Consider the following 143,226-nt stretch of genomic DNA (forward strand, 5'->3'; position numbering starts at 1 on the left):
CGCCCCCCTGCACTGCCCAAAAACCAGCTTAAAATGGTAAAAGCAGGTGACGGATTCCCTTTAATGTAAGTGTAGATCTGGACATTTTTAGGTCCTATCGGTATCTTGCAGGCATTCATGTTTTTTTCTTTAAGTGTCATGTGTATTTCATGTCTTTTATGAAAGTGAAAGTCTATGCTTATTTTTTCAATGTTACTATTTTTGTTTCTTTTCAAAAAGTCCCCTAGGGGCGGCCATATTAGAGGCAAACACATACTTCCTGTATTATCTGAATAGCGAGAGAAGCAAGGTGCTTTATAGCTGCTGCAATGATTGGGAATTAATGGTCAGAAATTTGTCAATAAAATAATTAAAACAGAAACTCTAGGAAGAAAAGGAATACAGCCTCCTCCTGCCAATACTAGGGAGTTGCATATAAAGCCTTATCTGTAGATAGTGGTGTTATCTAGGCCTGCAACTGTATTATAAAGTTATCATCTGGCCTCTAATAATAATGAGTGATCCTATTCTCTACTGATATTATGATGACTCTGCTGACTGTGTCCCCGTCTACACAGGACAGGTGAAAGGAAAACAGGATACCAGCATAATGTATGTTTTACATTAGTGAAAAACTTAAATACTTTCAGATAAAATAAAAAAAATAAAAAAAAATGAAGGGAATTTGAGTCTGTTTTCTCTGACCCTTGGATTTTAGTGGATTAAAAAAAAGCTTGAAGTTTTATGCCGGAGTGATGGATCTTTTTATTTAGTTATCTGTGGAATTTATGAAGCTAAGTGTGCCAGAATTCTGGTGTAATTTGCACATATTTGAGGTTTTTTCTTCCTATGCTTGTGCTTTGCACCTATTTATGGCTTTTGTGTTTTATTTTTTTCAGGCGTGGCTTAGAGTGTGTACCATCAGGGGAATTTTTTGATGCCATTCTTCTTGCATGTATTTTTCACTCTCTGATGCAAAATGTGCCAAATGCATTACACATTTTGCAAAAATGTAATCATTTTGGTGCACTTTGCCATGACGAGGGAAAAGTATACATGCCAGAAAAATGGAACAAAAATTGGTTCTTATGCAGGGGCGGATTGGGAACTTGCAGTGGCCCCAAGTTGTAGGCAAATCCAAATTGACAGAAGGTGGGGGCAACGCAAGTAGGCAGGGCCAACACAATCTACAATTAGGCAGGGACAACAGAAGTTTTAGGCCAGCAATACTGCAGTAGAGCACAAAATACCAACCAAGCAAAACAAAAATACAAGACTGTAGCATAATATACTGCCCTATCACCATGCAGAGGATGATTATACAGTTGAATTTAGTAGGGTGGCTGCTGACCAGCTGCATAAGGACCTGATGCTCCTAGCATTAATTAATGCTGAGAGCATCAGATCATTATGTAGCTGGCCAGGGGCTGTGAGGAGGGCTGGGCAGCCCCCTGAGCATTGGCCCACCCGAAAATTTGCCTGTAGGTTATATGGCCATTCCGCCTCACTCTTATGATATGCCTGCCATTTATGTTTATACTAAACACCAGATTTAATTAAAGCATGCATTCCCTTTAATGATTTCATTTCTCCAGGTAACTTCTACCTCTCCAGTTGAATTAAAAAAACATAGCTAAATTAAAATCATATATACAATGTAGACCAGATGTTCTCAAACTTTTCCCGTTTTCTCACTTGCGGACACTCAGGCTTCACCATTATGAAACCACTCCAAATTACATCACTTCCAAGCAGTGTTGAGTTGGGTGTCCATGGGCCCACCAGAGGAAATGAGATCTAATATGTAATAAATAGACTCTAGTGGCAAGTGATTGACTCCAAACTCACGTCCAAATGGGGTTGTCTTCTGGTGGACCTTTGGGCCTATTGTAATGTCAGAAACTATGCCAACTGGAGGATTTTCAAGGTATTCCTGCGGGGCAGTCTATGCCTGCTTCCGATATACCACTTATAGGTGTCTAAGTAGCAGGGAAGTTGTACATTACTATCAGTGGAACTGCTGCTGCCAATGGCCTCCCAGTTTTGAAAAAACAGATATCCAGCTAAACCACTAGCCGAGTATCTTGTAAATAATTTCTATACCATTACTCCCTATAATAGGTTTTCCACTTTGACCAAGTTTCTGAAAAGGCTTCTGACCAAATCCATTTCTTCTTTGCCAAACTGAACTGTCGACTATACCGAAAAGCCAACAAGTCATCAGAACTGGTTTCGACCAACCGTCTTTTTGGAGAAAAATCTTTGACCTTCAATCAGACATATCAAGACATCAGCGAAGCAGTTTACGGAGCTAAATTATGGCCTCTCAACTTCAAGGTGCGTGGAGTTAATGCGCAAAATCAAAACGTATTTCTCTACGTTTCAATATAATTGTCTTTGTGATTTTATAATATCCTTTTATTCAATGATCACCTTTTAGGAGAAAGCTGAACCTTCTCGTGAAATCATCAATAATTGGGTGGCCAATAAAACAGAAAATAAAATCACTGATGTGATCCCAGAAGGTGCCATCACAGAAGATACCATCCTGATCTTGGTTAACGTCATCTACTTCAAGGTGTGAAAATTTATCTCCACTCTTCAAGTATTCGCACTGCCTGTGACACGCAGGCTTCTGCACAGGACACGGTCTGAAACCTCTCCTGTGCCTTAGACCTGCATTTGTGGTTCGCCATCATGTTGCTCACAGTATGGAGGGATCTACACAATATGAGGACTCTCCTAACCGTGGTGGAAGGATATCTAGTAGATATAATCTGGTTTTACTTACCTTTTGTGCAAAAATCTCCACCTTTGTGTTGTCTGGAAACTAGAATATGTTTTCCTAGTGTACCAGATCTCAGTACACTAGTACACTATATATCAGGGGTGTAACTTGTAGCTTCCAAGCCCAGTACAAAATTAGTAACAGGTCCCCACCAACCATGTTGCATTTATAATACTGGCGTCTGGCAGAGGGACCTTTGAGCATCCCTAAGGCACTGCTACACCCCTGCCATACAGCATCCCAACTACTATTGCACATTTGTTTTCTTCTTTGTCATGCTACATTACTGGTAAAATTGATGCCATTTCATTTAACTCTTCTCATCATGTTTAGGGCATGTGGAAGTCAAAGTTTGACTCTATCAATACAGATAATGCAGACTTTCATGTCCCAGGCAGACGTGAGCCCTGTGAGGTCCCAACCATGTACCAGGAGAGCAAATTCCTCTACGGTGCCTACAAGGATGATTCAGTCCAGGTTCTTGAATTGCCTTACAAAGGTGATGATATCTCAATGGTGTTGGTTCTGCCATCAGAAGGTACACCACTCGAAAAAGTGGAGCAGATGCTGTCCTTGGAGAAGTTTTCAGACTGGTTGAACAAAGCTCAAGAAGTCCAGTTATCTGTCTATCTTCCCCGCTTCAGGATTGATGACAGTTTCAGTGTTAAAGAGAAATTAGAGAAGTTGGGTCTGGTGGACCTGTTTGACCCACATACGGCACGGCTGCCAGGTAACTTGTGTGCTGGTGCTCATGTGACCTCTAATGTACCACTTAGGCTACCAATACGTAAAATATCTGCTATATTTTGGGCTTGACTAGCAATTGTCTTTATTATATGAATTTTTATTAGCAGTTTACGTGACTCCGTTCATGTCTCTCTTGCTGAATGGATAATATACCTCCCAGCATTTGAACCCCACCTCTGAATGCCCGCAAAACCTCCCAGAAATGCCCATTTTGGGGCATATTTGCCTAAGATTTGTTTCATAGGACAATCTGCCAAAATAGGCTGATTGGGAGGTACCTGTAGCTGTCAGGACAAGTGATTTTGCATGGCTGTGTTTTGAAGCGAGCGCTGGCTCGGCAATTTCCAGCAGTCTCATAGCAGTGAATGGAGAGCGCTCTTTATTCACTGCTGCGCGTCTGCTTGGCTATTTTCAGAACTTGCATAGCAGTGAATGGAGAGCACCTGTGCATGCGCTGTGCGCTCTCCTTCACTTCTTGGACCTCATGAGATGGGACCAGCCCCTATCTGACTTTGATGGGATTTACACTAGTGATTAGAGTCTGAGATGCGCCATTCCCTTTAATATTTTTTTCTTGTAAATGACAGTACCATTTTTAAGTTAAGTTATCTTTTTTATTTTATAGGAATAGTTTCTGGTGGAAGATCAGACTTGTACGTGTCAGACGCATTTCACAAAGCATTTTTAGAGGTAAGAAAATAAGTGAAGAAGAAAAAAATGACACTTGAACAACTTTAAAGGGGTATTCTGGCTTCAGCAGATAAATATTTACCCAATGAAAATGTGTAGAATTTTCCAATATATAGCTACCGTAGCTAGCAAAGGTGAAAAGTGTTCTCCAGACAGGAAGGGTCAACATACAGTGACTTTCCTCAATGTCCTCAGGCAGCACAGAGCGGTATGTCTGTGCTGCCTTCGGACTCGAGGAAAGCAAAAGTACAGGTAAGACAAATTTTCTTTTGGCAAGTGAAAAAAACTGGAGTATTTCGAGCTTTTATTTTAATGTGGATAGTCATGTGAAAAAACACCCCAAAACATGTTTCTAATAAAAGAGAATCCGATTTAAACATCATTTTCTGATAATGCATTCCTGAGTAGAAGGTAGTGTTTGGAAGCAATAAACAGGATTCCCTATACTGTAAATTAATAGTAGGTCAAGAGTCACACAAGAAGTTCACAAGCTGCGTGCGCCAAAGGAATCAGTAAAGCAATAATAAAATGTCTTATTTTTCAGGTCAATGAAGAGGGCAGTGAGGCTGCAGCAGCCAGTGCCGTTTTGGTGGCTGGGCGCTCGTTTAACCCAAGGAGGATCACATTTAGAGCCAACAGACCCTTCCTGGTCTTAATTCGAGAAGTTGCAATCAATGCTATTATATTCATGGGCCGTGTTTCCAATCCTGGATGTAATTAAGATTGTAGGAGGACCATCGTGCAAACAACTTCCACAATTCTGCCTTCTTATAGGCACGCTATCTCTTGTTTTCACTTGTTAACCTAATGGAAATAATATTTCACATTATAATAAAAGTCATCATAGGCCTGCCTGTGGTTTCTTTATGCATTTTGAAGGGGAAAGGATCTACTAAAAAAAGGGAGAAATGCAATACCATAAGTTTTGTGTCTGCTCTGGATAGGTCCTTAAAAGGGTTGAGCGAATCTGATTAGGATTGCTGTATCCAAACCAGATTCTTTTAAAAACGACCTTAATAATATGGGCTCCGTCTTGCTGTAAAATGTGTCCTTCACAGAAGTCTTTCTGAAGGTTCTGACTTCGTCTCACTTCTATCACGTCAGTTGGTTTATTGGCATAAATTATTGTCTCGAAATACGAAGCTGAACTTGGCTTTGTTAATGAAGCACAACGCAGAGTTCAGCTTAGTGTTTTGATACAGCAATTTATGCCAATAAACGAACTAACGTGATAGAGGCGAGATGAAGTAAGTCTCGCAATATTTGCAGAAACTTCAGAAAGACCCCCAATACATTTTACACTAAGACGAAGCCCATATCATTAATGAAGTTTTAAACTAATCAAGTTCGGATACAGCCATCCGAACCCGATTCGTTTAACCCTAGTCATCAATGTCACAATCTGATATTACAGGCCTAGCTACAGGATAGGTTACTGATATGTAATAACTGCTTTAAGAAACCTGAGGATATAGTATAAAATAAAGTAGTCAATACTCACCGATTAGAGCCACTTCTGCCTTGTGTTCCCTGGTACATTATTAATTCAATTGCTGCAGTTAACGACTGGCCTCTGTGGTCAACTAAGTTGTTATTGACCTGAGGAAGGGACTAATGCAGTCCCAAAACGCATTGTTTTGCACAGGTAAAAACTTCATTACTATCTCCAGTTTGGGGCCCATGATTACAACGACGCAGCTACAAAGTCCTTTTTCAGCATACTCCTTTGATCCTATTCCGGCCCTAATTCAGGACCCGGCCGGAGGAGCATGCAGCAGTCTGTTGCCCCCACTCTTAGCCGTCGTTCACATTTTTGCGTCTGTTTGACATCCATGAAAAAAAAAGTTAAAAATCTGTCTGTTTCAACCGTTAGGAATCTGTGTTTGGTCCTCTTTTTTGCACGCCGCGTGTCATCCATGTTACACAAATTATTATTTACAATTGGCCATTAGGACCATCAGTGTCCCTTGGTTTACACGTGTTACTAATTTTAAAAGATAGCTTTTATTTCTTGTCCTTTAAAACAATTTTCTTAGAACTCTATATTTTCTTATAATTAAAATTATCAGCATAGCCAGCCTGCCTGCCTATTCATATTCTCACAGTAATATCTATGATTATCGAGTTTGTCCACTAGGTGGCTCAATGCCTCTATAGTGGCTTATTGCATTCGTCCTTTATTGTGCAGGCGTTTCACTGCTTGTATACTCCATGCTGTTGCGCCCACAGCGTGTGAGCTACTATGCCGCCTTTGTGGACTACACTCTTATCGTTATCTCTCTCATACTCAAATTAATTATAAGAAAATATAGAGTTCTAAGAAAATTGTTTTAAGGACAAGAAATAAAAGCTATCTTTTAAAATTAGTAACACGTGTAAACCATGGGACACTGATGGTCCTAGTGGCCAATTGTAAATAATTTTTTAATAAAGTCCCAACACGTGTTAGGGAGACTTGTGTAAATTAATTTGGATCCATGTTACACAGACACTGCTCAGCTGAAATCTGAAGTCTTCGGATCTGTAAAAATCATGGATACAACACAGATACATCGGTGTTTGATTCGTGTAAGATTTTCACTGATAAGAGATGCTTATCAGTGAAAATCGAACCTGGATCAGACACCAATGTATCGGTGTTGTATCCGTAATTTCTGGGAGAAAGTGGACATGTTTTAGCGGTCATTCGGTAGAAATGAAGTCTGTGTAATTCAATAAAATCAAACAAGACAAGAAAAGTTGCACTCACATATATCTTTTATTCCATTTTTCTTTTGTGCCAATATTAAAACCCCTTGTGAGACGCCTGGATACAGAGCTCCAAAATAAATGTTAGGGGCAATGACGGTACAGTCTTATCCCCCCCATTCCAAAGACATCTCCCCCTCCGACAAGTCCAGTATCCTACTGTGTGGAGTTATTTATTTATTTTTTTTACAAGAAAAGCATACATTTTCACAGTCGTAGAAGAGTTTGAGTCCAATAAAAACCGTGTTCATTATAAATAAGTGATAAATGGATGTCAGGTTCTTACAAAACATACTCTGTACTCGAACACAAAAGCATCAGTCAGGTAAATGAAAAAAAGAAATGGAGGATTTCACTTTTTCGTATGCGGCAATATATAACGTCCTGAATAAATTATTCTTGCTTCTCAGACTTTAGCATGCAAATGTCAATAAAAAGAATAAAAGGTTATTCACTAAGATGACAGTACCGGTTATATGGGACCAGAAGAAATATACTAGGGCTAAAGGAAGAAGAGTTAGAGAATGGATGACCTGATTCTAACAACTACATGACTATATTCCAGCTTACTGTAGTGGATATGCAAATAAAAGTGAAAATAGACCATCCCCTTATTGACCCAGCCCATGAGGTTCTCTCGTGTGATTTTCCCTTTTCTCTGTGTCATGGATCATATATATATATATATATTATATTTATATTTATATTATATTATGTTCCATCAAATTACTATTTCAACTGCCCTGACTGCTATGGGTCAGCACTCAAGTCCACTTTTATAACCATGGGCCTACCAATCTAACATCTAAAGTAGTTTTCACACAACCCTGATATAGCCGTCATGGTTCTAAACAACCGATTCCTGGATCAGTATAAGATTCGACTGTGATCAAAGTCTACTTTGGTAGAACCCGCGGTAGTTCTGCTGAAGCCCATAAAAAGGTTGCCAAATTGCAGCTGTATTATGGATGTGCTAAATTGGCCTCATGCCTAAGACCAGGAAACCTCCATACTGTTTAGTATCCGCCTTAGGCCCCATTCACAGTTACGTTTGAAATCCAGATACGACAATGTACCACTGGATCCCCATGGACTATAATGGGATCTGCCGGTCACCATGCTGCTTTTCCGGCCCAACAAATAACCCTGCATGCAGCGGTTTTCGTCTGACCAACAGATCAGCCCATCTGATCAGGCTATGGGATTCACAACACTACTGTGAACGTGGACTTATCTTCCACCCTGCTCCAGATTATTCCCCTCTAGTATTAGGAACCCCACTGGTGTAAACTAAGGAGCACTGGTGCAGCAGTAGAGCGATATTGACCATTTAGGTACACAGCCATACCAGAATTCTATATTATTTACCTAATAAATTACTCCATCCACCATTAAACTGTAAGCTCCAAAAACATCAAATCCCAGACTGAAAAGCCAAGAAGTTTCCTCAACTTGTAAACGACCCTTAACCAGACTTGTCTTACATGCTTCACCCTAGATCCACCAAAAATAAGATATTTCAAAAAACAGACTTACAATTCCTTTCCAATGGGTAACATTACAGAGGACTGAGGGGCATCAAGTTCAGTCTGCTCACTGACTCCAAAATATATTATGTTCTGGACCAGTTAAGTTACATTATGGTGCCATACATACACAAGTATCCCAAAAAGTATTCACAGACGCTCATTAAAGGGAGTCTGTCACCACATTTGACCATATTAGACAGATCCTATAGCGTTATATGTGCCACCCAGCAGTTAAAAACGGTACCTTTGTTGCATATAACCGAGTCTTCTTTCTGCCAAAAATGAACTTTGAAGACTGTGTAAACGAGCCCTCTCAAGTGCCCAGGGCGGTGTCTCAATCTTCTGAGCCCAAGACCGGACCTCCCTAACGGCTCATAACCCTGCCCTCCTTGTGCCTGTGCCCGCCCACTCCCCTCCCCTTTTCCATTGCGGCTGCGCGGACAAATTCGTAGCCGGCGCAGTAGGTATTGCGATGCCCTGCCAGGACCGGGCATCGCATTGCGCATGCGCCAGCTACGAGTCTCGTAGCAGGCGCATGCGCAATGCGATGCCCGGTCCTGGCAGGGCATCGCAATACCTACTGCGCATGCGCCGGCTACGAATTTGTCCGCGCAGCCGCAATGGAAAAGGCGAGGGGAGGGGAGTAAACGGGCGGGCACAGGCACAAGGAGGGCAGGGTTATGAGCCGTTAGGGAGGTCCGGTCTTGGGCTCAGAAGATTGAGACACCGCCCTGGGCACTTGAGAGGGCTCGTTTACACAGTCTTCAAAGTTCATTTTTGGCAGAAAGAAGACTCGGTTATATGCAACAAAGGTACCGTTTTTAACTGCTGGGTGGCACATATAACGCTATAGGATCTGTCTAATATGGTCAAATGTGGTGACAGACTCCCTTTAAGAAAAATCCACTTTTTGGAACCAGCTGTTCACCAAGCCTATTAAATATATGTCCACCTCTAAGGGGTTCTGATTAGAGACCCAACTGGTATGACGTGTTACAGGCAACGCTTCCTGGGAAACATTATCCAAATTAGCTCTCCACCAGAGGGAAGTGAACAGTCTTTCTAGTGTCTTTTCCTTTTGGAGGAGACTTTGCCTTGGCTAAATCCCTAGTCATGTTCCACGGCTCTTCTATGGTCAGACATTGACTCAGGCAGTAGCTACCTCCAGTGTCAGTTCATAGGAATACAGACAGTTTTCTTCCTTACCGCGGAGAGCTGCTTTGCGTAACATACATGGCCCAAAAAAAAAAATCCAATACCCAATGTTCATTATATTATCCAGCAATTGTCAGACAAAGCTTACCTGTGTAAAAATCTGTCTGAATTGTTAGCAGTAGGAATGTCACACATAGGGTTAAAACAAAATCTAGAAACATAAAAAAGTACAGTAATACCACCAAATGATGTAATGTTTCCGTCATTAAAAGCCCCTGTGTGTGGCCTGTGCAGTAAAATCTCATCCTCAGTGATTTCGACCGGACTGAGGATGCTTGAAATGTGAATGTTGATTTGTATACTATTAGCATTCGGATAATTTACAGATTTACAAAAAATAAAATTAAAATAAAATACCCTAAAGCAGGGAGGCTCAACCTGCGGCCCTCTGGCTGTTGCAAAACTACAGCTCCCAGCATACCTGGACAGCCTACAGCTATTAGGGCATGGTGGGAGTTGTAGTTTTGCAACAGTTGGAGGGCCGCAGGCTGACCTTACTGCACCCATAAGACGCTATGGAAATCCTAACTGCTCTGGCCAAATGCCAGTCTAGCAACACTTCCACTACCATCTACAGAACTGCACTCTTCACACAATCCAAGCCGCAAAACACGACAATTAGTCTCTGTAGCCAAAGTGATCGGCAACTCCACTCGTTCATTTTCCTGATCTTGTTTCCTTGACACTATCCACTAAAACCAATATATTAATGGGATTTTCCAAGATTATGAAATTAGGTCAGTTTATGGGATGTATCTGGTATTGCAGTTGAATAAGGCTGAACTGCAATACCAGATATAACCCATGGACAAGGGTGGTGGTGTCTCCGGAAAAAATACCAAAAAATAAAAGACCACTTTTCCCAATCTCCGACAAGTCCTAATCTCTACACAGCAGTGAACGCCCATCAATGGCTCTCTAGGTGCCGAAAAGTACAGATCCCAGCATTTGTCTACCAGGTCGTGCTGTGAGTTGAGACAAGTTAAGACTAGCGTTATAGGTGTCAGTTCTCCTTTTTCCAGAAAATATTTCCCTATGACTAGCGTATCATCCCAAAAATATTTTGGACAGGCAATGAACCCCTCTGACAGACCCTTGCACAGAAAATAGTCTCCTAGCTTATTCCTCCTGCCAAGACCATAAGACTCGGTGATCAGAAATAAAACTGTACAAACCTGAGAGGTGAAATGGGAACTGGATCCAGTGTATTCCGGCAGGAGCGGCGTTCCCTTCCACTCCCGTACTAAAATATATCTGGATTACTAAATGTCACAGTGGCTAAATTCACAGATGAGGCATGCTACAAGATTTGCAAATAAACTAGGACACAGCAAAAATTCATACTGTTTCCCATATGACACCTTCTCCTTAATTCTAGCTTTCATGCACAATCCTATACAATCCTAGAAATTATGTGTTAGAGGGCAGCTCCATGTGAACATGGTATGGCATCACCTGGCCATCTAACCATAGCTTCTCTTTCACTCCAAGAGGAGTCTGTAGCTGCAAAGTTACTATACCTGGTGAACAGTACTGGCCGGTAAGGTACTTCTGTAAAGCTGGAGTGAAACTAGGAGTCTCAGTTTGGCAGCGGACAGTTTGACAGCAGGTTTTAAAGGGGCTGTAGGCTCAATCTTTTCCTGTTAAAAGTTTTGCCTTCATAATAGGCTGATTGCAAAGTGTCCCCCATGCTGGGAGACTCTAAGAGATCAGAAGTAATCTGCAATGAAATCTGCGACTAAGTGTATGGCTAACACAGCTTGCACCGCAGCAACGTGCAGAAAAGTCACGCAATACAAAAATATTCTAGATTTTAGAACTGTGATTTGGCTGTGAAAACATAGTTAAGTTGCAGACAAATCACACTTCCATTAAAGCCAGTGCTAGAAAACTTGTGCGAGACCTGCAACACAAAATCCAACATGTCGCACTGCAGTGCCATTAAAAAACGTTACATGAAACGTTGTGCAGCATGTCGTAGCTGTACCCTTAGGGCTGTTTCACACGAGCGAGTCCATTGCGGGAATCACGCTCCGTGTGTGAGTGTGATCCTCCGCTCTGAACTTGCAGGAGCGCACGGCCTTATCATGATTTATAATGCTATGTGTCTCTGCATGGCCTTTTTCTTCACAGAATCCTAGTGACATAACGCTGTCAGTATGATTCTGTAGAAATAAGGTCAACAGATCTCAGTAGAAAAAGGCAAAGGTTAAAGAATGATTTTTCCTTGTTCCCTATTCTAGGACCCATTCCTATTTTTGGTTATAAAGCACAGAAAAGTGGTGCATATCTTAATGTTAGTACCTCCAGTGATCCACATGTTAGATTATGCAGTGTGTTAATTGAGTACTCTATACTGTGTATTATCTTCATTCACTTGCAGGCTGCAAACTCCTTTCTTTTCAATATGAGGAGATTTGAATTACTATAGTCCTTTACTTCCTCACTGCTGCGGTCAGCTAGAGGAGAACACCGATAGACAGATGGAAGTGTAGATAAAATAACTTTAATATTTTATCTAAGTTGCTTGTGGTGTCTATAGCAGGTACTAGGTAACAAGGTTCTGTAATTACTGCAGCATGGGCAGTAAATCAGCAAGCAGTCTCCTTCTTTGCTCTGCGAAAACAGTGTGAATACAGGAGTGTACAAATGGGGAGAGAAATGGCAAGTGTAATGTGAGCTTAGGTGTTTTTGTAAACAAACTGACTGGCCTGCAGGTCCACTAGAGAGGTAAAAAGAGCAAGTAGTCTCCTTCTTTGCTCTATCAAAGCAATGTGACTACAGGAGTGTATAAACAGGGAAGAGAAGTGTCAAGTGAATTGTGAGCTTCAGGGTTTTTGTAGGAACAGTGATCGATGCCTGTGCTGCAGCTCTACTGTAGCTGTAATATAGCAAACAATACCTGTCTGCTTAGTGAATTAGGATGAAGTGAGAAGTCTTCAGCACACAGAGATCCGCTTTGAAATGTTGTATGCCACGTATCTTTCACTGGAGGTACTCATTAAGGTGGTTTGGTTAAAACAGGCACAAAACTGAGTCCTATAATAAAAATGCTTGTGCCATTTTATTTTTGGGTGTCTGAATCTTTACTCAGCCCTTACTTTGAAAATTCTGCAGAGATATAAATATCTCCCTTTGGCCTATTGAAATGATAAAAAAAAACTACTAATGGAAAACATGATGACTTAATACTTTACATCAGGCATGCTCAACCTGCGGCCCTCCAGCTGTTGCAAAACTACAACTCCCAGCATTCCCAGACAGTCTACAGCCATCAGCAGGGCATGGTGGGAGTTCTAGTTTTACAACAGCTGGAGGGCTACAGGTTGAGCATCCCTTCTTTATATAGTCAATGTCCAATGTGTCCATGATGAGATTCATAGCAACATCTCTATGCTATGATCAGGGGTGCACCTAGCCTTTCTGCTGCCTGAGGCAAAAACTGAAACGGCGCCCCAACTCCCCAATGCCAATTTCTTAACCTAATCCCTTCCCTCCAGCCTTACTGGTAAAGACATACTTGGAAAACATTACATACAGAGCTACAAAACATACAGGATAATACAGCACCACATACTGTGCTCCCCAATACTATACTGCCGAAACAGATAATCCCCCTTCTGTTGCCCCCACCTGGTGCAGCCTGAGGCAATCGCCTCGTTGGTGGTGCACCCCTGGCTTTGATGACAAGTGTTTTATGATGACATACAAATCGATCAGAGCTAGTTTAAAAAGCCTTTTCGATGACCCGGGAGGGGATCGTTATTACGATAGTTTGCCTCCCATTCACTTTGCATGATGTCGACAGCACATCCCTGCTGGCGCAGGGCGATGTACTGCTGACAAACGATCATTTTTAGGTGCATAAAAGACCAATTATCAGAAACAAGCATTTGCATTATTAATCGCTCCCCATAACTGACCCCATATATATATATATATATATATATATATATATATATATATAGGCGGGTTAAAACACCAACGCCAGCAGGATGCACACAACCTACAACTTTATATGAGGGAAGGTTGTAAGGCTGGTTCCACACTAGCGAGTGTCAGGCTCCGGACTCGCAACACAGCACCCGTCCTGAACTTCCAGCACTGTCGGGGTTGCATAGCATTATATTGATTTATACACTGACAGCATTATGTCAGTGTTATCCAATACATTCCAGGACTGTAAGAGTTACATAGCTACAAATCAAAATAATGCTATGCGAGCACGGCAGTGCTGGAAGTTCAGGACGGGAGCTGCGCTGCGAGTCTGGAGTGTGACACTCGCTTGTGTGAACCCAGCCTAAAGAGTGCTAGATTGTGCTGGTATGGGTGTGAACAACAGGCTGCAATAAAAAGTCAAAAGAAGTGAACCTGGGTCCATATTAACCATGTTGACACCTCTTGGCTATGCTGAATGGAAGAGATCTCTTGGGAAGGCTATGGGTGTGATCGCTCCCTGAGTGTTAATTCAGTATCTTCATTTGGGCTTTACCCACCCTCCATATACAGGGGCCTGCTACAGTGCCAGGTTCCCTTTAATATTCTTCACATTTTAAGCACCAGTGAATGCACAGCTGTTCTATCCGGCAGGAAGACTGGCATGTATATAAAAATCTCCTTCCCCATAACAGTACCTGCTTTGTATCAAAGGGGTTCTCTAGGCATTTTAGGCAATCAGTCCTTTCTATTATCCTGTCTAAGAAAGAATGCCGTCTCCACTGCACTCATACAGGCTGCGGGCTCCTCCACCCGGATGTGTACCCAGGAAGAGAGGGGCATACATCCGGTTGGCATCCGGGCGGAAGAGCCCACAGCCTTTGTAGGTGCATCGAAGACGACGCAAGGGATGGGTAGGTACCAACTAAATGCTTTTTCTTCCACAGGATAGTATGAAGGACTGATTACCTAAAATGCCCGGAGAACCCTTTTGCATCTCAGGTTTAGCATTCACCTTTAATAAGTATCTTCCGCCGATATTAAACCAGGGAAATTGGTAGTCTCTGTCCATGACATGCAAAAAAATAAGTAGAAAGCATTAATGAAGAATAAAACATACATAATAAATACTGATAACGGAAACTACAGTAAGGGCCTTTTTACATGGGCCGACGATCATCATCGTTCCTGATCATTGCCCCGCGTAATCAGGGAAACGATTGTCCAACAAGCATGCAAATGTCTGTCTGTGCTGCGATCCAATCTTTTATGCAAGCCCTGAATGCTCACTGGTTTGCAGCAAATCTGCCTGTGTTGGGTTCACATATAAGGAAAGAACTCCAGTAACCAGAGTTTACCGTATCTGGCACAGACGGATACTGCCGACCACCACTGGATCTCGACTATAATTGGATCCGACGGGAATCTGGCTGCTATCCAGCATAAATGCTGTCTTTATGCCGGAAAGTGGCTGCATCACCATCAGATCCCATTATACTCAGAGGATTCGGATTTGCACGGCAGTATCCAGCTGTGCCAGACACGGTAAACTCCAGTCATTGAGTTTGTGCTGCACATGTGAACGTGCCCTAAGCAGGACATGTGCTGCCCACAATATCAAAACTGAATGTGCATGAGAAATCCCTCTTTCAGTTTGCATTGGGCCATCTAAGAGGTCCTCAATCAGCCCTGATCCAAGTTACACATCTAAAAGGGCACGAGATGAAACCCTTGTACAGAGGAAACTGTTTTCTAAGGGCTCATGCACACGACCGAGGTTTTGGTCTGCATCTGATCCACACCTTTTGCGGATCTATTCATTTTAATAGGACCATGAAGATGCGGGCGGCACACCCGTATGCTGTCCTCATCCGTAAGTCGGTTCCGCAGCCCGGTAGAAAAAATTTCCTAGTCCTGTCCATTTTGCAGAGAAGGATAGGACATTTCTGATATCGGCCAGTATCCGTGTTTTGAGGATCTGTGATTTGCGGACTGCAAAAGAGGCTACGGCCATGTGCATGACCCCTAAAGAGAATATAGAAATCTGCTCTCAACCACCTGACTCAGAAAGGTCTAGACTGAACTGCTCAATAAAATTAGGATATATACACACTTATTGACAAAAAAAAAAACATACCGCACCAACAAGGAGTTTATGTGTGAATGTAATCATGATAAATGTGCTTACAATTACAGATGAGTGAATTTCCGCTTATGAAATTCGTTCACACTTCGTTTGGTGGTAAAAGATGAATTGTGTTACGGATTCCGTTACCGCGGACCATAACGCAATTCTATGACGGAATGCCTTTAAAGGCATTCCGCCATAATAGAAGTCTATGGGATGCAAAACGGATTTGTCCCGTTTCCGTTATGCAGGGGAGGACTTAGGTTCCGTATGGTATCCTGCGGAACACTCGAAGGCTGCCGAAACTGGCGCTCCAGCTTGTCCCATGAATACTCACTCGATTGGTAAAAAAAATCTGGCAACCGGGTGAGAATAAGGGTCCATTCACACGTCCGTAAGTGTTTTGCGGATCCGCAATTTGCGGACTGCACATCACAGACACTATAATAGAAAATGCCTTTTCTGGTCCGCAATTGCGGACAAGAATAGGAGATGTTCTATTTTTTTCAGGAAATTGCGGATCCCGAAAAAACTGATCACGAAAAAATGGATGCGGATCCAAAAAATGCGGATCCAGGAAATGTGGATTTGCATCCGTTCCAGCCCCATTGAAAGTGAATGGGTCCACAAATTGCAGAACGAATGCGGACCCAAATTACGGACGTGTGAATGGACCCTAATCCTGCTGAAAAAAAAAGCCAGCTGGAAGCCCTGCCACGACACTGACATTCCTGTCTGGCTGCATAATTTTTTTTGTCAATGAATGTACATTATAAAAGCACAGGGAAAAACTAAATGAAAAAATAAAATAAAAACCTATTATGGATGGAGTGTGTATCCATTTCATTTTCCCCCTTTATTGAAAGACAACATTATGGTATCCAGGGACAGATGGTTTGCTGACACAGGTGGTCACACAGCTGCCCACCCTTGGACCTCCTGAGTGGTGAACACCAACCTTCCGCTTTCCATAGGAAAAGTAAAGTAGGGTGTTCATTGCGTAGAGACCGTTCATGATAGTTGGAAGTCCTTGATATTACACCTTTAAAAGTCTAAGGGAAGATTTTTGGGAGGAGGTTTTGAGACAGATTTTCCTGTAGGTTTTTCAACCAAAGCCAGACATGAATAGGAAATATAACGGGAGGACTTATACTCCTTCCAAAAACTCAACCCCAATTCTCCGGTGACCCTTTTATTGGGTCATATATTTCATTAGTATATGGTTGGTTTTAGTCAACAGCTCACCATTACCTAACCTACGACACAACATGGCATCTGTATCTCTCTGACGGAGAACTGTATAGCTTTCCTCTCCAATCCTGATCCTCCCCAAGCCTCCTTGGTTCTTATGCTTGGACTAATATTTAGCAGTGAATGGATTAGTGTTGCTTGCACATTGGACAGAAAGCCTCCCTAGGGTTGAATTAATGGGAAGGAATATGGGGCACATTCACTGGGGCCTCCACCACTATCCCTTTCTTATGGCATTTGGTGATCCTCTAGAGTGGGAATGGGAGGGAGAACTGGCCACCAGTGTGTAGCTGTCTTTTTTGAAGTCTAATGGAGTTGTTGGCTATCTGCATAACACTAAAGGAAAGAGCCATGGGCATGCATGGCTGTGACAGGGAGGGAGGGTGAAGTTCGGGTCTTAGTGGTGGGATAGGTGGCATCCACCAAACTTACGCTGGTTCTGTGCACGCTTAAAGGAGTTTTCCAGGATTCAGATATTAGTAACATAGTAAGATCGTACATAAGGCCGAAAAGACATTTGTCCATCCAGTTCGGCCTGTCATCCTGCAAGTTGATACAGAGGAAGGCAAAAAAAATATTGATGGCCTACTGTTAGGAAGATAGGTCCTCAATATCTGTAGCCTGGAAAACCCCTTTAATAGCATTAGGATTGCTATCTTCCTGTATGGACTGTCCCACCACCTCTCGACATCCTAGGAAATGGGGAAAAACCCAAGATATAAAAACTTAAAAACATTTAAGAAGAATAATTTTAATTTGCTCCATGTGCCTTAAGCTATATACATCCCTTACTACCTCAGGTAACATCAGATTGAGGGCTTAGGGGTTATACCCATCTCAGACACTGGTGCCACATGGCTAGGATATACCACCAATGTCAGATTAGAGTGCGTCCCAGAGTTGAGACTCGCACCTATCTCCAGAACGGGGGCCCCTGAAGTGAAGGAGAGAGCACCATGCATGTGCAGCACCATAGCGGTGGATGGCGCACATGCACAGCCATCTCTACTGTATATTCACCACTAGGGGACTGTCGGGAATAGCCGAGCGCTATTTGGCTATTTCTGGACCCCCCATAGTGGTGAATGGAGGGTGGCTGTGCTTGTGTGGTGCACTCTCCTTCACTTTGGGGGGCCCGTTCTGGAGATAGGAATAAGTTCGTAAGGTGGTACCCACAACTGTCTGACACTGATGGTACATCCTAGCGATATGCCATTTTAAGTGCCTCTCCAATACAACTGTGGTGTCAATCTGGAATAGATTCCTTGAGCCTACACTGAAATGTCATAGCACTAGCGTTCTAGGTCTATTTTCCACATATGCCTGGGTATTTCTGCAGCGATTACATAACTACAATGATCCGACACCTGAACCTATAGCTTGTATTGGAGTCACATTTTTACCTTAAAAAGCAAGGCTACTTTCCATTTAAAGTGCTTTTTACAAACTGATATTAAAAGGTTTCAGCATCATTACAAGGAATTGTTCTTAAAATATAATTAGGAACCGTGTTTTACATTTATATTGCTCTCTGCATTGGGCTGGGGTGGTCACCATGCTCTCTCCCCCCCACCTCCTAACACGAAGAGACCCATTTATAAGCCCAGAAATGTGAACACCTCTTCGCTATCCCAGACCCCGCAATGTAAAGTGTAACTAGAAGAGAGGCCCTTTATTGTATTTTATCTAGAAGCCTTAAAACTGAAATATCCATGCAGCAGAGCCCTCGAGCTTCTGTTTCTCATTGCACATTACTGAAACCTAAGGCTGGGAGGAACGTGATAAATAAAAGGAGTCCAAACCCCGAGCTTCGTTAGGACTAGGGTCTTTGTTTTTGGATACTACCAGTTCATATACGTCTATATAAAGCCATAGCGTCCGCGCTTATGCTTGGTCGTATCGTCAAACAAAAGGCAGACGTAATAGAGAAATAAAGCAATTCACCTCTAAGAATAAAAAATAAAATAAAATAAAAAGACAGCAGAGAAAAGCCATTTCTCACCAGACCGGTTGCTTTTATATGAAAACATAATTACTGCATACTTTGACAGAACCCATAGTGTGCATCCTCATTCCTCTACATGCCGCCATTCTGAAAGCGTAAGCCGCTATACATTACAGGGTATAGCTTCACATCACACTGGAAACCAGTGACGTCATTGAGTGGTTTGAGGTCACTTCTCCTGGAACTAAAGTATATATTAGTGAGTTGACTAAAGGGGTTTTTTGGTTGAGCAGATCATAACAGTGATCGGCTGCAATCTGTGATGGAACCTGGCAGCAACTGTTTAATTCACCTGCAGCGCCACCACTGGAGAAATCAAGCATTGCACAGTTACTACTGATACTAGTAGGCTCTCTGGGAAATGCATGGGCATGCCAGGTCCTCCAGAAAAAACAGACGCTCCTAATACTGGCTTACGAGTTATGAACCCAGGACACCCCCATGCTCTTTTCCAGACTATAGCTCATTAGATAGATGTCGGCAAAATGTGAAGTACCTGGAGTCTCCCGACTATAACCCGAATGGAGAATTTCAACTGCCCTATCCATTTGTTCTGTCTGGCAGTGGCTTTCTCCCTTCAGGACACATGCATGCTTGGCTAGGTCGATCTTGCTTGTCTATGGACAGGTCAGGAGAAAAGGTTAGGGGCCATGTGTATACCAGCTTAAGGCCTCATGCACACGAGCAGTGGCCTGCAAACAGCGGGTCCGCAATATTGGGGCACTGGCCGTGTGCTCATCGCATCACGGATGCGGACCCATTCACTTGAATGGGTCTGCAATCCGGAGCTGCGGAACGGAGGCACGGAACCCCCTTGAAAGCACTTCTGTGGGGTTTCTCTCTGTGCCTCCGCACCGCAAAGAAAATTAAAAAAATATAATAGAACTTGTTCTATTTTTTTGCAGTACGGACGGATCACTGACCCATTCAAGTTGAATAGGTCTGGATCCGTCACGGTGGCTGCACGGATGGTGCCGAACGGCCATGTGCAAGAGGCCTTAGTGTGAACCTCACAATAGATCATCATGTATAAAGCTGGCCATACACAAGACAAAAGCTGGTCGGAATGGCCGACTGTTGTTTGTCTGTCAACAATGTAACCAGCCACGATGGAAAATTTTGGCCATCACCAGCCGAAACTGCATACTTATGGCACGATCGGTTGAATTTGGCTGATCATTTGCCATTGTGCTCAAAGACCAGGGAGTCAATGCTGTTTAAAAACCGACTCCCTAGTTGGCCAGTTTAGTCTGGCATGTTGCTGGTGGGATCGTTTGTACGAATGATCCTGCGGATGACCATTTTCTCAAGTGTAAGGCCAACTTATCAATAGCTATACAATGTTTAGCATTCGTGTAAGCTTCTCTATGGATATGAATGACAACTTAAAGGGGCTGTCCCATGAAAAATATTCTAGTTTTCAAATCAGCACATGGATCTGAATACTTTTGTAATTGCATGTAATTAAAAATATAGTATAGCCACTGAGTTATTGAATAAACTGTATCTGTATAGCACCACCTGCTGGTTTTTTTTCTTATTTCTTTGACCTGTTCACTGAGATGGCCGCACATGCTCAGTTTCATCCTTCAACTGCCTCCTGAGCTGTGATAGGGAGAGCTGAGACACGCCCCCTGAGCTGCAGCAGAGAAGACACGCCCCTTGAGCTGTCAGCTTGATATAAATCTAGCAGAGCAATGAAATGTGGAGATCTCTGGACCCATGTGAGGTACAGGGCTGGTTCTAGCTTTGTTAGAAGGAGATTGTCATGGGATAACCCTTTTAAGCCAATAGAGGATCCCCTTCCCTTTCATGGGTTAGTTTTAGCATACAACCCAATAAAGTTCTGTCAAAGTGCGGACTTTGTTGGTCTAGGAGTATTACAAAATCCTTTGCAGTATAAAATCAACTTGCATTTTCATCAGTTCAGAAAACAAAAAATATAATAAAAACATTTAAAACTTACGGTATAACAGTACAAAACAACCTATATGCGGTTTAATAAACTGTGTGGTGTGTGTAATAATAATAATAATAATAATAATAAAATAAAAAATTAATAAATATCTGAAATACTGTCACTAACCTAACACATGCCGGGAGAACTACAGACTAAATCTACATGTCTACGGCATGTGAGAGGCGCAATGTATAGTGAAAAGAAAAAACGGCTGTGTTAAAGCATATTCACTCGTCTGTTCAAAAACAATGGTTGCAAGAAAGGAGTCATTTATAAATAAGCATCCAAAATGGGATCCTTCGACAAAAAGACAAAAAACAAAAACGGGTTCTGTCAGGTTTTGTACATGGGAAAGCCTTCATTGTATCCCCTTAAAATAGCTTAGTTCATCCTAGTTTTTAATAGGCAAAGCTCTCTTAGGAAGCAGGCAGCTGGTAAGGCAATCGATGCCAGGAAAAAAAAAAAAAAAAAAAGGCATCACATTTAATTTTTTTTAAAACCCAGAGTCAGGGCTGGATTTATCATAAGACACACAAGACCTAGTCTCATCCTAGTTATTTCTGGTCTTGCCAGCAAGGAAATATCTAATGACGTGGCAAAATGCCCCCTGTTATCAGTGGGGTTTTGATTAGCTGAGGAACGCAATATTATAAAAAGGTATTATTTACTGTTAGCAAAAAATCCACCCGTTAAGTTCAAAACATATCTTGGTAGGTGGCAAGAATGGTAAGGAGCTCTGTTTTTCTGATGCAAAGCTCCAAATTCCCTGCATCGAGTCAACAGATTCAATTTTGGATGCCTGCAGCCGCCAGTAGAGTTCCACACTAAACATTATTAAGCTCCCCCTAGTGGTGGCTGCAAGCAGTTGGAATTTGATCATATCGTTTCTATATAAAAAAAAAAATAAAAAAAAAAAAAGCTCTGCCTAAAGAGACATTAAGAAATAAATCTGCATTTGCTGGACCAAAAGTGACAAGGTGTTAAAAGGAGATTCAGCAATGTAAGTGGAAACCGTTTCCAATAGTTCCCATCTGCAGAGGAACGTTTCCCAATGTACTGGTTAGAAAGGACCATTTGGTTTCCATAGAGGCAGAAATGATTGGCACAGATGCTTGTTTTGGCTACATTATGTGTGCCTCTATGGCATCCTTTCCAAGCTAAGGGTATATTGTGCTGGGTGGAAGGATTGGCAAAGCCTCAGCCCTTTATAGTTATGGCTATTGGATGGGGGTTACCTAAAACATAAATCCAGCCCTGTGGTTTTAAAAACTTTAGAGACAGCTCTGATATCTAAAAGGTTACTTATTGCATCGCCACCTCCTAAACTCGCATTTCTCAGCGTTACTTAACATTTCACACGCCTCTTACATGCACAGGAGAGTCTTTGACTCTGCTACAGAAGTATCTTTTAAGCACCTTACTAAGATTCCTAAGACAGCACCATCAAACTTCTTCGAAGGCCAGGGGGCCAAACCGTCTGCCAAACATGATTCAGGAAATAAAAAATAAAAAAAAGCTTCACCGATCGGTGCCACACCACCCCAAAATGCTCCTGGAGAGGTGCATTTGTTGCAACGTGTCCACCATGATCTCCGATAGTCACTAACTGTACTTGTAAAAAGGAAAGGGCACATTCCCTTAAAAAAAACAGAACAGTAGCTCATTTCCTTATCTGTTCATGTAGAAGAGTAACCGATGATCTATGAGGTCTAAAAAGAAAGGAGCGCTAAGGAAGTGGATAAAATTTCTCTGAATTTGGCAATGAAATCTGCAAACTTCCCCAAAATTCGGCATTCTGCAGATACCCCAGGAGACAATCTCTTGAGAACTGGGAAAGAGAGAGGGATAGGATAAAAATGTTGTGACGTTTTGCTGAGGTAAAAGGGAGGAGATTAGTCTACTTGTGTCCTCCTGTACATTGATATTTATTTTTTTCCCTCTCTTAGTCTGGTCCGGTAGTGGACACAGAGCCATGAGCCGTCTCCCCGCCATATGCCACCTCAGCTGTTGCTGAAGGTGCCACGCCACCAGCTTCCTCGTGAGGTGGAGACTCTTCCCCGGCTGGACCTCTAGAAGTGACAACTGTGGTGGTCTCAGGGGAAATGCTGTGAGGACCCTCAAGAGGAATACAGCCAGGGTGGTTCTTCCGAAAGTGCTGATTAAGGATGGCCTGGAAGGGGAAGCTTTTCCCACAGACGTGGCAATGGAAGGGTTTGTTGCCTGTATGCTTCCGTATATGATACTCCAGCTGATCTTTGCGGGTGTACTTCTTACCACACATCCGACACACAAAAGGAGTGATGCCCATGTGAAGCCGCATGTGGCGGTCCAGGCTGCCCTTCTGGTTGAAAGACTTGGCGCAGTAGATACAGGTCAATCGTGGGTTGTAGCGAAACCATCGCTCAGACACCTCCTGCTCACGAAGGTATTCTACGTAACTGCTGACTCCAATCACCCCCCCTTCATCTCCCTATATGAGAAGGAGGACAGAAAGACACAAGGGGAATACAATATTAAATGTCTCGGAGCCCAGAAACACGTGCTGTGGTGACTAAAACTAGACGGTATGTACAGACATAATCACAAATGCCACCATTAGAGAGGAGTGAAGTTTGAAAAAAATTTATTCGGCTGCTTCGCCGAATTTTACCCCCAAAAATTGCTTTGTGACGAATTACTTTGCCATGAAGCGCATTTCTTTGTAAGTAGTGGGTGCAATGACCCCGTCATTGTACCCTCAGATGCCACGTTCATAGTCGATTGCAGCATCTGATAGTTTAACACAGTGTAAAATTAAAAGAAAAATAAATTATATCATACTTCCCTCTATTTGCTCGTGATGGGCTGGCCGCCGCCATCTTGACTGAAGTTCCAGCGCAAAATCTCGCGCAGCCTGTGGTCACCGCACACAGGATTTCGTGCAAGATCTTCAATCAAGATGCTGGTGGCAAGCCCGCCGCGAGCAAATGAATGAGGCAAGTATTATTTTTTATACTATTTCAGGTAAAATGAATTCGCTACCAAAAAGCACAAAGAAATTCGGCTTTGCGGCTAATCGAAATTCGGATCGAAGTCCACTTTGTGCCATCATTTTTTAGGTCTGGAATTTAAAGGCAGCTCCAGTGCCGGAAGTCAGCGCAAGTAATGCACGGCTCTGTCCATTGTGTGATAGATGGAGCTGGTTACAGCAGTGCTGTCCCACTGAAGTGAATGAAAGGGAGCGCTGCAGTAACCAGCTCTGTCCACTACACGAGTGATGTCGCCAGATCTATTTCTGAAGAGCCGATAGGGTGGGGATGCACAGTGTCGGACCCCTGCCGATCAGATACTCAAAAAATCCTGGAATACCACTGAGGAAGTACTAGGGTCATTTAACATACCAGAGCCATTAAGGCTGGGTTTACATGAGCGTGTCCGGATTAGGTCCGGATGCGTCCCGGTGCATTGCGGCAAACCAGCGCGATTAGGTGCGCAATTGCAGTCAGTTTTGACTGCGATTGCGTTCCGATGTTCAGTTTTTATCGCGCGGGTGCAATGTGTTTTGCACGCGCGTGATAAAAAAAACAACTGTGGTACCCAGACCCGAAATTCTTCACAGAATCTGGGAACGGTGTTGTGTAGATGTTATTATTTTCCCTTATAACATACAGAATGCTTAGTAGGTGATCAATTGAGGGTTAAAAAAAAAATAATAATTAACTCACCTTCTCCTCTTGATCACGTAGTTCCCGGTCTCTTCTTTACTTCTTTAATGATGAACTACCGGCTAGGACCTGTGGTGATGTCAGATCACATGCTCCAATCACATGGTCCGTCACCACAGGTCCTTTAGCCGACAGCTTATTATTAAAGAAGTAAAGAAGAGACTGGGAACTACGCGATCAAGAGGAGAAGGTGAGTTAATTTTTTTATTTTTTTTTAACCCTCAATTGATCACCTACTAAGCATTCTGTATTCAGAATGCTATTATTTTCCCTTATAACCATGTTATAAGGGAAAATAATACAGTGAATAGACTGTCACCTAGCAACCATGCGTGAAAATCGCACCATTTTGTCCGCCTCCTCCACGTGTTTTTATTTTTATATAGAATACTGGTAATACACGTTGCATTAATATTTTAACGTGTACTTCCACATGGCAGGACACTGGTAAATTTTTGCATATTTGATTTGCCTAAGAAGAAGACAAGAATGTAGGGCGGGTCAAATAGGCCTCTAACTCCTATTTCCATCCCTTCTGGAGGAACGTCACATGATACGAACAAACGACACACTTGACTTTCAAGACTCTCAGGTGGCAAACACTGACCTGGTTGCCATGTTGCTTTGGTTCCTCCAACCTCCGGGGTGACTCACTCTTTGCTCTGTGTCTTTCTGGCATGGTGCCCACGCTACCAGAGGGGCTGAATCTTAGATAAAAAGGTAAAAAGAAAAGTCACAAAAAGCCTCTTGGAATTAGTTATGATGATTTACAAAACAGACATTTCTGACATTTTACCCTAGGTACTGTGGTAGCATAAAAGCGGTACCGTGATTTCATCATGATGCAGTGGTTATAGTTTAAATACGGATAGCATGCATTATCGAACCATGGTTTCTTTATGCTTTGTACTGGGAGCTCTTTAGCTCCTTTATGACAGAAGCCAAATAGCAAGGCTCCAAACTGCATACTGAAGTCCAGCAAACACTGCCTGTGGCTACGTCTCCTGCTGCAATATTTGAACTAAATTCCCAGCAAGAAGCATTAAGGTTGAGATTTTGTGCTAGTCAACAGCTATTCCTCCCGACCCCTCCAATACACATGCATGCTTGGTTTGTCAAACCTGCACGTGTTCTCAATAGGAATAGGTGAAAAATGCTGCATTTACATGACAATTGTCGGGAAGAAAGCATTCATTCCTGACAATTGGCTACTCGTTAGTGGAGGTGACGCGCTCCAGTTACATGCAGTGATCACCTCCACAGTATGAGGATGAGCGATGGCAACTGCTATCATTCGTCCTCATACAGCTGCATGGTTTCTGCGCAGCAGACTTCTGTTTAGACATCACCATCTGCTGCCCAGAAATTATAATTTAGGTGTCCCCCCTGAATGACTGTCTCACCCGATAAAAAAAAGCTTTGCATCACCTTTAGGGTCCATTCACACGTCCGTAGTGCATTGCGGATCCGCAATACACCCGGCTGGGAACCTCCATAGAACTGCCTATTCTTGTCCGCAATTGCGGACAAGAATAGGACATGTTCTATTTTTTCCGGAGCCGCGGACCGGAAGATCAGGGCCGTGCTCCGGAAATGCGGAGAGCACATAGTGTGCTCTCCGCATCCATTCCGTCCCCATAGAGAAAGAATGGGTCTGCACCCATTCCACAGAATTGCGGAGACATTCACGGACGTGTGAATGGACCCTTAGACAGGCAGATTATCGGGAATGAGCAGTCGTAGGAAGAGCTTCCTCGACAATCGAGCAGTGTAAACCCGCCTTTTGTCTCTGCCAGACACATCTGGAGGCAGGTTATTACCTTTGAGACTAAGGATCAGGTATACTAAAATCCAACATGTCTGATACTTCTTCTCTTCTCCCTGACATCTGTCTTCGGAGGAGGGTCAGAACACCCCCATATACATTAGATGGACTGCAGGCCCTGCCCAAATCAGCTGGTTCCACCTACAATCATCTAACATATATGGCCACATGTGACTAAGTGCATGCAGTTTCACTTACCTGTCCACCTCACTGCTTGTGGGCCTGGACACTTTGGTGTTCGATGACCCCAAATTGTAGCTTTCTTGTGTGGCAGCACTGTGCCCTGTTGTATCAATCACCATAGCGGTCACCTCTTCAGCGCTGCTTCCGTCTTCTCCGGAAGGTTGGTTCTCTGGACCCAGCCACTCATCCAAGTTCTCCGTCTTGATACGAAGGGCCCCCATCACCCGGACATCATCATCACTCCGTTCCCCTCGGTCTGCTGACCCTGTCTCCACGTACCACTGTCCAGCCCGGTTGATTCGAAGAATGGGCTCTCTGCCCTCCACGTCTGAACCCTGCTCCACCATCTGAGGACTTGTGGACTCCTCTGCTGGACTCAAATCTCTAATGTCCAGTACAGTGCTTACCTGACCCCTCCGATTACCTGAGGGTCTTGGAGTGCTGTGCCGGGGGCTTAAAGAACGAGTCAAACTCTGACTGACACGGTGAGAATCCTGGACTCTTTCTTGATGTTTGGGCCTGCTCTGACTCAGCTCTTCTTCAGATTCGGGTGAACTAATTTTTAAATGGATGCCTTCGAGGATCTGCGTGCACTTGTCAATAATGTGCTGCATCTGCAAAAAGCTTGCAGCCGTCAGGTAGCTTATGATGTCAGCGAGCTGCAAGCAAATGCGGCCTGTATAGCAAAAAGAAAGCAGCTGTTCAAACACCCCGGGGTTTTTGATGACGGATAACGACACCGCGCTCATCTCGTTTAAGGACATGTGGTCTCGGAAGTAGGGCGAGCTGGCTGCCAGGACCACTTTGTGTGCTCGGAAAGACTGGCCTTGTACATTGACCACGATATCGCAGAGACGCCCTTGCATCCGCAGCTGGTTGAGGTGGCTCAGGACTGAGTTACTGTACTCAGGAATCTCCAGCTGAATATTGCCTCCTTTCTCCATGGCTGCCCCTCTCGTAAGCACTCAACCCTACGGGAGGCAACGGAAAATTATTTACTTTTACAGTATTTTTAAAGGGAACCTGTCATCAACGTTATGCTAACCTCACTGAGGGCAGCATAAATTAGTGACAGAAATGCTAATGTCAGCGGTGTGTCACTCATGAGCTAAAGGTAAGTGGTTGCCGAGAACCAGCATCATAATCATTGCAGCCTGGGCCTTGAAAAGAGTCACATCTACCTGAGAAGAGTCCTGGTTATACATAACCTCCTGCTCTCTCCCCCATCTGCTGATGATTGTCAGTTCTCTCCTAGAGAGAAAGGGAGAAAACTTGGTATTAGACTGCCAGTCATCAGCAGGTGGACAGGAGAGCAGGACTCTTCTCAGGTGGCCGTGACTCTTTTCCAGGCCCAGTCTGCAATGATTGTGATGTCGGTTCTCGGCAACCACTTACTTTTAACTTATAAATGACAGATCTCTGAAATCATCTCACCTGTCTCTACTTTATTCTGCCGTTAGTATGGGTAGCATAACGTTGATGACAGGTTCTATTTAAGGAAAGCGTGAAGAAAACAATGCATTTGAGCATAGAAGTGTTGGCACATTCATGTTTAGTGACCCAACATGAAATAAGTATATATAGCATGTGATGGCGTTCATTCACAGTTTGATTAGCTGTTAATTAGCCATAAACTCTTAGGTCCCTTTCACACGAGTGACGGATTGGCTCCGGATGCATTTAGTGAAACTTGCACCATTTCGCAAGCAAGTTCAGTCAGTTTTATCTGCACTTGCATTCAATGTTTCAGTTTTGGGTGCAATCAGTTTTGTTACACATTTCATGCGCATGAAAAAATCCGGAAGGTTTCAAACAACATTTCCTAGCAGCCGTCAGTGAAAAACGCACTGCATCCGGATTCAATGCGCTTTTCACCGAAGCCCCATTCACTTCTATGGGGCCAGGGCTGTGTTAAAAAAAAAAAAAAGCAGAATATAGAACATGCTGCGATTCTCACGCAACGCAGAACTGATGCGTTAAAAAAAAAAAATGCTCATGTACACAGACCCACTGAAATGAATGGGTCAGAATTCAGTGCGGGTGCTGTGCGTTCACCTCACACATTGCACCCACGCGGAAAACTCGCTTGTGTGAAAGGGGCCTTAGAATTTAATTGCAACTTTTTCCATTGGGTGTTTGTACACTAACATCAGGCAATTGCAATCTTGGCTGACAAATAGATATATTTAAAGGGCTTCCAAGTATTACATTGCTTCTTTATTAAATCCTTCTTAAACATCCCATCTAAGAAAAGCAAAGGAAAAAGTCCACATGTGTGGATCTGGCCCCAAGTGTTCCGGAAAAACAGATGAGCAGACCTTTAAAAATGTGAAAAAGATAAATACCGGATCCGTTTTTCCGGATGGCAACCGGAGAGATGGATCCGGTATTGCAATGCATTTGTGAGACGGATCTGCATCCGGATCCGTCTACAAATGGTATCTGTTTCCATACAGATTCGGCAGGCAGTTCCAGCGACGGAACTGCCTGCCGGAATCCAACAACGCAAGTGTGAAAGTAGCCTTAACTGCTTCCTGAGCTGTGATGGGGGGAGAGCTGCAGAAAAATGGACACGTCCCCTTATCCCCAACAAAAAAGGACACGCCCCTTGAGCTACCAGCTCAATATAAATCTAGAAGAGCAATGAATGGGGAGATCTCTGGATCCATGTGAGGTACAGGGCTGGTTGTATTGATTTTCATTTTTTTACACTATTAATGGGATAACCCCTCCAAAGGGGTTGTCTCATCATAGGCAATGAGGCATATCGCTATATTGGGGCATATTGTCTTATAGGTGCGGGTCCCTATATCACCAAGCCGGCTCCCCATAGAAGTGAATGGGAGCGCACCGCACATGACCAGTCACCGCTCCTATTCACTTCTATGGGCATGACGGAGATAGCCGAGCCAGCGCTTGGCTATTTTCGCCGGTCCCATAGAAAATGAATTGAGAGCGTCTGCACATGCGCAGTGCGCCCTCCTTCACTTTCGGGGCTCCGCTCTCTATATAGGTGCGGGTCCCAGAGGTGGGACCCGCACCTATAAGACAATGGGGCCACATCCTAGCGATATGCCCCCATTGTCTATGATGAGACAACCCCTTTAAGTAAAAAATGCCCTGCACCTGCTCCCTGATTCCAGCCCCGAGGCTCTGTTCCGCGATCCTTCCAGTCACCAACCTGAAAACTTGCGGATGGGGTCATGTCTGCTGCCACAGCTATTCAATGGCCTCATTGGTTCCCAGCAGCATTAATAGAGTGGGGAGTCCTCATCTCTTGCTTTTGACCAGGGTGGAGAACATTTACAAAGAGGGTCTTTTCACTCTGTAGGATCTGCCCTGCATTATACAGATAGCTTATTGACGTGAATGGGTGCTGTGTAATACATAATTTCACCTGCGGTGGCGCTGCAGGAAAGCAAAGCACTTCTTGCCAGGTTTCCCACAGAATTTACTGTCCACTGGGGACCCAGTTATTGACATCATGATCCGTAGATTTCCATGGGGTTTCAGTTTAACCTCAGTGACACAACATAAAAGACATCTAGAAAACCCCTTTCTGCTGTATTATTAACACTAAATACAGAAAAGAAATTGTTAAAGGTGTTTTTCCGGGATTTTGATACTGATGGCCTCTCCTCGGGATAGGGTCATCAATGTGACTGGTGGGGGTCCGACACCTGGGACGCCCGACAATCAGTTGTACGAAGAGGTTGTGGCGCTCCCGTGAAGGCTGCGGCCTTTTCCTACACCAGTGACGTCACATTCCTCAGTCACATGACCTAGAAGCAGGTCAGTCCCATTTAAGTGAATAAGGCTGAGCTGTAATACCAAGCAGGGCCTCCTCGCAGGATGAGCTCCGTGGTTTCCTCAAAAATCTGAATGACGGGGTGCCGGGCAAAAGGACGACCGCCGATCTCTTATTGATGACCAACCTTGAGGAAAGGCCCTTTAAGTCACACACCTAACTCTGCTACATCTGTGCAGGCAGAATCAAGAAGAGTCATTAGAAATATGAAAGGCCGGCTTTCAGCGCTGAATAATTTTAGCTCAGAGATGTCACGACAGCCGCCATTCTCTTCCCGCAGGCTGTGCTCACAGACAATAATGCAGAATAATGCATACAAATAGGATCTAGCTCACAGCGACTGTGCGCTTCTACATGGAGCAGACACCGCTGCGCATGTCTTGTGGAAGGATCTGCTTGCATGCTTTTCTTATAAATCAGCAGGTGAATATGTGCACAGACATTTATACCCTGACATCCGGTGCACAGGCAGAGAGATATCGGGGCAGGAAGGGTCGCACAGAAATCCAACTTGGATGGATTTTTCTCGACAGTATTGTCGCAGTATTTCACAGTGCGACACCATTGACTATCATGATGGTGACACGAATGTTGCACGACACATGTCGCCGTGTAGCCTTAGCCTTTGGCATTACATGGCCAAATGATAATGCAAGGGAAGCACGTAATTCTTCATTTTAACTGTGATGGCGCTGTAGGGAAAACGATCGCTTTTTTTTACCATGTATCACATAGTGATGTGGGAGGGAAGGGAAAAGGAACTAGGCCTTAATGCTAGGGAAAGGGAAACGGACACCACCTATGGAAACCCTAATCCTAGTCCTGACTCCTATCCATATGAACGGACCTTGAGGGTAGGAATGTTCATACACTGGAACCTGAGACCCTGGAAACCCTGAATAGCCCTGGAGTAGTGTCTGGGCTTGAGACGACTTGTTCCTTCCAATATGAAAGAACCAGCGTCTCCCTGAGGCCTAGTAACAAAAGACAGAGGGGAAACAACAAAATATGAAAGAGAAGTAACACTTAAGGCGACTTTCACACTTGTGTTTTGGCTTTCCGTTTGTGAGATCCGTTCAGGGCTCTCACAAGCGGTCCAAAACGGATCAGTTTTTCCCTAATGCATTCTGAATGGAAAAGGATCCGCTCAGAATGTATCAGTTTGCCTCTGATCAGTCTCTATTCTGCTCTTGAGGCGGACACTGCTTGCAGCGTTTTGCTGTCCGCTTCACGAAACTGAGCCAAACGGATCCGTCCTGACACACAATGTAAGTCAATGGGGACGGATCCGTTTTCTCTGACACAATCTGGCACAATAGAAAACTGATCCGTCCCCCATTGACTTTCAATGTAGTTTATGACGAATCTGTCTTGGCTATGTTACAGATAATACAAACGGATCCGTTCATGACGGATACATGCGGTTGTATTATTGTAACGGATCCGTTTTTGCAGATCCATGACGGATCCGCCCAAAACGAGAGAGTGCAAGTAGCCTAACTTCTGAAGTAAATGGACGAGCAGGATCTCAGGAGAGGACCACACAACAGCACTTCCAATACCAAACTGAAGCTATCAACCGCATAGCATGATGGGTGAAGCCAGACTAAATAGAAGCTACACCTGAGACAAGAGTTGTGGCCATTACCAGCAACAAGACTGAAAACCAGTGAAACCAGCGAGGCTGTCAGATCACATCATGTGCAGCCAGTCTCTTAGATCTTCTGACACCTGTCACGTGAGAGTCCGTGACACCAGGTTCCCCCACAGATTACAGTGGATTCCCAGAGGGTCCCAGCAGCAGGACCCGTAAGCAATGTTTTTTAGTTTTTTGCTCTGAAGTGGGCAACCCCTTTAAGTTAAAACTATGAAAATGATGTGGAAGATGTAGGCTAGAGTTTGTTACAGAATCTTCATGTAATTGGCGATGGTGTGAAGTGACATAATTAAAAGGGGCATGCCTCTAAATCAATTTGGCGCATCTCGGCAGGTCAGTGCGCCACAATCTAAAATCTATGCCTGCTAGGAGTTGGAGTAGCTTTCAGGCATTACTTTAGTAATGGTAAATGTGTCCGGCTGCTTCGGCCACGTCCTCTCCCGCCCATGACCTGCCAACTTTTAACAAAAGTGACGACAATGGCAAAATTGGGCTTGAGCAAAAATGTGCAACTTTTTGGCGCCACAATTCAGGCGCCGAGGGCTTGATAAATCCCCTCCAATGTATTTTTACAGTAAATTAAGTAATGTCCAATTGTCTGATGCTTGATGCTTAATATTACGATATGACTGAGGGTTTTCTTTGTTTTTTTTAATATAAATTTCTGTTCTTCTAAACATCAATTATCCTCAAAGATTACTGCTCCGATTACCAGGCAGTAATGTCTCAGGAAAGTACCTGTATTTCTTACCACGAGTTTGTCACAAAAATATATTGATGTACTTTTGGCTTAAAAGGGTTTTCTGGGATTTTTTTTCAACTGATGACCTATCCTCTGGACAAGTCATCAGTATCTGATCAGTCGGGGTCTGGCACCGGTGCTCGCAGTAGCGCCACGGCCAACTTGCAGCTTTCCCTAGTCCATGTGACATCACGTTCACTGGTCACATGGTTTAGGCCCAGCTCAGTCCCATAGAAGTGATACCAAGCAGAGTCACTATACAAAGGACGGCGCTGTGCTTGGTGAGCACTGGTGCCTTCTCAAATGTCAGACCACCACCGATCAGATACGGACGATGATTCAGAGGATAGGTCATCATTAAAAAGTCCTGGAAAACCCCTTTAGGAACAACATGGCCTCACATAGAAGACAAGACTGTGCTACCATATGAACCAGTCAAGAGGTAATTTTTCTCATTGCAATTTAGTAAATTAAAGGGATTGTCTCATCTCATACATTGATGGAATATCACTAGGGTATGCCACTTATGTAAGATAGATGCGGGTCTCAGAGGTGGGGAGCACAAAGTGAAGGACTGTGCACTGCGCATGCGCGACGTGGTCTGCATTTATTTCTATGGGATTCCAGATACAGCCGAGCCAGTAAATGGAGGGTGGTGCTAGAAACTACACCAGGGATGTCAAACTCGTGGCCCTCCAGCTGTTGCAAAACTACAACTCCCATCATGCCTGGGCATACTACAGCTATCAGGGAATGATGGGAGTTGTCGTTTTGCAACATCTGGAGGGCCATGAGTTTGACATCCATGAACTACACAGTGTACCGACCCTTCTGCTTCCACTCTGTACACGATCAATTATATGTCAATGGGGAAAAACAGATGGTTTGTTAGGTCTCCGTCGACTGTCAATTTAAAATGTTTCCAATAAAGTTGGACAGAAAAAGCAAGTTCATGTCTGATCCATCAAACTGGTCATAAAGTATGCATCCACCATCACTGTTCCTATAGAACAGGGGTCTGAAGCCTTCGGCACTCCAGCTGTTGTGAAACTACAATTCCCAGCATGCTCCATTTATTTCTATAAGGGCTGTTTCACACGAGCGGATGCCGAGCGTGACATCCGCTGCGTGAATGACAGCCAAGACCCGAGGCACGGAGCAGTAACATGACTGATAATGCTCGGTGCCTCTCTGTGATCTCTTTACTACGAAATCACAGTGAGATAAAGTTGTCACTGTGATTTCGTAGTAAAGAGGTCACAGAGAGGCACGGAGCATTATCAGTCATGTTACTGCTCCGTGCCTCTGCAGTCTGCATCGGGTCTTGGCACTCTTTCACGGAGCGGATGTCATGCACGGCATCCGCTCGTGTGAAACAGCCCTAAGGGTTCTGAAAAAAGCAGAGCAAGTATGACTGCTAGGAGTTGTAGTTTCACAACAGCTGGAGGTTGCCTACTCCTGCTATAGAGGTAGAGGCCTGGATACCAGTGTGAACAGAGCCGTAGGACAGCACAGTGTACAGCCGGCTGCTCCTTAAGACTATGTGAAAAGGGAGTGTGGGCGACATTTGTCACCCCGCTATTCTGCTTGTCAGAGACTTGCAATGTGAGCTTACATGAGATTTCACTGCAAAATGACATGCAATTTTTAGTAGAGGGGCCTTCATGCTAAAGTTTAAAGTGACCCTCCGATTCAAGAAAAAATAAAAATTCACATTATTTGACTATATGCAAATGAGCCTCTAGGAGCAAAGGGGGCGTTGTTGTTACACCTAGAGGCTCTGCTCTCTCTGCACTTTGATGGGCAGGGACAGGCAGTGAAAACATCACCACATCTGGTCCTGTCAATCAAAGTGCAGAGGAGCGCGGCAGTTGCAGAGAGAGCAGAGCCTCTAGGTGTAATGGCAACGCCCCCGTTGCTTCTAGAAGCTCATTTGTATATATTGTGAAATCATTTTTCTCAGCAATGCGGGCACATATGAACATGGGACCAACACAGATGCCTTCAGCTGCCAAGTGCACATGTAACAGGTCAGCCAGTGTCATAGGTACAAAACTGCTGACAGATGCCCTTTAAAGCAAAGGTTTAAAATGGTCCTTAGAAAAGAGTATTGTTGGGGCCAAATTAACTCAGACAACGCCGCCAGCCCCCCCATCACCAAATTAAAGGGTTATTCAGAGATTTACCTTTTTTTTTTTTTTAAATCCCCCTCCTTCTGAAGGGAGGCACAGCTACGTGGGTCACAGGTTGTCGTCACTGCACTTCAGCCACCGCATGTATTCTTCCAGCATAGATGGGGTCACGTGCACCACTGCGCCCAATGACTAGCCTCAGCAGTGACGTCTCCAAGCTGCACCGTTGAGGCCAGTCATTGGCTGCAGTGGTGCACGTGACCCCATCCATGTCGGAAAATTACATGTGGGGATCGAAGCACAGAGAGGACAGCAGGAGAGCTGGACAGGAAAAAGGGGAGCAGGTACCGTAAGTGTGCTTCTTTTGACAGGTCCAGTTGGGGGATTTAAATGGGTTTTCCCATCTCAGACAATGGGGGGCATATCGCTAGGATTGTCTGATAGGCTGGGGACCCGCACCTACAATGAGAACAGATCCCTGAAAGTTGTGAAGGACGCACTGCGCATGCGCAGCCGCCCTCCATTCATTCATTTCTATGGGGCCGCCGAGTAGAGCAGAGCGCTGGCTCGGCTATTTCTGTCGGCCCCATAGAAGTGAATCGCAGCGGTGGCCACGCAAGCGCGGTGCGCTCCCATTCAATTCCACGGGGAGAGCATTTGGCGTGGCAGGACCCCGGAAAACCAGGTCCTCCAGCCACCACCTTCCCCACTCTGTTCTTGGTGGGGGTCCCAGAGGTGGGAGCCACACCTATCCTAGCGATATGCCCCCATTGTCTGAAATAGGAATACCCCTTATAAAAATAAAAATAAAAAGAAGAAAAAAAATGTCAATCCTGGACAACCCCTTTAAAGGGCCACATTAGAATCCAACAGAATGCCACGATAACTTATCCCCACGCGACGCGGCTGCAGCGAGGCCCACAACTGTACTAATTAAAACTAATGAGGACAGCGCCGTTTAGTCGCTCTACGTTGATAATGGCCGCGCAGCACCCACAATACCGCACGGCCATTAACAATGAAGACCAACTAAATAGTACGGTCCTCGGTTTAATTAGCGCCCGGCTACGCGTTATTTGACCGCTACTCAGCCACATCGTCGTACCCCAATACCCCCAGCGAATCTGCACCTGTGGGACGTGGATTTAATGCGCCTTTCGCCCCATACATCGAAAGTGGTTAAATTTACAGTGAAAAGTCTACAGCACACCCGACTTTCGTACAGGTAACGCCCCAAACGTCACCCGCTTTTACCTAGGCCATTAATCCGCTGTGGATTTCACCTGTGCAGCGTATTAATACATTTTTTTACAGGAAAGGTTGTCCCATTGTGACAGCGCTGTGCAACTCGAAGGCTGTGGCGGAACTACAACTCCCAGCCTGGGCACGCTGGGGGTTGTAGTTTTACAACAGCCATAGAACAATTCCCCCTCAGGAGGCTATGGTGACAGTTGTGGATGGACCCCCTACACACCGCAGACTGGAAGGGGAAGAGAACAGCGCCATCCACAGGCGGGTCTGAGGGTAACCCCCCAGGGGCAGTATCCCGGCTGCTGAGGGCGGGCTGGATATGGACTGGCCCCTCCCGGGAGAATGAGGTGTGCGGTCCTAGAGCCGCGCCCTATACCTCACCCTCCCCCGCGAGTACCCTCCCCTCCCTCCTAAATTCAGCCACCTACCTCCGGGGGCGCGGACGGGCCGGGACGGGGCCACCGCCGGAACACAGCGCTCCGGAAGTGCTATGTCAAAATACCTTCACTCTGCTGCCTTCTTCACCCGGAAGTGAACCCTGCCTCCTCCGTCACGAGATGGGGGAGGGGGGTAATTGGGAACCATATTGGGTGGGGAGTAGGAGGAGGTGCCGCGGAGCCATTTTACTTGTGGAACTGAGAACCGTATTCTTCGTACATTTCACAAAATGAACTTTTTTTTTTAGTCAAATCCTTTCGTTCGTTAGTTCCCAAAGTTTATTTATTTTTTTCTAACCAATAACATGGCGGCGGGCGACCATTCCAGTTAGAAAAGACTGCGCGCTCCGCCCACTAGAACCTCCTCCGTCCCTGACGTCATATCCGGAATGGTGTCGCCTATATAAAGCGCTGCCACGGCTCTGAGCATTCCTTTTCGCCTGCGTCTCTCGGCAGATAGGTGAGTGTGGCTTTTGGCTTGCGGGTTTAAGTGCGGTGCGGCAGCTTCATCTCGTTATAGCATTTAATTCCTCTCGTCTCTGTATACCGCCCCCGTCTCTCCTCTGCCGCGCCGCGCCTTTCCTCTGCCAGGATGGCACTGGATTAGGTTGGCCTCTTGCCCGCCGTGCTGGTTAACCCTTCCCCCGCCGGTCTGTTCTAGTTGGTAGCAGGAATCCAGGTTGCCCTCCTGTATGTCCTGACTGTGATGAAAAATAATGTTGGTAGGGACATCTGAGAGAGAATGCTGAATGCCAACGTTTCTGAGCAGGCTGTAAGGACACCAGTGGGGTTCTGAAGGACTTTGGGTGGGTGACTACTTTATGCTGGTGGTCACCTGTATGTAGGCCTTGGGGGACCTTTTGCATTGGTTGAGAATTGGGATCCACCATCTCTGCTCTTGCAGATTGTCCTTTGTAGACATTGGAGGTGCTGAGGACAGCTGGCAATGGTGTGAATACAAACTCCCCTGTCACAACCTGAGCTCCTGTTTCCACCATGCTTGATCAGAGGGGTGCAGTCTAGTTGCTTATCGCTGCTGGCCAATCGGTTGCTTCAGTCGGTGCAGGATAGGCTTGTGGTTGCAGTTGCCACGGATTTGCTGGCACTAGTGCTGTGCCTCTAGATGGTTGGAGTTTGGTGATGACACCTTGGTATCCTGACCTTGGTGGACCTCTTTCAAGGAATTATCCAGAGTTAGAAAAACAAGGCTGTCTGCTTCCAAAATACCAGCACCAACCACTCCCTGTCCATGTCTTGGCGGGTATTGCAACTCAGCTTTTTTGCAGTTAATAGAGCTGAGCTGCAATACCGCGAATGTTCTATGGGTGGGGCTGTGCCATGGTTTTTCTAATCCTGAACACCCACCCTTAATGAGCACTGATTGTTACGCTGTTTTTTTTGCCCTCATAGGGGTTGTCCAGTTTCTGGGGTAAATGGGACAATCCCTGGGTTCCTCCTGATAAAACAGTAAGTGCTTAGACCTTGGCTGTATTTATCCAGCAACTTTCATGTTGACCACACGTGACTGTGCAGCCGATTGCTGGCCTTGGCAGTGCACCTGACAAAGCTAGTGATTGGCTGCAGCAGTCACGTGTTGTGGACATGTCACTACTGCAGCCATGACATTTCAGGAGCATCTTGGTGGTCCAGCTTACTTTTGAAACCAGACAACCCCCTTTTTTAGGGGGTATACTTGCATATGTAAAGAGCCCTTGTCTGTCACTGCTTCTAGGGTGCAATGTTTTGGCCTGGATAGAGACTTGAATATTTTTTTTTTTTTTTTGCAGATACCACTGAAGATGGCATGGACCTGCTTATCAGTGTAAGTCCCGAGTCCTGTCCTGCTTCTCTGCTTTTGAGTCCTGGGATATCTTGTACAGTCCTGCAGCCGGTTTACTTAGCAGATCCCTTATATACAGTGGGCCTCATGAGGATGGCCCTGCCCATCTGGATGTCAAGGGAGGGCGTCCTGACCTTGAATCAGTAAGAGTAAAGTTGACTCGGTGTGGACTTCAATTGCTTGAAGTTCCATCTTCCATTTAACTTAATGGGGGTGATATGCAGTACTGCCGTCATGCTGCCACCTACAAATTCCAGTCATGTCTGCGACCACCTGTGAGGTGGATAGAAATAAGACCAAACAGCAGGTGGCGCTACAGATATTGTATTGAATAGATTAGTAGCTATGCTAAAAAAATAATCGCATGCAATTACAAAAATACTCAGATCCAGGTGCTGGCTTAAAAATTTGAAAAATTGTGCCGCAGTCCTTTTTTCTGGCCTCCATTGGGCACAACTCCCTATGGATATACTGTATACATGGCCGCTGCCCATATGCTTTTATAGGACATTTTGTTGGATGTACCAGTCAGGCCCCTTTAAGTGCAAAACTTGTTTTGAGCAGGTGCCACCATTTTGGCAAGTTTAGCGATACTGTGGCTCGTCTGTAGTGTCTCTGGGTACGAGCACAGGACTTGGTCATGTACCATGCTAATGTACGAGCCACAGGGGGTTCTAATTAAAGGATTAGGACGCGCCATGTAGCCGTCCTACATCATTGTTTGTGCCATGCATACCTTTAGGGGGTCTTATCAAATTTCTATCCCCTGCGATCCTGGAGGATGCTCTTCATTTGAGATGAGCTGTCACCTGAGCGCTAAATCTACTCCTGGACTGAAGTAGGTTTCAATCGCCATTTATGCTGGTAGGATTGATGAATGCTGGGGCTGATTGTCCTGCCTCTGTCACGCGCACACCCCACCACTTCTCAGTGTTCCATGGGCTTAAATTTCGGTGCACCAGCATTTAAAAAGTAGAACTTTGTAGTGTGACTTTTACACCAGAAACTGGGGTAGGGAGTCATAAGTGACCCCCTTAGTGTTTGGGACCAGTCAATCTGCAGTGACATAAACCAGGCTGCTCTAATGCCGCTGATGACGCCTATTTGCTACTCTTGACTGTCAGGATGACGAGAGAGCTTACCACCAATACTTATTCTGAGGCATTAGACGCTCGTCACTTTGTGTCTATGGACAGATATTTCTCCTTTGTGACGCTTGGTTCTTTTCTTCCAGGTCTGGTGATGTCAGGCATGTGGGTAAGTTTGCTACTTTTAATATACAGACTTCTTATGACTGTGTATGATGACTTGATTAATCAATGGGAATCTCTCTGAAAAAGAATGAGGGACATTTCTTGTGCTGATGCAGTGTAGGTAAATGCTTTGGAGGACTTGAGCGTGGGCCGTACTTATTCATCATGTTTTTTTGTTTTTAGCTCAAGAATGGCTGCTTAAACCCAAGATGGCGGAGTCAGCACTTGAAGGTTGGTGTCTGTAACTTACCACAATCATTTATTAAATAACTGCATTGCTATGGTTAGACTTCAGTTGCTTGAATTTTGAGTTGTGAAATGGGCATCTGTAGGAATAGTGACCAGCAACACTTGTGCTGAAGATCAGGGAAGGTGCTCTTGTCTTGCTGAGAGCCAGCAGGTGTATGGGGTCTCACACGTAATGTTCTCTGGTAAAGTGGTGCAGAAGGGCTTTCCATCAGAAGAAAAAGCATTAGTTGACTTCAGAGTTCTTGCTCCTCATCCATACAGTGCAGGCTTCTAGTTGGCTTGTTGAAATGCCTTTGAAGCAGCTCGTGGATGGAACTGTTCCTCTAAACATTCTCCACCAGGCGAACAAGTGCCTTTCAAGAGCTCCTTCAAAGGTCTCTCAGCCAACCAGATCATTACTCTGTACTAATGAGGAACAGTGCAGTCTGCAAATGAGTCTGTGGTTTGGCTGACACTTCCAGTCATGTGTTGGTCCTCTAACCATCCCAGCAGCAATTTTGGGAGCCACCGTCTTGGAACCAAGTCAATATATTCTCAAATGGGAATGGGTGGATGTGCCATATGTATCTGAGAAATCCAAATCTGTGACTTGCCTTCATTTCACAATGGTGGCTTTCAAAATGGCCAGAGTTGGACTAAGCCTCACAAATTTCCCACCTTTTTAGCCACACACAATGGCATTTCCTATCTTTTCCATTTGAGGTGTCTCCATACTTCTGGGCCACCATGTAGACTATCCTTGGCTTTCACAACTTGGCCACAGACCCCCTTTACTACAGTCTGTTCTCTATTAAATTTCCTCAAGACACAATGATGATCACATAGTTCAGCTGATGGAACAGTGATGAATACGCTTGTCTTTCGCTCCTATCTGATGTGTCGATGCTCTGTGTGTGATTTAAATCATAGGCTGCAGGATTTGTTGTAATTGTGCAATAAACCTTTGCAGGTCTCGCAGCAAGTTGAGGACTTGAAGCTTCTGTGGTAAGTGTTGGCACAGAACTGTATTGTAGGTCAGTGACTGGACCTAATGTAAGGTCTGGTGTACATGGCAGCAAGCTTTTCTGGTCTATAAACCAGGTTGAGAACTTACCGTAGAAGTGGTGTTCTAGTTACAAAACTATCCCCAGCAGTAGGACCCCCACTGATCACAAGAATGGGGGCCCCAAACCCTGTGGAGCTCTCCCTGAAATGGATGGAGCACCTGGTCAGAATGCATGCTGCTGCTCCACTGATTCCTATGGGAGCATCAGATGGCTGAGGACAGCCACTCCATTCTTGTGATCAGTGAAGGGTCCCAGTAGTGGGGCCCCTGCAGATTTAGTAGTTGTACTATGGCTGGGGGGTAACGTCTTGTAACCAGAATATTCCGTTAATTGCAGAAAAATGAAATGGTTGTAAACTGTGGCCCATGGACCCATTAAAGTCAGTGGGTTTGCAAAAAAAATGGGATGTGTAATCCATGTTTTGCTGACCACAGAATCCATGCAGTCTTGTGCATGAGGCCTTACAGTGGGTGAGGTGACAAAACGGAGATTAGTTTGGCTGTGTGCACTGGCTTTTCTCTGCTGCGCACTAATGGGATTTTGCAACGTTTAGGACAAAAACCCAACATGATGATGCTGTTACAAACCTGACTTTCCCATGGAGGTTTGTTTATTAGCTCTATCTGACTTGGAAGCTGTTTCTCTTGCATGCAAAATTCTGGTTAGATGAAGTTATTTCCTATCCATAAGATAGGGGATGACTATTAGATCAGTGGTCTGACCAATGGAAACTGTAGTCGTAAGAACTGGGCCCCATAACTTTGCAGGCACTCAAAACAAATGTACCAGCAGGTGAAGCGTGCACGCTGCAGATCTATTTCTAGAAGACTGCTGTAGATGGCTGTGTGTTTGTACTTTCAGAATTGTGACCTCCCAGTTCTTGTGATTGGGGGGTCCCAGCAGTCAGACCCCACTGATCTAATAGTAATCCCTTATACTGGGATGGTGAATGGGGTTTAAACCTCTTACTGAACTCCTCTTCATCTGTTCCTTTGAGTTTATGGTATTAAAATGGATACCAGTTTTATATATTTTTTATTTTTCTCCCCTCCAGACTTGTCGTTTACTTGAAGGGACAGGGCTTGGACGTTTCGGTACGTATAATTTCAGCACTCTGCATTAGTTGTCAGGATGTCTATGATGAAACATAGTTCAGCTGATCTTCTGTGAAGAACAGTCTTTCGCTCCTATCTGAGTCATCCTAACGCCTCTTGCACACAACTGTATTTTGTGGTCTGCAAAAAATACAGGTGTCTGTGTGCGTTCTGTGGAACGGAACAGCTGGCCCTTCATAGAACAGTACTATCCTTGTCCGTAATGTGGACAGCAATAGGGCAAGTTCTAGCTTTTCATGGTATGGAAATGGAATTCACACAGAATACCTTCCGCAAAAATGAAACAGAAGTAAAATATGTTTGTGTGCAAGAGGCCTAAGACTGTATATGCCTCTTGCAGCCCTATTGCTGTATCTAATCATTGACTATTTCTTTAGGCAACCTAACCGTTCGTGAAGTGGAATGTGTCATGTGTAGCCTGCCCTGCAGCCCAACGGACATCACTGGAGACCTCCCGAAGTAGGTATCTGTGGCCTTTATTGCTATATAATGGCAGCTATTAGAGGACCTTGTGATTGACACTTCAGTAATGTGCAGGTTATATAGTGCCATAACTTGGTTAGGACAGTTTCCGTAGCCTATATGGCAACCTCTAGCTGTTCTGAAACTACAACTCCCAGAATCTTTCATGCATGCTGGGAGCTGTAGTTTCAGAGCAGCTGCCAGCCTGGCATTGCTAAAGTCCATGCCAACTATCAGTGCTGGACACATGGTAAAAGTAACTGAAAGTGAAGGGCTCTGTAAATGATGACTTTATGAATCAGGTCTCCAATTGTTTGTGCGGATAACTTGAAAAACACTGAAGCAGACGCTTAATTTTGTATTTTAGTATTTCCCATCATGGTGTTTAAACACTGCGTAACTTACTGTGTGATCTTACTTTTTAGTGCTGCGATTTTCAAGGGCCTGCGGAGAAGAACCTGGTGAAAGGGCACGGTAGGTTGTCTTCCTCTGTTCACTGTGTAATAAGATTGCAAATGTCATACCGCTAGTTGCTGCAAACAATGGTGGTGATGGTCTGCCGGGATTTCAACTGATTTTGTGGGTAGCAATGTGACCATGAAGTGTGACTTTTAGTAGTATATTTAAAGTGTCAGTCGACTCTGCATTAATTAGTATAGTATGTACATGAGGAGTAACTATTTCTGGCTTTCATTAGCAGGTTTCCTCTGCTTGCTAAATATCTAGTTTGCAGTTCTCCCAGATGTGGTGGGTAGAGACTAGCTCACAGAAAATAGGTGCACTACAGTGGTAAATGCAATTGACAATATATGGCTAAACCTCACACTGATATTAAAATGAGACTTTTGCCAATATAATGTCCTTTATATAGTTTTGAGTATTTTCTGCCTTAAGACCACTTTATTCTGTTCTGGGTAGAGACTAGCTGCCATCCACTGTGCACACAAAGTAGAGGAGAATCTCCTTCCTAACTGTCATTCATAAGCAGCCCCAGGATAATATTGAAGTACTGACCTGTATGTGAATGAAGCACTTGTGCTGAGCTTTACACTTCCTATGTAGTCTGAGTTAATGCAGTCTGAGGGGAGGGGTAGGAGTGAGCATGGACATGTGAAATGTGGTCCTCCTGCAGGAATGATCTGTCAAGGTGCGCATAAGGCTTTTTTCAAAGTTAAAAGCGATTATTAATTATATCAAAGCTGTGTAAGTTGGTGACCATTTAAGTAGTCACTCCACTAAGTGTCCCAAGCCTTGAATTTGCATTCAGCTATAATTGAAACCTGACGTGTAGTTGGGATTGTTTGAGACTTGCTGCCAGTTTGGAAGCCATAGTCTTGTCTAGGTGCTAAGAACTGGGCTCTGTAGCTTCCCTGCATGTTGGCAATGTGTAGTAGCAGTTACCGAGGGCAGGAGCTGTGCGTGTTGTGCCTTAATGCTATTATGTTATCTCTATTACCTGCATGTAAAATGCCACAGCCACTAATCTGCAACATGGCCTAATCTTGGGGTTACTCATGATGCTGTAAATGTCTGACCTGAATCTGTGTGTGGACTATCAAGTACTGACCTGACCTCAAACCTTATTCCTACCTTGGTGTTACTTGCAGCACTTGCCCCATTAACCACCTTCTCCATTTCTAGGTGCTCGGGGCACTGCTTGGCTAAACCTGGTAAGTAACATGCTTTTCATTAAAACTGCTATTGGTTAGTCTTGGTTTACAGTGATGAAACTGATTCTGCCATATGATAAAGGATGATTATATCTTCAACCGTTCCACTTTTTTCTGAGAACCTGCCAGATTAAGGCACGAGCTAGACTTCACCATAAACTGAACTCTAATCCTCCATCTCAAATCTTGCAGGTGAGAACATCTTTCGGGAGCTGAATCGGGTAAGAATGCAAGTCTGTTGGTGAAAAGCAAAACCTTATGTAACAACAATGTGAATGTTGCATGCTTCAAGGGTTTAAGTCTTTACTTGCTGCCTATCCTCAAGGTGTAGGCCATCATTAGCTGATCAGCGAGGGTCTGATGCTGAAAGTTGGTGCTGGAACTTCACAGCATTGTCAGCCTTGTAGTGGAGGGAGCTCCTTACTGAGCGCTGCTTCAATTGACTTCAATGGGAACAGCTGTTGTAATGGGCGGTTGGCTCTGTCTAGGGATAGACCGATTATCGGATTTGCCGATATTCAGGATTTTGAACACCATCTATTTTGCCGATATTCCGATAGTGTATGGGGAACACAGATCGTGCTGCTGTCAGCGCTCTCAGTGTTCCCCTTAGCAGCACAGGGGAGAAGGAGCAGTGTCTCCTCCCCCTGTGCTGCTGCTGCCGCCGCCAATGTAAGGACAGGGGACAGGAGGAGGGGAGGAGCTATGGCCACTGCTCCACCAATGAAGATTACTCTCATTTATTCATATACAGGAGGCGGGAGCTGCAGGATCACATAGCCGGCTCCCGGCCTCTATGAGCTGTAGCTGCGATCTGCGGTAGTTAACTCCTCAGGTGCCGCGGATTGCAGCTACAGCTCATAGAGGTCGGGAGCCAGCTATGTGATCCTGCAGCCAGCTCCCGCCTCCTGTATATGAATGAATTAGAGATTAAGCTTCATTGCTGGCGCAGTGCGCCCCCCCAACATTAAGCATTGGTGGCGCAGTGCGCCTCCCCCCCCCCCCCAAGCCCCCCCAGTATTAAGCATTGGTGGCGCAGTGCGCCCCCCCTCCCCCCAGTATTAGGCATTGGTGGCGCATAGGGCCCCCCACCCCAGTCGCAGTGCGCCCCTCCACAGGATCCCCTCTCCCTTGCTCCTCCGATCGGTTACCATGGCAGCCAGGACGCTATTGAAGCCCTAGCTGCCATGATAAGCTCCATGCTGCTGTGTGCACAAAGCACACAGCAGCAGGGACAGTGAGCTCCTATTCACCCTGATAGATCTCTATCAGGGTGAATAGGACAAAGGTTCTAGTCCCTAAGGGGGCTAAAAGTTAAAAAAAAGTTACCAAAAAAATAATAAACACCAAAATATTAAATATAAATGAAAGATTTACAAAAAAAAATACACATTAACAATAAACATTAATTTTCAGCAGATTTGTGGGAATTTTTTTTTTTTTTCAAAAATGAAAATTCCCAGAATATCGGTATAAATTATCGGCTATCGGCCTGAAAGTTCACAAATTATCGGTATCTGCCCTAAAATCGATATCGGTCTATCCCTAGCTCTGTCATTCCAGCACTGACAACCACAGCTGAACTGATCAGCGGTGTGTTGGACTCCTGCCAGTCAGCTAGTGATGACTAAGGGTCCATGTAGACTTCTGAAAGTTTTGCGGACCACACATGACTGGTCCTATCATAGAAATGCCTATTGTCTGTGACTGCGGGCAAGAATAGGAAATGCTCTTGTGGGGTGGCACACGGTGTGCTGTCCACATCTTTTGTGGCCCCATTAAAATGAATGCAAAACAGGGATGGACCCAAAATTGCAGAACTGATGTGGACCAATAACTAATGTGTGAATAAACCCTTATGGTTCTGCAAAAAATGCACTCCGTCTGTATTAAGTTTTTCCATTCCGATGAAAGATAGAACATGTCCTATTGCTTGCAAATCACCTTCAATGGGTCCACAAAAAAGAACATGCAGAAATGCATCCGTATTTCTTCCGTATCCGTTCTGTTTTTTGGAACCATCTATTGAAAATTTTTTGTCCAGCCCAATTTTTTTCTATGTAATTACTGTATACCTCATATGGAACGGAAACTCAACAAACAGACAGCAAAACACTGAGCCACAGTTTTGTGTGGTCTTCTATTGAGGATTGGCAATCTTTGTAAAGACTGGGGAGCACCTTAAAGGGATGTTCTGGCAATACAAAGTTACCCACTGTAAATGGGATGACTTTCTACTTTTGAGGGTCTTACTCCTGTGCTTGGCTATTCGGCAGTGTAGACCAGTGTTCCTCAACTCCAGTCCTCAGGGCCCACCATCTGGTCATGATTTCAGAATATCCCACAGAATGAAAACCTGTGCTAAGTCTTGGTGCATTGACACTAATTATATCACCTGCTCAATACTAAGGAAATCCTGAAAACATGACCAATAGGTGGGTCCTGAGGACTGGAGGTGAGGAACACTGGTCTAGACAGTGAATGGAGCAGTAGTGGGCATGCTCCGCACCTCTTAATTTTCTAATGAAACTAAATAGATTTTACCCTGGCAGCTTGTATATGATGAAAACTATGTTGGTAGGGACATCTGAGACCCCATGATGTTTACCAACTTCTCTGAATGTGTAGGATGTTTCTTCATATTAGTATAGATATTTACCTAGTATCTGCTGACATGTGTATTTCTTCTTCCAGCAGTTGTACAATGAAGTCTTGCCATTCAGATCTGATTCAATCCATTGGTAAGTTGCTGAGTAACAGAAGACGCTAGACCTGACAAAAGCCAGTGATGGTTCAAGAGTAGTGGACAGAAGTGATTTCTGACAACTTTTTCATAAAACTGAGGCTTGCATCTTATGTCCTTATTGGTGTAGTAGGCGTCCTTCCAGTCTGATCTGGATGTCAGATGCTGTATTCCTACAAACCTGTGCCAGTGAAGCAAACCTGTCAAAGATTTGCATTAATTTTTAATACCCATTAGTTCTTTAACAAACTTCATTTATTTTATTTTTTTTCCCCCACCCCAGAATCTCAGGACCTCTTCAGGGTAAGTACATGGGATCACCTGTTATACTTTACCTGGCACTGTGATGATTTAATATTTAATCAATGGGAATCTCTCTGAATAAGAATGAAGGAGAACCTTTCACTGATGGTGCTTTTCATCACCTTGTGCTTAATTTCTTGGTGTTCTGTCACGTGCTAAATCCTCTACTTTCTTATTTTTAGGAATTCTGTCAGTAATGGGGATTTAACAAAGGTGAGTTTCCTTGAACTTAAATTTGGGACTGCATGGAGGTTGTGCAGCACAGGATCATATGATGACTGCATAGTTCATCTGACTGACAGTGATGAACAGTCTTTCGCTCCTATCTGATGTATCCTGTTTGCTTTTGGGTGTATTGTCAGCGTTTAATTAGTCGTTAGTAAAGAATTGGCGGTTCTCTTACACGGGCAGGTTGTCTGTAAAGAAGCAGATGTTCCTGATCATTAGCAGAGTTGAGTGCTGTATCTACACGCGGCAGTCAATACACCGGTCGCTTGTCCCCATAGAAAATAATAATTTTCTGTTTAGGTAGGATCTGCTGCATTTTGTATGTATGCCAGCAGGAAGACATAATGAACAAGCGTCTTAGTTGGGTGACTGCCGCCACCTTACAGTAAATTATTGGGTATGAGCAATTGTGCAAAGGCTCGTCCCTGATCTGCCTGATCATCAGTCTGTGTAAAAGGACCATTTACATCGTAATAGCAGACTTCCTTGTTAGCGGGGTTACTTGCAAGCCTCACTGGTAGTAATATATATAGTTTAGTAATGTCCCTGTATCCATAACAGTCAATACTTTATCATGGCTTGCTTAAGGTAGAACATTGACATAAAATCCACTTTTTTTTCCCCCTCAGATCCAGTGTCTGCTTATACAGCTGTGCACCACAATTCTGAAAGTTACTGAAGTGAGTATGACGAGTACTGTTCTATGCGGCACTGCCATCTGATGTGTTCACTGCATGCTCGGCCTTCTATAAGCAAACCTGAAGGTGGCCTCCCCTCATTGATCCCTATAGTGAGAGCCGCTGCTGGTAAATGGCTGGGAGCCTTGTTCTGATGGCTGAGGGTCACTCCCTTGGACACATGCTTATGATGTAAAGGCCAATTTCTGTGCTTGAAATGGCTTACCTGTCATAATGGAAAACTATACGTAAAACAGATTCCACTGCCTGCACGCTAATATTTCTAAAGTGAACCTGCTGTTTACAGCACTCTGTATACCTTGCGGTTGGTTACATGGTGCTAGCAGATGGTGACTGCTTGACGTGCAAGCGGAGACGTGGTGAACTGTACTGTGACTTGCAGTAGTCTGTAAGTGATGACTTGTGAATCAGGTCTCCAACTACTTGTGAGGATAACTTGACCCACACTGATGCAGACTGCTCCACACTGAGCTTCAAAGTTGCTGATCCTGAGTAAGAAACACTAATGGTTCTGTCTCCACAGGTCAGAAGCTTGTCGGCAGCTATGAATGTAAGTTTTTTTACTATAATTAAATTTAAGTTGTGTTCAACCCCCCCCCCCCCCCCCCTATAACCAGTGATGAAAATGATTCTGCCATATGAACTCTACTGATTTCAACATCAACCGTTCCACTTATCTCTGAGGCTATAGCGGGGGTAGCTTAGGTGTTGCCTGGTTCTTTAGCTCTAGTTCTTGCCCCAAAATGAATTTGGTAACCTTTGGCACTCCAGCTGTTCTGAAACTACTCCAATCATACTCCATGCACTTATGGGAGTTGCAAGGACAGCCAGGCTACAGCAGCTGGAGTGGCAGGTTACTATATAATGTACAGCTGTATAGCCTGTAAGTGGCAAACTGCATTATAAACTGACCTGATGGTTTTATATTTTCCAGTGTGGAGACCCTCGGCAGTTACTTAAGACCGGTCCTGTGAACAATCCTCCTATGGTAAGTAACTGGTCTACTCTATGCTGCTTTTAAAGGGGTTGTCCAGGAGCAGGGCTGATCCTGGATAGAGGCTCCCATTTACCTTTTTAATGGTGGAGTATTGAAGGAAATATCCGCTGCTCCATTCGTACATGGTGAAGGGGAGCTAATGTCCAGCCCTGAACCTGGATAACCCTTCAAGTTGTGTGGGGTTGATTGATGATAATTACCTTGAACTCTCTCACTGATATAAAGATGAAACCTCAAGTACTGACTCCCCAGCTAAAGCAATCCTCTAAAGCAGTCAGTATAACTTGAAGCATCACACTAACATTTATTTTTTATTTTTTCCCAATTTATAGGAACTGAAGATCGTTGGTCGTCGGGATCAAAGGACCATCATTGATACCATGTGCAATATCTGACTATTTCATGTGTTTATAATAAACAGGTTTCTTGATATAAACTTGTGAATACATAGGCCTTCTATTTAAAGGGGTATTCCAGCTTCATAATACTGATGACCTGTTAGGATGGGTCATATCAGACTGATAAAGGTCCAACTTGACACCCCAGGTGATCAGGTTTTTTTTGTTTTTTAGGAGGCCACAGCTTTGAGCTGTCAGCATAGTGGCGCAGGATAACTACAGCCACATACCCTCCATGCTAACAGGGAACACTGCAGTTGCGACACACTGACATTGAAGAGGCTGTGGCCCTCCTATAAACACTGTGCCTCCTTCAAGTAGCTGATTGGGAGGTGACAATTCAACTAACACTTTAAAGGAGGTTCTCGGGGAATAGACATCTGATCTCCTACTTACAACCTGCACCCTCATGTCCATGTTGCAGTCAAGACTGTTTACATCCAGCAGTGCATGGTACTTAAAGACTATGTATACCTTTTATCTAAAAAAATTAATTAAAAGAGACCATTTTTTTTTTTTTTCCCCTGGCACCTCCACAACGGTGCACTCTGGAGGGTCTCTGCCTCCCCAGGACAGGAAACAATGTAAAGCTGAAGCTTAAAAGGCCCCTCCCTTTACCAGATTTGGTTGTTTCCTGTCCTCGGGATTGTGTGGAAGCTGCTCCTGCAGTGTCAGACGTTCAGTTTTGACCTGCACTGCTAATCGGTGTTGCCCCATCTGGAAGGCCCTGTGCAGAGGACAGGAGCTGAGGAGGTCTTGGCACCTCTATTCCCCATTCCTTCAGCATAAGGCCTTCAGGGAAGGCAGCCCTGGGCGTCAGTTCCCCAACTATATTGTACGGCGGGGAACAAGGGATCATACGCATGTGCAAATAGGCTGGGGTTCTCTGCGGCTGACTGTTCAGTTTGCCAGGCCTCTGTTCGTCACCTGCCACCACATGACATCAGAGGCCTGGCGGATATTAAGGGGAGTGTTGGGAGGCAAGAAGCGCAGGAAGACAGGCATCTCATAACACGTGCAGCATGTCGGCTCCTTTGGAAACTTCTGACATGTCCCGCAAGCCTGATCCTTCTGCCACCCAGTAAGCCTCCTTCCAATGTGCGTGACTGGTTACCCCTGCTATTAAAGGGCGGGGGCACAATTTCTGTATAGCCTTTCCCCAATGGTGTTGGACTCAAATTAGCCTTTTTGTTTCTTGCCCTGATTTCTATTAGTTTTTAGGGCAGGGAGGCCCACACCAGTAAATCCTCTGGAAGAGAATCAGGGCAAAAGTGCAATTTTCTAAAAATCCCTGCCATCTAGAACTACGAAAAGCGCTCTGTCCCAGTTGTATGGACAAAGTAGTGACTGAAGTATCCTGTTCTTACTATAATCCATAAAAAAAATAATGAAGGAAGAAGTAAAGATGGTAAGACTCAAGCCAAGATTACTTCTGTTTTGTCCGATGCCTCTGAGGATCTGGTAAAACTCTCTGCTAGATCCTCAGCCCTCTCAAATGCCACACGTAGAGCTATATGGATCAGATCATGGTCTGGAGACCATGCTCCATTCTGTGTAAGGGGGAGAAGTTCACTTCAGTAATAACCTGGAAAAGACAGGACAAGAAAAAAAAAGATTTCCTTCAGACTCTAAATTTCACCAAAAAATACTGTCCTCTTGAAATCAGAAAAGAACCAGGTTGGAGAAGAGGGCGCAGGAAAGTGGCAACCCAACCCGCCAGAGGAAAGGGGGAGAGGATTTGTTTTCCCCAGAAACTACAGCAAAACCTCTCTGCCAGATTTCAAGTAGGAGGCAGACTAAAGATTTGCCTCAGGCCTCATGCACACGACCGTTGTGTGCATCCGTGGCCGTTGTGCCGTTTTCCGTTTTTTTTCACGGACCCATTGACTATTATTAGCACACTGGCCCCAATGCTATTATTACAATAGAGGGAGGGGGGTTGGGGGGGCGCGCACACTGGCCCCAATGCTATTACAATAGAGGGAGGGAGGGAGGGGGTGCGCACACTGGCCACCAACGAGTTAACAACAGGGGAGGGGGGGCCCACTGGCCACCAATGAGTTAAAAACAGGGGGGGGGGGTCTGCCCCCTGCTGCCTGGCAGCACCTGCCAGGCAGCAGGGGACAGTCATGTACACAGTTTTTTTGTATATTCTAACCTGAAGCGTCTCCATCACCATGGAAACGCCTCTGTGTTAGAATATACTGTCGGAAATGAGTTTCACGATGTAGCTCATATCCGACAGTATATTCTAACATAGAGGCGTTCCCATGGTGATGGGGACGCTACAAGTTAAAATATACCATCGGATTGGAGAAAACTCCGATCAGATGGTATAAAGGGACTCCAGACTTTACATTGAAAGTCAATGGGGACGGATCCGTTTGAAATGGCACCATATTGTGTCAACATCAAACGGATCCGTCCCCATTGACTTGCATTGTAATTCAGGACGGATCCGTTTGGCTCCGCACGGCCAGGCGGACACCAAAATGACTTTTTTTTCATGTCCGTGGATCCTCCAAAAATCAAGGAAGACCCACGGACGAAAAAACGGTCACGGATCACGGACCCCGTTTTTGCGGGCCGTGAAAAAAAACTGTCGTGTGCATGAGGCCTCAGCCAGGGGAAATATTTCTACTTGCAATCAAATCGACAGTAAATCTTTTGACTCGTGATTGCTACATGGTAACCATGGACCTCTCCGATGCATATTACAATGTTCCCATTCACAGGGACTATCGGAAATTTCTCAGGATAGCGATATTTCAGAAGGGGCAAAACATAATTTCCGATTTCAGGCCCTACCCTCAGAATTTTTAAATTATGGCCAAGGTGACTTTTTCTTTGCATCTTCAGGGAATATTAATCGTCCCATATCTGGATGACTTTTTGAGGGCAGCCCCATCCCTTCAAGATCTCCAGGGTCAATTATGGATTGTACAAAGGAAGTTGTTGCAATTGGGCTGGTTGATAAATGAAGAGAAATTGGACCTAGTACCCAGTCGCTGGGACTGCCTGCCGGATCCGGCAATCTGGACACAAACTGATGGCATTTGTCAGACGGGTGCGGATCCGTCTGACAATTGCTTTGAAATACCAGATCGGTCTCTCCGGTGTTATCTGGAAAAAACTGATCCGGTATTGATTTTTATTTTACTCATTCTATTGGAGCAAATAGTAAAGTACATGACTATAAAATCAGAACAAGGAAACAAAAACCAAACATAACAGGACATGTTACATGATGGTTTTTCCCTGTGCGCAGCAGGGTCTCTGACATGTATAAAACATTTCCCATACACGTAGCATTTCCGGGGATCTACCCCATGGAGCGTATGGTTACAATAGCAAACCAGACCCCTATTCAAGGGGTATATGTAGGGCATCAACGATTAGATAACGTGTTAGTGGACGCACACCACTCCCCCACTTTATGAAATTTCTGTGGGCACCCTGTGTATACTACTTTCTCCAGCGGTATGAGCTGATTTGCTATGTTTCCATTGGTTTAGAGTAGGCATCCTGTCGGCCATCCATCTAAGCGCTATCGACTTCCTAGCAAGGAATAAGGTTTCCTCCAGAAATATCCTGTGATGGTGAGACCACTGCTCATCCTCTACAATTCCCAACACACACATCTTGGGGCAAGGAGGGGCAGTTCCAGATCTGACAAGAATGATGTCACGTCTAGCCAAAATCTTTGTATATGTCTACACTCCCAAATCATGTGCCAGAAGTTGGCATTGGCCTGAAGACATCTGAGACAGTTACCGCTCTCCATTCTACCCATTCTGAATAACCTGGTAGGAGTAAGGTAACTCTTGTGGAGGATATGCAAGTGTACCAGCTTGTTGACTGAGGGAGAAACTCTTGTAGGAGCTGCGAGGGCCTCAGCCCACTCTGTCTCTGAGAGCAAAGGAATACATTCCCTCCATTTGTCTTCTGCAAGCAATGGTGGGGATGTGTTCATTTTAGCAGTTATGAGGCGTGTATAGATAGCTGATATGAGGGCCCTGTGTGGATAGCACTCCAATTAATGGATATTTGGAAATCTTTCTGGTACCCCCTCCAAACTGTGCAGAGAGAGAGGGCATGTCTGATTTGGAGGTATCTAAAGAACTTATGTCTCGGGATCGCAAACTTGTCCTGGAGTTGAGAAAAGGACCTCATAGATCCTTCCTCATATAAGTCACCTAGGGTCTGAACCCCATGGTCCCTCCACAATGCAGCTCCATCATGTCTCCTCAGGTGCCAAAACATAGGGTTCTCCCACAAGTGTATTGCGTCGGACAGGTCCCTATAGGACTTGAGCTTAGCTGCTTCCCAGACCTGGTGGCCCAATCTATGTAATAGGAGAGCCCGGCCAGGGAACGAACCGATATCTTCCAACACCGGCCATAATTAATGGATCTGCAGAAAATGTTGCAGATAAAATTCTGCATTGTGGAGAGATTGCGAGGATACACAGGTCGTGAGGTAGCGTAACTGTTCCGCTAGGAAGTACAGGAATAAGTCCGGAAGCGCCGCTCCCTCCTTGAGTTTGGGTCTCTGTAAAGTTCGGAGCGCCAGTTTCCTTCTAGCCTTTCCCCAGATAAAGGCTGACATCATGGAATGGAGGTGGTCAAAGAACCGTCGCAGGACGTCGTGCTAGCATGCTCCAGTATATACAGGGCTTTAGGTAGGAGAACCATCTTTATGAGATTCAGACGTCCCATAATTGAGATGGGAAGGGATTGCCATGCCGCGAATTTCCTAGCGAATGTAGAGGTTAGAGGCTCAGTGTTCAAAGTATACGCTAAGGGAGGGTCTCTGGTTATTATGATTCCTAGGTATTTAAACCGGTCTACAACTGGGAGATTACAGTATGTCGTAGGCCAATCTGCAGGTTTAAGGGGCATCAGAGCCGACTTGGACCAGTTGATGTGTAGTCTGGAAAAGAAGCCAAAGGTTTCTATTAGTTCAATCGCTCTGGGCAGTGATTGATCCGCCCTATCCATAAAAAAGATCAGGTCGTCGGCATATAAGCCGACTCTGTCCTCCCTGCCTCCCAGGGAAACCCCGCTGTAGACCTCGTCCTGTCGCAGTCTAAGCGCTAAATGCTCTATTGCTACTGCAAACAGGAGGGGTGATAGAGGGCACCCCTGCCAAGGTTAAACTGTCCTGAATGAGAACCGTTCACTAGGATGTTCGCTTTAGGTTGTTTCTAGAGCATATGTACCCATTGGGAAAACACTGGGCCAAAGCCAAAACAGCTTAGTCCTTCCAATAAATATGGCCGCTCTACCGAGTCGAAGGCCTTGGCTGTATCTAAGGAGGCCAAGACCCACGGTCTGTCCATAGCCTCCCCTACTTGCGTAATGACCTGCGCCCTCCTAATGTTAGTAGAAGTAGACCTCCCCGGTATAAATCCGGACTGATCCGGGTGTACAACAGAAGCTTTGACTTTATTCAATCTATTGGCAATTATTTTTGTGAGCACCTTATAATCTAGGTTCAACAAGGAGATGGGCCTGTACGACCCACACTCCAAAAGGTCCTTGTCTGGCTTCAGGATCACCACTATGGTGGCATCATAAAATGAGTCTGGCAATCTCTGTTGTTGTTCTTTGCCGATTGTAAAAATGTTTCCATTCTAGGGGCTAGAATGTCAATATATCTAGTGTACACCTCGATCGGTATGCCGTCAGGGCCGGGTGCCTTCCCTGCTGTGAGTCCCCTTATAGCTACTTGTATCTCCAACTCTCCAACATTTCCTTATCCTCGTCACTCAGTTGGTGATGTGTCACCTCCTGCAGGTATGTCCTCTGCTTTTGGGTAGAATAGTGTATCACTGAACTATATAGTTCCTGATAGAATTCCTGGAACCTGGCAAGGATGCCCGGTACCGTCTCTATTATCCCTCCATCCGTCCCTCGAATACGTATAACCGGGGGCGCCGAGGAGTTATTCCAATGTGAGCAAGTATATCTTGCCTGCCTGTCCTCCCAGCTCAAAGGACTGCTGCTTGAGGAAGAATAGTTTACGATCGCTCTTCTCCTGCAAGTGCTGCATATACTGTCTACCCCATAGGAGCCATTCTAACCTGTTGGATTCAGTGGGGTCACCAGTAAAGGGATTCTCAGCTTCTCTACATGAGTTCTGAAGCTCCTCTTCTCTACGGTGGGCCTCTCTTTTAATAAATGCTATGGATGATTTAAAGCATCCCCTCAAGTAGGCTTTTCCCATATTAGCAGCTCGTCTGTTATATCGCCCTGGACCTCAAAAAACATACGGAGTTGATCCGGGATTCGATCATTGGACTCCATGAGGGTAAGCCAGAATGGGTGTATACGCATTTTGTTCCCTCTCGCCAGCTCCCCCAACAAAAAAAACTTTGCTAGCAACGGTGCGTGGTCAGAGGGCCCCTGTGGACAGTACTCAATACTCTCCAGCATAGTAAGGCTTAATGCGTTACCCATTAGATAGTCTATCCTGGATAAGGCTCCCCTAGAAGGGGTGAAACAAGAGTACTGTACCGTCAGGGGATGTCTTTCCCGCCATTGGTCCAGCCATCCCAACTCAGTGGCCACCTTTAAGAGCACTGAGGTTGAAGAAACCACCACTCTGTCCCCCGTTGAGATCCAAGTCAGGGTTCATCAACATATTAAAGTCCCCCATACATAGTAATCTGACATTCGGATACTGCACTACAAAGTCTACCACAGCCTGCAATACTGATACACTGGCTGGCGGAGGGTTATATACATTAATGACGACATATGGGGTGCAGTTAACATGTGCAAATATAAATATATAGCGTCCGTCAGGATCAACTACAAGCCTCTGTGTTTCCCACCTCAAGCAGCTATGTACCAGTACTGCCACTCCTCTAGAGTACGAGTTCCCATATGCGTTGGCGCTCCACTGTACCCAGGGCTTCTTAATTCTGTTGCCCGTCTCGGAAGTTAAGTGGGTCTCCTGCAGGCCCAGGATATGTTGAGCATGCCGGCGCACATGCGAAAACACAGCAATCCTTTTTCTAGGTCCGCCCAATCCTCGCACATTCCATGACATGACCGCTAGCCCCGCCATGTTAACTTAAACACAATAAATTGCATAAGTAGTACTCCTTTAAATAGTATCTCAGATCCCCCATCCCTGCCACCCGTACTATAGATCTGCCACGTCCCTTTCCAGGAAAGGAGTACCACCATAACAAACATACATACCAGAAAATATCTAACATTAGGAACATTACATAAACATACTGGACAGACTCAAGGTCTGCTTTAAACATGGCCGTATACTCGGGGACCTGCGCAGTGTATTTAGATGTTATCCCAGTGCAGGTGTCCGCCGGGTGAGTCCCGGTGCCATGTGCTATATACCATCTAATAAGGCTGCAGTATATAAACATTACGAATAACTGACTGCTCCGCATGTCACGGATAAGTAACCTTAGGCCTCATACGATACCCAGGGTTCGCATCTGGAAGCAGGAGTCCATCTTTAAAAAGGTAAGTGCCCTCCTCAAGTCGGTCTGGAGCAGGTAAGTGAGGGCGAGTCCAGGTGTCCCGGACAATACAAGAGAAGTGGATCAGTGTCCCGGTCTGCTAGCTACCCACTCATCAGCCTCCCTTGGATCATTGAAGAATATGGATTTCCCGCCGTCTACAATCCGAGCAGGATACACCAGTCGAGCAGGATACGCCATGGAGTACTGGATATTTAGCTCTCTGAGTTTTCTCTTGACGGCAACAAAGGTGGATCTCTCCGCCGAAAAGTCGGGAAACAGTGATATCCTCGAGTTATTGTAAGATATGTCCGGTGCGGATCTGGCCAGGTTGAGTAGCAAATCCCTATCTTTCCAGTTTAGAAGTCTGGCTAGCAGAGGTTTGGGAGGGGCACCTGGGGGTGGAGGTCTGGCCGGGACTCTGTGTGCCCTTTCCATGGCGTATGTCGCTGAAAACATGGCCTCAGGGAACGTGGTGTTGAACCATTTTTCTATGAAGGTTCCATGGATCTGAGCCTTCAGCTCTTTCCGGAAAGCCAAGGATTCGCACATCGTTATGTCTGGATCTATTCTCCAGATCGTCACATGTATTGGGTATCCACATCACTGTACTAACATGAAGAATTCATTCATCAGGTTATTTAGTGTGAAACGGCAGGGAAAAAAAAAGCTGTTTTCTATATTCTAGCAGCAAATTTTAAGAAATAATAGTATGTTGGTATAATGGCATGTTAGTTTGGAATGCAGTCACCTTTTGACTGCTGCGTATTCCCTCCCTGAACCCTTAAAGGGAGTCTTTCACCTAATCTGAGCGTTTTAGACCGCTCAGATCAGGTTATAGACTCTTTAACCCTCATTACGATCATACCCGTCTCTTATGTGTCCCTCGCCCAGATAATGAAAATAATACTTTCCAGGACGTCCTCCATGACAGCACCCATGGAGGATGTCCTTACTGGTTTCTGTTGGGACAGGAAGAGAGACAGTTTAAAGGGCCCCTCCCCACCCCCTTGCTCCAGTGTTCTTCCTGTCCCAACAGGGATAGGAGGAGTTAGACAGCTCTCTCCTAGAAAGTTAGGTAGGGAACGGGGGCGAGTCTGGTCGGGGGGTTCCTACCTCTCCTCTTCAGACTCGGCAGGCCCCCGAACCAGCACCTCTCTGGGAGGCGGTCCCCTGGTTAAGTCCCCGATTCGCTCTCTGGCCGGCCGGAATCGGGGACGCTGTTGCCGCTTCTCCCCATCGGAGCTCTGGGCTCGGCTTCGGCTCCTGCCTCCTCTGACGTCAGTTCCTGGCCGCACTCACGTGACCGGAAGCCGGAAGTAATGACGCTGATCTGTGGACGACGCGGCGGTACAAGCAGCATGCTGGAGACACGCCGATCCGGTGGTCTCGCATGTCCTGGGGGTTGACTCTTCCCTGGAATGAGTCCCCCTGGGAAAGAAGTGGAGGCGGAGTCAGGCGGCGACGGGCGGACCGGTAAGTCACCTGAATCTTATTTAAGACGCCAGATGGCAGCCTGCTAGGTTGCATCATGGAGGTCCAGGCGTCCAGCAAACTTGAAACTTGCTCAGACTCCCCCGTCCAGGCCCCTGTAAGTAATACCTTGTACAGGGATAGGTCTTTGGCTCAGCAGTTCCCTAATGGCCTTATCCCCCCCTTTCTCTTAGACTTCTAAGGAACCAGGGCACAGGCCTCATGGGGATCCCAAAAAGAAGGGCAGGAAATGCCCGACCTGCCAAACAAAGCTGCTAGAGTCCTATAAGAAGCAGCTATGCCCAGAATGTATCTCCAAAATTATGAGGGACGAACGCACATCCCTGCTTTCAGATCTAAGGGATATTGTAAGAGAGGAGGTGCAGGCGGCAACCTCTAGCCAAACACCCCCTCCTCCTTCCCCCCCCTCCTCCAAAAAAGCCAGGATCCAGTCAGGCTCTGACTCAGAGGAAGTAGGGTTATGTGTCTCAGACAATGACGACATGGAGTCCCTCCATCAGAATGAGCAGAGGAGATACTTCTTTTTGTCTGAGGACTTAGATTCCCTGCTCACCGCTATTAGACAGACCATGGCTATTGAGGAGGAGGATCAGACTCGTTCGGTTGAGGACGAAATGTTTGGGGGTCTTAAAGTCAGGAGAAAGAAAGTCTTCCCAATAAATGAAAATCTTAAAGATCTCATCACAGAGGAATGGGCTGACGGCGAAAGGAAGCTCTTTATTCCCAGGGATTTTAAAAATCGTCTACGGTTTGACCCAAAGGACACTAACCTCTGGGACGAGGTTCCCAAAGTTGATATCCAGGTGGCCAAGGTCGTGAAAAAAACCTCAATACCCTTTGAGGATTCGTCACAGCTAAGGGACCCCATGGATAGGAAGCTAGACGGCCTGTTGAAAAAATCCTGGGAGTCAGGGGCAACCGCAATTAATACCAACATTGCAGCTACTTCGGTTTCCAGAGCCTTAATCTTGTGGATTAATCAACTGGAGAGTCACCTTAGGGCAAGAACATCCAGGGAAGAAATCCTAGAGTCTCTCCCGCTTCTAAAGATGGCCTCTAGTTTCCTGGCGGACGCCTCAGCGGGGACCATTAGATTCGCAGCCAAGTCCCAGTCTCAGACTAACGCCGCTAGACGGGCCCTCTGGCTCAAGTCCTGGTCTGGAGACGTAGCGTCAAAGAACAGACTCTGCTCCATTCCGTTCTCTGGCTCGTTTATGTTCGGCCCAGTTCTGGACTCTATTCTCCAGAATGCGGCAGATAACAAGAAGGGGTTCCCTGAGGAGAAGCCAAAAAAAAAACAGCCCTTTCGGAGGCCCTCGGGCCAAAATCAGGCCAGGACCTATAGAGGGAAAGGAAAATCGGGCCGCTGGAGCTACCCCAAGGGTAGAGGCAGGGGTTTCCTCTTCAACCCCAACACCAATACAGGGAAACCATGACGCCAGACCAGTGGGAGGGAGACTTCGTCACTTTTGGGAAAGATGGAAGAGAGTTACCTGCAATCAATGGATCCTGGACTCCATCAGGGACGGCTTCAGGATAGATTTCAGAACTCCTCCTCCCCAAGTGTTCCAGGTGACCTATTTCGAATCTCCTCTCCTCCAACAGCAACTAAGGTCACATATTCAAGACCTCCTGGCTCTGGGAGCTATCACCCAGGTTCCTCCTCCCCAGCAGTTCACAGGCCATTACTCAAGACTTTTCTTTGTAAAGAAGCCAGACGGGTCGATGAGGACAATCATCAACTTAAAGTTTCTGAACAGGTGGGTGACGTACTACAGGTTCAAGATGGAGTCAATAAAATCCTCCACTCCTCTGATCCCTCCAGGTGCTCACCTTTGCACATTGGACCTCAAGGATGCGTATTACCACATCCCCATACATCCCCAACACCATCAGTACTTAAGGTTTGCGGTCAGGTACGGAAAGGAGACCTCTCACTACCAGTTCCAGTGCCTGCCGGTCGGTATCTCATCTGCCCCCCGCCTATTCACAAAGGTAGTATCCGAAATGATGGCCTTCCGTCGCCAGAATACAATTACAATCGTGCCCTACCTGGACGACTTCTTGCTGATAGCAGACTCGGTTCAAAAATTGATGGGGGACATCCACCAAACCTTAGCCCTATTCAAGGACTTGGGGTGGATCGTGAACTACCCGAAATCCGACTTGATACCGGACACAAGAAAGGAATTCCTAGGCACTCTCCTGGATACAAGAATACAACACTCATTTCTTCCAGAGAGAAAACAGACCAATCTGAGACAAAAGATAGAGTTGTTCAAAAAGAGGAAAACCCACTCGATCAGGGAAGCCATGCAGATCCTGGGTCTGATGACCTCCTGCATCTCAATAGTACCCTGGGCCCAATTCCACTCCAGGACCCTCCAGAATGCAGTTTTGACAGCTTGGAACAGAGACCACCGTTCTCTGAACTCCAGGATGAAAATATCGGGAAAAGTGATAAAATCCCTGTCCTGGTGGACAGAACCAGGGAATCTGGAGAAAGGAGTCCCGTGGAATTTGACTCCAGCCATAACCGTCACCACGGACGCGAGTCTGAATGGCTGGGGGGGGCACGTGGACCAGCATCTCTTCCAGGGTTCCTGGGTCCTTCAAGACAGGATAAAATCCTCAAACTACGGGGAACTGAAGGCAGTGCTGAAGACTCTGACAGCAGCCAAACATCTCCTCAAGGATCAACATGTCAGGATCCTATCCGACAACATTACTACGGTATGTTATCTAAAAAGACAGGGCGGTACCAGATGCCCGCTCCTTCAGGATCTAGCGGATCAAATCTTCATATGGGCAGAAAGGGAGGTTCGGTCCATTTCAGCAACCCATCTAAAGGGGTCTCAGAACTCGAGAGCCGACTTCCTAAGCCGTCACAGGATAGACGCGGGAAAATGGAATCTGAACAAACAGGTCTTCAGACAGGTCTGCCAGCTATGGGGTTATCCAGAAATAGACCTCTTCGCATCCAGGGGGAATTCTCAACTGGACTGTTTTTACTCACTAAACCCCAGCGAAAACCCAGTGGCAGTAGACGCCTTAGCCCAGAATTGGGACATGAAACTGGCCTACGCTTTTCCTCCTTTTCCCCTAATCCCGGCAGTCCTAAAGAAGATGAGGACCAGTACCACCACTCTGATCCTGGTCGCACCAGACTGGTCCAAGAGAGCTTGGTATCCCATCTTGAGGGAAATGTCGATCAAAGACCCGTACCCCCTTCCAGACAGGAAAGATCTGTTAACGCAGGGACCTCTGGAGCATCCCAATCTCAACAAGCTGAGACTGACTGCTTGGATCCTGAGAGGCAAACCCTGAGGAAGAAGGGTCTCTCCAATCAGGAGGAGCGGTTCCACTGTCTTGATGTAAGAAGAACGGTCCTCGCCTACATCAAGCGGACAAAATCCTGGAGAAAGTCAGCGAACCTCTTCATCCAATTCGGTGGTAGGAACAAGGGAAGCAAAGCCTCTAAAACCTCTTTAGCCCGCTGGATCAAGGAGACCATCAGGGAATGTTATAGACTGCAGAGTTCATCCTGCCCCATAACGTTGAGGGCTCATTCCACCAGAGCCATGTCCGCAACCTGGGCGGAGAAGGCTGGAGCTTCCATCGACCAGATCTGCAGAGCGGCAACCTGGTCCTCCTCCACTACCTTCGTCAGACACTACAGACTGGACTCTATGGCCAATCAGGACTTGGCTTTTGGCCGTAAGGTCCTACAAGCAGTGGTCCCCCCCTAAATGGCGTTCTAAGTTGTTAGTTCTCCATGGGTGCTGTCATGGAGGACGTCCTGGAAACATATGTTTAGTTTACCGGTAAACTGCTTTCCAGGAGTCCGGAATGACAGCACCCAATACTACCCCCCCATTTTTTGTTCCTTCCGGGACACTTTTTTGGTTTGTATATTTGTACTGCTACTGTATACAGTGTGAAGTAACACTTGTTCTTGAAATAAAGATGTGGCAGCCTATCCGGTGTAGTAAGTTATAAACACTGGAGCAAGGGGGTGGGGAGGGGCCCTTTAAACTGTCTCTCTTCCTGTCCCAACAGAAACCAGTAAGGACATCCTCCATGGGTGCTGTCATTCCGGACTCCTGGAAAGCAGTTTACCGGTAAACTAAACATATGTTTTTAAACTTATGCAAATTACCTTCTGAAGGTGCCCAGGGGCGGCGTTACTGGGCGATGTGCCCAGAAAAACACACCTCCAGCCGGCGGACGTCACGAGCGGCACCAGAGGACGGCGGGCTGGGAACTGGCCCGCACCTGCGCACTGCTCTGCCCATTATGGGCAGATGAACAGCTTTTCATATTGCGCATGCGTCGGCCAACTAAAGACAGCCGGCCGGCGCATGCGCAATATGAAAGGATGTTCCTCTGCCCATAATGGGCAGAGCAGTGCGCAGGTGCGGGCCAGTTCCCAGCCCGCCGTCCTCTGGTGCCGCTCGTGACGTCCGCCGGCTGGAGGTGTGTTTTTCTGGGCACATCGCCCAGTAACGCCGCCCCTGGGCACCTTCAGAAGGTAATTTGCATAAGTTTAAAAAGTATTATTTTCATTATCTGGGCGAGGGACACATAAGAGACGGGTATGATCGTAATGAGGGTTAAAGAGTCTATAACCTGATCTGAGCGGTCTAAAACGCTCAGATTAGGTGAAAGACTCCCTTTAACAAGTGCATGAGAGCACCATTGTCCCGAGGAGAATTTGAAGCTCTTCTACATCTTTGGGTTGGTGGAGGTTGCCAGACACTTGATCCTACACCTGGTAGCATCTGATGGAATAGCCTGGTTAAACATCTTAAAATCCAGTAGCGTGACAAGGACTAGGTAATAAACACTGTTCTCGGGAAGGGTTTCCTGATCACACAATCTGTAGTTGAGCCCGGAGATCTTGAAGGGACAGGGCTGCCACCAATATGTCTATATGTACATCTTTAGGCTACATGCACACGACCGTATGTGTTTTGCGGTCCGCAAATTGCGGATCCGCAAAAAAAGGATGACGTTCCGTATGGCATCAGTTTTTTTTGCGGATCCGTTTTTTTTGGATCTATTGTAATAATGCCTATCCTTGTCCGCAAACTAGAAAAAAATAGGACATGCACTATTTTATTTGCGGAGCAACGGAACAGACATACTGATGCGGACAGCACACGGTGTGCTGTCAGCTTTTTTTGCGGACCCATTGAAATGAATGGGTCCGCATCCTATCCGCAAAAAAAAACGGATCGGACACGGAAACTAAATACGGTCGTGTGCATGAGGCCTTAGAGGCAGTTTTTTTTTTTATTATTGCATTGAACTCAACAACGAAACATTTGTAAAGCGCTTTTCTCCCGTAGGACTCATAAGGTAACATTTTTCGATTGGTCTTTATTAAAAATATGGAGTCACAGGAGAACATTGACCTGATTCCTAATTCTAGATATTCATGTGTAATGCACTTATCTCCTGCAGCTCTGCTTCAGTGTAATGCCCTATACATGAGGTATCGGGGCACATTTAGTTGGTTTGCACTTCACTTGCCTAAAAGAGTGGGAAGTGGGCACTTCTGAGCAACCAATCCCTGCCCATTTATTAGAAGTTATATCAGAAAACTATGGCTACTTTCACACTCACATTTGGTGCGGATCCATCATGGATCTGCACAGACGGATCCGTTCAGATAATACAACCGCCTGCATCCGTTCAGAACGGATCCGGATGTATTATCTGTAACATAGCCAAGACGGATCCGTCTTGAACATTATGGAAAGTCAATGGAGGACGGATCCGTTTTCTATTGTGCCAGTGAAAACGGATCCGTCCCCATTGACTTACATTGTGTGTCAGGACGGATCAGTTTGGCTCAGTTTTTTCAGACGGACACCAAAACGCAGCAAGCAGCCTCCAGAGCGGAATGGTGACTGAACGGAGGCAAACTGATGCATTCTGAGCGGATCCTTTTCCATTCAGAATGCATTAGGGCAAAACTGATCCGTTTTGGACCGCGTGTGAGAGCCCTGAACGGATCTCACAAACGGAAACCAAAACGCCAGTGTGAAAGTAGCCTGACCTACATAACACCTGAGATCTTAGCCAGCTTTGTCCTGCTGTGGATTTGATCTGGTGGAAGGATCTACAGAGCTGTGCCACAATTAGTGATGCATTTGGCAGCAGTGAGACCAGAATATGGGTGGGTACTGCCACACGGTCGGGTTTGCCAAAATCAGGAGTGGATCATAAAGTATACTTTATATATTTTTTGTATTTGCTCCTAGTTTTGGCTTCTACGAATCGCTTTGCTCACCCCAAGTCACTAGTAACGGTAATGAAGGTGGCTGCATTACTACACGTCGTGAAAAAACTATTTTTCAACACTTCACCAGCATCGAGTTCAACGCAAGTCATGTGCGACGCGCCGGAAAATTTTGGGGTATTTCACCGAGACAAATCGCAGACGTGCAGACTGCGGGTACACGGTGGCGTGTAGCGTGGACAAAAACATTTACTCGCAGAAAGTTTCACAGGCAAGTCGCAGACGCACATGACTAACGTGTTCTATGATGTCGTGTGTGCCTTGTGACCTAAAATCCAAGACCGGGTTTTGCAGCAAACTTTAGGTAAGATGTTGCAATGCGACATTCCGATTTTCATGTCGCTGTGTAGCCCCCATCAGAGTGGGCCTGTAACCTGCGCCTCAGACCGTTTCCATGAGGCGGATGCAACGCGGCTGCCGCAACCCGCAATGGCTGTACAATTTTGAAAGGCAATACTTCAGTTAACTACTGCAGCTGCGGGAATGCAACATCATGGAAACCCAGACTTGACACATATAAATGTGTTTTTTCACTGTTTTTGAATAAAATAAAAAACTTTTTGGTTTTATTTTTTTAAATTTACATCTGTTGTGAAGACCGCGCTGCTGAGGAGAAATTCACACAGCTGAAACCACGATATGACCGCACCGTGTGAATACAGAAGTGAAAGAAGGTTGAAGTTCGGTTGCGCACACACACTGGCAGACACAGCCGCCACACTCTAACCTGCTACGCTTAGCGTGATCACGTGTCCTAGAAGTCTGCGCGCAAAGCCCTAGAGGTTCACCTGTCCTTTACATCAGTCTTAGCTTTATTTTATTTTTTACGGCGCCATTTTCCCGTGTCCTTTCCTGTTGTTTCCTAGTTTTTTTTTTTTTTATCTTCGGGAAAATGGCCGCCGCTAAGGAAATTCATATAAATTCTGGTATTTTCCAGACTCCCAGTCTCCCACTAAGAAGCTGGTTCTTTGACAGCTCAGCTGCGGAACGTTCCAGAGTGTTGGGCTTCTGGAGGCTCTTCATTTAATCGTTCTGGGGTTTCGGTCTAGATCGCCTTTCCCGCCATGGATTCTGCTCTGCTGGAGGTAAGGAAGCTGCTGGGGTCCGGTCTCCTAAGGTGACGGTCACTGTGCTCTTCTCTAGGAATGAAGGTGCTGCCCTGTGCTCACTGTCTGCAGACGAGGGTGCCACTAAAGGGGCTTCTCATAAAGGAGACCCCTGGCCATATGCCCTAGTAGGGGGTATACACATTATAAATGGGGGCTCTGCATAGGTCCTACCTTGCATTATTATTATGGTCCACAAGACATGTGCAGGATAAGACAGATGATATTCAAAACTGATAAATGGCTGCAGATATCTTTGCGATGCATGTGCCCCTTTAAGAGTGCGCCCCTTTAAGGATGTCCTTTGCAGGTCTGTAGAGTTGGTCTTTATGCACACAACGCAGCGGTTTTTGCACAGAACAATCTGACCCATTTGTTTCTATGGAGCTGTTCGCACAGTCGTATCTATTTGCGGATCTGTATGACCGTTTCAGCAAATTACAGAACGTATTGGGGTCCATACTGTGGATGAGAATAATCCGTTCTACTGATGGGGGTGAGGAAAAACGTGAAGTGCACATGGGAGGGGGTCTGAGTTTTGTGGATCCGTGGTTTGCAGCCTGAAATACGGACTCGGCTGTGTGCATGAAACCTTACGTGCAGATATGTCGGTGAAAATCTGCTTTATAAATGGACATACTGAGGATATAAAATCCGCACCGCAGGCAATTTACAATTTTAGGGCTCGTTCACACGAACGTTGGTGTCCCGTGCACGTGCTGTGAGCCGCAGATTGCAGTCCGCAATGCACGGGCACCTTCTGTGGGGCAGGCACATGGGGATCGCAGACCCATTCACTTAAATAGGTCCACGATCCCTCCAGTCTGCAAAAACATAGAACATACTTTCTTTTTGTGGTGCGGAGGAACGGAACCTCAGAAAGCACTCAGTAGTGTTCCGTGCTTTCGTTCCGCATCTCCAGGTTTGTGGACCCATTGAAATGAATGGGCCTGCAGCCGTGAAGCGGAATGACAACAGAACGGGACACCAACGGTCGTGTGAACGAGCCCTTAGGCTGCATTCACAAGAGCATAATTCTGGGTCCGCATCCGTTCTGCAATTTTGGTGCGGACCCATTCATTCAAAGATGCAGACAGCACACGGAGTTGCTGTTCTGTTCCGCGGTCCCCGCATAAAATGGAGCATGTCTGTGTTTTCAGTGTGTGGATGAGATTTCTTAAATTTTCACTTTCTGAATGAAAAACTGTAGCATTTCAGTCCTTTTTGGACTTATCTTGGGGTAAACCCTACTGAGACAAAACCTTGACCCATATCCCCCCCGTCTGTAACCTCATTGTGTCCTGTTTTGGCCCGATTCCTGTCCCTGCAGGACCAGGAAGCAGCTTGGTCCCATAACCGCTGAGGCCCTTGATTGGCTGCAGTGGGCATGAGACCAAGTTACTTTCTGGTCCTGCGGGGCCAGGAATCTGATGGCAATGGGGCAGCAGCGTAAGGACTCATGCATACAAACATTATATTTTTTTTTTTGTGTGGCTCCGTGTTTTGCGGACCATAAAATACATACGGGCGTGAACCCTAAGACTGCGGACAGATGAGCGTGGCTTTTCCCTTTTATGGGCCACATGCTACAACTGTAAGGGTTGTCAGCTCCTATGACTGGGCAAGCACCCTGATCCTGCCGTAAGATGGAGGTCTGATCACTCGGACCCCCCACTCCAGAGGCACTTATTGGGAACAGACTGTGTTCTCGATAATTGCTTGCTCATCAGAGGAGGTGAGAGCTACATTTACATGCAGCAATCGCCTCTGCTGTGTTGGGATGAAGGACGACTAGTGTGATGGCTCGTCCCCAGACAGATCCTTAGTTAGCGGGCAGTGGATCCCTGTTCACACAGGACAATCTATTGTCCAGTAAGAAGATTTTGGTGTCTGCATCAGTGATGGTTCCACCTGATGAAGCGTTGGTCACCTGCCGCCAGTACTGCATTATGTACTGGCAATTTTCAGAAACCAACATTCCTATGAAAGCTGCTTCCCAATTGCCCCAATCGTCTGACTGATAAGATTGAACTATGCAATGTGGAATGGCGCCTTCAGAGAGGTTTATGAACAAGTTTACTGTCCGTCCCAGAAGTCCTATTTACTTGTGGTGACGAATGTTGGTATGAGCACTCGTTCCCAATAATTGCCCATTGTAAATGTGGCCATCATTCATCTCCCTACAGAGGGAATGACTGCTGCATGCAAATACAGCCAACTAGTGGGTAATGATCGGGAACAAACAGTTCCTTCCCTGTGTATCGGCCCATAGACATTGAATGGAGCACATGTTCAATCACAGCTCCATTCAAACCCCTCACTGCGGTCATTCAGTGAGGAGGACCTGGGGGCTCAGGACTACTGTCATGCTGGGAGTTGTAGTTTTGTACAGACGTAAGAACCACAGGTTTGCGAAATACACATTTCCAGAAAACAGTGTTATCTCTAGAGAAGTTTGGTTTGTGGCTATTTTTGTAAATACCCCATGCTCTGGGGACTTTTTTTGTAGGCATTTTGTGATGTGCTGTTAAACATTGTGTGAACCTGACCTAATAATTTTTCCATTAATACCAGGGTCACACGATGCAGATTTTTGGCAAAAGTTCTGCACATAAAAAAATAAAAAAAAATAGTTGCAATTTAGTGGGATTATCTTCTAAAACCACATTTACAGGGTGAAAAAAAACTTTATATATGTTCATGAAGGAAGGCAGAGGGTTTAATTGGTTGTGCTGTTCTCCGCGTCCAGATCTGTACGTGCAGTCATGTGAGCCCCATCTTATTTGAAGTATATTCCTATTATTTTGCCCCCCCTTCCCCAGCTCCAGAAGGATCTTGAAGTGAAGCAGCTGCTGGAGAAGGCCACCAGGAAGAGGGTACGAGATGTCCTGTTTGTGGAGCAACGGAGACAGAAATTTCCAACAGGCAGGAGAGACTACGGATGTCCAGAAGCCGTCCGCCATTGTCCTGCCCATGGCCAGCACTTATACAGTGAAAATGAGCAATTATGGTAAGTAGGGGTTAAACTGTACCTGCTATCAAGGGAACAATCCAGCTTTTAGGCTACTTTCACACTAGTGTTTTTGCTGGATCCAGCAGGGTTCAGCATAAAACTCTTCCGTTACTGATGATACAACCGCCTGCATCCATTATGAACTAGATGCATTATCTGTAACATGGCCAAGACGGATCCGTCATGAAAGTCAATGGGGGACGGATCCGTCTTCTATTGTCAGAGAAAACTGATCCGTCCCCGTTGACTTGCATTGGGGGTCATGATGGATCCGTTTTGCTCCGCATCCCATGACGGAAAGAAAACCTGCTGCAGTTTGCTCTCCGGTGTAGGAACTGAATGCATTTTGGAGCCTTAAGTTCTGTTCAGTTATGTTTTATCCCTATTGACAATGAATGGGGTTAAAAGTTACTCCCTATGGATATAATGTATACACAGGCTAAGAGTAATGCATGAGCCGCTGCCCATATGCTTTTATAGGACATTTTGTCGGATGTACCCGTTGGACCCCTTTAAGTGCATAAAACTTGTTTTGAGCAGGTGCCACCATTTTGGCAAGTTTTGTGATACTGTGGCTCGCCTGTAGTGTCTCTGGGTACGAGCGCAGGACTTGGTCATGTACCATGCTAATGTACGAGCCACAGGGGGTTCTAATTAAAGGATTAAGACCGTGCCATGTAGCCGGCCTCCATCATTGATGTTTTGTGCCTTTTAGGGGGTCTTTTATCAATTTTCTATTCCCTGCGATCCTGGAGGATGCTCTTCATTTATGATGGGCTGTCACCTGAGCGTTAAATCTACTCCTGGACTGAAGTAGGTTTCAATCGCCATTTATGCTGGTAGGATTGATGAATGCTGGGGCTGATTGTCCTGCCTCTGTCACGCGCACACCCGCCACTTCTCAGTGTTCCATGGGCTTAAATTTCGGTGCACCAGCATTTAAAAAGGAGAACTTTGTAGTGTGACTTTTACACCAGAAACTGGGGTAGGGAGTCATAAGTGACCCCCTTAGTGTTTGGGACCAGTCCATCTGCAGTGACATAAACCAGGCTGCTCTAATGCCGCTGATGACGCCTATTTGCTACTCTTGACTGTCAGGATGACGAGAGAGCTTACCACCAATACTTATTCTGAGGCATTAGACGCTCGTCACTTTGTGTCTATGGACAGATATTTCTCCTTTGTGACGCTTGGTTCTTTTCTTCCAGGTCTGGTGATGTCAGGCATGTGGGTAAGTTTGCTACTTTTAATATACAGACTTCTTATGACGCTGTGTATGATGACTTGATTAATCAATGGGAATCTCTCTGAAAAAGAATGAGGGACATTTCTTGTGCTGATGCAGTGTAGGTAAATGCTTTGGAGGACTTGAGCGTGGGCCATGCTTATTCATTGCGTCTTTGGTTTTTAGCTCAAGAATGGCTGCTTAAACCCAAGATGGCGGAGTCAGCACTTGAAGGTTGGTGTCTAACTTACCGCAATCATTTATTAAAGAACTGCATTGCTATGATTATGGTAAGACTTCAGTTGCTTGAATTTTGAGTTGTGAAATGGGCGTCTGTCTAGTCACCAGCAACACTTGTGCTGAAGATCAGGGAAGGTGCTCTTGTCTTGCTGAGTCTCTCACGCAATGTTCTCTGGCAAAGTGATGCAGAAGGACTTCAGAAGAAAAAGCTGACAGCCTACCTATAGGGCAGAGGTGGCCAACCTTACAGACACAAAGAGCCAAAAAAACAAAACGTATGACTACCAGGAGCCACAAGCTATTCATTTACACACGAGTCAGCGTATCGCCCTACAAGATGCATCTAGGTTTTAACAAAGAAAAGAGATATAAAAAAATGTGTTATCTGATCTGAGGTCTGCTTAAAATATTTTTATATATAGATAATTTATTTTTTAATCAGACTCCTAAATCAGATCCCCAAACCTCATCAGGCCTCTAAATAACCCCCCCCCCCCCCCATGCTCAGATCTGACAACACAAATCAGACTCCCAGTGTCAGACCCTCCGTGCTCAGATCTCCCCCATTCTTAGATCTGACCCCCCCCCCCCCCATGCTCAGATCAGGATTCCCCCCCCCCCCCCCTTGCTCAAATCAGAACCTCCCATGCTAAGATCAGACCCCCATGCTCAGTTCTATCATTTAAAAAAAATCTCTTCCCTCTCCTGGTCAGGCACTGGGCTCCTGCTACTCTGCAGGTCTGACACGCTCTCCACTGTGACCTGACGAGCACAACGTCAGGTCATAGTGCGTGTCTCCACGTACTACATTCTCACACTGTGCATCAGGACGTAGTGGAGAGTGAGCTGGAGCTACAGTGCCCGATCGGGAAAAGAGATCTGAGCATAGGGTGGAGAGTGAGCCGGCCTGACTGCTTCCTGGCTCCACAGCTAGAGCCTCACTTGAAGAAGAAAAGAGCCACAGGTTGGCCACCCCTGCTATAGGGGGTACAACAATCTGATCCATGAGATCCTCTAGATGACAGCCAAACCAGGTACTTCCATTAGTTGACTTCAGAGTTCTTGCTCCTCATCCATACAGTGCAGGCTTCTAGTTGGCTTGTTGAAATGCCTTTGAAGCAGCACGTGGATGGAACTGTTCCTCTAAACATTCTGCACCAGGAGAACAAGTGCCTTTCAAGAGCTCCTTCAAAGGTCTCTCGGCCAACCAGATCATTACCCTGTACTAATGAGGAACAGTGCAGTCTGCAAATGAGTATCTCTGGTTTGGCTGACACTTCCAGTCATGTGTTGGGCCTCTAACCATCCCGGCAGCAATTTTGGAAGCCACCATCTTGGAACCAAGTCAATATATTCTCAAATGGGAATGGGTGGATGTGCCATATGTATCTGAGAAATCCAAATCTGTGACTTGCCTTCATTTCAAGATGGTGGCTTTTAAAATGGCCAGAGTTGGACTAAGCCTCACAAATTTCCCCCCTTTTAGCCACACACAATGGCATTTCCTATCTTTTCCATTTGAGGTGTCTCCATACTTCTGGGCCACCATGTAGACTATCCTTGGCTTTCACAACTTGGCCACAGACCCTCTTAACTACAGTCTGTTCTTTGTTAAATTTCCTCAAGACACAATGATGATCACATAGTTCAGCTGATGGAACAGTGATGAATACGCTTGTCTTTCGCTCCTATCTGATGTGTCGATGCTCTGTGTGTGATTAAATTGTAGCCTGCAGGATTTATTGTAATTGTGCAACAAACCTTTGCAGGTCTCGCAGCAAGTTGAGGACTTGAAGCTTCTGTGGTAAGTGTTGGCGCAGAACTGTATTGTAGGTCAGTGACGGGACCTAATGTAAGGTCTGGTGTACATGGCAGCAAGCTTTTCTGGTTATAAAATGACTAGTGATGGCGGTCTATAATCTGTGATTTGTGATTAGTGGGGCCCCTGCAGATTTAGTAGTTATCCTCTGTCCTGTGGCTAGGGGATGACATCTTGTAACCAGAATATTCCGTTAATTGCCAAAAAATAAAAATGGTTGCGTATGACCTGATATATAGTGGTCTGCAAAATACGGAGTCACTTTTTTAAGACCTGCATTGACTTCAGTGGATCTGTGGACTGCATTTAGCGGCCAAGAATAGAATGTGTTCTGTAATTTGCAGAACTGGCATGGAAAATCGGCGTGCTTTCCACATGTCAGATCTGTGGGATGGATAGAACGTCTCCTATAATTGGCTGCGAACTGTGGCCCATGTACCCATTAAAGTCGGTGGGTTTGCAAAAAATGGAATGTGTAATCCATGTTTTGCTGACCACAGAATCCATGCAGTTGTGTGCATGAGCCCTTACAGTGGGTGAGGTGACAAAACGGAGATTAGTTTGGCTGTGTGCACTGGCTTTTCCCTGCTGCACACTAATGGGATTTTGCAACGTTTAGGACAAAAACCCAACATGATGATGCTGTTACAGACCTGACTTTCCCATGGAGGTTTGTTTATTAGCTCTATCTGACTTGGAAGCTGTCGTTTCTCTTGCATGCAAAATTCTGGTTAGATGAAGTTATTTCCTATCCATAAGATAGGGGGTGACTATTAGATCAGTGGTCTGACCAATGGAAACTGTAGTCGTAAGAACTGGGCCCCATAACATAGAAACATAGAATGTGTCGGCAGATGAGAACTATTTGGCCCATCTAGTCTGCCCAATATACTGAATACTATGAATAGCCCCTGGCCCTATCTTGTATGAAGGATGGCCTTATGCCTATCCCATGCATGCTTAAACTCCTCCTTTGCGGGCATTCAAAACAAATGTACCAGCAGGTGAAGCTGCAGATCTATTTCTAGAAGACTGCTGTCCCAGTAGTCAGACCCCACTGATCTAATAGTAATCCCTTATACTGGGATGGTGAATAGGGTTTAAACTTCATCTTACTAGAACTCCTCTCACTGATACCATTCATCTGTTCCTTTGAGTTTACACTTTATGGTATTAAAATGGATACCAGTTTATTATTATTTTTTTTTCCTCCCCTCCAGACTTGTCGTTTACTTGAAGGGACAGGGCTTGGACGTTTCGGTACGTATAATTTCAGCACTCTCTGCATTAGTTGTCAGGATGTCTATGATGAAAACATAGTTCAGCTGATCTTCTGTGAAGAACAGTCTTTCGCTCCTATCTGAGTCATCCTAAGGCCTCTTGCACACAACTCTATGTACTTTGTGGTCCGCAAAAAATACAGGCGATGTCCATGTTTTGTGGAACGGAACAGCTGGCCCTTCATAGAACAGTACTATCCTTGTCTGTAATGCGGACAACAATAGTTCTAGCTTTTCATGGTACGGAAATGGAATGCACAGAATACCTTCCGCCAAAAAACAGATAAAAAAACATTTGTGTGCAAGAGGCCTAAGACTGTATATGCCTCTTGCAGCCCTATTGCTGGATCTAATCATTGACTATTTCTTTAGGCAACCTAACAGTTAGTGAAGTGGAATGTAGCCTGCCCTGCAGCCCAACGGACATCACTGGAGACCTCCCGGAGTAGGTATCTGTGGCCTTTATTGCTATATGATGGCAGCTATTAGAGGACCTTGTGATTGACACTTCAGTAATGTGCAGGTTATATAGTGCCTTAACTTGGATAGGACAGTTTCCGTAGCCTAAATGGCAGGGTTTGGCAACCTCTAGCTGTTCTGAAACTACAACTCCCAGAATCTTTCATGCATGCTGGGAGCTGTAGTTTCTCAGCAGCTGAAGGCTGACTGCTTCTATATGTAATTTATTACAGCAAACATTTTGGTTCTGTGCCAAGTTTAGCTGCCAGCCTGGCGTGCCAAATATCAGTGCTAGACACATGGTAAAAGTAACAAAGTGAAGGGGTCTGTAAATGATGACTTTATGAATCAGGTCTCCAATTGTTTGTGCGGATAACTTGACAAACACTGAAGCAGACCGCTTGATCTAGTATTTCCCGTCATGGTGTTTAAACATGTTTTTCTTCCGTGATTTTTGGAGGATCCACGGACATGAAAAACGAAAATAAAATTTAAGTCAAGTTTGCCATTGAAATGATAGTAAAAAAAACTGACACGGATCACGGACGCGGATGACAATCTTGTGTGCATCTGATTTTTCAGACCCATTGACTTGAATGGGTCTGTGAACTGTTGGCCATGAAAAAAATAGGACAGGTCATATCATACTTGCCTCATTAACCACCTTCTCCATTTCTAGGTGCTCGGGGCACTGCTTGGCTAAACCTGGTAAGTAACCTGCTTTTCATTAAAACTGCTATTGGTTAGTCTTGGTTTACAGTGATGAAACTGATTCTGCCATATGATAAAGGATGATTATATCTTCAACCGTTCCACTTTTTTATGAGAACCTGCCAGATTAAGGCACGAGCTAGACTTCTCCATAAACTGAACTCTAATCCTCCATCTCAAATCTTGCAGGTGAGAACATCTTTCCGGAGCTGAATCGGGTAAGAAAGCAAGTCTGTTAGTGAAAAGCAAAACCTTATGTAACAACAATGTGAATGTTGCATGCTTCAAGGGTTTAAGTCTTTACTTGCTGCCTATCCTCAAGGTGTAGGCCATTATTAGCTGCTCAGTGAGGGTCTGATGCTGAAGTTGGTGCTGGAACTTCACAGCATTGTCAGCCTTGTAGTGGAGGGAGCTCCTTACTGCAGCGCTGCTTCAATTGACTTCAATGGGAACAGCTGTCGTAATGGTCTCAACTACAAGGTTGATGGCTCGGTTGTTCCGGTGCTGACAACCACAGCTGAACTGATCAGTGGTGTTAGACTCCTGCCAGTCAGCTAGTGATGACTTGGGGTCCATGTAGACTTCTGAAAGTTTTGCGGACCACACATGGCTGATCCTATCATAGAAATGCCTATTGTCTGTGACTGCAGGCAAGAATAGGAAATGCTCTTGTGGGGTGGCACACGGTGTGCTGTCCACATCTTTTGTGGCCCCATTAAAATGAATGCAGAACAGGGATGAACCCAAAATTGCAGAACGGATGTGGACCAAGAACTAATGTGTGAATGGACCCTTATGGTTCTGCAAAAAAAGGAATGTACTCCGTATGCATTAAGCTTTTCCATTCCGTTGAAAGATAGCACATGTCCCATGATGTTTACCAACGTCTGAATGTAGGGGGTTTCTTCATATTAGTATAGATATTTACCCAGTATCTGCTGACGTGTGTGTTTCTTCTTCCAGCAGTTGCACAATGAAGTCTTGCAGTTTAGATCTGATTCAATCCATTGGTAAGTTGCTGAGTAACAGACACTAGAACTGACAAAAGCCAGTGATGGTTCAAGAGTAGTGGACAGAAGTGATTTCTGACAACTTTTTCATAAAACTGAGGCTTACATCTTATGTCCTTATTGGTGTAGTAAGCATCCTTCCAGTCTGATCTGGATGTCAGATGCTGTATTCCTACAAACCTGTGCCCGTGAAGCAAACCTGTCAAAGATTTGCATTAATTTTTAATACCCATTAGTTCTTTAACAAACTATTTTTTTTCCCCCACCCCAGAATCTCAGGACCTCTTCAGGGTAAGTACATGGGATCACCTGTTATACTTTACCTGGCACTGTGATGATTTAATATTTAATCAATGGGAATCTCTCTGAATAAGAATGAAGGAGAACCTTTCACTGATGGTGCTTTTCGTCACCTTGTGCTTAATTTCTTGGTGTTTTGTCACGTGCTAAAGCCTCTACTTTTTTATTTTTAGGAATTCTGTCAGTAATGGGGATTTAACAAAGGTGAGTTTCCTTGAACTTAAATTTGGGACTGCAATGTGGGTTGTGCAGCACAGGATCATATGATGACTGCATAGTTCATCTGACTGACAGTGATGAACAGTCTTTCGCTCCTATCTGATGTATCCTGTTTGCTTTTGGGTATATTGTCAGGGTTTAATTAGTCGTTAGTAAAGAATTTGGCGGTTCTCTTACATGGGCAGGTTGTCTGTAAAGAAGCAGATGTTCCTGATCATCACCAGAGTTGAGTGCTGTATCTACACGCGGCAGTCAATACACCGGTCGCTTGTCCTACCTAAACAGAAAATTATTATTTTCTGTGTGGATCTGCTGCTGTATTTTGTATGTATGCCAGCAGGAAGACATAATGAACAAGAATCTGATCATTAGTTGGGTGACTGCTGGCACCTTTTACAGTCAATTATCAGGTATGAGCAGTTGTGCAAAGGCTCGTCCCTGATCATCAGTCCGTGTAAAAGGACCATTTACATTGTAATAGCAGACTTCCTTGTTAGCGGGGTTACTTGCAAGCCTCACTAGTAGTAAAATATATATATATATATATATATATATATATATATATATATAATATATATTATTTAGTAATGTCCGTGTATCCATAAGTCAATATTTTATCATGGCTTGCTTAAGGTAGAACATCCACTTTTTTTTTTTTCAGATCCAGTGTCTGCTTATACAGCTGTGCACCACAATTCTGAAAGTTACTGAAGTGAGTATGACGAGTACTGTTCTATACGGCACTGCCATCTGATGTGTTCACTGCATGCTCGGCCTTCTATAAGCAAACCTGAAGGTGGCCTCCCCTCATTGATCCCTATAGTGAGAGCTGCTGCTGGTTAAATGACTGGGAGCCTTGTTCTGATGGCTGAGGGTCACTCCCTTGGACACATTCTTATGATGTAAAGGCCAATTTCTGTGCTTGGATAATAATGGAAAACTATACGTTAAACAGATTCCACTGCCTGCACGCTAACATTTCTAAAGTGAACCTGCTGTTTACAGCTCTCTGTATACCTTGCGTGTGGATACATGGTGCTTGTACCGAGACTTGCAGTAGTCTGTAAGTGATGACTTGTGAATCAGGTCTCCAACTACTTGTGAGGATAACTTGACCCACACTGATGCAGACTGCTCCCCACTGAGCTTCAAAGTTGCTGATCCTGAGTAAGAAACACTAATGGTTCTGTCTCCACAGGTCAGAAGCTTGTCGGCAGCTATGAATGTAAGTGGTTTTTTATTATAATTAAATTTAAGTTGTGTTCAACCCCCCCCCCCTATAACCAGTGATGAAAATGATTCTGCCATATGAACTCTACTGATTTCAACATCAACCGTTCCACTTATCTGAGGCTATAGCGGGGGTAGCTTAGGTGTTGCCTGGTTCTTTAGCTTTATTCCTTAGAACCAAAATGAATTTGGCAACCCCCTTGTAACCTTTGGCACTCCAGCTGTTCTGAAACTACTCCCATCATGCTCCATGCACTCTTATGGGAGTTGCAAGGACAGCCAGGCAACAGCAGCTGGCGTGGCAGGTTACTATATAATGTACAGCTGTATAGCCTGTAAGTGGCAAACTGCATTATAAACTGACCTGATGGTTTTATATTTTCCAGTGTGGAGACCCTCGGCAGACCGGTCCCGTGAACAATCCTCCTATGGTAAGGAACTGGTCTACTCTATGCTGCTTTTAAAGGGGTTGTCCAGGTGCAGGGCTGATCCTGGATAGAGGCTCCCCTTTACCTTTTAATGGTGGAGTATTGAAGTAAGGAAATATCCGCTGCTCCATTCGTACATGGTGAAGGGGAGCTAATGTCCAGCCCTGAACCTGATGACCCTTCAAGTTGTGTGGGGTTGAATGATGACAATTACCTTGAACTCTCTCACTGATATAAAGATGAAACCTCAAGTACTGACTCCCCAGCTAAAGCAATTCTCTAAAGCAGTCAGTATAACTTGAAGCATCACACTAACATTTTATTTTTTTCCCAATTTAAAGGAACTTAAGATCGTTGGTCATCGGGATCAAAGGACCATCATTGATACCATGTGCAATATCTGACTTTATTTCACGTGTTTATAATAAACCTGTCATGATTTAAACTTGTGTTTGTATTGTACAAAGCATGAATACATAGGCTTTCTATTTAAGGGGGTATTCCAGCTTCAAAATACTGATGACCTGTTAGGATGGGTCATATCAGACTGATAGAGGTCAAGCTTGACACCCCAGGTGATCGGGTGTTTTTTAGGAGGCCACGGCTTTGAGCTGTCCGCATAGTGGCGCAGGATAACTACAGCCACATACCCTCCATGCTAACAGGGAACACTGCAGTTGCGACACACTGACGTTGAAGAGGCTGTGGCCCTCCTATAAACACTGTGCTTCCTTCAAGTAGCTGATTGGGAGGTGACAATTCAACTAACACTTTAAAGGAGGTTCTCTGGGAATAGACATCTGATCTCATACTTACAACCTGCACCTTCATGTCATGTTGCAGTCTCAAGACTGTTTACACCCAGTAGTGCATGGTACTTAAAGGATATGTATACCTTTAGCTAAAAATAAGATTAAAAAATGTTTTTTATTTTTTTCTCTAGCACCTCCACAACAGTGCACTCTGGAGGGTCTCTGCCTCCCCGGGACAGGAAACAACGTAGAAGCTTAAAAGCGCGCCCCCCCCCCCCCCCCCCCCGTTTACCCGATTTGGTTGTTTCCTGAGCTCAGGGATCCATGAAAGCTGCTCCTGCAGTGTCAGAAGTTCAGTTTTGACCCACACTGCTAATCGGTGTTGCCCCATCTGGAAGGGCCTGTGCAGAGGACAGGAGCTGAGGAGGTCTTGGCACCTCTATTCCCCATTCCTTCAGCAGAAGTCCTTCAGGGAAGGCAGCCCTGGGCGTCAGTTCCCCAACTATATTGTACGGCGGGGAACGAGGGATCGCACGCATGTTCAAATAGGCTGGGATTCTCTGCGGCTGACAGTTCCATTTGCCAGGCCTCTGTTTGTCACTTCTGCCACCACATGACGTCAGAGGCCTGGCGGATATTAAGGGGAGTGTTGGGAGGCACATTTCCAGGAGCACTCCTGTGCTAACAGTTCTGGTTATTGGCACAGACTCCTTCACAGCTGTGGGTCAGCAGAAGCTCTGATCTGATAGCCAGCGTATGCCATAGCATGACCAAAAGGAATTCTGCTTCTCCCCCACTCCCCCCCCCCCCCCCCCCCCCAAAACCGATCAGATCACATCAGATCACTAGGATTCTCTGACCCAATTGCTCCTATCCCAGACCAATCTGCAGTCAGCTTTGAGGACCTACAAAGGCCACTTTTGTGTAGGATGATCTTTACTGGACATGCTAAACAATACATGTATTGGGTATCCACATCACTGTACTAACATGAAGAATTCATTCATCAGGTTATTTAGTGTGAAACGGCAGGGGAAAAAAAGCTGTTTTCTACGTTCTAGCAGCACATTTTTAGAAATAATGTTACTTTGGAATGCAGTCACCTTTTGACTGCTGCGTATTCCCTCCCTTCAACCCTTAACAAGTGCATGAGAGCACATTTGTCCCGAGGAGAATTTGAATGCTCTTCTACATCTTTGGGTTGGTGGAGGTTGCCAGACACGTGATCCCTACACCTGGAAGCATCTGATGGAATAGCCTGGTTAAACATCTTAAAATCCAGTAGTTATCCCCTTTGATAATGGCTGGTGGGAGGCCTACCATCGAGTCCTGCTGGTCCTAGACTGGTTCATACTTGTAGATTTTCATAAATGATAATTAACATGGCTATTGGTTTTGAAATAAGGATGCGTGACAAGGACTAGGTAATAAATACTGTTCTCAGGAAGGGTTTCCTGATCACACAATCCATAGTTGAGCCCGGAGATCTTGAAGGGATGGGGCTGCCACCAAAAAGTCTGTGTACACCTTTAGAGGCAGTTTTTATTTATTATTGCATCGAACTCATAGAACAACAATGAAACATTTGTAAAGCGCTTTTCTCCCGTAGGACTCATAAGGTAACATTTTTCGATTGGTCTTTATTCAGTGTAATGCACATATCTCATGCAGCTCTGCTTCAGTGTAATGCCCTATACATGAGGTATTGGGGCACATTTAGTTGGTTTGCACTTCACTTGCCTAAAAGAGTGGGAAGTGGGCACTTCTGAGCAACCAATCCCTGCCCATTTATTAGAATTTATATCAGAAAACTAAGGCTACTTTCACACTCGGTGCGGACCCGTCATGGATCTGCACAGACAGATCCATTCAGATAATACAACCCTCTGCATCCGTTCAGATAATACAACCGAATGCATCCTTCAGAACGGATCCGTTTGTATGATCTGTAACATAGCCGAGACAAATCCGTCTTGAACATTATTGAAAGTCGATGGGGGACGGATCCGTTTTCTATTGTGTCAGTGAAAATGGATCAGTCCCCATTGACTTGCATTGTGTGTCAGGACGGATCCATTTGGCTCAGTTTCGGCAGACAGACACCAAAACTCCGCAAGCAGCGTTTTGGTGTCCGCCTCAAAAGCGGAATGAAGTCTGATCGGAGGCAAACTGATGCATTCAGAGCAGATCCATTTCCATTCGGAATGCATTGGGGCAAAACTGATCCGTTTTGGAGCGCTCATGAGGGCCCTGAACGGATCTCGCAAACGGAAACTGAAACGCCAGTGTGAAAGTAGCCTGACCTACATAACACCTGAGATCTTAGCCAGCTTTGTCCTGCTGTGGATTTGTTCTGGTGGAAGGAGCTACAGAGCTGTGCCACAATTAGTGATGCATTTGGCACTAGTGAGACCAGAATATGGGTGGGTACTGCCACACGGTCGGGTTTGCCAAAATCAGGAGTGGATCATAAAGTATACTTTATTTATTTTATTTGCTCCTAGTTTTGGCTTCTACGGCTACTTTCACATCTGCGTTGTGTTGTCCAGTTTGGACAACACAACGGGGACAAAACAGAACAGAGTGCACCAGAATGCGTTCCGGTTTAAGTTCCCACGCCCGATACAAACTTGATGCAAGCAGCGTTTGTGTGTGCGGCATGAGAAACTGAACAAGCCGAAAACCATGTAAGTCAATAGTGCCGGATCAGTTTTTTTCGGAACACAAAAAACTGATCGGGTGCACATTGACTTAGAATGGTTTTGGTGCCGAATCCGGTTTCTTCATTCTCGATATAATACAACCGTATACGTTCTGAATGGATGCAGACTGTTGTATTGCAACGGAAGTGTTTTGCTGTGGTTTTGAGATCCCATACCCTACAGCAAAAACACTGATGTGAAAGTAGCCTAAAACGGCATGCAGAACCTGACCATATGGCGGTACCCTAATGGCCGATCAATAGCTGATGGGCTGTTTTGGGGTTCGCTTGGAACTCTGGCTGCTGTGTAGTGGCGGTTACTACGCTTCTGTTCACGTCGGTGACTGTGCGCTGTACCCTACTCCATCTTTATACAATGGAGAGAGCTGTGTTGTGCTGGACCCCCACTGCTCAGATATTGATAGCCTACCCTGAGTATAGGCCATGAATAGTAAAATACTGAAATGCCCCGGTGTCTAGACATGATGCTTCTGAGAATAAATATGCCCCACCGTTATATTGTCAGTGTAAGGATTTTATTTTCTTCCTTTTGTTGAAACAAAATCCTGCAGAGTACGGCTTGTGTGTCCAGGGCCGCTATATTATGGCGGTAGTTTAGGATAAAGCTTCACAGCACCAAGATGGCATCACTAGTAGGGATGAGCAAATCCATTAGTCTCATCAACCAGGGCCATTCGCCCATAAGGGGCTGTCCCTGCTGGTCCGGACAGGACATCTCTCAACCGGTCCTGAGAAACTGGCGTCTGTGCTGCCGGTCTGAGTGACGGCGCAAGCGCAGAGGCTCTGTTTTCACTACCACAGCAGCAACTGTGCGTGTGCCGCTACACTTCTGGGTAGAGGAGCATGAACAGTCCCTGGTCCATGACGTAGAGTCTCTGCGCATCCACCGCTATTTGAAGTGCCAGATTGTCAGGGTCCTGGCCCTGTTAATCCAGTGGCGACCTGTCGACAAATTTTAGGGTATTTCACCGAGACAAATCGCAGACTGCGGGTACACGGTGGCGTGTAGCGTGGACAAAAACATTTACTCGCAGAAAGTTTCACAGGCAAGTCGCAGACGCACATGACTAACGTGTTCTATGATGTCGTGTGCCTTGTGACCTAAAATCCAAGACCGGTTTTTGCAGCAAACTTTAGGTAAGATGTTGCAATGCTACATTCCGATTTTCATGTCGCTGTGTAGCCCCCATCAGAGTGGGCCTGTAACCTGCGCCTCAGACCGTTTCCATGAGCCGGATGCAACGCGGCTGCCGCAACCCGCAATGGCTGTACAATTTTGAAGATAATACTTCAGTTAATTTGTGCATGCAGCTGCGGGAATACAACATCATGGAAACCCAGACTTGACACATATAAATGTGTTTAAAAAATAAAATAAAAAATTTGTTTTATTTTACATCTGTCGTGAAGACCGCGCTGCTGAGGAGAAATTCACACAGCTGAAACCACGATAGGACCGCATCGTGTGAATACAGAAGTGAAAGAAGGTTGAAGTTCGGTTGCGCACACCCACTGGCAGACACAGCCGCCACACTCTAACCTGCTACGCTTAGCGTGATCACGTGTCCTAGAAGTCTGCGCGCAAAGCCCTAGAGGTTCACCTGTCCTTTACATCAGTCTTAGCTTTATTTTTTATGGCGCCATTTTCCCGTGTCCTTCCCTGTTGTTTCCTAGTTTTTATTTTTTTGATCTTCGGGAAAATGGCCGCCGCTAAGTAAATTCATAGAATATCTGATATTTTCCAGAACGTTAAGTAACAACTCCCACTAAGAAGCTGGTTCTTTGACGTCACGGACAGCTCAGCTGCGGAACGTTCCAGAGTGTTGGGCTTCTAGAGGCTCTTCATTCAATCGTTCTGGGGTTTCGGTCTAGATCGCCTTTCCCGCCATGGATTCTGCTCTGCTGGAGGTAAGGAAGCTGCTGGGGTCCGGTCTCCTAAGGTGACGGTCACTGTGCTCTTCTCTAGGAATGAAGGTGCTGCCCTGTGCTCACTGTCTGCAGACGAGGGTGCCACTTAAAGGGGCTTCTCATAAAGGAGACCCCTGGCCATATGCCCTATTAGGGGGTATACACATTATAAATGGGGGCTCTGCATAGGTCCTACCTTGCATTATTATTATGGTCCACAAGACATGTGCAGGATAAGACAGATGATATTCAAAACTGATAAATGGCTGCAGATATCTTTGCGATGCATGTGCCCCTTTAAGGATGTCCTTTGCAGGTTGGTCTTTATCCACACAACGCAGCGTTTTTTGCACAGAACAATCTGACCCATTCGTTTCTATGGAGCTGTTCGCACAGTTGTATCTATTTGCGGATCTGTATGACCGTTTCAGCAAATTACGGAACGTATTGGGGTCCATACTGTGGATGAGAATAATCCTTTCTACTGATGGGGGTGAGGAAAAACGCAGAGTGCACATGGGAGGGGGTCTGCGTTTGGGGATCCGTGGTTTGCAGCCTGAAATACGGACTCGGCTGTGTGCATGAAACCTTGCGTGCAGATATGTCGGAAAAATCTGCTTTATAAATTGACATACTGAGGATATAAAATCCGCAGAGCAGGCCATTTACAATATTAGGGCTCGTTCACACAAACGTTGGTGTCCCGTGCGCGTGCTGTGAACCCCAAATTGCAGGTCCGCATTGCACGGGCACCTTCCATGGGGGAGGTGCATGGGAATCGCAGACCCATTCCCTTGAATAGGTCTGCGATTCCTCGGTTCCGCAAAAAGTATATTCTATCTTTTTGCGGTGCGGAGGAACGGAACCCCAGAAAGCACTCCGTAGCGTTCCGTGCTTTCGTTCCGCATCTCCAGGTTTGTGGACCCATTAAAATGAATGGGCCTGCATCCGTGAAGCGGAATGACAACTAGAACGGTGTACGGGACACCAACGGTTGTGTGAACGAGCCCTTAGGCTGCATTCACAAGAGCATAATTCTGGGTCCGCATCCGTTCTGTAATTTTGCGGAACGGGTGCGGACCCATTCATTTCAATGGGGCTGCAAAAGATGCAGACAGCACACGGAGTTGCTCTTCTGTTCCGCGGCCCCCGCAAAAAATAGAGCATGTCTGTGTTTTCACAGTGTGTGGATGAGATTTCTTAAATTTTCACTTTCTGAATGAAAAACTGTAGCATTTCAGTCCTTTTTGGACTTATCTTGGGGTAAACCCTACTGAACCAAAACCTCAACTAACCCCCCGTCTGTAACCCGATTGTGTCCTGTTCTGGCCCGATTCCTGTCCCCGCAGGACCAGGAAGCAGCTTGGTCCCATAACCGCTGAGGCCCTTGATTGGCTGCAGTGGGCATGAGACCAAGCTACTTTCTGGTCCTGCGGGGCCCGGAATCGGATGGCAATTGGGCAGCAGCGTAAGGGCTCATGCACACAAACATTTTTGTTCCTTTTTTTTTTTTTACAGGTCGGTACGTGGAACCATTCACTTCAATAGGGTTCTAAAAAAGATGGAAATGACTCCTTGTGTATTCCGTGTCCCCGTGTCCGTTCTGCAAAAAAAAAATAGAACATGTCCTATTGTCCATTTTGCACAGGCATTGTTACAATGGATCTGCAAAAAAAACGGACATCACATGGACTGGGCAAGCACCCTGATCCTGCCGTAAGATGGAGGTCTGATCGCTCGGACCCCCACTCCAGAGGCACTTATCGGGTACAGACTATGTGTTCTCGATAATTGCTTGCTCATCAGAGGAGGTGAGAGCTAGATTTACATGCAATCACTTCTGCTGTGTGGGGATGAAGGAAAATGTGTATATCTCTAGAGAGCGGTTTGGTTTGTGGCTATTTTTGTAACTCCCCTATGCTCTGGGGAAGTAATTTTTTTTCCCCATAGACTTTTTACATTTGCCTAAAAAAAAAAAAAATACATATTTAAATGCACCATAAAAAACGTTAGCATTTTTTTGTAGGCATTTTGTGATGTGCCGTTAAACATTTTGTGAACCTGACCTAATAGTTTTTCCATTAATACCAGGATCAAGACCAGGGTCGCACGATGCAGACTTTTGCCAAAAGTTCTGCACTAAAAAAAACTACCAAACAATAGATGCAATTCAGTGGGATTATTTTCTAAAAAAACTTCCTATTAGTGATGAGCGAACTTCTGTTTTAAGTTCGGCGTCTAAAGTTCAGCTTCTGGTTAGCGGAGAATCCCGATATGGTTCCCGATATGGATTCCGACTTCCGTTGTGGTCCGTGGTAGCGGAATCAATAATGGCCGATTATTGATTCCGCTACCACGGACCACAACGGAAGTCGGAATCCATATCGGGAACCATATCGGGATTCTCCGCTAACCGGAAGCCGAACTTTAGACGCCGAACTTAAAACAGAAGTTCGCTCATCACTACTTCCTATATGTTCATGAAGGAAGGTAGAGGATTTAATTGGTTGTGCTGTTCTCCGCGTCCAGATCTGTACGTGCAGTCATGTGAGCCCCATCTTATTTGAAGTATATTCCTATTATTTTGCCCCCCCCCCCCCCCCCCCCCAGCTCCAGAAGGATCTTGAAGAAGTGAAGCAGCTGCTGGAGAAGGCCACCAGGAAGAGGGTACGAGATGTTCTGTTTGTGGAGCAACGGAAACTGGAGACAGAAATTTCCAACAGGCAACAGCAACAGGCAGGAGAGACTACGGATGTCCAGAAGCCGTCCGCCATTGTCCCGCCTATGGCCAGCACTTATACAGTGAAAATTAGCAATTATGGTAAGTAGGGGTTAAACTGTACCTGCTGTCAAGGGAACAATCCGAGCTTTTAGGCTACTTTCACACTTGCGTTTTTGATGGATCCGGCAGGGTTCAGCAAAAACGCTTCCGTTACTGATAATACAACCGCCTGCATCCGTTATGAACAGATCCGGTTGTATTATCTGTAATATGAAAACCCCCTTGAAAAATCTAAGCGTTGGGGAGCGGACTGGTGGTGGTCGTGTGCGGTGTACAAGCTTGGTTGGTCAGTATTTGCTATGTGCCTCCTATATCTTGTTGCTTCTCTGCTCTAGTCAATTTTTGTGGTGTGTTCCATAACCCACTTGGTCAAGTGTTTGTCTTATACATTTGCAGATGGATTTTGTTATTGTGAACCATAGTAGTTTGGTTTAACCAACTTCTCTACTAGTGACCAACCACGATTAATAAATGCACTTGCACTTTTCAATATACACCGACAGCCCACCATCGGTCCTCTTGGTTTTTAGTATTTTAAATGTGTTGTGGCTTGCTTGTGTCAATCATGTCTTTATGTGATTTTTCAAAAAAAATAATGCTATTATGTGATTACTCTGGTTTTACATGTGTCTTTGTACTTCAAGTGACCCATCATCTTTTGTTGGTTCTCATTATCTGTAACATAGCCAAGACAGATCCGTTATGGACTCCATTGAAAGTCAATGGGGGACGGATCAGTTTTCTACAGAGAAAAACACATCCTATGACGGAAAGAAAACCCGCAGCATGCTGCAGTTTGCTCTCCGGTGTAGGAATGCAATAGAACGGAATGCATTTTGGAGCCTTCAGTTCTTTTCAGTTACGTTTTATCCCCATTGACAATGAATTGGGGCCAAACAGAACAGTTTTTTTTTTTGTTTGTTTTTTTTTGAGACCCAATGACTGATCTCAATACCCGGAAATAAAACCGTTAGTGTGAAAGTAGCCTTTATACTGTTATCCACATTCTATTAATCTATTATACTAGCAGATAACATAGGCTCCATCACAGCAGCAGTAAAATAACAATGGGTTACCTATCTATGTATGTTTTTTCTTCTCTGTGATGACTGATACAGGAGGAGAATATTTCAGTGGTACAGTACTGCTGAGATCGAAAATTAAAAACAGCCAAAAATTATTTCAAAAATGTTTTCTATGAATATTGAGTTAAAGAAGACTCCTTTTTTGTCGGGGTAAAAATTGGCAATTATAGGGTGATCAGTATGAAGCAGGTGCATGGTGTCTTCTTTTAGTGGGCCTCTTGACTTTCCCCCTGATGTCAAATGTCTTGTCCAGGGAGAGAAGGATGAGCTGGATTTCAGCATGCCCAATCCTTTTGTTCTCGGGGAGATCAGCCGCCACCATAGCTGTCCCTATTGTATATGTAAGAGGGGGCCGGGGGGGGGGAGAGGGAGATCTCATTCCCGCTATAGTCCCGCCGCTCCGTTGCCGAATGTGTTTTAATCCAAGCAACAGGCAGATACAAGGGGCCTGGGCATTGGGGGGCGGGGGGATATTTTAGATATCAGATAACCCCTTTACGACAGGTTTATCCTGTGCAGTCTTTTGGGGTGCTCAAGCCAGGTGCAGATACAAAACGATATCAGCACGAATGTAATACGTAACCCTGCTTTCTTTAGAAACCAACCCTAGTTTATGGCATATAGGAGCCTAAATTGTTTCTCCTTCGGCAGGGTGGGATCAGTCTGACAAGTTTGTGAAAATGTACATCACTTTGAAAGGAGTTCAGAATATTCCTGCCGATAACGTACAAGTCCAATTCACAGAACGGTACGTGTAGTGGTTGTGTATGTGTGTATATATCAGTAGAAAATGTGCAGGTCAGAGGTGAGTTATATAATGCAATCTAGGATTACCAAGATATGACGTTATAGGAAATTTCCAGTATTGGGCCCTCCTCTCACTCCTAGGAAGAATAGGTACACGGCCTCCTGATCTACATGTACTATGAAGCGTGTTCGGTGGGATGCTTGGATACATGTATTTTTTTTACCTTTTGCAGGTCATTCGATTTATTGGTAAAGGATCTGAATGGGAAGAATCATGCCATGACCGTGAACAACTTGCTGAAACCCATTTCGCCTGAAAGCAGCTCAAGAAAAGTGAGTTCACGTTCCGTAAAAGCTGCAAACCTCAATCATCGGTTTTGTAAATGACGCCTCACGCAGGAAAGCTGGTGGTGTAGACAAGCATGGCTAGGGGCAGTGTCGGGAGTCTGTCTGTTACCTCCTGGAAACTTCACAGCCTCCACAACCGTATCTGTTTTATGGTCCGCAAAATACGGATGCGGTCTGTGTGCATCCCGCCCTTTTTCGCAGGCCCCATTGTAGAAAAGCCTATTCTTGTCCCCAAAGCAAGAATAGGACAAGTTCTATAATTTGCCGCATGGATGAGGACAACACACAGATGACATCCGCCATCTGATTGTTATTTCGTGCGACGTATAAAGCTGTAGCCTGCTCTCCCTGCATTTATTGGAGGCCAATTTGGCACCAAAAGAGGTATAATACACAGTGGGCTCAGCATGTATGTGGAACCTGCATTCCCCGAATTTAATGGAGGCCAGTACGGCACCAGAAGAGGAGGTAATTAGCGTAGGTTCCTGTCCCAAAGAGATTGCCTTGACGCTGGTGGACAGGCACAAATAATTTTGTACAAAATGTATTTGCCATGAATCTCACATTTAGAACGTGGCATTAGTAGATTTTCTATAGTGAATATGGCACTATTGTATTTACTTTATTATTTGTGCTTTTGCTATTCTTAACACGAGTGAAAAATGCATGTAATCCGGATACAATCCGCACAGAAAAAACTAATACAACTTGTGTGCAAGGCCATCATTTATTTTATTTTTTTCTGAACAGATCCTGACACAATCCATATCGCTCATGTAAAAGATGCATTAGATAAATTATTTCCCCGACCATAATAGCTGATTTTGTGGGGTCCTGATAGTGGGATCTTCCACATGAGATGGGATAGCCCCCCTCTTTAAATGGACAGTCGCCTCCCCTGACATGTCTGTTTTGGTAACTACTTATATTCCCCATGTAATAACAATTCTGAAGCATCTATTCTTATGATGCTGTGCCATTCCTTTATTATTCCTACTAGAAGTTTCGGAATGAAATACTAGCAGTTTGCAGCGAAGGTCAACATGGATATTCCCAGTTGGTCCCATCTGGACCTTCATTGCAAACTCCTAGCATTTCATTTATAACTTCTAGAAGGAATAATAAAGGAATGGTAAAACACAGTCATAAGAATAGATGCTCCAGAATGGTTACTACAAGGGGGATGCAGGCAGTTGCTAAAACAGACATGTCAGGGGAGAAGACCGTTCTGTGGAACATATGTGTTTAGTTAAGAGGGGAATATACACCTGCCTGAAAGTTGCAGTCATTTACCTCAGCACAGGTGTAACCGCTCTTATGTGCAGGGGGTGAAAGCACAATATGAAATCTTCACTGCCATGAACATGTACACTTGTTGCATGAGTTGGCTTGTAATGAAATGCTCGCTGTGTTTAATCTGGCAGGTGAAGACAGACACTGTGCTCATCATGTTGAAAAAGAGATCTGAAAGCAAATGGGACTACTTGACGCAGGCGGAGAAACAAGCTAAGGAGAAAGAGTGAGTATTCATGGTTTATGTTTAAAAGTGTGCCGCCAGTTATGAGAAACTATTCTATTGCAGGAAGGGGCAAAGTGGGCTGTGGGCTGCTTATAGCTATACCTTAGGACAGGGATCAGCAACCTTTGGCACTCCAGCTGCTGTGAGACTACAACTCCCAACATACACATTTGGCTGTTCTAGTAATTTATTCACAAACTAGAAGATCAAAACTGTATACATCTCTTGTATAACTAATATTCTCACGGTAGAAAGAGGAGTTAAAAGGATATACTTTATAAGATTCAAAATAAAACAAATAGGGATGTGTATTAAAGGGGTTGTCCAGGTTCAGAGCTGAACCCGGACATATCTCCATTTTCACCCTGGCAGCCCCCCTGACAAGAGCATCGGAGCAGTTCATGCTCCGATGTTCTCCCTTGCCCTGCGCTAAATCGTGCAGTGCAAAGGCGTTTTTTGCAGATCTGGTGATGTATCGGGGGTCTCTATGGGGCTGCCAGGAAGCCCGGTGACGTCACCAGCACTGATGCGTGGGATTTAGCCAGTAAAACGGCTAGGGCTGCGCTAAAGCCCGCCCATCAGAGCTGGTGACGCCCGGCAGTGTGTTATGATAAACAACAGAGCCTGTGCCCTGCGCAATTTAGCAATGGGCAAGTTTGTCCGATGCTAGCCTCGGGGGGCTGCCTGGGTGAAAATAAGGGTATGTCCGGGTTCAGCTCTGAACCCGGACATTCCCTTTAAAGACCATCAAAGGTGTAATAAATGCAATAACAGAAGTCAGACAGAGGACTGTGAGCGTATAAGTCATGTCTTATTGATAAACTTCAGAGGCCTCTCTATGAATGTAAAGCCAATCAAGTATCATACGAGCCGCACGGTCATGCAATTTTATTATGCCGTATCCTGATAGATGAACGTCACTCAGTACGGACTATAGGCCGTGCGGACATACAGTAATTAGTAAGGCAGGTAGTATGTAAGGGTATGGGAATTTTAATATTTTTTTTTTTCAAATGAGTGACCCACCCAGGCTGAGAGAAATCCACCTACAAGGAAGGGTACTACCATTGATAAAGTGGTCTATTCATGGACTAGCAGCCAATTCAAAGCTATAACTACCAGGAAACCGCCAACTCAACCCTTTTAATCAATGGTAGTATCCCTTCTAGCTGGATTTATCTCAGTCTGAAAAATATAAATAATAAATTCACATACCCTTACATACTACCTGCCTTACTAATTACTGTATGTCCGCACGGCCTATAGTCCGTACTGAGTGACGTTCATCTAGTCACTATCAGGATACGGCATAATAAAATTGCATGACCGTGCGGCTCGTAATGATACTTGATTGGCTTTACATTCATAGAGAGGCCTCTGAAGTTTATCAATAAGACATGACTTGTATGCTCACAGTCCTCTGTCTTACTTCTGTTGCCATTTGGCCATCAAGCGTCTGTTATTGCATTTATTACACCCTTTTTTGAGGGTCTTTAATACACATTCCCTATCATTTGTTTTATTTTGAATCTAATAAAGTATATCCTTTTAACGCCTCTTTCTACTGTGAGAATATTAGTTATACTAGAGATGTATACCGTTTGGATCTTCTAGTTTCAGTGAATTGGTTTCTCTAATCTATACTGAGGGATGGCAGGGTTCCTAGCTGGCGGTATTAATAGGGAACAATGGGACAGTGAAGCCAAGTTGGTGTTTTCAGAGGCCCAATTATCCACCTGTGGCCGTACAGTGACTCTAAACGGGGCTTTCAAAAGCTTAACACGTGCCTATAAAGAGAATATTCGGGGGTGGTGGGAAATCCAGACGCTCGACACATATTTTGAAAAATAAAATTGTGCCGAGAGGACTCGGGATTCCACTTTTCCCAGCTGCACGGTTGAGATCCCCGGAATTTATTAAGAAATGGGAAACCAAATCTGTTGAGTCTTCCCTCCGTCTTATGGGTCTCTTGTTAGAGGAGGAGAAATCCCTCTTTGTGTGTAATCTTATTTTATTCATTTTTTGATTTTCATAAGCAAATGACTCGGTACAGCACAGACATTGATATAAGTAATATGGACATAGTCCAACACAGGGACACGCAGGACCCTCGAAAAACAGCTGAAATATCACAGAGGTATTAACCATTAGCGGGACACAAACATCCCAGCCAAACAGGAAACCCCAATCAAGGAGGGCTATCACTTTGAGAAATCCCTCTTTGATAAGAGTCGAACCGCTCTTCAGGAGCAAATTGAAGCCATAAAGAAATTCTCTACCCAGGCAGAGTTTATCCGGAAACAGGCAGTTCAGAAGTATACTGCACAGTTAAAAGAAGGCATTCACAGTATCTTAGAGACACGACTAACTTCAGGGAGGGTTGTCTTTTTGATTATAAAGCGAAACCTGCAAAAGGATTAGAGGCAGAAACTGAGCCTTCTTCCTCTGAAGGAGAAACTGACATTGAGTCTGTACGTAATAACCAGCACTCTAGACCACCATCCTCTAGAGCAGGCATGTTCAACCTGTGGCCCTCCAGCTGCTGTAAAACTACAACTCCCACAATGCACTCCTGTAGGCTGATAGCTGTACGCTGTTCGGGCATGCTGGGAGTTGTAGTTTTGCAACAGCTGGAGGGCCGCAGATTGAGCATGCCTGCTTTAGAGGTAACCAACAGAGGGGTAAATCACGAAGAGGAAGGAGAACACACTCTAGGGGGATTTTTTTTTAGGTCCGGAGTCCCTCATCTCTACCTACTGAGAGAAAGGAAGGATCCCCAATAATGTGTCCTACAGCACCCTTATCAGCTGGTGTGCCATCTGATGACCTCCAGATCATTAATTTGTCTGATGGGGTGCTTTCTGACACTGAGATAAGCATTCTTAAAAAGGGTCTTTTGTCCCCACTCACTCCTTTAATCTATTTGGTTGGGTGAAGGACCTTAACTTTTTTGTCAGAAAATTAAAGTGGAAGAAGTTCTTCATGAACAATGATGGGCGACAATGTGCAGAACTCTGCATAGATGTTGTTGACCTGGGAGATGTGAGGAACTTAGCTGATCTTTTGCGTGAGAATGAAAGGACCCCTGGGGAAGGGCCTCTTACATCCATAAACAATAGAAGGGTTCAAGGGTAACAGTAATATAATGAAAGATGAATTGAAGGGCCTGTTATCACTGGAAAGGGACACATCTATAGTGATTAAGGCTGCAGATAAAGGTGGCAATATTATGGTAATGGAACATGAACAGTACCTCAAAATGTGTCTCGAGATGTCTACAATAGGACCTGGACCTCTAGAGAAGTATATCAGTTACCCCGCATGCCTCCAAACTAGCCGGAGGCATTGGCTTAGTGTATCACTCCTGAATTTACATACAATGTTGACGTTACTGTTGTTCTATGTTAACCTCACTTGATTAAATATAAGTTGGCTATATATCTTTCTTGAGGTCTATGGGCTGTGTACACCTAAGAACACCAACAAGATGTCTTACTTTTTATATATTTATCCAAGTGCCTGAAAACCAAAAATGATATGTTGTATTTCATGTTTAAGAATATCCCACCAACCCAGATTATTGGGCCATGGGAACATGTATTCTAATATTTATTTCAATAAAAAGAAATTTGAAACAAAATGTGTCTTGAGATATTGAAAGACAGCAAATGTTATGGGGTGCTTTCGGTTAATCCTACTGACCAGTATCTGAGTGAGCTGAAAAACATCCTCACCCCTGCACTGACACTGAACCTAATCACTAAAGCACGGTATCAGGCCCTTCTACCTGTTTTTACAGCTTGCCCAAAATCCATAAGAGGCTACACCCCCTCGAGGGCAGGAGGGACCATGGGGAGTCTGTGCGCGCCATTTATGCCAACTTGTACCTGGGCTGGTGGATATTGATTGGGTATCGAAAATCGACCCTATGGCCGGGACTCTTTTTCCAGGCCCAGTCTGCAATGATTGTGATGTTGGTTCTCGGCAACCACTTACTTTTAACTTTTATTGACAGACCGCTGAAATCGACTCGCCTGTCTCTACTTTATGCTGCTGTTAGTATGGGCAGCATAAAGGTGATGACGGGCTCCCTTTAATCAATATTTGTCACGACTTAGCTTTGTCCCATTCCCTATTCTCTGGCCTGCCTCTGCCAGGGACTTATTGCCTTAATCCTGTAGTCAAGAAGGATGGCCAGCGGCTTATCATGTTAGGCTGATGCCAGCCGGGGAGTTTACGAGTGGCTTGTTCCACCTCCCCGCGCTCCCTAGTAGTCATGCGTCGGTCTCGCCTCCAAGGGGGTGTGTTCTTCATCCACGCACTGACACCAGCCCTGAGCACGTATACAGGGCTTTTATTAGTATAGATATATATCCTCTATAATAAAGTCCCTGTGTGCGTGTGTGATGAAGATTACAGTTTTGGAATGGCCCAGCCAGAGCCCAGACCTAAATCAGATAGAAAATCTGTGGGGTGATCTGAAGAGGGTTGTGCCCAGGAGATGCCCTCGCAGCAATCTGATAGATTTGGAGTGTTTTTGCAAAGAGTGGGCAAATCTTGCCAAGTCAAAATGTGCCATGCTGATAGACTCATACCCAAAAAGACTGAGTGCTGTAATAAATTCAAAGTATTAGTTTAAGGCCTCATGCACACGACCGTTTTTTTTTAAGGTCCGCAAAAACGGGGTCCATAGGTCCGTGATCCGTGACCGTTTTTTCGTCCGTGGGTCTTCCTTGTTTTTTGGAGGATCAACGAACATGAAAAATGAAAAAAAAAATCTAAGTCAAGTTTGCCATTGAAATGATAGGAAAAAACGGACACGGATCACGGACACGGATGACAATCTTGTGTGCATCCGTGATTTTTCACGGACCCATTGACTTGAATGGGTCCGTGAACCGTTGGCCGTGAAAAAAATAGGACAGGTCATATTTTTTTCACGGCCAGGAAACACGGATCACGGATGCGGCTGCCAAACGGTGCATTTTCCAATTTTTCCACGGACCCATTGAAAGTCAATGGGTCCGTGAAAAAAAAGGAAAGCGGCACAACGGCCACGGATGCACACAACGGTCGTGTGCATGAGGCCTAAGGGTGTGCACACTTATGCAACCATATTTTATTTTTATATTTTTTCTTCCCTCCACCTAAAAGATTTCAGTTTGTTTTTCAATTGAGTTGTACAGTTTATAGGTCACATTAAAGGTGGAAAAAGTTCTGAAATGATTTATCTTTCTCATTTTTTTACATCACAGAAACCTGACATTTTAACAGAGGTGTGTAGACTTTTTATATCCACTGTATACGCTCACAGTCCTCTCTTACTTCTGTTGCCATTTAGCCATCAAGCGTCTGTTATTGCATTTATTACACCTTTTTCGAGGGTCTTTAATACACATCCCTATTTTGTTTTATTTTGAATCTCAAAGTATATCCTTTTAACGCCTCTTACTACCTTGAATATCTGTTCTTGTAACTCCTATAGAAGTTAACCCTGCTTTCACACCTGAGCGTTTCTCAAACGCGCGTTTTATGCGCGTTTTTTGTAATAGTAAACGCGCGTTTGACGCGCGTTTGTCATTGACTGCAGTGTCCTATGGCCACAAACGCGCGTCAAAACGCCCCAAAGAAGCTCAAGTACTTGATTATGCGTCGGGCGTTTTACAGCGCGATCGTACGCGCTGTAAAACGCCCAGGTGAGAACCATTCCCATAGGGAAGCATTGGTTTTCATGTGTTGAGCGTTTTACAGCGCGTTTGAACGCGCTGTAAAACGCTCAGGTGTGAACTTAGGATAAAGGTGGATTCTGGGAGTCTTAGTTTCAGAACAGCTGGAGTGCCGGGGTTACCGATCCCTGCTTTAGGATATATAACGTCCTACCCTGTCTTCTGGACTTCTGTCTCTGGTATGGGAGCCAGCGCTGTAGGCTGTAACGTGATGCTATTCTCTCTCCTAGTACAGAGCAGCCCTCAGCATGGGGCATCAGTCTGTGCTGCTACCTACATAGCTCACAGCGCACGTGAGTATAATGCTGCTCTCTGCTCACTAACATACCATGGCAGCCAGGACTTCAGTAGCGTGACTCCTGGCTGCCATAGTAACCGATCGGAGCCCCAGCATTACATTGCTGGGACTCCGATTGGAACTGCCCACTGCCACCAATGATGGGGGGACCCTGTGGCCACTGCCACCAATGATTAATACTGGGGAGGGGGGGGTGGTTTTGAGTTACCAGAGGGGGCTGCTGATGGGTCCCTGCGCCGCGCATGCCCACTATAACAAACGGCACACAATTTTATGTGATGGGGCTGGAGTGTAATCCTACATAATAAAATCCCTGTGTGAGTGCCCTGTGTCCGTGTGTGCACGCCGTTGGTTATACTAGGCATGCGTGGCGCGGGGACCTATCGGCGCACAGCGCTCCACACGTGACTCCTCCTCCCCCTCCAGCTTAATCTGCAGACGCCTTACACCCCAGGATCCCCAACATTATACACATAGTACACTCCAACCCCCATCATTACACTCCAATTAGGGTTGTAGTGTAATGATGGGGGTTGGAGTGTAATACATGTGTAATGCTCTCTGCCTGTGATAGCTTCCCTCACATGCTACTGTGCAGCCATTTCCTGACTTTGGTGGACAGGGTTAGGGTGAGATAGGAGCGAGTAGGATGCGGCCGCTGCGGAGACTAACATGTGCCCCCTGTGCTGACAGATACCCGGGGTCCAGAATAAGAGGTCCCCATCCCCAGTGCTCCCAGCTTTGTCCTCCCAGGCTCTTTGGGAGTTCTATGAACTCCAGTATGCAATGCTGCAGCAGGTACGGGCCGCTCTCTAGCCGGTGTGCAGGTGTGGGCAGTGCATAAGGGTGTCGGTGAAGGATACGTTGTGGCAGGCGGCGGTTGCCGGGCCCAGATCCTGGGGTGTCAGTCAGCTGCAGAGGAAGCCGGAGGAGGAGGAGGCCGATGCGTAGGGGTGGGCGGAGCGCTGTGTGTTGTTTGGCCGCCGTGCATGCGCACTTAACTAATTGTCACACACGCACAGTCGCACATGCACACAGGGACTTTATTATAGAGGATATATATCTATACTAATAAAAGCCCTGCGTACGTGCATGTGTACCGATTATAGAAGTGGACAGACACACACACAGGCTGTCTCCCCCCCCCCCCCCCCCCCACATAACAGTGCCATCCACAGATGCGTGCCCCCCCCCCCCATAACAGTGTCATCCACAGGTACCCCCCCCCCCATAACAGTGTCATCCACAGGTACACTCCCCCCCCCCCCCAATAAGTGTCATCCACAGGTACACCCCCCCCCCCCCAATAAGTGTCATCCACAGGTACACCCCCCCCCCCCCCATAACAGTGTCATCCACAGGTACACCCCCCCCCCAATAACAGTGTCATCCACAGGTACACCCCCCCCCCCCAATAACAGTGTCATCCACAGGTACACCCCCCCCCCCAATAAGTGTCATCCACAGGTACACCCCCCCCCCAATAACAGTGTCATCCACAGGTACACCCCCCCCCATAACAGTGTCATCCACAGGTACACCCCCCCCCCCCCATAACAGTGTCATCCACAGGTACACCCCCCCCCCATAACAGTGTCATCCACAGGTACACCCCCCCCCCCATAACAGTGTCATCCACAGGTACACCCCCCCCATAACTGTCATCCACAGGTACACCCCCCCCATAACAGTGTCATCCACAGGTACACCCCCCCCCCCATAACAGTGTCATCCACAGGTACACCCCCCCCCCCCATAACAGTGTCATCCACAGGTACACCCCCCCCCCCCATAACAGTGTCATCCACAGGTACACCCCCCCCCCCCATAACAGTGTCATCCACAGGTACACCCCCCCCCCATAACAGTGTCATCCACAGGTACACCCCCCCCCCCCCCCCCCCCCATAACAGTGTCATCCACAGGTAGCCCCTCCATAACAGTGTTCTAGCGCCAGTTATTGTAACGGGCTTAATGTTTAGTTTAATATAAAGTATGTATACACTTGGAGACATATTACACCCTTTAAATGCAAAGGGGAAATTTATCACTGGCTTTATGCCAGAAAATTGGCCTAAAAAGTTACATTTTGGCACAAGCCTCATTTGTGCCTTTTGGCCAGTTTCATCCCCAAAACATTAATCAGCTACAGGACCTCACACATGTGCGTGGGTGGAACTGTGTCATGGACACGTGCGGGTCACACCATAAGGAAAAAACCTGAAAGATGTGAATCCAATAAAACTGATTGCACATAAGCCAGAAAAAAATTATAATCGGATGCTTCTTTTTCCCCAAAACACAGCAGAATTTTTCTGCCTTATGTGCATTCGGTTTTAGAGGATTTCAATAAAGACTTTTTTTCCCCCCCTTGCAATAAGAAGTGGTGCTGGACCTCTGTAACCGCTTTACAGTTTTGCCAGAACACTGCTTTGAGAAAAGGGACAGTTTAGCCTGAGAGCAGAGCTCGGGAAGCAGGGGGATGCCTGCTTTAACCCTTTATATATCGGGCTTGGTGAAAGCTTAGTCTAGGCCAGGTGACATCAAGTTTATCGGTCACATGGCCTAGGCACAGTTCAGCGCCATTGACGTGAATGGGGCACAGCCGCTATACAATGTACAGCGCTGTGCTTGGTGAGCTGAGAGAAGGCAGCGGTGCTACTGCAAGGAATGGGGGCTTATCATCGGGGTCTCTGGCGTTGGACCCCCACTGACCAGAGGAATTTTGAATGGAATGAAAATGAAAGGGGTTGTGCAAGAATGGAGAGTTTTAGCAAACCCCTCCTAGTTGGCCGGACCTGTAAAGGGAAGCTTACTTACCTGCTCCCCACTCCTTCTCCCACCGGCATGCAGTGCTCTGACCATTTGTCATGACGTAAGGGAAGACTGTCACCACTGCGGCCATTGATTGTGTAAAAGGACCCTAAGAAGATGGAGGGTACCATATATCTCCTCATAATCTAGATAATTTTCTTCTAATGTGTTTTTTTTTTTTTTTAAGCAAACCATCCATGGAAACAGATCCAGATGGAGACCCCAGCGCTGGTCTAATGAACGTTCTGAAGAAGATTTACGATGAAGGAGACGACGAGATGAAGAGAACACTAAATAAAGCCTGGGCTGAATCCAGAGAGAAACAGTTAAAGGGGGGGGACATGGACTTCTGATCCTGCCCTCTCCTCGCCTTAAACAGTTCCACAGTCCAGCGACAGGCCTTGCTTTACCTGCAGTAGAGTTGATCTCTACAGGATCCAATGTTTACAATCCGATTACTTCCCAGCATGCACTCTGTGCTGCTTCCGCAGCCCCCCTTCTGATTGGACTATGAAAGAAAACTCAAACCGCTTCGGTCATAGCACTGACCGACAGATTTATACCGTCATAGATCCTTCTTGGATTTGACACCTGACTGCAGATATTTTGTCTGGAATTTTATTTTGAAACGTTTGTAAAAGTCTTCTGGTTGTATAATAAATTCTTCAAAATTCATTTTCTTTGGATTAGCTGTCCAGCGTTCTACCCACTCCTCTGTTATTCCACATAGAAAGGGATGTGCCTCTACACCAGGGATGTCAAACTCGTGGCCCTCCAGCTGTTGCAAAACTACAACTCCCATCATGCCTGGGCATACTACAGGGAATGATGGGAGTTGTCGTTTTGCAACATCTGGAGGGCCATGAGTTTGACATCCATGCTCTACACAGTCTGGGACCAGTAGCACTGATTGACCACTCAAGACTAAGCCGCCCTCCCCCTCCCTCCAAACTGGTAACACTCAGCTGTCTATTATTCATAAATATCAAATCGGATTAACAGAGGAACCACACAATGCAGAGTTCTAAGAAAAGATGTGCCCAAATTGTTTTATTATGGGGAATACAACTATTTACTAAAACACCTCAAGGGAGGGAACAGATCCGCTTTAAAATGCGAGTTAACCTTTGGGAAACCCACTATAATATTTAGGAATTGCTTAAAGGGATTTTCTGAGATTTTTATACTGATGACCAAACCTCTGTATAGATCATCAGCATGATTGGTGGGGGTCTGACACCACAGCTGTTTGAGTAGGCAGCTCCTGGGAGTGTTGCAGCCTTCTCTCCGCTTTTCCTAGGCCAGTGACAACCAGTTAGTCAGTCAAGTGGCCTAGGCACAGCTCATCCCCATAGAAGTGACTGGGGCTGATCTGCAATACCAAGCACAGCCACTATACAATGTACGGCGCTGTGTTTGGTAAGCTGCGGTAGGGCCGTGGTGCTCACAGAAGTGCCCGTAACTTCTCAAACATCTGATTGGTGGGGGTCCCAGGTGTCAGACCCCACTATCAGATACTGATGACCTATCCTGAGGTTAGGTCATCAGTGGAAAAGTCTTGGAAAACCCCTTTAAATAACATTTCCATACTTACTTCCCCTCGAGTCATGATCTCAAACCTGTTGCTTGCGAGCGGGAGGCTGGACCAGCTTGACAACCAGAGTAAAGAGAACCATGTGCCGCCTGTCGCAGGAGTTTTCCAAAAGGTTTCAACCCCCCTTTTGAAGGTGCCTAACCCCCCCTTTCGAGCGTGTGAAGTATGGTTCCATAGAAAATTTGGGATCCATACTTCAAACAATTGATAAGCCTAGCGGAGCGCTCTGAGCAGCACTTCTGCCCCATTGTTTTTTTCAAGGTTTAGGTACCCGTTAAGCAGTAGGATCTGTCAGCAGCTGTGTGGGTGAAATGGATGTAGACAACTTCTCCATTTTCTCAGCAGCCCTTTGCAGGTCATGTTCTCCTTTACACATTATGTAGAGATAAACGTCACCATGTATTATACCTACAGAGAATAGACCTTCCTTAGATGCCTTCACCAGACTAATCACACTTACATTTGCAGACTCTTCCTTTCAGATAGAATCCAAACATTTTTGTCGTTTAAAGGGAATCAACGCCAAAACACACCCCAAACTAAAGTGTACAGTAGAAGTGACCAGTGGCTTAACTAGAGTGGTATGGGCCCCAGTGCAAACTTTGGATCGCCCCCCCCAATTTATACAAAGATTGTCTGAGATGGGAAAACCCCCTTTAAGTGATAACTTATTTGCTTTGGTTAGGAGCCCTCTGGCTCACAGCGCTTACACTGGGGTTCTTCCAGAACGACTATACAATAGAATAGGTGAATGGTGTCTGATTCGTGGGGGTCTGACTGCTGGGATTCACAAAGAATGGTGTTCCCGTGTCCTCTGTTTGAATGGAGTGATGGTTGAGTGTGTGCACTGCTGCTTCATTCAAAAGTATAGACCTGACGGAGGTATCTGAGCACTGTAGTCTGCTATCTCCAGCAGTCCCATAGACTTTGAATTGTGCAGCAGTGAGCATGCTCCATCACCTCTACATTCAAATGGAGGAAATGAGCCCCCCCCCATTCTCGTGATCGGTGGAGTCCCACTGCTCAGACACTTACCACCTATCATGGGGATACATTGTGATTCTCAGCCAAGTCTTTAAGGAGTAAACCCAATCATATTTGGAGCTGAAACAGACATAAGAACACCTGCTAGTGAATTACAACCTATATTTATCATAGAGACAATGTAAAAAAAAAAAAAAACTGACTTTCAGAACCCCTCAGACACTATAAAATGCTGCGAGGACCACCAACATGATTCATGATCTCAGGCTCGGTCTACCACATGGCCCTTTGGATGCCAGACATCTGATTGTGATCTGCTAAATGGCGGAATACTATTCTACTCAGGCGCCATCTCCTCCTCACACCACGTGGTCGGGAGGTGAGGACACATCGGTTCCTGATCCGTACTGGACAGCTGTCCACGGGCAGCGCTGCAATCTCTTTATCTGCCACTTCCTGCAAGACAAAGAAATGATTCTCCATTAGAAGACTGAAGGATTTCTCACTATGTCAGACACAAGCCATCTACTCATACCCGAAGTTCCTTAGGCAGGATGGTGTTTTTCCGTAGAGCGTTGATCCTCAGCCTTTCATCTGCGTATTCAAAGGCCATCTTCCTCCTCTTCACGTCTCGCCACATTCTCCAGTTGACATAATAACTTCTGACTTGGTTTGAGCATGTCACCGGGGAGAAGGAGAGCAACTGCGAATAGAAGAGGAAACATGTAGAGGTCTAAACTGACCCATAGACAATGAGCTGATGGGCGCGCGTTGCGTCCTCCTTGCAACTGCGCCACCAATGATAGTGGAGGACCTTTCACGCACCCAGGGATCTCACTGAACTTACTATTATTCCTGGGCGCCGCTCCGTTCGCCCACTGTGGCCCCTGGTATATTCTCCAGCTCTGTATGCTAATTGCTAGCATCGGAGCAATGGGGAGGAGACTGCCCTTTTTCTCAATGGGCGTCTCCTTCTCCCTGGCTGTAGGGCTGTCCAATCAGAGCGTCACAGCTAGGGAGAAGGTTTTTTTAAGTTTTTTTTCTCCCTAGCTGTGACGCTCTGCGCTTTGATTGGACAGCACTACTGCCAGGGAGAAGGAGACGCCCATTAAGAAAAAGGGCAGTCTCCTCCCCATTGCTCCGATGCTAGCAATTAGTATACAGAGCGGGAGAATTTACTGGGGGCCACAGCGGGCGAACGGAGCGACGCTAAAGTCCTGGCAGCCATGGTAAAGTGTAGTGGGGAGCAGGGGGAGCAGTATACTTACCGTCCGTGCGGCTCCCCGGGCGCTCCAGAGTGACGTCAGGGCGCCCCACGCGCATGGATGACGTGATCGCATGGCACGTCATCCATGCGCATGGGGCGCTCTGACGTCACTCTGGAGCGCCCTGGGAGCCGTGCGGACTGTAAGTATACCGCTTCCCCGCTCCTACTATGGCAACCAGGACTTTAATAACGTCCTGGCTGCCATAGTAACACTGAACGCATTTTGAAGACGGATCGTCTTCAAATGCTTTCAGTACACTTGCGTTTTTCCGGATCCGGCGTGTAATTCCGGCAAGTGGAGTACACGCCGGATCCGGACAACGCAAGTGTGAAAGAGGCCTTATACCGAACATCCATCCGATCACCGCGCCTGTGCAGTGTGGGGGTAGGGAGATCTGATTTGTTCTGTTAAATCTCCCTACCACTCACTACGCATGCGCAGTGTCTGATCATCTGGAGCCAGCTGAGAGGTAAGGCGCAAGCGCATTAGGTGGCCCCTTCTTCCCAACTCTGGTGTGAAATTTCCCTACCCCGTCGTTGTGCGCCTGCGCGGCGCGCCACACCTACTTCCAAAGCTGGGAACGGCATGTCCGGTGCGGCTGCGTCACAACAGGAAGTGACGATGGTAGGAAAATTTCACGGATTTTGTGTATAGAGCTGAGGACATGGGCTGCTAGATGGCCGCTAGCACAGCCGCAATACCCAGTCCCCATAGCTCTGTGTGCTTTTATTGTGTAAAAAAACCGATTTGATACATATGCAAATTACCCTGAGATGAGTCCTGTCCCTGACTCATCTCACATACAAGACTCATCTCAGGTAAATTTGCATATGTATCAAACCAGGTTTTTTACACAATAAAAGCACACAGAGCTATGGGGACTGGGTATTGCGGATGTGCTAGCGGCCATCTAGCAACCCATGTACCTCAGCTCTATACACAAAATCCCGGTGACAGGTTCCCTTTAAAAAAAAAACCCACCAAAATATTAAGTATAAATCATCCCCTTTCCCAATTTTACATATAAAATATATAAACAATAAATAAACATATTACATATCGCCACTTCTAAAAAGTCCAAACTATTAAAATATTAAAAAAAAAATCTCCTATGCGGTGAACACCAGAACAGAAAAAAATATATAAATAAATTAAAACTGTGGGAGTCGCCATTTTTTTTAAATGCGGAATGCACGCAGCTTTTTGGGAGTTTTTTTTTTCCCCGCGTGGTATTGAATGGTATCGAGTATCGCAATACTTTTTTATGGTATCGAAATCGAATCAAAATTTTGGTATCACAACAACCCTACGCTGTACATCGTATAGCGGCTGTGCCCGGTATTGCAGCGCAGCCCCATTCACTTGAATGGGACTGTGCTGCGCAGAGGCCACGTGACCGCTCTAAGTGTACAGCTGTACATCACTGGCCTAGGAAGAACTGATCCACAGGGCTGCCGGGAGTAGGACCCCCAGCAATCTGATATTGATTGAAACTACATTCATTAGGACAACCCCTTTAAAGGGATGTCTGGTTTTCCCACATTGATCAGATCGGCGGCAGTGCCATCGCTACAGTCTCCTCAAACATCTGATTGGCAGGGCTGCCAGGAGTCAGACCCCCCACTGAACTCAGGATGGGTCGTCACTATAGGAAAGCCCCTCCAAACTACTGCCAGACTAAGCTGCAATACCAAATATAGGCCATGGGTGGCGCCGTCTGCAGGGAAAAAGACCATGGGAAAAGCATCATGTGGTTTAGCCATGGACCTTCACTATGGTGGTAAATCCATCGCCCTCTGTGCACTGCACACAAGAGTCTGCATTTTACAAGACGCAATTACCATAGCATTTTTTTTATTATTTTTTTTTTCAATTATGCCCAGGTGTGAACGAGGTCATATGTCTATCCTGGAGCTGAAAGGGAAAAAAAAGCATCTGCTACATCAAAGGCCAAGTCGCAGCCGGTGTATCAGCTTCACCCGTCCATAATGCGATACATAACCGTCCACACATCGCCCTCTTACGTTATGGTCTCTCCCCTGTCCTTCCACTAACCTGCCGGGCGCTGCGCAGCACGGAGCCCAACACGGACGCCGCCATCTTGTCCCCGCTGTCAATTCAAACGCGTGCAACTTTATTGTTCTTGACAGTAGGAGCTGTCAGTGCTGCTGGGCTACTCTGTTCTGCGCGCTGCAAGCTGGGATGTGTAGTTTTGCCACAGCTCGAGAGCTGCAGGTTTTTCAGATCACTGATGTGGAAGAAGTTGTCAATAATACATTAAATTATGGTACAAATCTATCTATTACTATCTATCTAATATCTATTATCTATCTAATATCTATCTATTACTATCTATCTAATATCTATCTATCTATCTATCTTATATCTATTATCTATCTAATATCTAGCTATCTAATATCTAGCTATCTAATATCTATCTATTACTATCTATCTATCTATCTAATATCTATCTATCTATCTTATATCTATTATCTATCTAATATCTATCTATCTAATATCGATCTATTACTATCTATCTATCTATCTATCTATCTATCTATCTATCTATTACTATCTATCTATCTATCTATCTAATATCTATCTATCTAATATCTATCTATTACTAACTATCTATCTATCTATCTATCTATCTATCTATCTATCTATCTCTCTCTCTCTCATTATCTATGTATTATCTATCTTACAATAAGATACTATTATTACTATTATCAGTATTACACAACTGCTATTCTTATTAACATTATAATTAGTGTATATTTATTACTATTATATATTAGTGAAATGTCTAATTATATTTTATTATTATTAACGAGGTCACTATTCCATTATTATTACTGCGCTATTGCTATTATTAATCCACACATTATTAGTTTACGTTATTACTATTATCGTTTATGTTATTGTTCTTCAGCTCCGGCCTTATTGATTTGCAGAAGTGCTGGATGCGGCCCATAACTGACCTGAATGCAGCCAGATGCCACTGACTGTAATGGGGTTAATTTGGTTTCCATTCAGGAGGTTGTTTTTTGTTTAGTTTTTTTTGTGGAGAGAAAATTCCTGCTTATAGGACTTTTTGTCTACTGTTTTCGATGGACTCTGTGATGGAGGCTTCTTATAGACAGGTATGAACAAGCCCCAAATCGCAGCGCAGTACAGTACCAGCAAAGTGAATAAGGTTTTTCAAATCTCATGTAGACTTTGCGTATTTTTGTATGTGCGGAAATTTACCTGTTCTGCAGATTTTAAACACTGTTTAAAGGGAACCTGTCATCACCTTTATGCTGCCCAGACTAACGGCAGCATTATGTAGAGACAGGTGAGCTGATTTCAGAGATCTGTCATTTATAAGTTAAAAATAAGCGATTGCCGAGAACCAACATCACAATCATTGCAGACTGGGCCTGGAAAAGAGTCCCGGCCACCTGAGAAGAGTCCTGGTTATTCATGACTTCCTGCTCTCCTGCCCACCTGCTGATGACTGACCATCTAATGCCGAGTTTTCTCCCTTTCTCTCTAGGAGAGAACTGACAATCATCAGCAGATGGTGAGAGAGCAGGAGATTAGGAATAACCAGGACTCTTCTCAGGTAGATGTGACTCTTTTCAAGGCCCGGGCTGCAATGATTATGATGCTGGTTCTCAGCAACCACTTACTTTTAGCTCATGAGTCACACACGGCTGACATCAGCATTTCTGTCACTAATTTATGCTGCCCTCAGTGAGGTTAGCATAAAGTTGATGACAGGTTCCCCAGGGGTTTTCCGAGACTTATATACTAATGACCTATTGTCCGGATAAGTCATCAGCAGTGGCGTAGCGTGTGTTCCCAGCACCTGGGGCAAGCCAAGTATTGCGCCCCCCGCACCTGTGGCCAGGCCCCTTTTACAGATAATGTAGTAGATGTCACCTGCAGTCCTATGTAACACCACAGATAACACAGTGGTAACTCTCTGAGTACAGATAATGTAGTAGATGGGTGTGAGCCCCAGAATACAGAACAGTCACAGTGTGACCTGAAGTCTGGGGCCGTGCTGAGGCAGTGTGGGCCAAATTCTATATACCCCCTACCGTGAAACAGATATGTGGATGGACATTATTATATACAGTAGAATACAGCACCACATACATCTTACATCCAGTGACATCTCCTGTGATGTAGACTCCTTACTCAACGTCTTCATTCGGAGATTAGACCACCATGATACCTTCTTTGAGCCGCGTCTCATCTCTGCAAAGTTTCACAGAAAAGTTTCACTTTACTATCATCATCCCCCTCCTGGTGCTTAACCCCTTAAGGACTTAGGACGTACCGTTACGTCCTGTTTCCCGAGTCCTTAAGGACCCAGGGTGTACCGGTACGTCCTGTGTAGTTTTGATTACTGCTGCACGGCCGGCAGTGATCAGAACGGGGTGCCTGTTGAAATCATTCAGCAGGCACCCTGTGACAATGCCTAGGGGGGTCCTGTGACCCCCCCTCATTGCCGATCGCTACAAACCGCAGGTCAATTCAGACCTGCGGTTTTTAGCACTTATGCAAGTTTCTGATCAGAAACCTCAAAGTGCCCATATTTTTTAACGTTAATCCCCCCCCCCCCCCCCCTGCAGCCCTCTGTGTTTTTGTGCCTGCGGGCTCAGCGGGGGGGGGGGGGGGAGGGCGGGAGGGTGCGGCAGTGTCGGGGGCGGGTGTGCGATCTTCCGCCCGCCCACTGGATCTTCAAGAACCAAGTGGGTCTGGGTAAAAAAAAAAAGTGAAAAAAAGTAAAAAATAACAAAAAAACATTTATCCCTGATTAAAAATTAGAAAAATAAAATTCCCTACACATGTTATATATCACCGCGTCCGTAACGACCCCATCTATAAAACGATCATGTTACATTTCCCGCACGGGGAACGCCATAAAAAATTAAAACTATGATGAAATTGAAATTTTGTTCACCTTACTTCCAAATAAAGGTAATAAAAGTGATCAAAAAAGTCGTATGTACGCCAAAATAGTACCATTCAAACCGTCGTCTCATCCCGCAAAAAATGAGCCCCTACATGAGACAATGGCCCAAAAAAAAAAAAAACTATGTCTCTCAGACTATGGAGACACTAAAACAAGTTTTTTTGGTTTAAAAAATGATATTATTGTGTAAAACCTTAATAAATAAAAAAAAGGTACACATATTAGGTATTGCCGTGTCCGTAAGAACCTGCTCTATAAAAATATCACATGATCTAACCCCTCAGGTGAACAACGTAAAAATAAAAATGGTGTAAAAAAAGCCATAATTTTGTCACCTTGCTTCCAAAAAAAGGTAATAAAAGTGATCAAAAAAGTCGTATGTACCCCAAAATCATACCATTAAAACAGTCATCTCATCCTGCAAAAAACTATGGCTCTCAAACTATGGAGACACTAAAATTATTTTTTTGTTTCAAAAATGATATTATTGTGTAAAACTTAAATAAATTTAAAAAAGTATACATATTAGGTATGGCAGCGTCCGTAACAACCTGCTCTATAAAAATAGTACATGATCTAATCTGTCAGATGAACGTTGTAAATAATAAAAAATAAAAACGGTGCCAAAACAGGTATTTTTTAGCAAATTTTCCATTTTAATCCATTTTTTCCCGTAACAAATCAATGATTCTTTAGTTTACAGAAACACCCCATATGTGGTCGTAAACTACTGTACGGCCACATGGAAGGGCACAGAAGGAAAGGAATGCCATATGGATTTTGGAAGGCAGTTTTTGCTGCACTTGTTTTTTGACACCATGTCCCATTTGAAGCCCCCCTGATGCACCCCTAGAGTAGAAACTCCAAAAAGTGACCCCATTTAAGAAACTACACCCCTCAAGGTATTCAAAACTGATGTTACAAACTTTGTTAACCCTTTAAGTGTTCTACAAGAGTCAATGGCAAATGGAGATGAAATTTCAGAATTTCTTTTTTTGTTACTTTGCTTAACAAAAAGTGAAATATAGAGCAACGAAAAATCATATGTACCCTAAAATAGTACCAAAAAACTGCCACCTTATCCTGTAGTTTCCAAAATGGGGTCACGTTTTTGGAGTTTCTACTCTAGGGGTGCATCAGGGGGCTTCAAATGGGACATGGTGTAAATAAACCAGTCCAGCGAAATCTGCCTTCCAAAAACCACACGGCACTCCTTTCCCTCTACGCCCTGACGTGGGGCCGTAGAGTAGTGTACGACTACATATCGGGTGTTTCTGTAAACCGCAGAGTCAGGGCAATAAATATAGAGTTTTGTTTGGCTGTTAAAGGGATTCTGTCACCAGGTTTGGGGCTATAGAGATACGGACATGCACGGCTAGATCGCCGCTAGCATGTCCGCAATATATCTGTCCTATAGGGCTGTGTGCTTTTAATTTCTTTAAAAAAGTTTTTTTTTTAGATATGTAAATTAGTGTTGTATGTGTCCAAGGGGCTGTACGAACCTTCCTGGAGCCCAGCCGTGCCCAGCCACGCCCGCCTGTGAAGGAGCCCAGCCTATGTCCTCCGAATCTCCTCCTTTCATCAACTATAATTTGCCGTAATCTTGCGATGCGCAGTGCCGGTATAGTGTTCCTTCCCTGTGCTGACATCAGCCTCAGGGAAGGAACTGTGCATGCGCGAGCTCGCGGCAATCTATAGTTGATGAAAGGTGGAGATTCGGAGGACATAGGCGGTGCTGGGCTCCATCACAGGCGGACGTGGCTGGGCACCAGGAAGGTTCGTACAGTCCCTTGGACACATACAAGACTCATTTACATATCTCTAAAATCCTATTTTAAAGAAATTAAAACCACACAGCCCTATAGGACAGGTATATTGCGGACATGCTAGCGGCGATCTAGCCGTGCATGTCCGCAGCTCTATAGCCCAAAACTTGGTGACAGAATCCCTTTAACCCTTGCTTTGTTAGTGGAAAAAATTGATTAAAATTGAAAATTTGGCAAAAAATTGAAATTTCATCTCCATTTGCCATCAACTCTTGTTTGTAAAATCAGTTTTGAATACCTTGAGGGGTGTAGTTTCTAGAATGTGGTCACTTTTGGGTGGTTTCTATTATGTAAGCCTCACAAAGTGACTTCAGATCTGAACTGGTCCCTAAAAAGTGGGTTTTTGAAAATTTCTGAAAATTATCAAGATTTGCATCTAAACTTCTAAGCCTTGTAACGTCCCCAAAAAATAAAATGGCATTCCCAAAATGATCCAAACATGAAGTAGACATATGGGGAAAGTAAACTAATAGCTTTTTTTGGAGGTATTACTATGTATTATAGAAGTAGAGAAATTGAAACTTGGAAATTTGCTAATTTTTCCAAAATTTTGGTAAATTTAGTATTTTTTTTATAAATGAAAATGAATTTTTTTGACTCCATTTTACCAGTGTTATGAAGTACAATATGTGACAAAAAAAACTGTCTCAGAATGGCTTGGATAAGTAAAAGCGTTTTAAAGTTATCACCACATAAAGTGACACTGGTCAGATTTGCAAAAAATGGCCAAGTCCTTAAGGTGAAATAGGACTGAGTCCTTACGGGGTTAAACACAGTCATCCTGCTGCTACCTCCAATACTGAGCTAGTGCCAGGCAGATAGTCCCCCATAATGTTATCCCCCCTATATATTATAGTCTCCCTGTATTATTATTATTATGGCCCATCTGTATTATTATTATTATTATTATTATGAGCTCTCTGTATTATTATAATGGACCTTCTGTATTATAATGGCCCCTACTGTAGTATTATTATTATGGACCCTCTATAATTATTAAATATAGGGGCCATTATATTTAATAATTATACAGAGGGTCTATAATAATAATAATACTACAGTGGGGGCCATTATAATAATACAGAGGGGCCATTCTGTATTATAATGGCCCCCTCTGTAGTATTATTATTATGCACCCTCTGTATAATTAATGTAATAATGGCCTCAGTTTTTCTATATATAATTGCCTCCTTTATCTTCTGTTATAAGCACCCCCCCCCCCCCCTTCACTTCCATAGTGTGCCCAAGTGCGACCCTCCCTAGGGTACCAGGGCATTAATGTGCAAAACCCCTTTAATATCCGCATGGTAGGTCAGTTTTATTGTGGATTTTTATTTTTGCAGCATGTGGATAGCTTTGTAAAATCTCATTCATTTTGCGTAACGGGTGCGGACCCCTTCATCCCAATGGTGCCGCAAAAGATGTGCATAGTTCCGTTTTGCAGCCCCGCAAAAAATATAGAGCATGTCCTATTCTTGTCCGCAAATGGACAATAATAGGCATTTTCTATATAGCGCCGGCCATGTGCAGTCCGCAAAATGCAGAACGCACATGGCCAGTATCCGTGTTTTGCAGATCCGCAATTTGTGGGTCGCAAATCACATTTACGGTCATGTGAATGCGCCCTTAACATGCATTTTGAGTCCGAGCTTTTGTACTTGTGTGGCACCACTATCATTTCGCTCCTTGAGTTCATGCTCTAACCTGAGCGGCTATATATTGTGCCGACAGAATAGCCCTGTGCCATCTATAATTGGCGCAGATCTGTTCATTAGATCATTTTCTCGTAGAATGAAACATTCTAATATCTGCTGATGGAGACGATGCATTCTTGTGTGAAACAAACTCATCCACGTTTGATTTCATGATTATAGGCCAATTAGATAAAAAAAACTGCAGACATTCATTAGTAAACCTGATAAAACTGGAGAGCTTTCCGTAGGGAGGCTGTACGTTTAATTAACTGTAATCACACAGATAACGATTGTGAAATAATATGGAATGCCGTGCAGCATCCAGGCACCTATAATTAGCAAATTCATTCAGCTCAAACGACGGCCATTACACCATCTTCATACAGGAGAAATGGTTAATAATGCAGAATTGCCAAATGGGTTTATATGGCAGGTGTATAATTTGGCGCAGTGTGACCACCTTTTATTTGGAATTACATACATTACTTTCTGTGATCACAGCTGAAATAATACCAGCGAAAATTTAAAGGGGTTGTCCAGGAATTTTTCTTTCTAAATCATCCCCCCACCCAGTTGGACCTGTGAAGAAATCCATACTTACCTTTATGGAAGCGCTCACTAGTTTGCAGGAGGCGCTGCTGGGCCGAGAGAAGAGCAGGAGCTGAGAATGCAGGGAGACCGCCAGGCCTGGAGAGGAGCAGGAGAGGTAAGTTAGTTTATTTATTTTAAGGTCTGATCTGATACTTGGGGGGTCTGACATGGAGGTCTGATCTGAGGTTTGATACTTGGGGGGTCTGACATGGAGGTCTAATGGGGGTATGATCTGAGGTCTGATATGGGGGGTGTTACATGGGGTCCTGATGTGTGGGTCTGACATGGAGGTCTAAACGAGGTTTGATCTGAGGTCTGATATAGGGGTCTCACATGGAGGTCTAAAAGGGGTCAGATATGGAGGGGCTCTGATATGGACTCCTGATCTGAGGTCTGATATGAGGGTTTGACATAGAGGTCTAATGGGGATCTAATCTGAGGTCGGATATTTGGGGGGGGGGGGGGGGTCTGACATGGAGATCTAATGGGGATATGATCTGAGGTCTGATATTGGGGGGGGTCTGACATGGAGGTCTAAAGGGGGTCTGATATGGTGGGGCTCTGACATGAAGGTCTGATGGGGTATCATCAACGGTTTGATATAGGGATCTGATCTGATATGAGGGTCTGAGAATATGATATGGGGGTCTGATCTGAGGTCTGATGTAACAGGTAAGGGGGTATTTTATCTACTGGCACTTTTTGTACTGGCGCCCACTGTAAGGGGGTATTTGCACTGACGCACACTATAAAGGGGTAGTTTTTGTACTGTGAGAATTATTTCTATTGGTGGGACTTTGCCAACTGTCCCAAATTTGCAGGGACTGCCCCTGATTTTCAGAGACAATCCCAGCAAATTCTGGCTGTCCGAAGCCAAAAATGGGAGGGGATAATGGTAGCACCACCCATAAGTGGGTGTTACCGGGTGGAGTTGGGGTGTTCACAGCGGCAGTGTTTTGGATGCCCCTATTTTACAACCTAAATGTTGGTAAGTATGTAAGTAGTAAAATAGATTAGGCTGGCCACAGACCTTCCGTGGCTGTTGGCTGAACGCTTGTTCCTTCCATACACATAAATGTTTAATTCTGTACCTCCTGTACCGATAGCTGTTCACAGGAGGTGAAAAAGCTGAGATATTAATGTATAAATTACAGGTTTTAGTTAATCTTTTCCCACAAAACTATATATCAATCTACTCAGCTCCTTCTGCTCTATGACATAGTCCTTTCAGATTGTAGTGTATTTTGTGGTGACAGGTCCACTTTTAAGTGTTTCCAATGGGAAGGGGAGAACAAGGAATAAGCCACTGACAGACTCCTCTGTAGGGGGCTTATATCCCTGAAGGGATATGAGCCCCCGCACAGCTCTGTAGACATAACTATAAAAAAGTTATGGGGATTCAGAATATGGTGATGAAAAGTTTACATTTTTTTTGGTATTAAAACACAAGAAAAACTATATAAAAAACTTGGTATCACAGTAATTGTACTGACTAGTGTTGACCGAGCAGCAAAGTGCTTGAGTAGAACACCTCGGGATGCTCGGGTGCTCTACCGAGCACAATGGAAGAGAACCCGAGTATTAAACCAGGCACCCCGTGCTCTGAAGAGGGGAGGATGTCTGGTTCACATGAAAAGGTCAGAAATTGATAGAAACCCCACTGAAATGGTTCGGGAACAGCATGGGGACGATGTCTGGATGCATCTTGGACTCGCTGGTCGCTGCTGGGAGCGATGTTGTCCGAGTAGTACGACGGTTTTACAGACTGACAATAAAACGCACAAAACTGAAGATAAAATTGATTTTACAGGAAAAATTGTTAGGAAACATTATTTTCTGTATATTTACTTGTATATAAAGTGCAAGTGCTGCCAATAATTACAAGGAAGAGGCACTCCGATACAACCTGTATATCACATAAAGGAGGGCCTCATTCACATTGTGGTACAATTGTTCAGGTAGTGGGACTCCTACACTCATAAAGCCTAAGCACTAAGTGAAAGGGCTGCCAATAATTACAAGGAAATGGCACTCCAATACACCCTTTATTACACATAAAGGAGGGCATCATACACACCCTTGAAAAATTATGATTGATGGCCTGCTGGTGACCCTCAAAAACATTAGGAGCAAGGGCCTGCTGCTGAGCTGACCCTCTAAAACATTAGGAGCGAGGGCAGCCTAATAAGCATGTTGATATGATGGAGGAGGAGGAGGAGGACAAGAAAAGGAAGATTGAACCATATACCCTTTTTTGTGGTGGAAGGGGTACATGGGAATACAGTGTATTCAATACATCATAAAAGCCACATTTAAAGTGCCTTTATGTTCAGCCACTTTCCTCTGGTGGAGTAGAGAAGTCAGGGGCAATCCAGGCCTTGTTCATTTTAATAAGAGTCAACCGGTCAACATTTTCAGTTGACAGACGGATGCGCTTATCAGTTATTATGCCACCAGCAGCACTAAATACCCTGCTCTGACAAAATGCTGGCGGCAGGGCAGGCCAGCACCTCCAAGGTGTAGAGTGCCAGTTCGTGCCACGTGTCCAGCTTGGACACCTAGTAGTTGTAAGGCACAGAGGGATCATTGAGGACGCAGACACGGTCTGCTACGTACTCCACCATCTTCCAAAACTTTTCCCTTCTTGTGACACTAGGCCGCGCATCAGGTTGAGAGTGCTGGTGTGGTGTCATGAAACTTTCCCAGGCCTTGGAGAGTGTTTCGTTGCTTCTGTTGGAACTGCTGTGTGTTCCCCTAGTCTCCCCTCCTCGGTTGCCCAAAGAACTAAAGTACTCTGCCCCCAGCGTTGTCAGCTGGAAATTTTTGGAGCAATTTTTCCACAAGGACCTTCTAGTATTGCGCCATTTTGCTAGCCCTCTCCACCACAAGAATGAGAGATGAGAAGTTCCCTTTGTAGCAGGGGTCGAGAAGGGTGAACAACCAAAATGCTTACAACGCGAGGGAAAGGCAGCATAACATAAAGTCAGCCACGTGTGCCAGAGTCCTAACAGACAATACTTCGCTGTCCTCATCAGAAGGATGACTCTCAATCTCCTCATCCTCTTCCTCCTCTTCGGCCCATCCACGCTGAACAGATGGAATAAACCTGCTATGGGTACTACCCTCTGTAGCGGAGGCAACCATCTTCTGCTCCTCCTCATCATCATCCAATTCGTGCTGAGAAGATGAAATGAGGGTGATCATGCCCACTCTTTGCTTGTGAAGAGAGGAAGCTGGAAAGGTGACGACCCTGTTGCAGCTGGTATTCCACTACTGTCCTCTGCTGCTCACAAAGCCTGGCCAACATGTGGAACGTGGAGTTCCAGCTCGTCCTCGCGTCGCACAACAGTCTGTGAGCTGGCAATTGCAAGCTGCAGCAGCACCAGACCGGTGGCAGCTGTAGATGACTTTCGGAAATGGGCACACACGCGGCGCACCTTCACCAGTAGCTCAGGCAAATTTGGGTAGGTTTTGAGAAACCGCTGACCCACTAAGTTTAACACGTGGGCTAGGCATGGTATGTGTGTGGGCTTGCCGAGCTCCAAAGCCGCCACCAAGTTACAGCCATTATCAGACACAACCATGCCTGGTTGTAGGTTGAGTGGCGAGAGCCACAGCTCAGTCTGGTCCCTTATCCCCTGCCACAGCTCTGCGGCGGTGTGCTGTTTGTCACCTAAGCAAATAAGTTTCAGCACGGTCTGTTGCCGCTTCCCCACTGCAGTGCTACACTGCTTCTAGCTACTGACTGGTGCTGCAAGATGACAATTCAGAGGTGGAAGTGGAGGAGGAGAATGGGGGGTTGCAGCCACTAATGTAGGTGGTGGCGGAAATCCTGATGGAAGTTGGGCCCGCAATCCTTGGCGTCTGTAGCACCTATGCCACCCCAGGGTACGACTCGCTCTCAGCCTCCACAACGTTCACCCAGTGTGCCGTCAGGAGGCGTCCCTGGCCACAAGCACTTGTCCATGTGTCAGTCCTTATGTGGACCTTCCCAATAACTACGTTGGTCAGGGCACAGGTGATGTTACAGGACACATGCTGGTGTAAGGCGGGGATGGCACACTGGGCAAAATAGTGGCTGCAGGGGACTGAGTAACGAGGGATGGCCACTAAAGCCTCAGTGTCCACAAGCCTAAATGGCAACATTTCCAGGGCCAGCAATTTGGAATGGTGCGCATTTAGTGCTATGGCCTGTGGGTGGGTGGCTGGGTATTTGCGCTGCGCTGGGACACAGAAGTGGATGTGCTAGCTGATGGTGCTTGCTAAAGTCCAGGTGCAGGGCGGGAGGCATCCGGGCCTGCGTCTTCACAGGGGATTGGCCAGCATGTAACACAGGGGAAGAGGAGGCAGTGGTGTGACCGCAGACACTGATTGTGGACCCAAGTGTTTGGCCCACCTACTAGGGTGCTTTGATGCCATGTGGCGGATCATGCTGGTGAGGTTGCTAGTGTTAACACCGTTGCTCGTTTTGGTACGGCACAGGTTGCAAATGACAATTTTTTTATCGTCCGCACTTTCATAAAAAAAGTGCGAGACTGCCGAACACCTACCCCTTGGCAAGGGAGATTTCCGCAAGGGGGTGCTCCGGGAAACAGTTGCAGGCCTGTTTGGTGTGACCCGCCTTCTCCCTTTTGCCACCCCACTGCCTCTTCCAGCCTGTTGCGGTGCTGCGGATCCCTCCCCCTCTGTACTGCTGTCCTCACTCGGCTTGCCACCTTCCCAGGTTGGGTCAGTGATTTCATCGTCCACCACCTCCTCTTCCACTTCCTCACTCTGGTCATTCTCCTGACTTGTTGACCTAACAACAACCTCACTTATTGACAACTGTGTCTCATCCTCATCATCAACCTTTTGAGACACTAATTGCCGTTGACTTATTGACAACTGTGTCTCATCCTCATCATCCACCTCGTGAAACATTAATTGCCGTTCCCCACCGACATCTTCGTCTGACTGTGGATGCTCAAGAGTTTGGGAATCAGGGCACAAGATCTCCTCATGTCCCTCTTCAAGCGGGGCTTGGCGAGAGGCCCAACTTAAGGAATGGAATTAAGGAATGGCGATGAAAAGAGCTCCTCGGAATATCCGAGTGTGGGATCACCTGTTTGCAAAGACTCTCTATAGTGGGAGGAAGGAGAATCAGGGCAAGGATTCTGTTGGCCAGACTCTTGGCTACTGAGACTGGACTTTGTGGAATACAGGGTGGTGCTTAACCGACTGGAAAGCATTATCTGCTGCAATCCAACCGACCACCTGCTCGCACTGGTCTGACTTTTAGAGTGGTGTCCTGCGCCGCCCTGCAAACTAGGACATGGAGCTAGGTATCATGGATGAGCGTGCTTCTTGTGCTCTACCAGCAGGCACTGTTTCACTACGCCCAGGGCCACGGCCTCTGCATGCTCCATCAGCAGCACGCCCACTTCTCCGTCCCTTACTGCTTGCCTTCATCATATTAAATGGTATATATGCTTTTAAGTATGTCACACGTACAGTAGCACAGTTTTCTCAAGTGTATGCGCAAATAAATTACAGTCAATGTCACAGATATTTAGGATGCGGAAACGGTATACAGGAGAGGTACCACAGGTAATGGCGCTGCTGTCACCAGCGGCTAAGAAAAAATTACAGTCAATGTCACTGATATTTGGGATGCGGAAATGTTATACAAGAGAGGTACCACAGGTAATAGCGCTGCTGTCACCTGCGGCTAAGAAAAAATTACAGTCAATGTCACAGATATTTAGGATGCAGAAACGTTATACAGGAGAGGTACCACAGGTAATGGCGCTGCTGTCACCAGCGGCTAAGAAAAAATGAAAGTCAATGTCACAGATATTTGGGATGCGGAAACGTTATAGAGGAGATGTAGCACAGGTGTTGTCACTGTCTGCAGCGTCTACGAAAAAAGTACACTGGATGTCACAGATATTTTTAGGATGCGCAAACATTATACAGAAGATGTAGAGCAGGTAATGTAACTGTCTGCAGCGGACACAGTCTACGTAAAAAGTACACTGGATGTCACAGATATTTTTAGGCTGCGCACACGTTTCACAGGAAATGTAGCGCAGATAATGTCGCTGCCTGCAGCGGCCAAACAATTGCAAGCTATTTAGCGCAGGCTGCGCTAAAAATATATATTGGTGCCAGATACAACAATAGTCCTTAAAAGGACTTTTGGGTCTCTAACAATTGCACACAATTTAGCGCAGGTTGCGCTAATAATATATATTGCTGTCAGATACAACAATAGTCCTTAACCCTTTCCCGACCAGCGCTGTAACAGTACGGCGCAGCAAGATGTACTATTACGGTCCGCTGATCGGGCGGGTGCAGGAGCTGCGCCTGATCAGCTTCAGGGGACCGGCTGTTCCCGTTAGCTGGGCCCCTGCTGTATGCACCGTAAAAACACGGTAAAAACACAGATGCTGGCGCATTAACCCCTTCTATGCCGCGGTCAGCGCTGACCGCGACATAGAAGGGGTTTGCTTCGGGTGAGGGAGCCCATTGGGTCCCCACGCTGCTGTGGCGGGGACCCGTTGGGTGAGAAGGCAGCCTGATGCCGTGCAGAGGCTGCCCAATGCCTTGCATGGCATCGGGACCTGCCTTTTACGGGTGTTAATGTAAAAAACAGTGTTTTGAATTTAAAAAATTTAAGTTTCAAGTAAAAAAAAAAAAATGCCCCTTTTCCCCTGAGTTTCAAATAAAAAATTGGAAAAAAAAGAAAAAACACACATATTAGGTATCACCACGTCCGTAACGACCGGCTCTATAAATATATCACATGATCCACCCCGTCCGATAAACACCATAAAAAGAATAAAATAAAAACGGTGTCAAAAAAAGCTATTTTTGTCACCTTACATCACAAAAAGTACAACACCAAGCGATCAAAAAGGTGTATATCCCACAGAATGATACCATGAAAATTGTCACCTCATCCTGCAAAAAATGAGCCCCAAAATAAGAAAATCGCTCAATAAAATAGCTCTCAGAACATGAGACACTAAAACATCATTTTTTTTGTTTCAAATATGCTATTATTGTGTTAAAGTGAAATAAATTAAAAAAGTATATATATAAGGTCGCCGCGTCCGTAACAATCAGCTCTATATGAACACCGTAAAAAATAAAAAAGCCATTTTTTTGTCACCTTACATCACAAAAATTGCAACACCAAGCTGATCAAAAAGGTATATTCCCCCCAAAATAGTACCAATCAAACCGTCACCTCATCCCGCAAAAAAGTAGACCCTACCTAAGACAATCGGTCAAAAAAAAAAAAAGCTATGGCTCTCAGACTATGGTTGGTTTCAAAAATGCTATTATTGTGTAAAACTTATAAATAAATAAGAAAAAGTATACATATTAGGTATTGCCACGTCTGTAATGACCTAACCCCTCAGGTAAACGCTGGAAAAATAAATAAATAAAAACTGTTTTTTTGGTCACCTTGCCCCATAAAGTGTAATAATGAAAATATAATCATATTATATGTACACAAAAATGATACCGATAAAACCACCAACTCTTCCTGCAAAAAACAAGCCCCTGCACAAGACGATCGGCAGAAAAATAAAAAAAATATGGCATTCAGAAAATGGAGACACAAAAACATTTCTTTTTTCAAAAATGCTTTATTATGTAAAACTGACAAACAAAGAAAGTAGACATATTTGATATCATTGCGTCCGTAACAACCTGCTCTATAAAAATAGCACATGATCTACCCTGTCAGATGAATGTTGTAAAAAATAGAAACTGTGCCAAAACAGCCATTTTTTGGTTACCTTGCCTTACATAAAACGTAATATAGAGCAATTAAAATCATATGTGTCCCCAAAATAGTACCAATAAAACTGGCACCTTATACCCTAGTTTTGGGTCACTTTTTGGGAGTTTCTACTGTAAGGGTGCATCAGGGGGGCAAATAGGACATTGCATCTAAAAACCAGTCCAGCAAAATATGCCTTCCAAAAACCAATCCTTTCCTTCGGCGCCCTTACGTCAGTTTATGACCACATGTGGGGTGTTTCTGTAAGCCGCAGAATCAGGGTAATAAATATTGAGTTTTGTTTTGCATTTTCCTTTGATTATTGTGGAACACCTAAAGGGTTAACAACGTTTGTAAAATCAGTTTTGAGTAGCATGAGGGGTGTAGTTTCTACAATGGGGTCATTTATGGGGGGTTTCCACTATGTAAGCCCCACAAAGTGACTTCAGACCTGAACTGGTCCTTAAAAAGTGGATTTTGGAAATTTTCTTAAAAAGTTTAAGAATTGCTTCTAAAGTTCTAAGCCTTCTAACCTCCTAAAAAAATTTAATTACATTTACAAAATGATGCCAACCTAAAGCAGACATATTGTGAATGTTAAAGGGATTCTGTCATCAAGATTTTCGATATGGAGCTGTTCATATCATCCTCTCAGTCTCCATTATCTAATTAAAAATATACTAGTTTTCCCCCCACCTGTCCTTTCATTTTGGATAAAAATGGGTTTTATTAATATGCTAATTATCTTAATAGCGTGTCCAAGGGGCTGTCCCTCCGGGTGTTTGTACCCAGCAGCGCCCCTTATCTCGTAGCCCAGCGCCGCCCCACTGCTAATTATGCTCTCCTCTCATCGCCGATGGTGCGCCGTAACCTCGCGCATGCGCCCTAAATCCACTGGTCAGCGCCCGCGGATGAAGTGCGCAGACAGCTGGTGCATGCGCGCTTCGTTTGCTGAGGCTGCTGCCAGGACACCGCGCGGGCGCTGACCAGTGGATGTAGGGCGCATGCGCAAGGTTACGGCGCACCATCGGCGATGAGAGGAGAGCATAATTAGCAGTGGGGCGGCGCTGGGCTACGAGATAAAGGGGGGGGGGGGCTGGGCACTAACGGCCAGATGGACAGCCCCTTGGACACGCTAGTAAGGTGATTAGCATATTAATAAAACCGATTTTTATCCAAAATAAAAGGACAGGTGGGGGTAAAACTGGTATATTTTATATTAGATAATGGAGACTGAGAGGATGATATGAACAGCTCCATATCGAAAATCTTGAGGACAGAATCCCTTTAAGTAATAAATATTTTATAAGGTATCACTTTCTGTTTTAAAAGCAGAGAAATAAAAATTTAGAAAATTGCGAATTTTTAAAAAAAATTTTAAATTTGGGATTTTTTTCTTAAATTAAGGTGAAATATAGTGATTTAAAATCATGAAGTGCAATGTGTCACGAGAAAACAATCTCTGAATGGCTTGGATAAATAAAAGTGTTCCAAAGTTATTACCACATAAAGTGACACATGTCGGATTTGCAAAAAATCCGCCTGGGCAGGAAGGTAAAAACTGGCCCAGGGTAGAAAGGGTTAAAAGGACTTTTGGGTCTCTACAATTGCAACCAATTTAGCGCAGGTTGCGCTAAAAATATTGCTGCCAGACACAACAATAGTCCTTAAAAGGACTTTTCGGTCTCTAACACCAACCCTGCCTAACAAAAAAATTCAATTCAATTCCCTACACCAAGCATGTCAAACTCAAAGGCTAACCTGGGCCAAAAAAACAAAATTTAAGTTTATGTGGGCCGCATCAAAAAAACAACAACATTTTTTTTACAATATAATGCAGACGGATCCGTTCTGAACGGATCCACCGTCTGCATTATATGAGTGGATCCGTCTCAGACGGACCCGCTCTGAACGCAAGTGTGAAAGTAGCCTTAGGCCCCTTTCACACGGGCGAGTTTTCCGTGCGGGTGCGATCCGTGCGGCGAACGTATGGCACCCGCACTAAATCCTGACCCATTCATTTCTATGGGGCTGTGCACATGAGCGATGTTTTTAACGCATCACTTGTACGTTCAGTGCAAATCGCAGCATGCTCTATATTGTCCGATTTTGACGTGACGCAGGCCCCATAGAAGTGAATGGGGTGTGTGAAAATCGGATGGCATCCGCAAGCAAGTACGGATGCCGTGCGATTTGCACGCACGGTTGCTAGGAGACGATCGGCATGGAGACCCGATCATTATTATTTTCCCTTATAACATGGTTATAAGGGAAAATAATAGCATTCTGAATACAGAATGCATAGTAAACCAGCGCTAGAGGGGTTAAAAAAAAAATAATAATAATTTAACTCACCTTAGTCCACTTGCTCGCGAAGCTGGCATCTCCTTGTGTCTCCTCTGCGCTGAAGTTGAACAGGACCTGGGGTGAGCTGCTCCATTAAATATCGGTTAAGGACCTTCGATGACGTCACTCCGGTCATCACATGGTCTTTTACCATGGTGAATCACCATGGTAAAAGATCATGTGACGTACCATGTGATGACCGGAGTGACGTCATCGAAGGTCCTTAACCGATATTTAATGGAGCAGCTCACCCCAGGTCCTGTTCAACTTCAGCGCAGAGGAGACACAAGGAGATGCCAGCTTCGCGAGCAAGTGGACTAAGGTGAGTTAAATTATTTTTTATTTTTTCTAACCCCTCTAGCGCTGGTTTACTATGCATTCTGTATTCAGAATGCTATTATTTTCCCTTATAACCATGTTATAAGGGAAAATAATACAATCTTCAGAACATCAATCCCAAGCCCGAACTTCTATGAAGAAGTTCGGGTTTGGGTACCAAACATGCGCGATTTTTCTCACGCGAGTGCAACGCATGACAATGTTTTGCACTCGCGCAGAAAAAATCGCGCGAGAACCTGGGATCTTTCATCCCTTGTCCTATTCAGCTCTATCAGGGTGAATAGGACTTCACACTGTCCCTGCTGCTCTGTGCCTTGTGCACACAGCATCAGGGATGTTACCATGGCAACCAGGGCTTCTGTAGCGTCCTGGCTGCCATGGTAACTGATCGGAGCCCCAGGCTTACACAGCTGGGGCTCCGATCAGAAGCTGCCACTGCACCACCAATGAGGGGGAGGGGAGAGGTCCCTGTGGCCACTGCCACCAATGATTTTAATACTGGGGGGGTTGAGAGGGGCTGGCGCACTGTGCCACCAATGATTTTAATGGGATGGGGGGTTAAGGGGGGGGGGGCACACTGCACCACCAATGATAAATTACCCCTTTATACAGGAGGCTGGTACTGGCAGATCAGCAGTTAACCCCTCAGGTGCGGCACCTAAGGGGTTAACTGCCTCTGATCGCAGCTCCCTGTCAGCGGCAGGGTGCCGGCAATGCGATTCTGCTGCCGGCACCCGCCTCCTGTATTGTGTTAAACTTCTTTCACTATCAGGCCACACAGAGCGGCGCCCAGCGATGTCTCAGCACTCACCATTAGTCCTGGGCGCCGCTCGTTCGCCTGCAGTGCTCCATTACTGTCTCCTCTCCTGCTCCACATGCTGCTGATTACTATCGGAGCGATGGGAGGAGACATCAGCTTCACTAGTGGGCGTTCCTTCTTCCTGGCTGTAGCGCTGTCCAATCGCAGCGCAGGGAGAAGGAACGCCCACTAGTGAAGCTGATGTCTCCCCCCATCGCTCCGATAGTAAGCAGCATGTGGAGCAGGAGAGGAGACAGTAATGGGGCACTGCGGGCGAACGGAGTGGCGCCCAGGACTAATGGTGAGTGCTGGGGCATCGCTGGGCGCCGCTCTGTGTGGAAATAGTCCTATCATTGGGGGCGCAGTGCGCCCGCCCCTCCCCCCCCTCTATCCTCATTGGTGGCGCAGTGCGCCCGCCCCTCCCCCCCCCCCTCTCTTCTCATTGGTGGCATCGGCAGCAGCACAGGGGGAGGGAGGACAGCTTCCTTCTCCCTGTGCTGCTGAGAGAACATGAGCGCGCCGATAGCAGCGCGCTCATGTTCAGAGATACTAGACTGCCGGGCCGCAAAGATATTCATTGCGGGCCGCATGCGGCCCGCGGGCCGCATGTTTGACACCCATGCCCTACACTATCTGTCCCTTCTACAGCACAGCTCTCCCTGACTAAGGCCTCTTTCACACGACCGTTTTTTTTTTCCGTTTTGCGGGCCGTTTTTTGCGGTCCGTATACGGAACCATTCATTTCAATGGTTCCGCAAAAAAAACGGAATGTACTCCGTGTGCATTCCGTTTCCGTATTTCCGTTTTTCCGTTCCGTTTAAAGATAGAACATGTCCTATATTTGGCCGCAAATCACGTTCCGTGGGTCCATTAAAGTCTATGGGTCCGCAAAAAAACGGAATGCATACGGAAATGCATCCGTATGTCTTCCGTATCCGTTCCGTTTTTTGCGGAACCATCTATTGAAAATGTTATGCCCAGCCCAATTTTTTATATGAAATTACTGTATACTGTATTTGCCATACGGAAAAACGGAACGGAACAACGGAACGGAAACGGAACCACAACGGAAGCAAAAAACGGAACAACGGATCCGTGAAAAACGGACCGCAAAACACTGAAATGGACATACTGTCGTGTGAAAGAGGCCTAAGGCCTATTGCACACGACCGTATGGCTTTTTCAGTGTTTTGCGATCTGTTTTTCACGGATCCATTGTTCCGTTTTTAGTTTCCGTTGTGTTTCCGTTTCTGTTCCGTTTTTCCGTATGGCATATACAGTATACAGTAATTACATAGATAAAATTGGGCTGGGCATAACATTTTCAATAGATGGTTCAGCAAAGAACGGAAACTTTTTTTTTGCGGACCCATTGACTTGAATGGAGCCACGGAATGTGATTTGCGGGCAATAATAGGACATGTTCTATCTTTAAACGGAACGGAAATACGGAAACGGAATGCATACGGAGTACATTCCGTTTTTTTTGCGGAACCATTGAAACAAATGGTTCCGTATACGAAACGCAAAAAAACGGCAAGTAAACGGGGAAAAAAAACGGTCGTGTGCAGGAGGCCTAAGGGTCCATTCACACGTCCGCAAAATCGGTCCACATCCGTTCCGCAATTTTGTGAAACAGGTGTGGACCCATTCATTTTCATTGACAAGAACAGGCAATTTTTAGGAGAGTTCCAGTGATGTGCGGTCCGCAAAATGAGGAACGCACATTGTTAGTGTCCGTGTTTAGCGGATCCGCAAAACACATATGGACGTATGAATGGACCCTAGGACTGAGCCAGCCAATCATTGTAATCCCAGTAACAAACATGGCTACGGCATTACAGTGAAGGGCAGTATCTACTTGCAAATTTTTTGGCTGCGTAGCAGCCAACAAACGTGCGGGGAGGAAACTCGAGCATCGCGCTCGAGCACACGTGGTATTTGGCCGAACACCGCGATGTGCCGAGCATGCTCGCTCAACACTTATTACTGACCCCGAAAATGTATTCTTCCATTGTTTTTATATATATTTTTTACATTAGAACACAAGAAAAACTATATAAATGTGGTATCACCGTAATCATACTGACCCAGAAAATGAAGGTCAGTTTTACAGCATAGGGAACGTCATAATAACAAAACCCATAAAACTGTGATGAAATGGTGTTTTTTTTTCCAATTTCACCCCATTTGGAAATTTTTCCAGCTTCCTACTACATTGTACGCAAAAGCAAATGGTGCCACTGGAAAGTACAACTTGTCCTGCAAAAAACGAGCACTTATATGGCTATGGAAATGGAAAAATAAAAAAGTTATGGCTCAGGCAGGGAGTGAAACGCAAAAACACAAAAATTGCAGGGTCCTAAAGGGGTTAAAGCATCTCCGAACATCTATTGGTTATGGAGGGGAATTCTCTTACACTCTCACACGATGGGATGACCCATGCAGTGGCGTGCCCAGGAAAGCGGGGGCGGTCCGCCCCGGGTGTCAGCTCTCAGGGGGTGCCAGAGCCTGGAAGCAATGAGCGCTTCCGTCAATATATGGCACAGATCGCGCTGCCGGAGTGTGTGGGCGGAGCCTGCAGCATGGAAATCTGCATAAGCCTCGCCCACACAGTGCTTCAGCACCATCTGTGTCTGCAGGGGAGAGAGGACTGTGAGCTTCAGGAACGGGACAAGGTGAGTAGTTACTGTGTTTTTTTTTGTTTTTTTATTTAACAAAGGGCAATTGTACCATGGAGGGGGCACAGAGGGCAAATATACTACAAAGGGGGCACAGATGGCATTACTACTACAAAGGGGGCATAGAGGGCATTATTACTACAAAGGGGGCACAGAGGGCATTATTACTACTACAAAGGGGGCACAGAGGGCATCATTACTACTACAAAGGGGGCACAGAGGGCATTATTACTACAAAGGGGGCACAGAGGGCAATACTACTACAAAGGGAATATAAATAAAAGAAACACTCCAGTACGTTGCCTGTATTATCAGCGTCGCTGGTCCAAAATGTGAAGTGGGCAATGTTCACACAAACAGTCAATGCGTTTTCAGGGTAGGACCGCGCTGCTATTTTAGCAATGCAGGATTCTTCACTCCTCGCCCTCCACAGATGCACTCCTCTCCTCCAGCACACTCCTGTGGGATATGGTTCCAGTCAGATAAAAAGGTTTATTATACTCACAAAGCCAATCTTGATTAAAAGCTTATCAAAATCCTAAAACACCGTCGCCTACTCCTGCCTGACCCGGGTTTCACTTTCTCGCTTAAGAAGCACGAAAGCGAAAATAGCAGCGCGGTCCTACCCTGAAAACACTACTACAAAGGGCATTACTAGTATTAGGGGGGCACAATGGGCATTATTACTATGAAGGGGGCACAAGGGGCATTACTACTATTAAGGGGACACAATGGGCAGTACTACTATGAAGGTGCACAATGGGTATTATTACTATAAAGGGAGCATAGATGGCATTACTACTGTGAAGGGGGCACAGAGAGCATTACTCTTGTAAAGTGGGTGGGCATAACTGTATGGGGCACTGAGTGGGCATTATTACTATGAAGGGGGACAGAGAGCATTTGTACTGTTATGGGGGCACAGTGAGGGCATAAGTGCTCTGAAGGGGCACAGAGAGGGCATTACAACTGTGAAGGGGTCACAGATAGGGCATTACTACTTTGAAATGGGCACAAAGAGGGAATAACTACTGTGAGGGAGTAACAAAGAGGGAATAACAACTGTGAAGGGGGCACAATGAAGGGATAAGTACTTTAAAGGGGTACAATGTGGGCATAACTACTGTGAAAATTGTACAGTGAAGGCATAACTATCTTGAAGTGGCACAATATGGGCATAACTACCATAAGAGGGCACATATCTGGACAAAACTACTGTGAAGGTTGTACAATGAGGGCAATACTACTGTAAGGGGGTACCATTTTTTTTAATAAAGTATTGGTGGGGGGTGCCAGAGAAAGGACCTGCCCCGGGTGCCAAACACCCTGGGCACGCCACTGGACCCATGAGAAGCTTTGTAGATTTATGGGAGTATTTTCTACTAGTCAGGTATGCTTCTAGCTGCATTGCCAAAATCCTCACATTGCTTTTGACTGAAATCAGCATGAGCCAGCAATAACACTGCAGGACAGACATTGAAGCTGAAAGCTAAAAAACATGTACTGGTCCTACTCAAGAGAGTCTCGCACAATGCATAGGTCCTGTACATTATGTTCCTTCACCTTGCTGTCTGTCCGCACTCTTCTGCCAAACTGAGCCATAGCACGCTATCTATTCATCTTGCTGATTGCTCGTCATGTCCAAACCTCCTTCCCCATAAATAGGGACAGAAATATTTCTGCATATACTTATATAGACCTGGGTAGAACAGTTTCCCAATGATAAATCATCATCACCTCCTCAAAATGTCCAAATATGGTTGGAATTTCTTTCCCCGCTTTATATGAGAAATGAAATCAAAGTGTAAAAAGGTAGATTTTTTTGACCCACAGGGCCAGCATTGGATAACAGGGCACATGTCACTGCTAGGGTTGCAATGGGTATCGAACTTTTGATACCCAATCGATACTTTTTCACCTGGATCGATATGACACCGGGATTAGCTTTTTTTTCGATGCTACTGCGCAGTATCTTTCCTCATTAGAGAACATGGCATGCACCATGCTCATCGTGCGGCATGTTCTCGTCTCCTCCAGAGAAGGAGAGAGGTGGTTCGTGCCACCAATGAAAACACTAAGGGGGGGGGGGGGGGCGCGCCACCAATAAAAACACTAAGGGGGGGGGCGCGCTCTGCGCCACAAATGAATATGCTGATAATTAAAGGGAACCTGTCACTTGGATTTTGTGTATAGCGCTGAGGACATGGGTTGCTAGATGGCCGCTAGCACATCCGCAATACCCAGTCCCCATAGCTCTGTGTGCTTTTATTGTGTATAAAAACCGATTTGATACATATGAAAATTAACCTGAGATGAGTCCTGTCCCTGACTCATCTCACGTACAGGACTCATCTCAGGTTAATTTGCATATGTATCAAATAGTTTTTTCCCCACAATAAAAGCACACAGAGCTATGGGGACTGGGTATTGTGGAAGTGCTAGTGGCCATCTAGCAACCCATGTCCTCAGCTCTATACACAAAATCCCGGTGACAGGTTCCCTTTAAAGTCAGAGGAGGGAGGTAATGAAGGGTCCATTTCCCATCATGTATCACCTTGCAAACACAATGACTTGTATGTCATTCACAAGTTAGTAGGAAGCAGCAATACTTATATAGGCCACTAGATGGTGCCATGTACTTTTATATTCAAAGACTGTATGCCTTGAAAGATTCGCCTGCCTGTAAACTGTAGCAAAAATAAATAAATAAAATACTGTTCATAATGTAAATGTAATACAATATAACACAAAAATACTTATTTCCCCATATAAATTGCTGTAGGTGATCTAATACCTTGACCATTCAGATATTACCTTTAGGGATGAGCTTGTGTTTTCAATTTCGGCGTATAAGTTTCGGGGTCGGGTTATCTAAGAATTCCGTTATGGATTTCGCTACCACGGACCATAAGTTATGGTAGTATGGTGGTAGCGGAATCCATAACGAAATTCTTAGATAACCCGAACCTTGTACGTTAAACTTGAAAAAAAAAAAGAATTACCTGTTGTCATACCAAAAATTCAAACAGGATAGTAGTTCATTGTTGCTCCTCAATGTGCTCTAGCGCGCGCCTTATAATACAATTGTGTAACAATGTACCGTACGTGTGACATTGTGGCTGACAGATTAGGCTACTTTCACATCCGCATTTTTGCTGGATCCACCATGGATCAGCAAAAACGCTTCCGTCACGATAATTCAACCGTCTGCATCCGTTATAAACCGATCCAGTTGTATTATCTCTAAAATAGCCATGACGGATCCGTCTCTAAAACCATTGCAAGTCAAAATCCATTCCATAGGCCTCATGCACACGACCGTTGTGTGCATCCGTGGCCGTTGTGCCGTTTTCCGTTTTTTCTCGCAGACCCGTTGACTTTCAATGGGTCCGTGGAAAAATCGGAAAATGCACCGTTTGGCAGCCACATCCGTGATCCGTGTTTCCTGGCCGTGTTTCCTGACCCGTCCTATTTTTTTCACGGCCAACGGTTCACGGACCCATTCAAGTCAATGGGTCCGTGAAAAATCAGGGATGCACACAAGATTGTCATCCGCGTCCGTGATCCGTGTCCGTTTTTTCCTATCATTTCAATGGCAAACTTGACTTAGATTTTTTATTTTTTTTTCATGTCCGTGGATCCTCCAAAAATCAAGGAAGACCCACGGACGAAAAAACAGTCACGGATCACGGACCTACGGACCCCGTTTTTGCAGACCTTAAAAAAAAACGGTTGTGTGCATGAGGCCTAAATCTGAATAAGGACTGTTTCTGCAGTATGTGCATGGATTTCTCCATGGCGCAGGCGCAGTCTAGACAATCCCCTGCCCAAAAGAGCTTACACTCTAAAGCAGTGTTCCTCACCTCCTGTCCATGTTTTCAGGGTTTCCTTAGTATTGAGCAGGAGATATCATTAGGTATTCATTCTGTGGGATATTCTGAAATCCCGATCGGCTGGTGGGCCCTGAGGAACACTGCTTTAAAGGGGTCAGATGTTCTCTGCTGGTTTATAGTAGACGCTGTATCAGTGGACCTTTAGCCATTATACAGTTTCTGTATAACAGGACAGTTCAGACTGACATAGGGGACGCCACCCTATAGTAAGGGACTATGAGGAGCCAGGTAAAATGGGCTAGTGAACAATGATGCTGGTACGAGGTTAATAAAGTAAAATGCCATACCCTTGGTACAGAGTGGACGGCGTATCCATTGTTGCCAAGAATAGTTAAAGTAGAGAATGGGATCAAACCTGAGAAGCATCAGCGCGGGCACTATCCATCCCATGACGGATTATACAGATGACCTAAATCGTATTAAATGGGAATCTAAAAGGTTGTGTATCCTCTAATGGACACAGATATAAGCAGAGCGTAATGTCATTGCACTAGAGGAGAGCTATCTTTCTTGTGTAATGGGCATCCAGAATGGACTCGAATAGTATAATGGACATGGAGGGGGGCAAGTATTCCGCACTTCATGCCAGACAAGAGGCCGTATCTTGGGTAGTACACATAATGAACTTCAGAATGAAGCCTTCAGGTTGAGTTAAAGGAGACCTTTAAAATGAAACCCGCCGGTATATAACTTCTTGACTTGTCTTCTTAAGGGCTCATGCACACGACCGTATGTATTTTGCGGTCCGCAAAAAACGGATACGCAACCTGCAAAAAATATGGATGACATCCGTGTGTAACGGAACAGCTGGCCCTTCATAGAACAGTACTATCCTTGTCTGTAATGCAGACAATAATAGGATATGTTCTATTTTTTTTTGCGTAACGGAAATACGGACATACGGAAATGGAATGCACATGGAGTAACTTCCATTTTTTGCGGACCCATTGAAGTGAATAGTTCCGCATACGGTCTGCGAAAAAAACGGAATGGACACGGAAATAAAATACGTTTGTGTGCATGAGCCCTAAGTTATGGGGCATTATTAAGACCAATGTCTAAAAAGCCAGACTTAATACATGTGCCACTTTGTTTCTATCGGGTATGTTGCTGTGACATTACAGTGGGTCTTAGTCAGGTAATTTACTGTCATCATGTCCAAATTAGGGTTTCATCTACATAAGCTACTGTGACATCACAAATGGGTTTCAGTCAGGTATGATAGTGTGACATCACAAGTGGGTTTGAGTCAGATATGCTACTGTGACATCACAAGTGGGTTTTAGTCAGATATGCTACTGTGACATCACAAGTAGGTTTCAGTCAGATATGCTACTGTGACATCACAAGTGGGTTTTAGTCAGGTATGATAGTGTGACATCACAAGTAGGTTTTAGTCAGATATGCTACTGTGACATCACAAGTGGGTTTTAGTCAGATATGCTACTGTGACATCACAAGTGGGTTTTAGTCATGTAAGCTACTGTGACATCACAAGTAGGTTTCAGTCAGATATGCTACTGTGACATCACAAGTAGGTTTTAGTCAGATATGCTACTGTGACATCACAAGTAGGTTTTAGTCAGATATGCTACTGTGACATCACAAGTAGGTTTTAGTCAGGTAAGCTACTGTGACATCACAAGTGGGTTTTAGTCATGTAAGCTACTGTGACATCACAAGTAGGTTTCAGTCAGATATGCTACTGTGACATCACAAGTGGGTTTCAGTCAGGTATGATAGTGTGACATCACAAGTAGGTTTTAGTCAGATATGCTACTGTGACATCACAAGTAGGTTTCAGTCAGATATGCTACTGTGACATCACAAGTGGGTTTCAGTCAGATATGCTACTGTGACATCACAAGTAGGTTTCAGTCAGATATGCTACTGTGACATCACAAGTAGGTTTCAGTCAGATATGCTACTGTGACATCACAAGTAGGTTTTAGTCAGGTAAGCTACTGTGACATCACAAGTGGGTTTCAGTCAGGTAAGCTACTGTGACATCACAAGTAGGTTTCAGTCAGGTAAGCTACTGTGACATCACAAGTGGGTTTTAGTCAGGTATGCTACTGTGACATCACAAGTAGGTTTTAGTCAGGTAAGCTACTGTGACATCACAAGTGGGTTTTAGTCAGGTAAGCTACTGTGACATCACAAGTAGGTTTCAGTCAGATATGCTACTGTGACATCACAAGTGGGTTTTAGTCAGATATGCTACTGTGACATCACAAGTAGGTTTCAGTCAGATATGCTACTGTGACATCACAAGTGGGTTTTAGTCAGCTATGATAGTGGGACATCAAAGCGGGTTTAGTAACCACGGTAACACTTCAAGTGTGTTTCAACCAGGTAATATTCTGTGATATCACAAATGTGTTTTCATCATGCAACAGTTGGTTTTCATTTAGGTTAGCTGCTGTGACATCACAACTGTGTTTTATTTAAGTTAATGGCATCACAAACTTTCATTCATGACATCACAAATAGGTTTTAGCAAGTGCAACTAGCCGGACTGCAGGGGAAACACGTGAGTTGACGGTGGGCCGATGAGAGTAGTAGTTCATTTATTCACGGTTAGCAGAGCCCCCCTGGGCAGGCGTGCAATGATTGGGAAGACAGCACTAAATCCTCCGGGGCACTCTCTATTGCTGGGAACACCAGCCAGATGGAAGTTGAGGTGCCCTTGATGGTATAGGTGTTTAAGGCTGCTTTGGCCGTTGGGCCCCTGTGTTCGTGACGCCAGCACCGTAAGGTGCAAATGTTCAGAGTAGTAGAAAGAATAAGGAGTCAGTTGTAAAACAGTTGAACATTTACTGAATCAATGGTCTCCGGACAGTTGTTACAGTTTATTTATATATCAAAGGTTATAATCCAGATGTTACTTTAGCTGTAATTCCTTAATACAGGTCTGGCAATTGTCAGTTGAGGAGTTCTCTTAATACTTTGGCTTTAACAGGAAGAATCACAATTCTTGCTTAAAGGGGTTGTCCGAGTTATGAAAAAAAAAAATATAGAACTGAAAATCTGATGGGCAGCAATATATAACTAAGCTAAGCAAGTTTTATGCACAAATAATATATATATTTCCTCATTTCCCTGGTTCTTTTCTGGCCATTTGTTTACATGCAATAAAAACAATCTCTGCCCCCCCCCCTGCTCTGCTAAGGGAGTGAATACAAGAGCTGCGCTGAGTGACCTGTCTGCATGCTGGGAGAATCAGCAGCATGTTGTATGTGTAGGACTACAAGTCCCAGCTGTATAATGAGACTGCTAAAGGAGTGGATACAAGAGCTGCGCTGAGTGACATGTCTGCCTGCTGGGAGAATCAGCAGCATGTTGTATGTGTAGGACTACAAGTCACAGCTGTATAATGACACTGCTAAGGGAGTGGATACAAGAGCTGCCCTGAGTGACCTGTCTGCCTGCTGGGAGACTCAGCAGCATGTTGTATGTGTAGGACTACAAGTCCCAGCTGTATAATGAGACTGCTAAAGGAGTGGATACAAGAGCTGCCCTGAGTGACCTGTCTGCCTGGTGGGAGACTCAGCAGCATGTTGTATGTGTGGGACTACAAGTCCCAGCTGTATAATGACACTGCTAAGGGAGTGGATACAAGAGGTGCCCTGAGTGCTGGGAGAATCAACAGCAACTTGTAAGTGTAGAACTACAAGTACCACCTGTATAATGACACTGATAATACACACAGGATTTTCCCCCTACCTTCTTGTGCAATGCTCTCTCTAGTCTGTCAGATCCTGTGCCCAGAATTGTCACTGCTGCAGCTAGCCACTATGTGCAGCTGAAGGGGTTAAGAATATAAGGAGAGAGAGCAGACTGCAGTGAAGGGGGGGGGGGGGGGGGCATGGCCAGCACAGTGGCGTCTCGTTTACAGGCTTGAAAACGACCTTTATTAGAGTAGGGAGAGAAGCTGACATCACAGGTCATGTGACCCTCAGTCAAATCTGAGAAACCAGCCACTGGAGATAAAGTGAGTGAATTGGAAAGCTATTACATTTGGTTAGTTAGGAACATAGAAAGAACAAAAAAATAACTCGGATAACCCCTTTAAGTAGTTTTGCAGTAAGTCCACTTTCTAGCACTCAGGTACTGAATATAAATTTATTTTGTGGCGCCAGCACCACCCAGGGGCGAATAGATGTAATGACCATGCCAGCCGTATATTAGGAAAATACAATACATTAAATACATTTAATTTGACATTTAGCAGCAATTTAAAGTGCCCACATATAGCACATAGTGGGACACTGCATACCCCACTGCTTAAAGATTAGTCTTCCTCGACGTTTGACTTGCGGGATGCTGTGAATCTCTATGCTGTCACCTGAAATTTATAAAACATTCGCCTTGTAATCTTCGGTGCTTGACGGTGACAAAAATGGGCGGTGATCTCACGTTGGGGCAATACAGTCCATGGCATAGTCCTGAGACAAAGTCATTCTCTGATTTGGGGTATAAATAATTTGTAATCCAATAGGTTAAAGTGCAAAAGTTTTAAAGGCACAGAAAAGTCTTTCTGGGTACATTTCCTTGAATGTTGCATACAACTGCTGTAAATCTCTACGCCGTCACCTGAAATATATAATACATTTGCCGCAAACTCAAATATGCTGATTTTTTATGCAGAGTACTATTATGGCACTTCGATAACCTCCTGTGAATAAAGAGTTATGCATAACAATACACCTTAGGCATGATCACATATAAATTTTTTTTGGTTTCTGCTCTCATGGCGAAAAAGGGTAATTGGGCATTGTAATCTTCAGTGCTTGACGGTGACAAAAATGGGCGGTGATCTCACATAGGGGCAATACAGTCCATGGCATAGTCCTGAGACAAAGTCATTCTCTGATTTGGGGTATAAATAATTTGTAATCCAATAGGTTAAAGTGCAAAAGTTTTTAAGGCACAGAAAAGTCTTTCTGGGTACATTTACTTGAATGTTGCATACAACTTTTTAGTTTAGAGGGGTTCTGCAGTTTGTTTACACTGATGATCTATCCTCTGGATAGCTCATCAGCATCTGATCGGCAGGGGTCCGACTCCCGGGACCCCCGCCGATCAGCTGTTTGAGAAGTCAGTGGCCTTCTCTCTGTTTACCCCAGGACCAGTGACGTCACGACTAGTATCAACTGGCCTGGGCGGGTCTAAGCTCCATTCAAGTGAACGGAGCTTAGCCGCTCCCAGGCCATTGATACTAGTCGTGATGTCACTTGTCCTGCGGTAAACAGAGAGAAGGCCGCGGCGCTCCTAGAGTGCCGCTGCCTTCTCAAACAGCTGATCCAGAGGATAGATCATCAGTTTAAACAAACTGCAGAACCCCTTTAAAGTCCCAGACAACCTGAGAAGGGGGTAAAAAGGGAATAAAAGGCACAAAAACAAGGTGCAACTGGGACTTTTTCTGAATTGTATTCACTGGAGTCCATGGTGGTCCTATTTGTAACAAAGAGAGGGGCTCAAAACAAAAACAATAAGAGAAGTCCTCTCTAAACTGTGGCTCCTGCTCCACTTTAGTATTGGCCCCATTTAGATGTATGGGTCTTCCATTACGGTAGGATTTCTTCTTCCTGATGGTCTGGAATCTTTCTCGCTCCCATAGGCAATTCGGGGCTTGACTGCGACCAGTTTGCTGCAGAGATGTGTCCTGATCCATTGACCCTTCTCCAGATGCTCCTGCTGGGTTGGGCACCACTTGATCTTCCTCAACGTGATTGCAGTCGGCAAGAATCTCCTCCGGGATCGGGGGTGAAGTCTGGAGCCAATAAGAATAATGGCAAGCCACATACTCCTGGTGGGCCTCCCAAATAAGTCAATCATCCTCCTCGTACATCTGAGGAGCCAGGGCCAAACTTCCGGTCGCACCTGGGCACTTCGAACTGGGCCCTCTCCCTCGCTCTGGTGCACCGTCGGCTCTTCTGCCGCGGCTTCAGGTATCAGTCTCTCAACTGAGTCAATCAGGGTAGTTGAACCCCATGGGACGAACTGCGCGGTTGCACTGATCCGGATGGGCCGCACTTTTTTTTATCAGGCGCGGGCGTATCGTCGGCCGCAGGCCCACTGGTTGGAAGACAATCCTGTTCCTCCTCCTGGGCGGCGAAGTATAGGTTCCGTCCGCCTCCACCGCACCAGCCAGTGTGGGTCTTACTGGTGACTCCCCTTCGGGGCTGGCAGTGGCTCTGGCAGTCCAACCCTCAATTGGGGCCGCTCAGGGTGCGCCATGTTGGAATGCTCTTCGTCTTTCTCTTCTGCGTACTCAGCGTATTCTCACGTCTCTTTAGCGTGTGCACGCACATCATGCTCTGATCTGACTTTCCCGCCCCTTAGGTCCGTTTGCATACAGGAGGGGGGCATCGTTGGCCTCTCAATATCAGTAACAGCGTAAGCAAAACAATGTAGATTAGGTTCTTTTGCATAATAGGCTTGGCTTAACTTTTCCCGCTTTGAAGGGGGTGTAACTCAATGTTCCCACTCTATAGGGCGTATCTCTACAATTGATGGCGCAGAAAATATATCAAGAAGCTCTCTGGCTGCCATTTTAAGTACAAAACACGAATCCATTCACTGACAGCAAACAGTCTTAGTGACACAAAGATATGCGATTTTTCCAATTTTAACAATGCGATTCTGCAGAAGGGGTTCTGGTATGTTATTCCCATGCAGTTTGTAATCCACAGAAACACTTCTTCAGCTCAATAAAGATGTTTAACGTTTCCACTGTATTAAAGCACATATAAAGTCTCCCAAGTAAACAAGTGGCGCCTATTCTCATAAGGCACAGAAGAGTTTGGATCCTGTTTATGACGCCAAAATTAATGCAATGAGCCGGACCCCACTATAGTCAATTGGATTCAGCCGCCATGCGGCACTATCCGGCTACGCTGGATGTGGAGAACTCCGGCAGGCTACTCTCAGCCAGATCTCTTTGACGCAAGTGTGAAACTAACCTTAGGCTACTTTCACACTAGCGCTTGATCGGATCCGTTCTGAACGGATCCGATCATATTAATGCAGACGGAGGCTCCGTTCAGTACGGATCCGTCTGCATTAATAACTTAGAAAAATTTCTAAGTGCGCAAGATGCCTTAGCGGATCCGTTCCGACTTTCAATGTAAAGTCAATGGGGGACGGATCCGCTTGAAGATTGAGCCATATGGTGTCATCTTCAAGCGGATCCGTTCCCAGTGACTTACATTGTAAGTCTGAATGGATCCGCACGGCCAGACGGACACCCGAACGCTGCAAGCAGCGTTCAGCTGTCCGCCTGGCCGTGCGGAGGCGAGCGGAGCGGAGGCTGAACGCCGCCAGACTGATGCAGTCTGAGCGGATCCGCTCCATTCAGACTGCATCAGGGCTGGACGGAGGCGTTCGGGTCCGCTCGTGAGCTCCTTCAAACGGAGCTCACGAGCGGACCGACGAACGCTAGTGTGAAAGTAGCCTTAGTCTTGTCCATGCAACCAAGAGTTAACAATTGCTGTCTCATCTGCCTAAAATAGGGGCATCCTAATGCCATGCAACAGCTGGAAAGCCATAGTTTGGAAATGACTCACTTAGGCTACTTTCACACTTGCGGCAGAGTGATCCGGCAAGCAGTTCCGTCACCGGAAATGTATGCCAACTGATGGCATTAGTAAGACTGATCAGGATCCTGATCAATCTTAAAAATGTCCGATCAGTCAAAAAATTGCATTGAAATGCTGAATCCGTCTTTCCGATGTCATCCGGCAAAACGGATCCGGCCGGTTCCGGCATTTCTTTTTTTCACCTTTTTTTCGGTCTGCACATCCGGCATTCCGGTATTTTGAATGCACTAATACATTCCTATGGAAAAAAATGCCAGATCCAGCATTCAGGCAAGTCTTCAGTTTTTTTCAGCCGGAGATAAAACCGTAGCATGCTACGGTTTTCTCTTTTGCCTGATCAGTCAAAATGACTGAACTGAAGACATCCTGATGCATCCTGAACGGATTGCTCTCCATTCAGAATGCATGGGGATAAAACTGATCAGTTCTTTTCCGGCATTGAGCCCTTTTGACGGAACTCAGTGCCAGCAAAGAAAAACGCTAGTGTGAAAGTACCCTTACATTCTGATCTTGGAGATGAAGCTCCTTAAAAGTACAATCTCAAGGTCAAACTCAGTTTCCAGACTTCAGATTGAGATGGACGTTAATGTTCTTTCCTTTATGGATTCAATGAAACGTTCCTGTGACGCATTTGCAGCCTTCTACCTTTCTATTAATTGGGATTGTTTCATGTGCAGCACCAGGAGGGTCCGTGTCGTACATCAGAGCTGGTGCTTTTCATGAGACGTTTCCAATCCAGCTCTTTGTTAAGGGTAAGATCCAGTGAAACAAAGTGCGTGCTGGAGACTCGCTATCTTGTGCGACAAACCTCGAGTCTTTGATCTGCAAATAATGGAGCAAAGCTTTAAACGATTACACGGTTCAAAGTGTGATCTGTCCACGGGCCTCCAGAAATGTGCGCTTTAAATTGAATCAATAATGGAAAAGAAAACATGCTTTTATTTAGTCCATGGATTACTCTTCGGCTTTGGTGTTATTAGAATTTTTTTTTTCTCCTCTGATCTTCAACTAACCAGGAGACAGGGAATTATGGCTAAACAGAGAAGATAGAGAGGTTTTCATGTGGGTGGATTGCACTGGCCTCTGTAGGAATATAATTTATATTATTGATAACTATGATATGATGAAATACAGGCGCAAGAAAATGTAAGTGAACCCTTTGAAATTACAAGCAATTCTAAACTTCTTAGTAATGAAATGTGGTCCAATTCTTTACCAATGTCACGACGATAGACAAACAAGCTGTACCGTTCATGTATTTTATTGATCACATTGAGTAAACTTCCACAGGGAGAAAAAGTAAGTGAACCTCTCCTCTGATGTAGACGTTCTTTCATCATCTTCTCCGTACTACTTCTCTTAGGGCTCAAGCAGTGGCGTGCCTAGGGTGTTTGGCACCTGGGGCTGGTCCTTTCTTTGACACCCCACCTTCCTTTCCCAATACTTGACCACACACCTCTTACATCCAGGGATATCTCCTGTCATGTAGACCTTCTCTTTCGTCTTCTACTCCGTTAGACCGCCATGACAAATTCTTTCAGCCACATCTCGTCTCTACAGAGTTTGTAATACAGATACGTTAGATTTCTCTATTTTTCCATCAACCTCCCCATCCTGGTGTCCCCACAGTGTCACCCTGCTGCCACTCCTAATACTGTGCGCGTTGTGCCCCCCAATGCCCCAGGTACTATACTGCTGAAAAAATAGTGACCCCAGTAGACATAATTGGAGTCATTTATCAAACTGGTGTAAAGTAGAACTGGATTTCCAAAAGAGCTGTCAAATATGAAAGGTGGAATCTGATTGGTTGCTATGGGCAACTAAGCCAGTTCTACTTTACACCAGTTTGATAAATTACCCCAAATGTCCCTATAGTGCCCACAGCAGTTAAAATGTCCCCTAGAGTGCCCCCAGTAATAATAACACCCTATATTGTGCTCCAGGCAATAATCCCTGTATAGTGTCCCCAGAAATAATAGAATTGCCGCTACAGTACCTCCCCAATAGCAACGCCCCCACACTGCCCCAATACAGTAATTTCCCCCACACTGCCCTCATACAGTAATTTCCCCTACACTGCCCTCATACAGTAATTTCCCCTACACTGCCCTCATACAGTAATTTCCCCTACACTGCCCTCATACAGTAATTTCCCCCACACTGCCCTCATACAGTAATTTCCCCCACACTGCCCCCATACAGTAATTTCCCCCACACTGCCCCCATACAGTAATTTCCCCCACACTGCCCCCATACAGTAATTTCCCCCACACTGCCCCCATACAGTAATTTCCCCCACACTGCCCCCATACAGTAATTTCCCCCACACTGCCCCCATACAGTAATTTCCCCCACACTGTCCCCACTCAGTAGTTTCCCCCCCACACTGTCCCCACTCAGTAGTTTCCCCCACACTGCCCCCAGAAAGTAGTTTCCCCCACACTGCCCCCAGAAAGTAGTTTCCCCCACACTGCCCCCACACAGTAGTTTCCCCCACACTACCCCCACAGTAGTTTCCCCCACACTGCCCCCACAGTACTTTTCCCCACACTTCCCCCACACAGTAGTTTCCCCCCACACTGCCCCCACACAGTAATTTCCCCCACACTGCCCTCATACAGTAATTTCCCCCACAATGCCCTCATACAGTAATTTTCCCCACACTGCCCCCATACAGTAATTTCCCCCACACTGTCCCCACTCAGTAGTTTCCCCCACACTGTCCCCACTCAGTAGTTTCCCCCATACTGCCCCCAGAAAGTAGTTTCCCCCACACTGCCCCCAGAAAGTAGTTTCCCCCACACTGCCCCCAGAAAGTAGTTTCCCCCACACAGTAGTTTCCCCCACACTGCCCCCACACAGTAGTTTCCCCCACACTACCCCCACAGTAGTTTCCCCCACAGTACTTTTCCCCACACTTCCCCCACACAGTAGTTTCCCCCCACACAGTAATTTCCCCCACACTGCCCCCACACAGTAGTTTCCCCCACACTGCCCCCTCACAGTAACTCCTCCCACACTACCCCCACAAAGTAGTTTCCCCCACACTGCCACCACACAGCAATTTCCCCCACACGGCCTCCACACAGTAATTTCCCCCCCCCCCACTGCCCCCACACAGTAGTTTACCCCCCACACAGAAATTTCCCCCACACAGTAGTTTCCCCCCACACTGCCCCCACAGTAGTTTTCCCCACACTGCCCCCACAGTAGTTTTCCCTACACTGCCCTCACACAGTAGTTTCCGACACACTGCCCCCACACAGTAGTTTCCCCCACACTGCCCCCACACAGTAGTTTCCCCAACACTGCCCCCACACAGTAGTTTCCCCCACACTGCCCTCACACAGTAGTTTCCCCCCACACTGACCCCACACAGTAGTTTCCCCAACACTGCCCCCACACAGTAGTTTCCCCCACACTGCCCCCACACAGTAGTTTCCCCCACACTGCCCTCACACAGTAGTTTCCCCCACACAGTAGTTTCCCCCACACTGCCCCTACACAGTAGTTTCCCCAACACTGCCCCCACACAGTAGTTTCCCCCACACAGTAGTTTCCCCCACACTACCCCCACACAATAGTTACCCCCACACTGCCCCCACACAGTAGTTTCTCCCACACTGCCCCCACACAGTAGTTTCCCCCACACGGCCTCCACACAGTAATTTCCCCCCCCACTGCCCCCACACAGTAGTTTACCCCACACACAGAAATTTCCCCCACACAGTAGTTTCCCCCCACACTGCCCCCACAGTAGTTTCCCCCACACTGCCCCCACAGTAGTTTTCCCTACACTGCCCTCACACAGTAGTTTCCGACACACTGCCCCCACACAGTAGTTTCCCCCACACTGCCCCCACACAGTAGTTTCCCCAACACTGCCCCCACACAATAGTTTCCCCCACACTGCCCTCACACAGTAGTTTCCCCCACACTGACCCCACACAGTAGTTTCCCCAACACTGCCCCCACACAGTAGTTTCCCCAACACTGACCCCACACAGTAGTTTCCCCCACACTGCCCTCACACAGTAGTTTCCCCCACACAGTAGTTTCCCCCACACTGCCCTCACACAGTAGTTTCCCCCACACAGTAGTTTCCCCCACACTGCCCCCACACAGTAGTTTCCCCCACACTACCCCCACACAGTAGTTTCCCCCACACTACCCCCACACAATAGTTACCCCCACACTGCCCCCACACAGTAGTTTCTCCCACACTGCCCCCACACAGTAGTTTCCCCCACACTGCCCCCACACAGTAGTTTCCCCCACACTGCCCCCGCCACAGTAGTTTCCCCCACACTGCCCCCGCACAGTAGTTTCCCCCACACTGCCCCCACACAGTAGTTTCCCCCACACTGCCCCCACACAGTAGTTTCCCCCACACTGCCCCTGCACAGTAGTTTCCCCCACACTGCCCCCGCACAGTAGTTTCCTACACACTGTCCCCACACAGTAGTTTCCCACACACTGTCCCCCACCATACAGTAATTTCCCCCACACAGTAATTTCCCCCACACTGCCCAACACAGTAGTTTCCCCCACACTGCCCCCCACACAGTAGTTTCCCCCACACTGCCCCCCACAGTAATTCCCCCACAATGCCCCCATATAGTAATTTGCCCACACAGTAGTTTCCCCCACATTGCCCCATATAGTAATTTGTCCTCACATAGTAATCCCTCCCATAAGAATTTACCCCCACATAGTAATCCCCCATAAGAATTTGCCCCCACACAGTATCCCACCATAATATTTTTCCCCCACATGTCCTCCTGTGTGTCCCCCCATGTCCCCCAAAGTTGGCCCATAAAAAACAAAAAAAAAACTAAAAGCTAAATACTCACCTGCGCTTGCTCGCAGAGGAAAGCGCGCATACTTCACTGTGCTGCTGCGTCCCGGCACAGGTGCGCACGATGACGTCATCACGCACGCCTGCGCCAGGATTTCACTACCGCATAGGCCTCAGGCAATGATCGCTACCATCTGTATTGATGGAAGCTCTCATTGCTTATGGCACTCCCCTGAGAGTCGGCAAATGGGGTGGACCGCCCCCCCCCCGGTCTCCCCTAGGCACGCCACTGGGCTCATGCCTAGTTGCCTGCGGCCTATAAGAGAATACGATGGGGGCAGGGAGCAATTGGCTCCTGTGTTCCACCACAGTGATTCAATTGTATTACTGTCCTGAGGATAGCGATACATTTGTACCGTATTTTTTGGACTATAAGACACACAGGAGGAAAATAATTTAAATTATTTTTTTTAGCAGACCTCAGATCAAAACCCTAAGCGTAATCATACCCCCAAGCTCCATCAGACCTCAGATCAGCCCCTCATCAGACCCCTCCCCCAGCCTCCATCAGCCTCAGATCAGACCCCCATCATCCTCAGATCGGACCCCATCAGACCTCAGATCAGACCCCATCAGCCTCATATCAGACCCTAACAGAATGAACAGACCCCGATTGTAGGACTGTTCATCCGCAGGAACCTAACCCTGGCTCACCCTAGAAGGCCCTGAAGATACTGATTGGGCCACAGATGACCTGTTTCTTCCCAGCTGAAGAAACAAGAGTCTGCCTCAGGTCTGGTACCAAGAGACAGGGAAATAAACACAATACAAAAAGGAAAGACACTTAACTCCAGGTAAATGGAAGGCAGAACTCAGCCGAGATCCAGAGACCAAACGATCCACAACCAGATTGAGATATTAACCTGCAAGGAGTGATGGGTAAAGCCAGACTAAGAAGGGAGTAGTAATGGTCACATGATCTACACCTGAAAAGGAGGTGTGGACATCCCAGCAACACATAGACAAAGTGAAACCAAAAGAAGCTGTCAGATCACTGACATGCAGCCAGTCTTTCAGATCTTCTACTACCTGTCATGGGTATGACAACGACAGTCCCTATGCTAAATAGGCGCCGAGGCAAATACACGGACAGAACAAACACAAAAGCAGAGTTGACAGAAATAGGTCAAAGCCAGACGGGCTATACAGTACCAAAACGTAAGATAGAGCCGGGGTTAGAAACTCAGATTACCAATAACAGTACAGGAATCAGGAACAACGCCAAGAAAGACTATCACTGGCAATGCTGAAT

At 45.5% G+C, this 143,226-nt stretch overlaps 4 protein-coding genes, 2 long non-coding RNA genes and 18 other non-coding genes across 24 annotated transcripts in view; 22 read left to right on the forward strand and 2 right to left on the reverse strand.

The window, feature by feature from the left end:
* The window catches only part of SERPINC1 (serpin family C member 1), a 6,138-nt gene extending 1,082 nt beyond the window's left edge, over positions 1-5,056 (forward strand). The window contains 5 exon segments of the mRNA XM_044302181.1: positions 2,101-2,316; positions 2,420-2,557; positions 3,101-3,497; positions 4,140-4,204; positions 4,749-5,056. Of these exon segments, the coding sequence (XP_044158116.1) occupies positions 2,101-2,316; positions 2,420-2,557; positions 3,101-3,497; positions 4,140-4,204; positions 4,749-4,925 (993 nt within the window). The 3' untranslated portion in view covers positions 4,926-5,056.
* A 15,635-nt stretch (positions 5,057-20,691) lies between these two features.
* Positions 20,692-36,783, reverse strand: ZBTB37 (zinc finger and BTB domain containing 37). The gene is made up of 4 exons (XM_044301732.1): positions 36,707-36,783; positions 26,704-27,659; positions 25,288-25,387; positions 20,692-23,446 (listed from the first exon to the last, which is right to left on the reverse strand). The coding sequence occupies exons 2-4, from the start codon at positions 27,630-27,632 to the stop codon at positions 22,919-22,921; spliced, it is 1,557 nt and encodes a 518-aa protein (XP_044157667.1). The 5' UTR covers positions 27,633-27,659; positions 36,707-36,783; the 3' UTR covers positions 20,692-22,918.
* A 340-nt stretch (positions 36,784-37,123) lies between these two features.
* On the forward strand, positions 37,124-48,872 carry LOC122943978. The gene is made up of 15 exons (XR_006390917.1): positions 37,124-37,175; positions 38,503-38,537; positions 39,790-39,812; positions 39,992-40,039; positions 41,007-41,041; positions 42,158-42,197; positions 42,596-42,677; positions 43,106-43,154; positions 44,322-44,350; positions 44,543-44,571; positions 47,045-47,091; positions 47,377-47,396; positions 47,579-47,609; positions 48,254-48,304; positions 48,846-48,872. It is a non-coding gene; the product is annotated as an uncharacterized LOC122943978 (long non-coding RNA).
* Positions 37,408-37,489, forward strand: LOC122944275. The gene has a single exon (XR_006390956.1). It is a non-coding gene; the product is annotated as a small nucleolar RNA SNORD74 (small nucleolar RNA).
* LOC122944346 lies at positions 39,848-39,926 on the forward strand. The gene has a single exon (XR_006391005.1). It is a non-coding gene; the product is annotated as a small nucleolar RNA SNORD79 (small nucleolar RNA).
* Positions 40,860-40,940, forward strand: LOC122944277. The gene has a single exon (XR_006390958.1). It is a non-coding gene; the product is annotated as a small nucleolar RNA snR60/Z15/Z230/Z193/J17 (small nucleolar RNA).
* On the forward strand, positions 42,232-42,306 carry LOC122944284. Its single transcript, XR_006390963.1, has one exon. It is a non-coding gene; the product is annotated as a small nucleolar RNA snR60/Z15/Z230/Z193/J17 (small nucleolar RNA).
* On the forward strand, positions 44,397-44,472 carry LOC122944273. The gene has a single exon (XR_006390954.1). It is a non-coding gene; the product is annotated as a small nucleolar RNA SNORD47 (small nucleolar RNA).
* Positions 46,899-46,979, forward strand: LOC122944276. Its single transcript, XR_006390957.1, has one exon. It is a non-coding gene; the product is annotated as a small nucleolar RNA SNORD74 (small nucleolar RNA).
* LOC122944300 lies at positions 47,131-47,197 on the forward strand. The gene has a single exon (XR_006390977.1). It is a non-coding gene; the product is annotated as a small nucleolar RNA SNORD75 (small nucleolar RNA).
* Positions 47,431-47,509, forward strand: LOC122944347. Its single transcript, XR_006391006.1, has one exon. It is a non-coding gene; the product is annotated as a small nucleolar RNA SNORD79 (small nucleolar RNA).
* LOC122944282 lies at positions 47,659-47,735 on the forward strand. The gene has a single exon (XR_006390961.1). It is a non-coding gene; the product is annotated as a small nucleolar RNA snR60/Z15/Z230/Z193/J17 (small nucleolar RNA).
* A 61-nt stretch (positions 48,873-48,933) lies between the features above and the next one.
* LOC122944271 lies at positions 48,934-49,009 on the forward strand. Its single transcript, XR_006390952.1, has one exon. It is a non-coding gene; the product is annotated as a small nucleolar RNA SNORD47 (small nucleolar RNA).
* A 21,391-nt stretch (positions 49,010-70,400) lies between these two features.
* LOC122944345 lies at positions 70,401-70,479 on the forward strand. Its single transcript, XR_006391004.1, has one exon. It is a non-coding gene; the product is annotated as a small nucleolar RNA SNORD79 (small nucleolar RNA).
* Positions 70,480-72,220: 1,741 nt separating this feature from the next.
* On the forward strand, positions 72,221-72,301 carry LOC122944278. Its single transcript, XR_006390959.1, has one exon. It is a non-coding gene; the product is annotated as a small nucleolar RNA snR60/Z15/Z230/Z193/J17 (small nucleolar RNA).
* Positions 72,302-73,712: 1,411 nt separating this feature from the next.
* On the forward strand, positions 73,713-73,788 carry LOC122944279. Its single transcript, XR_006390960.1, has one exon. It is a non-coding gene; the product is annotated as a small nucleolar RNA snR60/Z15/Z230/Z193/J17 (small nucleolar RNA).
* A 306-nt stretch (positions 73,789-74,094) lies between these two features.
* LOC122943979 lies at positions 74,095-78,516 on the forward strand. The gene is made up of 9 exons (XR_006390918.1): positions 74,095-74,141; positions 74,835-74,863; positions 75,056-75,084; positions 75,830-75,876; positions 76,148-76,167; positions 76,350-76,380; positions 77,057-77,107; positions 77,594-77,620; positions 78,012-78,516. It is a non-coding gene; the product is annotated as an uncharacterized LOC122943979 (long non-coding RNA).
* LOC122944274 lies at positions 74,910-74,985 on the forward strand. The gene has a single exon (XR_006390955.1). It is a non-coding gene; the product is annotated as a small nucleolar RNA SNORD47 (small nucleolar RNA).
* Positions 75,913-75,979, forward strand: LOC122944301. The gene has a single exon (XR_006390978.1). It is a non-coding gene; the product is annotated as a small nucleolar RNA SNORD75 (small nucleolar RNA).
* On the forward strand, positions 76,202-76,280 carry LOC122944264. Its single transcript, XR_006390946.1, has one exon. It is a non-coding gene; the product is annotated as a small nucleolar RNA SNORD79 (small nucleolar RNA).
* Positions 76,431-76,507, forward strand: LOC122944283. The gene has a single exon (XR_006390962.1). It is a non-coding gene; the product is annotated as a small nucleolar RNA snR60/Z15/Z230/Z193/J17 (small nucleolar RNA).
* On the forward strand, positions 77,677-77,750 carry LOC122944272. The gene has a single exon (XR_006390953.1). It is a non-coding gene; the product is annotated as a small nucleolar RNA SNORD47 (small nucleolar RNA).
* Positions 78,517-83,277: 4,761 nt separating the features above from the next.
* LOC122943290 (calcyclin binding protein) lies at positions 83,278-99,429 on the forward strand. The gene is made up of 6 exons (XM_044300902.1): positions 83,278-83,435; positions 86,046-86,256; positions 87,954-88,050; positions 88,283-88,382; positions 89,822-89,916; positions 98,942-99,429. Exons 1-6 carry the CDS (start codon positions 83,415-83,417, stop codon positions 99,105-99,107), a joined length of 690 nt encoding a protein of 229 aa, XP_044156837.1. The 5' UTR covers positions 83,278-83,414; the 3' UTR covers positions 99,108-99,429.
* Positions 99,430-101,477: 2,048 nt separating this feature from the next.
* On the reverse strand, positions 101,478-104,743 carry MRPS14 (mitochondrial ribosomal protein S14). The gene is made up of 3 exons (XM_044300904.1): positions 104,656-104,743; positions 101,868-102,035; positions 101,478-101,788 (listed from the first exon to the last, which is right to left on the reverse strand). Exons 1-3 carry the CDS (start codon positions 104,698-104,700, stop codon positions 101,606-101,608), a joined length of 396 nt encoding a protein of 131 aa, XP_044156839.1. The 5' UTR covers positions 104,701-104,743; the 3' UTR covers positions 101,478-101,605.
* Positions 104,744-143,226: the final 38,483 nt, after the last annotated feature.

The sequence above is a fragment of the Bufo gargarizans genome, chromosome 7, assembly GCF_014858855.1.
Source record: "Bufo gargarizans isolate SCDJY-AF-19 chromosome 7, ASM1485885v1, whole genome shotgun sequence".
NCBI classification, from domain to species: domain Eukaryota; kingdom Metazoa; phylum Chordata; class Amphibia; order Anura; family Bufonidae; genus Bufo; species Bufo gargarizans.

Coding starts and splice junctions, on each gene's coding strand:
- LOC122943290 (XM_044300902.1), top strand. CDS start 83,415: ATGGATTCTGCTCTGCTGGAG. Junction 83,436..86,045: donor TGGATTCTGCTCTGCTGGAG/GTAAGGAAGCTG, acceptor CCCCCCCCCCAG/CTCCAGAAGGATCTTGAAGA. Junction 88,051..88,282: donor CAAGTCCAATTCACAGAACG/GTACGTGTAGTG, acceptor TACCTTTTGCAG/GTCATTCGATTTATTGGTAA.
- MRPS14 (XM_044300904.1), bottom strand. CDS start 104,700: ATGGCGGCGTCCGTGTTGGGCTCCGTGCTGCGCAGCGCCCGGCAG. Junction 102,036..104,655: donor TGCTGCGCAGCGCCCGGCAG/GTTAGTGGAAGG, acceptor TTCTATTCGCAG/TTGCTCTCCTTCTCCCCGGT. Junction 101,789..101,867: donor TCCTGCCTAAGGAACTTCGG/GTATGAGTAGAT, acceptor TTTGTCTTGCAG/GAAGTGGCAGATAAAGAGAT.
- ZBTB37 (XM_044301732.1), bottom strand. CDS start 27,632: ATGGAGAAAGGAGGCAATATTCAGCTGGAGATTCCTGAGTACAGTAAC. Junction 25,388..26,703: donor ACAAGCAGTGAGGTGGACAG/GTAAGTGAAACT, acceptor TTTTTATCTAAG/ATTCAGCCCCTCTGGTAGCG. Junction 23,447..25,287: donor CAAAGCAACATGGCAACCAG/GTCAGTGTTTGC, acceptor CTTCTCATATAG/GGAGATGAAGGGGGGGTGAT.